Source organism: Neltuma alba, unplaced genomic scaffold (genome assembly GCF_004799145.2).
Source record: "Neltuma alba isolate B1F8T4 unplaced genomic scaffold, ASM479914v2 tig00006538_pilon, whole genome shotgun sequence".
NCBI classification, from domain to species: domain Eukaryota; kingdom Viridiplantae; phylum Streptophyta; class Magnoliopsida; order Fabales; family Fabaceae; genus Neltuma; species Neltuma alba.
The window spans coordinates 2,503-146,681 of record NW_021634492.1 but is presented as its reverse complement, the minus strand read 5'-3'; the positions used below and the strand labels follow the sequence as shown (position 1 = coordinate 146,681).

The following is a 144,179-nucleotide window of genomic DNA, read 5'->3' as shown; positions in this document are numbered from 1 at the left end:
ACATAAGCTATTTACAAGTTAGTTGTCTGGTCCGATTCACCTCCTAAACTGGGGGGGGGGGGGGACCAGTTGTAACTCGGCCTAAACCGGAGTAACATGGTGAAAACCGGGGTAACCCGCGAGTTTGGTGGGTTACACTTGCTTATATTTTTCCCCAAAAAAAAAAGGAAGAAGAAAGGAGGAAGGAGAGAGGGGGGGGAGGGGGGGGGGAAGACGGAGGAAGGAGTACAGAATTGAAAGATAGAGGAGACCAAGGTAAGGAGGAGGAAAAGTGACGGTCACTGTTGTTCGCCTGCTGTGATAGTTACTCCGTCATTGCTGTTCTCCTCTAGTAGGGGCCAATCGGATTTGAAGGGAGAAGCCATGGAAGCCATGAGAGAAATGGGTTACCTGCATAATAAAGAAGAATGAAGCCACAGACTGACGCTAGGGGGAGAGAAGTCTAGCATTATGGGTTGTAGCCTTTAGAGTGTTAAGGACGTAAGCCATAAAGTAAGAGAGAGAATAGAGAAAAAAATAAATAAAAAAAGGGGTGGTTCACGTGAAGGAGATAAGGAAAAAAATAAAAAAATTTATGTGTGTGTGGGATGTGGAGACAGTTTGGATCTCTTAAATAAGATTGCATCTTCTTTTATATTTAAATATGAATATTTTATATATTTTAATTAAATTATATTATTTTAATGATTATCGGTTTGATCCCGGTTTGACCTATTAACCCTTGTAATGTCCAGTCTTGTTTTTTGAATCTTGGTTATAACAGAAAATAAAATAAAATATTGAAGTAACCTCAGTATTCCCATATTCCATCCCTTACACTACCGATGCAAGTGGATTGGATAAAACTGAGTAGCATCAACCACCGACCTTATTTTACCTCCGTGGGATTGGATTGTTACTATTTCATCTGATCTACTTGGTTTCTATATAGGAATGTCAGGTAGAAAATATTAATGAATATGGTACTAAATTAACTGTCTTTTACATGTGTTGATTTTATGCATCAGCTTGAATTTGTGCCATAACCTTATATTTCCTGTTTTTAATGTTGCAGCTGCATTGGAAATTCTATTCTTGGTTGGCTTTAAGGAAGATGTTATGTTTGATGAGCTTGGGAAGGCAGAATCATACCTAGTATTGAAACGGAATGATCCTGGCCTATTGTGGTTGGCTAAGTCTTCGCTTGAGTCATGCACTAATTTATAAACCAAGAGTCTGTGGAAGGCAAAGCAGAATGGTAAAGGCAATGCGATTTTATGCATAATGTTTTATATATTGGGGTGATCAAAGATAGACAATTTGTATGGTTGAATGTCGAGTATATACAATTTGTATATAATAAAAGGGTCGGATAACATATGTGGAATATTGAATTTCGGGGTGGTGGGAGAATGGGATTATGTTGGTGGATGAACTCGTTGATCATGTAAGATATCCGGCACATGTTCAACTTGCCTTGTTATATTGTAAGCAAAAGCTAGATGTAAATAGATGTTGTATTGAATGTTGCGGTGTATGAAGATTTAGAAAGAGGATGCTGTGGAAGAAACGGGGAAATGGGTTTGAGTGGTGTGTAAAGTCTCCCCCCCCCCCCACCCCCCCAATTCACTTGGCCTTTCTTGGAATTTAGTAGTTTGAATACTTCTGTTATTGGAAAAGATGAATAAGTTTAGCACTGGTGAAAACTTTTTTATTTTAATCAACAAAGATCCGTAATACTTGTTATATTTTTTAGTTTTTAATAATAATTATTTTTATAATTTCAGTCCCAAATAAGAATACAAGGCACGGAAAAAGGGCATCATATTTCTGGTCATGATAAAGATCCGGCCACAGCTCACGTAGCGTTATTTTGTTAGACAAAATTTGTTGCTTTTGTTTGAGAAACAGTAGAAAGATTGGGAAAAAAACAAAAGATGTTATTAAAATTTTTTAAAAACAAACAAAAAACAAAACAAAGCAGAAAATAATTGAGGTGATTTTCGCTCGAATTGTCATTATTTTATTTTGACATGTTAATGGCAAGCTGCCGAAGGATTTTAGGTTTCGCTCGAATTGTCATTATATATATATTTATCAAATGTTTACCATTGGAACTTGATAGGCACAAAAAAAAAAAAATTGAAACATATGATTTGGCAAATATCAAGTAATAAAGAGTGAGTAGAGTATCATTTGTACAAATATTTGTAACGACTCAATTGATAATCAACTTTACATTTTCGTGCACACAAAGAATGAAAATGAAAACGATAATTAAATTTTAAACGATAGTTAGGGTTAGTGCTGATTTGATGCAAAGAACTAATATTTGAGGATTACTATTTACTAGCCGAACTAATTTTTTTAATACTTATAACTATTCAACTCTTATATTTAAAATGAGAGGAATTACTTATTTAGTACAATTTCCGAGTATGCAAACTAAGGGTGGGTGAAAGTGCAAGTTGTAAGGGTGCAAATTCCTTAGGTGAACTTTTTCAAGGTTTTAGGCACACTGATTTTTATTCAGAAATAAGATGGATCTGGGAGGAGGGGGATCCGCAACAGATGCTTTTCCTCTTAACCAATATGGTATAATGCTTTCCTCCAAAAAAAACTTCATAGCCCAAGCCCAAATTGAATTCCTTGGAGTAATATTTTATAATGATTTCTACGAGCCTGGTTCCCACATTGCATAGGAATTACTCAATTTCCTAGATGACAACTTGTCAGTAGAACGGATTCAACAGTTTTTGAGAATTGTAATTGTGTTCGTGACTTTATTTTTGATATGACCAAATATACTAGTCAGCTGTCCAAACTCTTTAAAAAGAATTCTATCCTTTGGGGAAAAGACCTAACTGCTGTAGTCAAAAAGCTTAAAGAGATAACACAACATCCTCCACCATTCAAAATTCCAGGAATTGGGCAAAAGACTCTTCAAACTAATGCAAGTGATCATTATTGGAGTGCAGTACTTTTTGAAGAAGTTAATAAAAAAAAATATTATTGTAGACATGCAAGCGAACAGTTAAAAAAACCAGAAAAACATTATCATGTCACTTACAACGAGATCTTGGCAGTAAAAAAAAAGGAATTGAAAAATTCAATTTTCATTTTAATCCTTTTGATTTTATTGTTGAGATGGATAACACTTCATTTCCCTCCATGTTTGAAACTAAAACCAAATGCACAACTACTTAGGTGGAAAAACTGGTTCTCTTACTATAAAATCATAGTAAGACATATCAAGGAGGCATCACAACACACTTGCTGGTTACCTATCCAGACTTCCTAAGGTTCAACTTCTCACTCCAAGAAAACCCCTTAGTGTCCTTACCATAAGCAAGATGACTGATCAAATGTCCTTTACACCTAGAACTAAGTTTGTCTGTCATCCTCATCATGATTTCTGTCTGCCTTGACCCACCTACCAATCATCAAGATATCCAAAACCTAGCCAGAAAAAACCTATTTTACTAGTCACACCATCTTATTATCAACAACAATCTTTGTCCCTTTCCTATCATGTTTGACATTAACAGGCCTTACCTCATAGTTCCTATGATTAGAGGTTCTATCCCTGAAGTGATGAAATATTATGTTTGGTATCTTTCAACCCTCTATGCTTGTTCCTTTGTCCTTGAACCTTGGCCTATTTACTACTACCTTTGTGATAGTGAAAATGAAGGTTCTTATCTATGTTACAATGGTTTTCTCCCCTTCATGTTTGGAGAAAAACTCTTAGTGACGTTATCCAACAATTTCAACTCCACACCATCCTAGTAGATAAACAAGTGTCCTAGTGCTCCTTTGTAGTCCACAGACCTTACAACATGGACTTTGAAGGAAAACTGTATACTACTAGTCAAGCACCTTACTGGCACATCAATCAAGATTAGCCAAGATATGAAGAATCAACTCTAGGAAACTTAAGGATTTTCTTAAGTAATTTGAATAATTGTCTTGATGCTAATCCTAAGCTCATTTGCACTTCACTTAGTCCTATTCCCAATAGACCTTTCATACCAAGAAATCCAGCTCCCTAGCATAGACAACCCAGACATGAGGAATTTACGTACTCTAGCTACTTTACAACTGTTAAATTAGTCCAAAGTAGCTTCACCTGCTGCTTCCTTTTCTCATCCAGATATTTTGAGAAACGTCTCACCCTCCTTTTTAGAGATCCAACCTTCATCATCTAGCCATGGGGGTGGACCACTTTCTCAAAACCCATAGGGATCAGAAGAGGACACCAATTTTGGCAATAATGATTCTGATGAGGACCCCAACTTATTGAAGCGATGAGTCTATCTTTAAATAAAGCAGGCTGATCTGTTAGGAATATACTTTTAGTACAAGCATGTTTACTTTTGTTGAGTGCTTTTACTTTATGTCAAACATCATGTTTTCTTGCTTTTATAAAGTAGGATGGGTTGTAATAATTTAGTTTGTCTTGTAATATGTCAAAAAGTCTATATAAACAAGCCTCTGGTTTTCTGAAAGGGCATCGAGTGTTGTATTCACTTCTTAAGAATGAAAGTATGTTTTTCATGATGTCTCACCAAACTCTCTCTTTCTGAAAGCTTGTTCTATCTGCTTATAGATTCAAGTATGTTCTACACTTGCCTCACATAAGGATCCTGTGTATTAGAAAAAATTTGACCATAATCCTGTGAGATGATCTCTTAATAACTAAAGAACTTTAGTCTAGAGTTTTATAGATTGAGGTCCTAATGTGGTTTCTGTGGGGTCAGGTGAGCCGATTGAGAGACCTTGACATGATAAGACTAAGTCTCATAGGTTTTAAAGAGGCTCACCTGCATGGTATTATGAAATTGAATCACACTTTGGACTCAATTTACCTTGCTTGGCAAATGCATAGCAGGAGGAAAAGTGAGAGTGGTTTCGAGAGGAGAAGAGCAATGTGTTTTGAGAGTTATATGTTTAAAACATAAATAAATAAATTGAATGTGAACAATCTAAAATCAACATTAATGGTTTGTTGGCAAAGAAAAAAAAAATCAACATTAATGGTTCAAATTAGGACAAGCATTTTATCCGTATCTTTTTCATGAGCATCGAATCTGCTCTCAGAAAATGCTCCCACTGTTTCCTTAAATAAATCAAAAAGAGAAAACTACCTCATATGACCCATATATTTTGTTTACTTAAGAACATGCCCCATTTGTTTAGTTAGTTGGGTTCGGGTTCCAATCCATAAAAAGTGGACTTGTTATAATCCAACAATTTTTATCGGTAGCATTTGGAGATCCTTGAATACCAACTCATTTGATTGTTTTAGCAAAATAATTAACATAAATTCATCACATAAATAAATATATGTGACTTACAACATGCCCTACACGATGAAGTTGGAAGAAATTGAAGCAAAGCTAGATATATAGGGTGACAATTAATTAATCAGAATTTATAAGCAACTAGGAGGGCTTTGTTTGCCATAAGAAGCACCATGGACATTTGAACATGAAGTGGTGAGCTCATGAAAAGAAGAAGAAAGTTGAGGCCACAGATTAATGTCTTGCAATGTGATATCATGGCATGGCTTATCTTTGCTGCAATTCAGTGTCACTCCAACTTCACTCCTGCTACTTCCTTGAATATTCTTGTACCTCACCTTACTTATCTCCACTTGTGAGCTCACCTTCAACCAAAAAAAAAATCACAACAAAAAAGTCATATAAATAAGCTATAACTCCTTGTTCTAAATATAAAATCAAATCAAATTAAGGAATTTATTATAATTTTAAATGTAAGACTTCAATTCATTTTGTCTCTTAAATATGATTTTTTTCCTCCCAAGCTGTCTTTATTGATTATTCATATTAAAGGGGATTCCCATTAGGTGGGGTGGTTTCAATGTACTACTCTAATCCTATTTGTAAAGTATATCCTCTTATTTAATATCTATTTGATACTAAATGTAAGCATTTTTCTCCGTAAAAATTAGAACATTAATTGGTTTGCCATAGTGTAAAGGACTAATTCCTTCCATTAAACACAATCCCTAAGGTTTGTAATATTTACATGTACTCAATATCATGATTTGAACAAAGGGGAAATCTAACTCTGGCAGCCTCAAAATTTTTATTTTCTCTTCCGTCCCATTGTCAAAAATTTCTAGTTTCATCTCTGCATCCACCACTATTTATCTTACAAAAATGTTTATTATGTATCCTATGAAAAAAAATTAATGTATATAATTAGAAACATCTAAATTTAATCTAAACAATTCATCATAACTATTACGGCAAACGTAGAGGATATGAAAAAATATTTTTGAGTTAATACAAAACATCAAACGCATCAAAATATCTACATTTATTATTTCGCCCAAAATAACAAAGGGTTTTGATAACAGTTTAAATTGATATAAAAATTAATCTTACTCCAAATCACCATAACAAGTCTAATTAAGTTCAAATGAAACTACTACTGTACAAGTAAAACACTTAGCTAGGAGAATTAATTAGAAGCACAAACCTGTGTTTCACAATGAGGATATGGGCAATATTGTTGATCAATAATGATGGGATCCCACACATCATTCATAACAATATCTTCATACACAAAATTAGAAGCCTTCAAGGGTTTGCTCAAACGAGAAGCCCATGTCTTAATTCTCACACCTTTACTTGTTCCATCCAATGTGCAATTCTTCACAATAATGTCTTCTACATCTTCTTCACCATCTTCCTTACCAAGGCTTCCCACACTGATTCCATGTCCGGGGCCGCACGTCACTTCCGATATCCACACAGTTCGGGTGCCGGAGATCATCGCAATGCAATCGTCACCCGTACTAATTGTACTTCTTGTTATGTTTATTCTGATGGATTTCCCAATTTTGATGCCATCAGTGTTTGGACTATCTTCAGGAGCAGATATTCTTATCTTTGTGAAGTTCATGTTTTTACAACCGAATAGCACAAAGTGACTACTTTTGCTATCGATGGAATGAATGTGATGGACTCGACCGTTGGTGATGAAGTCAAATCTCATGTTCTGATATCATTGGAAAAATTCAGGGAAAACCAATCAACAGAGGATGTTATATGTGGAACAAATTAAAAGAATAAATTTACAAATTCATTATTATGTGAAATATATTAATTTTAGATTCTTACCACCTAGATATTTACTTTACAATTCAAGTGCAAATTAGTTTTTTTTTAAAAAAAAAATTAGAAATTGGATGGATTTGGATATACAAATAAAATGCTTGAAAGATTCGATAATTGTTTGATCACCGACCATCATTTCTTGATTTTTATTTCCTTTTCTAAGATGGGAATTGGGAAATATAATAATTACATTTTAATGGTTCTAATGGATATAATTTATTTTAATGTTTTGATAGAACGAGCGGGAGAAATTTGAATTTGTTAGAATTAAGACATTTCATTTATGTAATTAACGTCTATCATAATTTTGTTTACTTCTAATTCTTTATATGACAGAAAAGAAGTGTTTTTCTCTTCAAGAAAAGAAGAGTGAATTAAAATAAACAAAAGTTTAAAATTATTTTTGACCAGCGCAAAAGTTTAAATGAACAATATCTCTTATCTCTATTTTCATTTTAGTACCTTGCATCCCACATAAATAAATTGAAGATAATGTATATTTTTTGCCTGTAAAATATATATAAATTTATAAAAAGAAAAAAGAAAGAAAAATAACATACTGAAGCTAGCTGCTGGCAATTACGGTTGTTGCCGCAGTCACTGTGGTGCCAAGCCGTCGCGCCTTGGCCGTCCAACTTGCCGCCGCCGAAGACGGAGAGGTTATCAACATGTCGGAAATTGATCCATTTGTCAGTGAATGGACCAGCCGGAGCCATTAGAACTCCTTTAATCACAAACGCCATCAAACCCTTGCATGGTCCATCAAATGTCACTGGGTGAAGCTGAAAGGTCCCTTCTGGGATCCAAACCCTAGCTTTCCCTTCCCATCCACACGCTTCTTTCCATGCTCTCAAAAATGCCTTTTGTTTCAAACAAAATACCAATAATCAATTATCTCTGTGTGAGTATACACACACCTATAGCGAACGGTAAAAATTGGGCGTGAGAGAGAGAGAGAGAGTGATATATATTGAAGTGTATGAAATATGAATAACATATACATATACATATATAGTGCTTGTTGAGTCTTATTTTTTTTTAATAACAAAAGGTATATGTGAAGTTGTGAAGACTTACTAGGGCATATTTCTAAACTCAAAGAGCTCTCACCAAGATATTTACAGATTTTCTATCCATAAGATTCTCATCTCAATGGTAGGATTTGAACTCCTAACCTTGTGAGATCTGAGTAATGACTCCTCACTAGCTGGACCAATCTTGTTAAATCTTATTAACATATAATTGCCCAAGCTTCTTATTGAATCGTAACTGAATCATCAACTTTTGAGAGTAATATATTACCTGACTGCTATCTGTCTTGCCATCTTCAGTTGCACCATAGTCTTTGACATTGAAAAACTTGACATTGGAACCACTTTCTGCAAAACAGAATAGCATAAGAAACACCAAGAAAGCATTCTGCAGAAAGGAAAATTTCACACCCATTTCTCTTTCTCTTGATCTTCTTAACTATTCTTCCCTGGAGAAGGATATGTTTTGTCACACACATATATAATCATTAATTAGAGGATATTGGAGGGAAATGAAAAGGGGAAAGTTCTAAAATTGTTGTCTTTTTATTGCATTGAATTCGATTGGCTTGAAGATAATATTTCGACTTGGAAAAAGTTGGTAAAAAAATTAAAATACGATTTATCCAAAAAAAAAAAAAAGTTAATCATTGTCATTATTGCGGACAAATTTAATGCTGTTAAAATTCGGATGTCATGTGAGAAAAATACTTTGAAAGGCTTAAAAATTACTTTAGACAAGAGGAAATAATTTTTCATTGTTAAGATATCAAGTTAATTATTTTTATTTTTGTTTATTATTGATAAAAAATATCTCTTTATATGATAATATTAAACTTTGATGTTCAAGTGATAAAAGTTCTTGCCATTTGACCGTTGAAAAATAATCTCCCCATTTATTGCCGAAAAAACAAATCTTTACTTTTAAAGTTCTCTCCGATAATTACTTTTTTATGCTCTACGCCCCCTCATTTATGACTTAAGTAATGTAATTTTCCTAGACATTATTTCCTAAGCTTTGATTTCGGGCATTCTTCATGCCATTTCCACACCAAAATCTTGCATTAATTAGTCCGATATGAGTGGATTAAGTTAGACTAAAAATTACAAAAAGATTAACTTACACATTCTTATAGTCTATGTCAATGTTTTTTGGAAAAATTCTTAGAAAAATGACTGTTGAATTTTAAAATTTCAAATTAGTAAAGGTTACTACACTTGTAAAAAAAATGACTACGTTTTTTAAGTGACAACATATTTTTGTAATAATTTCTAATTTAAAATTTTGAAATTCAAAGGTGCGAAAATATTTTGTGATACATCCAGTACTTTGAAATATTTTTTTGAATGCGTCCAGTATCATGAAGTATTTTTTAGTGCATCAAACACCTTATATTATTTTTTTTTTAAGTGTGTCCAACATCAAAAAATATTTTTTAGTGCACCTAGCACCAAAGCAAAAAACATACTTTAGGGTGCTGGATACACTGAAAAAATACTTCGAAGTGCTAGATATATCGTAAAATATTCTGGGGTGTTGAATATACCTGAGAAAATACTTAAGGATGCTGGATGCGTCATAACCCATTAAATTAATTTCAAATGTATCAAATTATAAATTGACGACATATAACCGAGACATCTTTATCCTTCCACTATTGTAGGAAAGGCTTACTTTACACTGCCTCTGGTCCATAATATATACAAGACATTAGCTAGAAGAAAATTATTGTCCAAAATATAAGAAGGTTTTAGGATAATTAACGTAAATTTTTTACTTTCACCGTTGTTAAATATAAGAGAGAGATGAGAGATAATAAAAATGTAACATTAACATAGCTTTATCATTTTTAGGGGTAAGATAGAAAAATTTTATCATTTTAGGACACATTTAATTATTAAACTTCAATTGCTTAGTATGGGAAAAAGTTAATCAACTTCTTATATTTTGTATAGGAATGAGTAGTTAACTACTGTCAAGCTTTTGCGTGTAACTGAAACTTGGCCGTTTATGCTTGATAGTTTTTAACCTTTAAATGAGGGGTCATTTATTTGACGGTTAAACGAAAAGGTCAAATATTGATACTCTAATTTTGGTAATAGATAGTACCGTTTGGACCTTTTTTTTTTTTAATAACAAAATAAAGTAATTTTGTTTAAGGGATTGTCAAGCATTATATATGTGCAGTTGTGCACCAGTAGATCTTAATTCATCATGTTGTGAAACTAACCTTTTCTACTAAACTTTTTTAACTTTATTACTTAACAGTATTTTAACCAATATAAGAGATCATTTATTTGATGATTACAGGTCAAAAAATTTATTTTATGATTCCACAACAAAAGTCATTAAAAAGTGATGTTGCATTGTATTACCAAATCACGTGTACGTACCAATTTTTTATTATAGGGATTGCTTTTCAAGCAATTTCCTTGCATTATAATTAATCAATATCAGTATGTCAACAATCAAACCAAAAACACAATTACAATATAGTCAAATCCATATACATTGAACCAAATTCAAAATCCAATTGTCACATGGCAACGTAACAAAGCATGATCTACTTTGTTGGTATACTATCGAGTGACATTATAATATTCGTCGATGAATCTTGTATGAATATTCAGCATACATCTCTTTAAAAATTGAACATTATTCTTACAAGAACAATCAATCAACTAATTTCTATATAATACAAAACCTTATCCCTTAATAAGTTTATACAAATAAGGAAGGATATCATGTCTACGACAAAAAAAGAAAAAAAGAAATTTATTCTAACATCAACTTTATTTTAACAACTAATATACGACTATCCAATAAATAGTTGTTCCATTCTAAAATACAGATAAAAGAGTATTTCATTTTTGTTATATAAAATAAAAATAAATTGGTGAGTAGATCAGGTCTTATTACATAATTTATTCCTAAACTAATTTAAGAGTATGTAAATAAATATTAAATCATTATTAGTTTCTCAAGATGAGAGAGTCATACTTCAATATTTCATATATAGGAGATGTTCGAAATAAATATGTGTAAATGCTGCTGGTAAAAAAAAAAAAATGTGTAAATGCATTTTTGTTGATGCAGATGTTACAATATAGAAGAGGTAAGCATTATTATTGATGCACGTGTAAACTTTTTGCTGAACTTATTATCATAATCATGTGTATTTAATAAAAATAAAAACCAAGGAAAATAATATTTCAACTTAAATAATAGAACGTCCCCGAAATTGGCGTGCATGCTTATGTATAAGTGTCATAAGAATGGACCTGCTTCTCTCTTGATATTTTCCATTCGCAGCCTTTCCTTTCTTCCAAACGACGCTGTTTTCAATGCTTGAAATAAAATCGCAGCCACACATATGTTTTTAATCGAAGCCGTTGATTTTGAAGGAGTTCTTGAGGGAGTTTGCTCTTCGTTTTACAGAGCCCACCGTCCCACCGATTGGATTTCATTGATCGAATGGAGTAAGTCCGAAAATCCCAACTTTTTCGGCATCGAGTTTGCTCTTCATTTTGCAGAATCCACCATTTGGACTTCATTGACCAATTGACGTAAGTCCAAAGCTCCTATTTTTTCAAGCATCTTCCTCTATCGCCGATTGAAGAGCAAGAATATACCCTCTGTCTCTCATCGATTGAAGAGGAAGAGGATATGGTCTGTGATGTAAAACAGGAAGAGAAAAGGGAAAGGGAAGATATCAGAAAGAGCAGAGAAGGAAAAATAAACAAGGAAGAAGAGGAAGCCAGCTGAGAGAAAATGATAATTGCAATCTCATTCAAGAATCAAGTTTGCCGTCTAATGAGAAACCTAACATTACTTATACTAAAATAATAATAAAACTAAAAATAATAACAACGACAACAACTAATCCTAATAATAAAATAATAAAATCTTAAGAAATCTAAATAAATCCTAAAAAACTAAATAATCTAAATATCCTAGATAATTCAAATATTCTAGAAATATAATAAAATCATAATTATTTCTTTCCATATCCCATCATTTCTCCCTTGCTTGAAGAATTCGGCTCCCGACGAGTTAAAATTGATGCACAAATCTTACAAGGAGGTAGAGGTGAAGAGCTCGGCACAGTACTTTGATTTGGGAATCTCTTCGAACGAGCGAGGTACCAAAAGAGGAACCATTGGCAATAGTGAGCAACTGGATCTTGGGTAGTATCTATAAAACCTTTCTAACATACAAGATACTGTTGGAGTGATTTGTTTAGCAATGAGACAATCTTAGAAGGTGCAGCTTTCAAACGAGATGGCACTATAGAACAATGAAATTGAATCTTGTTGGCCACAATCTGAGAAGAAACTACTTGCACTTGTGCTAACTGAACAACCTGATCAGCGTTTGAAGAAATTTTGCCATTAACAGTAATAAAATCAGGGGTCTCACTCAATTGAATCGTAGACATGTTTAGTGGTGGCTGTTGAGTACTATGGATGGCCGTTGCATGAGTTGTGGGCACCACTTCACTTGGCTTCACAATATCTTCTTTCATGTTTAATGAAGGAGCTTTGATCTCTATTGTTTTGGTTCCTTAGAGAGCATTTTCCACTTAATTCTCTGAATTACTGATAAATTTTATAAGCTTATCAATTCCTTCATTAACTCATTTTTCAAACTTATCGAGTGCATAAGCTTCCAGCAGTCAAGTTTAGCTTCAAGTTGTTTTATTCGCACCTTGTAATCAAGTTGTCATTGCATGACATTCTCATAACTCTCATAAGCATGATTAGCATACTTATATTTTTATGATTAGCATATTCATATTGACCACAATCTAAGTAATGGTATTGATACTCATTATCTCTAAAACCTTATCAGTACCGAAATAGTGCGTCATACTCATATCAGCCCTCTATATACATGCTTTCTTTACAGCTCATATTCACAAATCAACAGCATCATAAGTTCTCTTTTGTTCTACTCTTTGTTTCCTCCATTTTTTCGATTTTTTTCCTTTTCTTTTTTTTTTTTGCTAAATTATAAAATGAGTAAACAGATAAGCAAATAATATCCTTAAAATAGTAGAGATAATAGATCGAAGCAAAAATAGTAACTTGTATGTTAAAAATACTCCAATATTATTCTGATGCTTATCTTTGACTGCTAGGAGATCCAAAATTGAACAATGGTTGAATGGGGTCGTAAGTGAAATGTTCACAAGACTAGGTCCCAATACCCTGGGTCATAAAGTGTAATTTTTGTGAAAACCTAATTCTGGATGTTCCAGAACCGTGACGGTGCATAGATGTAGGTGAGAAAACCGTTGGTAGTGAAACATTGGTGGTCATCCATGTTGTTCAAGGCAAGTAAGACTGGGTTAGTTTTAAGGCATTTTAGTATTGAGAAAGTGGCTAAACAGAAGGTTGAGAGTCAGATTGTGAGAGAAGTTGAGAAAAGGCATATTTGGCTAGAAAAACATACTCTAAGCACAAAGAAGGAGATGGAAACTAGGCTCTGATGCCAAATTGATGTAAAAAAGGAAGAAAAAAAGGGAAGGGAAGAGATCAGAAAGAGCAGAAAAGGGAAAATAGACAACAGAGGAGAGGAAACCAATCGAGAGAAAATGATAATTACAATCTCATTCAATAACCAGTCTGCCATCTAATGGGAACCTTAAAGTTACTTATAATAAAATAATAATAAAACTAAAAATAACGACAACAACAACTAATCCTAATAATAAAATAATAAAATAATAAGAAATCTAAATAATCTAAATGTCATAGATAATTCAAATATTCTGAAAATATAATAAAATCATAATTATTTCTTTTCATATCCTATTAGTCTGATATTGATCTTTCTCTCTCATGAATTGAATAGGGTAAAACAGACCATGGCTTATGAGTCTCTTTTTGAGCAAGGTTGCTTGGTTCATAGCACTATTAGATATCTTGTTTGTTTTCTTCTCTTTCTGCATATTATTATGCTAGTTATATGTTCTTTTTTGTGATTTCTTCTTGCTTAGGTAGTTTCAGTTACTGAGCATTTCTTTGATTCCAAATAATTTATTATTGATCTCTTTTTTACTGCTAATGTACTTGTTTAGATAGTAGTTTGGAAGTTTTAATTATCCATGCATCCTCCTTTCTTTTTTTTCTTGGACTATCAATATGAGACATATTATTAATGATCATCCTTCTTGCTTTCTTTAATAATGCATATGAGGTTATTTATGTAGCAGTGGTAATCTGAAGCCATGGCTTGACATTGCAGTCACTCAATTCAAGGACAAATTATGTTGGCTACAACTTGGAATTCGTCCAATCTTGCAATATTTGGCATCTAAATTTGTAAAGCTTCTGCTCTCTGGTTGCTGCCACTATATCTCTTATCCATCAATTCCATTATTTTCTGTGTAGTTTTAATATCCAATACTCATAAGTTTGACAATTTGTAGCCGTCAAAGGAAAAGTATTGCTTATTTGCAATTGTATTGTATTTTAGTATCTATAATTCTTAGTTTTCTTTTTATTTATTCTTAAAGCTTATTTAATAATGTTATCTAAATAGATGTTGATATAGAAGAAACAAGAAAGTTACAAAATCAAATAATGCTTATGTAGCTATGTCGTGTTATTTATTTTGGGCAACATGCCTATATGATATCTAATTTGATAGAAATTTATCAACTACTTTTTGAACATAGTAGATATTAGTTTAATCATTGTTGGATGATAATTGACAAATCCAGTTGTTTATAGAATTCATTACTCAATCTAATATCAATCTATATGAATTTACATAATGTTCTAAAATTCTTGAATCTTTTTATGTGTAGGTGACAAATAACATAAAAATTACTAGTGGCTTTGGCTGGTGTTATTGCTTCGACTTGTTCCATTCCTACCATTTACATGTTAAATTATCTCCTATTTGTGACTCAAGTTCTACTTGGGAAATATATGTTGGCTTTCTGATTTGGTCCTTTCTCCTTTGAACTTCTTCCTTTTTAAAAAAATTTATTTGAAAAGACAAATGAGAGAAAGAAAATAAGGTTGAAATTGCTATGTGACTGCTTATTGACTTTGTTTTATAACAAATTACACAAATAATGAGTAATGTTGACTAAAAAATAGAGGCAACTGAAACTCTATTAATAGAGGAGACATGAGCTTGCTTCAAGAACAAAACAATCAGCTTGCTTAGCCAAAAGAGAGAAAAGCCTAGAAGAACAAAATGATGAGCTTGCTTGACTTAAAAAAGAGAGCAAGCTAATAGAAGTCATAAGCTGTACAAAAAAGCTAGACAAAATAAGGTGAAATGGAGAATGCAAGAGGATCCAAGTCAATCATTGAACTTATATTTGTAACACAATGTAACTTTGTAGTATTAATATATGAATATATAAAGGGAATCTTGAAATTGTCCACTATCTTGAGACGAGACAATTGTATGTAAAAAATTTCAAATTTCAATAGTAATGACTAAATTGTTTTCTTCCATTATTATTATAGCTTATGCTTACTGAAGTTATATGTTTGACAAAAATATAATGCTTCAAGCGATGTGATGTCATAGTCAAGTGGTGCCTACAGTTCAAAAATAAAACTAATGTTTTAATATATACATGTCCTGTATAAATAGAGCAACTGAGGATGCTATCCAACACATATGACATACCATTAAGAAATTTGTAAAACTCATTGTAAAAGTCATATTACTAAGTTGTCTTGAATTGATGTCTCAAGTTTTTGAAATTGTTTATAAGTTTCCTAAAATATATTTGGAAATAAATAATAAATATATTGCCCAGCATTTGTAACAAAATTAAATTGATCAAAAATATATCTGTGAAGTTTGTGTTGGCATTCACATTAAGTGTGAAGGAACATGTTCTACTTGAATTAATAAGGTAGATTTCTCAAGTTTATTGTGCTGGCCCATTACCACATTTTGCAAGAAACAATAAATATTTAATAAGCTTCTTTGAAAAGAAATAAATTGATTAAAAGTATACTCATGAAGTTTAATGAATCTTTTTAGAGGTTTTAGTTCTTGTGCTTGAACTGGCTTCAATACAACTTTTTATTCGTTTACTTATCTTTTTACCATATCTCTTTTTAAAGCCAACAACTTTATCACTACCACTCATGCCCTCATGATTTTCTATACTATTCTCATCTCTTTTACTATTAGCTCATAGATATTTTATATGAAGCTGAGTCACTTTCTTACTCAATTTCAAATTAGTTTCATGAACAAGTGAAAATGTCTCCGAACTTTCTGATGCATCACTAGCTAATTTAAGAAGCAAGGGGCATAATTGTTTGTATCGATTTGCTTTTTGTAGTTTAAGATCAACATCAATCCCTTTTCCCTTGATATCATACACTACACCATGTCATGCTTCTCTTATCCACCTCTTTACTGTATATTTCTTAGGGAGTAATTTGACATCACATTCATTTAATACCCTCAATACATGACAACATAACATGCCCACTCTTTCAAACTTTTTACAACTACAAGTAATTGTCTTTGTTAAAGTATCAAATGTCAAATTATACTCCCATTTACTACCATCCATGGTAATCACATAATGTGACACGGTGGGTGTTATCCTCATCCAGTGTGATTTTTCTTTCTATCCTCTTTTTTATACACATAGCATTGCGCAGATCACATTGGTGTTAGAACAACTCAAAAATAAGTTGAGTATAAACATTAGAGAGTTGACGAAGCATACTTGAACTCTGCAAAATCAACCTTGGTACCTTGTCAAGTACCTCAAAATCACATTTCAATTTATTATAGCACTTCTCCTCCAGAACTTGTTCAAATTGTTGGAAGAACTGATTGATATCCAATTTAGCATGGGTGCAACATTTGACAGATGCATTTATACTTTCTCTTATTTTTATGTTTGTCATGCCAAGTATTCTTGAGTTCTTCATATAACATGCTGTCCATTTCTCTTTTATTTGGTACATGGACATTAACCATGAGTTTTCTTCCATATCTTGTTTTGATAATAATGCATGCCAAGATTCTTCAAACTCAACTTCTCCTAATAATGATACATGTATTGGTTAAAATCATTAACCATGGAGTTTGGAAAGTGCTTCATTGCATTATTTGAGATGTGCCAAGTGGACAAAGCATGCTTCCCATTTGGCATCACTTCTTGTAATGCTCGTGACATAGCAATGTCTTAATCAGTAAAATCAATGAGGAGCCTTGTATTTTTATGTACACACAAAAAACTCTCAAAGAGCCATTTAAAACTTTTAACGGTCTCATCATGCAACAATACCACTTCAAATATCACCCTTCCTTTGTAATGGTTGAAACTAGAGAAAATTGTGAGAAGTTTATGGTCACGATTTGTGCAATAAGTAGCATCAAGTGAAATAATTTTTCCAAAGCAAGCATAGTCGACCAATATGAGTGCATCAACCTAAAATACATTTGTCACTTTCTCATCTGAGTCCATTTGGTGAGCATGAATGAAAGATGGATTTTCTGCTAATTGTCACTCAAATATTGAAACATACATCCATCTTCACCGTATATCATGGCTCGTTGCCTTCTTGAATTAACATAATTCTTTACATCACCTCTTGTAAATCCCAAATTGCTTTGACCTCCTACATATTTGCTTTGCAAATTGAACACTGATTTTTTTTACTAATCTCAGTTCTTTCAACATTTTCCAATTCAGCACACTGAGTTGGTGTTAATCCTTGATATGATGCAAACAGGTGAACAGTTTCAGGAGGTTGAAGAGGATGATTATGATCTAGGAAAACTTCATTTATTTTGTATTTTCCATTCACTTGTTTAATTTTTATTCTAACTTTGCAACCTGTTCTTATCTCATCTCTGGACTTCCTAGTTTTCGCATCTCAAATGTTTGGTTTTTTCACCCCTTCTTTATGACAAACATATAGATAAGAGGAATATTTTGACTTATTTTTTTTACTCTTGTTAAAACTCTGTTTTCAAACACTAAAGCCAATTCTTTTACTGTATGCCCTCCAAAACACTCATGATTCTTCTATATTGTTAAATTCAAGATCAGGTGTAGGAACCAAATTTATGTCCATGGCATAAGCCTCCTGCAAAATTGAAAATTATATACCCAATATGAATAAAAACTCATACCTCCAATAATGAAAGCACAAAAATTCTGATCTCAAAGCCGGTAGGCATATATATACAAATGGAGAATATACATTTTTCTCATGAGAAATAGAGACATATACATGAAGACAAATAAAACTATATGCTACAACACACACATACACACCAAACAGAGCAACCTAGCCTAAACTAACCTTAATTCTTTTTTCATGAATTGGAAACCAAACTACAAAAGACTAAATAGTATCAGCTTGCCGAAGAAGGGTAGTAATACTCTTGGCCCTGTTTGGATGACTTCCAAAACCATGGTTTGGGAAGCAAAACCATGGTTTGGATAAAATGCTATCTAAACAACCTCCAATATTTTGAAACCAAGGTTTCAGGTGAAACCATGGTTTTAACCTCTAAAACCATGGTTCTGTGAAAAGCAAAATTATCTTGCTTCTGGTGCTAAAGTTTTCGTTGCTGGGTTGTCAGAAATTATTTGGACAAAAAATGCCCCTTGACTGGCTTGTGTTGCTGGCGCAGAGGAATGGTCTACCTTCACTTGTTCAAATGCAGCAAGAGAGCGAGCCTGAAAGAATCATAAAGAGGAAAAGATAATTACTATAATAAGTAATAAATTGTTTTGTGCTTATTTAATTTTGTCAAAAAATATCATGGTATTTCATATTTATAATCTTTAAAATAAAATAATATTTTTCTGTTGGTAAAAAATATTTATTTTTTCCAAAAACATTTTTAATCTTATATTTTATAAATATATATACACATGTTAATTATTTATTAATTATATTTTCTTATATACTATTAATTATGTTGGTAAAAAAATATATTATTAACAATTTTGTTCCTTCAAATTAAAATATATTATAAAATCTGTATTTTATGTAATTATCATATTAACTTATGTCCTTTTTAGTAATTTGTACTTATAAAAAGTGCTTCTGATAATAACTATCCAAACATTTTCACTTCTCAGAATCACTTTTTCACAAAATCTATTCTTCACAAAATCTATTCTTCTCAGAATCTATTCTCCAGAAGTTATTCTCCAAACCATGGTTTGATTTCATCCAAACACCCTCCAATCCAATGATCTGTAGTCCTGGGGTTCCCCTAAAGCTAACCGAAACTAACATTGGATTATTAAAAGTGAAAAATTCTCCCTTACAAAGAGACCGCACACACATACTGAACAAACTAATAAAAAACACGTTATTTATACAATACAATAGGAAATTACATACAACAAAAAAACAATATCTACTATCATGAACCTTAAAGATTATCAAGTTAGATTATAACAAAGCATAAATGTAAAAACTAAGTAATTCTGGGTATTTGATAAAAGATCATTATTTTACTCATCAATCTTGGATATCCAGTGTCACAAACCCTCCCTTTCTATTCCTCTTCCCTGAAATGTTATCCCACCAGTTGCTCCGTTCTCCCCCGTTGTCGGAGGAAGCAAGGGACACTGCGCGCCAAAGAGTAGAGGTCAAAAATTTAAAAATTAATAATAAACTATACGGATGGCTGAGATTGAGTGAGAGCTTCGACAGACTAGATGGAATATTTAAAATGGCGTCGTTGAAATTAGTTGCCTTTTATCACCGTCTATGCAATTTTAAACAAATGGTCCAGATTTTGTTTCACTGATCAAACGCCGTCGTTTAAAGAAAAGGATGACAACGAATGGAGAAGACATAGAAGTCAAGTACCATGAAAATGATCTAATTAAAGTCGGAATGAGGAAATGTCAGTTATGAGCACAAAATCGATTTTAGAACATGAGAAACCAATGTTGTATGGTCAAGCACTACAAAATGTGAAGAAATTTCAAAAAGCACTTAAAAAGTATTTTTAAGCAAGTCAATACAAAACTTCTTTCACACACTTATATCAAATCCTATAAAATTATTTTTAAAAAGCTAATACAAACAGATCAAATTATAATGTTACAAAAATCGATTTTGGGAGCTAAGAGGGAGTTACTGTGGATAAACCAGTATTTACTGCTGAAATTTCCCAATAAATATATATATTTATACATATCTTATGTTGGGCTTTTTTGTATTTTATTGGGCTAATGGGCCTAATTGGGCCTAATTGTGTCCAACGATACATTTGGTATTTTATTGTATAAATGTCATGTTTTTGGTAAAGTGATAAAGTTTAACTCTAATTAATTTTGAGATAAAAGTACGCCCAGGGTGTATCCAATACTTTAAATTATTCTTAGAGTTAGTCATGAAAACAATTTTCGCAAAACATTTTTTAACAGCAATTTTCTATCATAATTTTTTTCTCCACAGAATTAGCAATGAATTAATGAGCAATGGATTAATGACATGCTCTAATGAAAGAATTCCATGACTAATTCCTTTTTTTTTTTTGGTAATGATATGATATAATTTAAAGACTTGTTAATCTAAACTGGAAAATATTAGTGAAAATCTTTTACTTACATACACTTAATAAGGTAGTAATCTATTGTTTAATGTGTTATGTATTCAAAAGTTTTCTTGATTTAGGATCCTTTTGGTACAAGGGAAACGGAGGAAAGAGGATGAGAAAAAATTTTAACAAGCTCAATTTAAAAAATTTGAGATATAGGGTTATAAAATTTTAATAAAGAAAAGATGTAAAATAAAAAAATTAATTAAAAGCTTTTAACCTTACTTTTTAAATTTTTTAAATCAACTTTATTAAAAAAATTTCTTCCATCCAATTTCTTTGTACCAAACATAGAGTTAAAATCTGAAGTCTCATTAGAGCCATGAGAAGTAGCCTTACATCCTAAAATCCACTTACAAATACACTAATGAGTTATCTTTACAACAAAATACGAAATTGGAGCCATTTGTTTACTCCCTAATGACAGAGATCAATTTTTCCAGTTGTTTGCATCTTAAATTAAGTTTTTCTTTTTTGTGACAAAACATTTATCATCAGCATTCGTTATTATTGTTTAATCGGATATTGACCCTGTGTTCTTATTATCAGTTAGTTGGAGTTCAACTTGATTTTAAATATAAAACCTAATCTATTTTGTTTCTGATATATATCCATTTTGCCTCAAAGTAGTCTTATGGTGATTGGGTTTCCATTAATAGGTGGTCTCAACGCATATGATTAATAATAATATTTTATAGAAAAAATAACAATTATTTATTACTATCTTTGGTATTGTCCTTAATATAAAATCCAATTGACTAATTTAAAAAAATTCAGAAAGTTAATAAATTATTTTAAAATATTTATATTTATCGTTTTTTTAAACTAATTTGTCTCACTTATAAATTGATGCATAATTTAATAATACATATAAATATTTTAGAGAAATCATATAACATATACTATAATTTTGTAATTTTGTAATTTTCTTAATCTTCTCAAATACGTCATCAACTGAATCTTTTATTAACTAACTTTTTTAATATTCACAAATTAATTATTTATTTCTTATATTAATGATGACTAAAGGGGGTATTAAGGATTGATCATAGATTATTTTTGTGAAGATAGATATTTATACTGTTCACGATATTATTATCTCAGAGGGATCCAATCACCCGACAATATTCAATTATATGCTCATCGTGATAATATTCCGACAAGAACTTGTGTTTCAATTTGATCGTTCCACGTTTTCTTATTCACATACTTCCATGGGGGAAAAAAACCAATATTTCAAGCTCTAATAATTGCGTTAACTGCAGAAAAAATGACTAATTGCATAATTTTTATATTTCTTTAACTTAATCTTTTTTTAAAAAAAAAAAGGAGTTCATAAACGGGGCTAAAAATTAGAGGAAGAATGGAAAGTAAATGTAAGATTAATATATTTCATTGAACAAATAATAATACTATATTATAGTAATTTTGTATTTGACATGTATTTAATTTACATTTTTTTGTCATGTTAAAAGCGTAAACTCATATGAAATGATCATGTTCCCCACTTAACTGTGTTACTTAATATCGCCAGTCTTCATCATAATGATGGAATCCCAATGACAACGAGTCGTCACCGGCTATCTTTATATTTCCTTATAAAGTTTTGTAATTGAAATTATAAAAATTAATTACATGCAGATTATTTTAAGATCAAGGGAGGATTATTTATTTATTAAAATATCAACAAAAATATTATTAAGCCACTTTTCTTACAAAACTATAATAAATATTTTCTTATGAGACAGAGTGCAAATTAATTAATGCTATCAGATATTTAAGTCCACATTCCCTGCTCCCCTGGGCACAATGTTTTGAAAGTGGATTATTACAGCGTCCCATGACCATTCCTTTGGTAGACACAGGCATGTTTTGCGGCATGAAAATATTTTAAGGATAAAATTGCACTGCAAATTATTTGAGTACTCAGTAATTAATACTAAGAAAATCCTTCTAAATAATGCAAAAACCACAAAGCATGTCTGCGTCTGCCAAAACAAGTGCTCATATAGGATGCTATGATTCACTTTCAAAATACCCTTATACATAATGATTATTACTACAGACTTATAAACACTGGACGTCAAATAATTTGGAAAAATTTCAGGGACGTCGACGATGTAAAAACAAGTATTTCCCGGACCTAATGCCTTTTTTTTTTCAATATTTTTTTTGACTAGAATAAATTTGTCATCGATAGTTGGAAATGACAGTGTTATGAATGGCTACTTGAAAGTATGACAGAGGATTTGAAGTCTGAAGTAAATATCTAAATGGAGATGGAGGCTGCTAATAGAGGTTTTCAAAAGTCCACTCATGATTAAATTGAAGTAAATGTCAAACTAAGTGTACTATGCTTGACGATTTCTTCAAACAGAGCGGTCAACTATGTTGGGAGAATTACTAAGAGATGTTAAGGAAGAAATTTAATTACCAAAAAGTCTCAATGACAAGTGATTAGTTTGAACCTAGTGTTATTTCTTACTTTGAAACTTGTCATTGCTTACTATTACTTGTCAATGGACTTTAAGATAATTAAATCCCTTACATGAAACCTGATTATAATTCTTCCAGTTACATTAACTAATCACCTAACCATTCCTTTACGACAATCTTAAAATATATCTTATTATACAATTTTTTTAAAAAAAATTAAAATGAAAAAAATTACTTGACAATTTACTCTACAACTGTCAAGTATTTACTTAACTTACTTAACAGTTCGTATATATAATAACCATCAAGTAATGGTTTATTTTGTTCTAATTATATCTCATCATATTTAACTGTTTCTTTTTAACCATCAAGTCGTATTAAGCGTTAACTACGCGCAAATCTGCAGTGCTGAAACCATAACGGAGAAATGAAGAAGATGATGGAGAACGATGAAAACGAACGTTGCTATTAATTGTTGATTTCTCTTTAAGTTTCGAATGGAAGCTAGAGAACACTTGACATATCATGATGTAATTAATAAGTGAAAAAAAAATTGAGAACACCAGACGAGATGTTCCACTGAATAAAAAAAAAATGTTAGGGATTTTCGATTTATAAAATGATAGTTCAAGTAAAAATATCTAATGATAATTTATATTTCAAATTTATGACATTGAAGTTATCAATATGAAATCTAAATTTTTTTTATTAATTCAAAACATGACAAAAGTAGTATAAATTGAACAATTATTTGATTAAATTAAAAATATAAGTATAAAAATTGGAATGATCACATTTGGGTATTTTATTTTTGTAGAGAAATATATGGTTGTTAATGATATAAAACAAGAGATCTCCATCTGAATTCTATTAAAGGGTTTCCTTGGTTGGCCAAAGAAGCAATATAATGATCGATTCTCAACAAACGCAAAATGTATTCTTAAAGTTGCACTTTTAAACATCATAGATCATTGATCTTAATTGACTTATTATTAAATTTTTATGAAAATATAAAACCCACTCTTGCCTATGGCAAGGCATTATTCATTGAAATAGTACTTGTCTAAATGAATATAGAATAAGTAATAATAATCTATAACAACAAATAAATTTATTTTTATATATTAAATTGAACTAAGTTTAGTTTAGGGAAAATTGCCCATAGATGTCTATTTAGAGAAGCAGTTACCTAATAATACCTCAATTCAGTGTTATATGTTTTCTTAATCTCATGCCTTTTCCATATTCCAGATACCAATGAACAATCAATTTTCCAAACAAATATCTATGAGCTTTTTTCTATGTATATTGTTAATAAATTTTCTAGAAATAATTATGATAATATAAAATTGTGAAACAAAGCATTAGCTTTTTTTCAATCCAATATAGTTTCATTTGTCTAAAGGAATCATCAATGTCAAGACATTATTATTAATGAAACAAAAGTAGCTTTAACTAAACTTTCCTTGGGAAAAATGGAAAAGCAAAAGAAAATGGTGCATGATAAAAGCGAGAGTGGAGAAAAAAGCGTGTGTTGAGGGGCAGAACAAGCTATTTGAAGTGACATGAGACTGACTATAAGACAAAGGGGGAAAAAAAGGCAAAGGAAATTAAAGGAAGGAAAAAAATCAAAGTGGAATTAGTCTCAACCTCATATGTTTGTAATATTGTTGTCAGATTCTTAATATATAAGCTAGTTTAATATTTAATTTGGTTCTAAATATAATGTCTCAATCCACTTTATCTCTTATATTTATTCATTTTTTTTTCAAAAGGTAGTTCTTATAGTAGTTACACATGTTAAAAGTTTTATTAAATCATAATTCTAGTTAATATGTATGATTAGCAAGAGTATTTTAGGAAAAGCAACACCTATTTATTATAAATAAATAATTTAACTAATTTTTTAATTTACTCAAATTAGTTAATTAGCTTTTATATTAAAGATTAGATGTAGTAATAATTAATGATGGCACGCATGGTCCTTTTCTACTTTTTCCCAGCGGTAAATACTATTCCTACTTACCCCACGTCACATACTCTAACATTCCACTCCTCATGATATCAGCTATATATGTGTTGACAACTTTGTGTCAATTATGAATGAAAATATCTTGATATTTTGATCAAAGTACGTACTTAGATTGGATTTATAATAATAATAACAATTAATGAAGAATAATTCGGTCTTTTATTTGTTTAATTTTGATGAATGGTTGTTACCATAGTGACAAAAAGGAGCATAGTCGTGGCCAGTGGACTGGCTTATATATAAGGATGACTTGGAACATTATCAATATCTCCAAGAGCAAATTATAAACATGTTGCTCTCTTTTCTCCTCCGCCTATTCCTCCTTCTCCTTCTCTTCTCCGTTCTCATTGAACACTCTTATTCTAAACCAGATCGAAAGGCAAGAAACCCACCATACTCTTCATTTACAAGTTCCCTCTCATACATATATAAACATCATTTAATCTCCTCTCTCTCTCTCTCTCTCTCTCTCTCTCTATATCTCTCTATTAGATCACTCTGTTTTCCACACCTTTGTTATTAATTGATGAATTTTTTTCCAACTTTATGGCTTCTATATATAACAATTGAATTTGTTATTCCTTGCATCTTATTTATTATGCAGACATATATCGTGTACTTGGGTCATCATCCAAAGGGCATCAACCCCTCGTCCTTGCCTTTGCTACACGCCACCATGGCTCAAAACGTCCTCGGCAGGTTGCAACCTGAAGCTTCTGTTCTTGTATATATGTTCTACTCCATCTCGTCCTTATGGTTAATTAATTACCAATCCTAAGTGTAGGAATCAGATAGCTAATTGACAGAGGTTAAAAAGATTAGTTAAGTTAGTTATTTATTAAAAAAATGTGTTTAATTTTCTTAAAATATCTCCTTCATTCATTTGCATCAGTTTGATGGAAAATGTTCTTTTGATATGTATGGGCAAGAGGGATAGTTTGAAAAAAAATTATAAAACAATTGAGATATTACATTTAGAATCAAAACAAACCTAGTAACTTGCTCTTTTAGGACAGCAAGGAGTATACATTTAGGAAATTATGTTAAATAATGATTCATAGTAAAGTGTTCTGTTGTAGACATGAATCAAATTAAGAGAAATTGCAATTAAGTCCCAAGAAGAGATTAAATTACCCTAAAGTCTATTGACAACTAAAGAATATGCAATGACAAGTCTTATTGTGGAAAATGACAATTGGTTTATCTCACTCACTTGTCATTGAGACTTCAGAATAATTAAATTATTTTCTTAGGACCTGATTGTAATTTCCCATTAAATTAATGTCAGTTCAAAAAGGGTAAACTTTTTCAATTTTAAGCTGGCTAGAAAGAACTAGCCTATATCATCATTATAACTATAAGACTAATCTTTTTAAAATGAATGGGAATTATCTGACTGGTCTTGCAGCGATTTTGCACCGGAATCAGTACTGCACAGCTATTGGAAGAGCTTCAATGGATTTGTCATGAAGTTAACTGATGAAGAAGCCAAAACAATGGCTGGTACAAAGACTAATAACTTGAAATGATCAATCATAAAATAAATTGAAGTTTAGAAAGCTAACTTTTGTTGTTAAACATTTACTTTATGTTTGGTCTCAGGAATGGAAAATGTAGTGTCTGTTTTCCCGAATAGAAGGAACAAAATCCATACAACAAGGTCGTGGGATTTCGTTGGTCTTTCCCAAAAAGTGAAAAGAAGTGATTTGGAGAGCGACGTAATTGTGGGCGTCCTTGATTCAGGAATTTGGCCAAAATCTGAAAGCTTCAGTGACAAAGGATATGGTCCTCCACCTGCCAAATGGAAGGGCTCATGCCACAACTTCACTTGCAATAAGTTAATATCTCTCCTCATAATCTCTTCACCATGGCATTAAAATCCAATCCAATGAACTGGTGTGAGCCAATATCTTAATTGGTTCGGTCAAGAGATTTGGACAGATCAATCGAATTGGATTTTATATTTTTTCTTGTCATCTTCTTGAGCATGAAGCGATGTTGTTTTAAGTATTTTTTTAATATTTACAAAAGTAAAAGTTTGTCATAGTTTTTATTTACTAGCTCTGTTTTGTTGAATTGTGTGTGGTTTATCCGTGAACTTTTTCATTTATTTGTGGATTAACGTCTCTTTCATTTAAATAATACTCTTGGTTCCATATAAGTATTCCTCCGGTCCTTAATACAAGATCTATTTAACTAATTTGATTAGATTAAAGAAGTTAGGTAAGTTTGTTAATTATAAGAAATATGATATGTTTTTTTCTAAAACACCATAATCATTTTTTTTAATATCCCCTCCCTCTTTTTTACTTGATTATTGAGGGAGTATTCATTGGGATAATTTAGAAAAAACTGATAAATATAAAAAATAGGTCTTATATTTATTACTAAAATCAACTCAACAATTAGATTATATATTAAGTACCGGAGGAGTATATTTTAATTATATTATATTATTTAATCATGATTGAGCTCGCCTTAGTTCAACCATAATTAAAGCCCTATTTGAACTACTGCTTCTACCAATTTATATAACCAATCCCGTTTTCAGTATCTTCCCACTAATGCACATATATTATGTATAGATAAGTAGCATAATATTGGATGAAGGCTCACACTCTTCTTATTTTATACATGCATATGTACGCAGAAAAATAATAGGAGCGAAGTATTTTAACATTGCAGAGGAGTTTGATAAAGATGACAAAAAAGTCCAATTGATATATGTGGCCACGGTACACACACTGCATCAACAGTTGCTGGAAACGCAGTTAGATCAGCCAGTCTACTAGGCTTGGGTTCCGGCACGGCGAGAGGTGGCGTTCCGTCAGCACGAATTGCGGTGTACAAGGTGTGTTGGAGCAAGAGGGGTAATAGATGCTATACCGCAGACATATTGGCAGCATTTGATGAAGCAATTTCTGATGGTGTTGACATTATTTCCCTTTCTGTGGGAGGAGGGAACCCTGCTGAGTATTTTGAAGATGAAACTGCAATTGGAGCTTTTCATGCCATGGCAAGAGGCATATTAACCTCTAATTCTGCTGGTAACGATGGTCCTGAGACTTACACAATGAGCACCTTAGCTCCTTGGTTGATTTCTGTGGCTGCTGCCACTATAGACAGAAAGTTCTATACCAAACTTCAATTAGGCAATGGCTTGGTTTTTGACGTAAGTAGTATTCAATCATAATCGTTATGATTAAAAAAGCAAACTTTTAGATGTGAACACTTTTTTTTTTTTGTTAAACCTTTTCTATGCTGATTAGCAGTGATCAGTGTAAGAATTAGCTTTTTCTACACCGGTTTCTACACCGACAGTATCTGTATTAGTTCTCGGTTGGAGAACCGGTGTAAAAAGGTCTTTTTAACTACTATGAAAATGTAGTTTTGCACTACTAGGGCAACTTCAACTCCCTAATTATATGCTCTCATCTCTTCATTTTATAATTTTAGGGAATCTCCATTAATGCGTTTGACCTCAAGGATAAACAATATCCATTGATTTATGCTTTTGACGCTCCCAATGTCCGAGATGGATTTAATTCATCTGTTTCTAGGTACATATTTGATTTTGTAATACTATCTTCGGTTTTAAATATAAGATCTAGTCTAGAAACTAGATTTTATATTTAAGATGGCACGTAGTATTTTATTTTGCTAATTAAATAGGACTATCTATTAATAATGTGATATGGTGTCGCAGGTACTGCTTCCCAGGCTCTTTGGACAGAGAATTCGTGAAAGAAAAGATTGTTATGTGTGATTATCAATTCGCAGATAATGGGGTTGCATTTAAAGCCGCTGGTGTTGTAAAAGCAAGCCCATCTCCTAAGGATGATGCTGTTTTACATGCTCTTCCTGCAATTGACATTAGTTTAGAAGATGGTAAACGTATATACTCCTACATGAAATCCACCAGGTATAAAATTCTCAACCTCAAAGGCCTTTAATTGCAAGTGTTGTGTACGTTTGTTTTCACCTCTCGCGCATATTGTACCATACAAAAACAGCAAATTAATGACGAAATTTCTTAGATAAAGCAGTTTAGCAATAAAATTTTGTCGCTAATCAATCAGTGACAATCTTTTATGTGATAGAATTTGGAAATTTCGTCACTAAATTATATTACTCATTTTTTTTTGTAATAATATATTTTGATACGCTACATGGTACATGTCATTATCAGGAATCTAACGGCAACTATATCAAGGAGTTACACTGAAAAGGACTTATCCGCTCCATATGCGGCATCCTTCTCATCCAGAGGTCCTAATCCCGTCAATCCTGACATCCTCAAGGTGTCATTATCTTGTCTTACAAAGAACCTCTGCTTTTGAAGGTTTATTAATTATAGGGTAAATTAATTCGTCAATGCTTATAGTTTTGCCTGATTTTTAATTAATTCCGTGTAGCTTTTTTTTTTTCAACTGGATCTTTATAGTTTTCCTAATTATAGATGTCAGATCCTATGCTTATAACTTGTCAATTAGGATTGGCATGAATGTTGACCAAACGACATGTAAATTGTCACAAAATAAAAAGAGGTTTTTAAAAAATGATGGAATAAAATTTTTTTATTATTAACATAAAAATAAAAATATTATTATTTTCATAATCTTCTTCTTGCATCTATATATAATATGCAATCTAGTTGATTTTGATTTTGGTTTTATTGGATCTTTATAATTAAGAAAATTATAAGGATCCAATAAAAAAAAACCATAAGAACTTCATTAATTAAAATTGGGGTGAAATTATAGGCACTTGCATGTTAATTTTTGTTTAATTATAGCAAGGATGAATTGATGGTTGAATCATTTTGTGTTATATAATTTTTCTTTAATCATTATAGCCGGACATAAGTGCTCCAGGAGTGGACATTTTAGCAGCATGGTCTTCCCTAGCTCCCATCTCAGATGTGAAAGGTGACAATAGAAACAGACATTTTAATATCATTTCTGGCACTTCCATGGCCTGCCCTCATGTTACTGCCGCCGCTGTTTATGTTAAAACATTCCATCCTAAGTGGTCACCTTCTGCAATCAAGTCTGCTCTTATGACAACTGGTAATAGTCAGGGAATATTTGATTTTAATGTTGATTTTATTGTTTTCTTAATTATTATTTGCATTTAGCTCTAGCACGTAAATTTCTCTACTCAGTTCTTTGGAGTTAGAGTTGAGGGGACATTTGGATTAGTTTTTTAGAAATAATTTTACAGTGTTTGAGATAAATATATAAAAAGATTTTTATCTCAATTTTTGTGAAATTATTTTTTTAATTGAGTATGATGTTTTCAAAACCCCCTCTAGGTTATAAATAGTGCTCAAAATATTTTAGTTTTTGTAGATGTCTATGAATGAAATAATATTTCATATTGAGTTTCCTCTAAAAGGTGTTTGGAGATAGAAATCAAATAATGGTTTTAGAAGTAATTTTACAGTATACGAAATAAATATGTAAAGAAGTTTGTCTTAATTTACTAAAAGGTGCTTTTAAAAAGTACTTCTAAAAATATCTAAACACTCCTTATATAATATTGTATACCGAGTTTCTCCCTCCGCCGACTTTTCTCTTCTCCTTTGTTGATCTAATTTTTTCAGTTGTTTCTTGCTTTTTGTCCCCACATTCTCTTTCTCTTTTGTTTTTCTCTTTTCCTCCTTTTGCCTTCTTCGTCCTGTATCAAAGTGTTTATGATGAATTTTGATAATTGCTGTGTAATTCTGTAGCTACTCCTTTGAGTGCTGCGATGAATCCGGACGCAGAATTTGCATATGGAGCTGGGCAAATCAACCCCGTGAAGGCACTGAATCCTGGCTTAGTTTATGATGCTAAGGAAATTGATTATGTGAAGTTCCTGTGTCGCCAATCTCATTATGACGATAAAAAACTTCGATCCATTACTTCGAATCACAGAAGTAGTTGTGCAGAATTTGATAAAGAAAAGCATGGTGGGGACTTGAATCTTCCATCCTTTGCCCTCCAAGTTAATATGTCATTGGCGTTCTTCCTACGTTCCTTTCATAGGACTGTGACTAATGTTGGATTCTCTAAATCCAAATACGAAGCTAAGATCATTGCCCCTGCCTTGTTAACTATTCAAGTAAAGCCTAGAGTTCTTCGCTTCACATCTTTGGGGCAGAAAAAGTCATACAAACTTACCGTGGAGGGAAAAATCAATGTGGATATACTCTCTGCCTCTTTGATTTGGGATGATGGCACTTTCCAAGTAAGGAGCCCTATTGTGGTGTATAGTGATCAAATTGCATACCATCCTCATGAGGGAGAAGAAGCAAATACTTAGCTTGATAGGACTTTTAGTTAATAAGATGGGAAATATGGAACTACTCTCATGATCCTATATATGTGTAAGAATAATTACACTAAGAATAAAACAGTTACTCCTCAAGTTCTTAATAAAAAATCTAATTAGAGTGCTGGTTTTGGTTTTAAATATATGATATATTTTCTACATTTATCATTTTTCCTAAATTACTCCTAATCATTATTCTCCTTCAACAATAATTAAGTATAATAATAATTGAATTATGCACCCATATATCCCATAAAGTGAATAATGCTAGTTACTTTAGAGAAATTCACTGATGCAGAGAAATTTTACTGTTTGTTTAATAAATAATTTTAAGTTTTATTAAAAAAATTCAAAAATGAAATTTTACACAATAAAAAATTCCTTTCAAATATATAAACTATCATCTGAGTTTGAGGGTTAAAAAACCATTTTGAATCCATAAAATTCATTTCAAAAAAAGTTCTCCTTTAGGGAAAATTAATCTACATATGTAACTATCCCATGTTGGCAAAAAAAAAAAAAATAATTATCCCATATATCACTAGAAAAAAATTAATATTCTCCTTTGGGAAAGTCTCTTAAACTTACGAATCATAAATCGTTAGGATTCAAGCTCTGATATAGTGTAAATACATTAGAAAAAAGAGATCATAGAAGTAAGAGAGAACCCTTTTCAGGATAGAATTTAAAAAATTGATTGAAAGCACAATTGTTGTCTCTATATATATTATCAATCACATCAAGTTGAGGAGTCTCAAACCTAATATATTATCCAAATGCAATTGGAGCTGCTGCATTAGTTGGTCATGAAGCTTATACAGTACCACTGACATTATTAGTGATCTTAAGGACTCAAACCATGGTAGAGGGATGGAATGGATGGAGAGAGAGGCGCTGATGCAAGGAATTGAAGATTTAATCATTAAATTGAATTAAGAATTTGAATTTAAAATTGAAAACGAGTGGTCAGAGAGAAAAGACAGGAGATTTAGTTAAGGACAATTTAATATTTTCAAATTTATATTTTAGTATTTAGTCCTTTTTAGTAATTACGCTTTTTAATATCATCTTCAATAACTATTATTCTCTCTAGGTTCTTCCCTCTAATTTCCCCTTCTTTTGAAGGGGGAAAAAAACTACTCCCCCTCTCCTACTATAATGCATTTGTTATCAATAAAATATATATTAATTCATCATTGGTGGATATGAAACCAAACATCTACCATCACACTTCATGAATTCACCACCAAGGCTCTTACTTTTCCTCTTTCTCTCCCTTTTGCTATACCGGGTGTTCTGCCATGACCATATGGGCATCATGTCTCTCTTTTCCTTTTCCATATACATAGTGTTTATACTTATGAAATTAAACAGTAGACATGTCGGAGACACCACCATAGGCGTGTATATTTTAGGTTATATTCCTTTGATCCACATGTCACTTTAATAAGAAACAACTGGTTTCCTAAGATAACTTCATTATATTGCATCTAATATGACCACAGGATGTATCTGTTAATAAGATAGTAGATGCTGATGTATGGCTATGTCATATTGTCAAAATAAAAGGATATCAATAAAATGATTGGACCTTCCTAAGACTTGCACGTACGACAATGTAGTAGAGATCCACCGGCTTCCCATTTGTGGTTTTATAGCACACACGTACTGTATGAATTACATGCCACCACTACTACAAAAAAGCCTATTTTCATTTGCTCTAGAGGCCTTTTTTGTTTGTTTAAAGGAGACGTGAACAAATGAGACGTCTATTTCTAATAGATGAATATGTAAATAGATGAATCTGTGGCACTATATTCGTTTGTTTTGGTCAGAACAAACGAATATAGTGACTTTTTTAAAAAAATGTGAAATTATTTACATTTTCAGTTTTTTACCATAACTTGTAATTCTAAAGTGTATGAAGCAAAACCAAAACAGAGCAACAATGATAGCAATTCAATATAACCAAATCATGTAACAATAACATCTAAATTAGCTTAGTTAAGGAAAAAAATTTAACACCTTAACCCAGTCATATAATGTATGAAAATTTAAAATTAGAAAATCTAATGACATCCTAACTTATTTGAATAGATATTTTAACTTTTAGAATCCTATACCTTTTTAAAATTTATTCCAACAAATTTTCTCTCCCGGACATTTTTACAACCACCTTATGTGCATTAATATTTAAACAAGTTTAATATGCTCTTAATCTTAATATATTTTCCCAATCACTATCATTGCTTTCCAAAAGCTATTATTCACCAACAATCAATTTAAATAGAAAATTTTCAACCCCAAAACACCCAAACAATCACTTTCAACACCCATATAATAGTCCCATACAATCAAAACACTCAACACCAAACCACATAATTTACTTTGCTTTTTGCAAAGCTAAAGCCGTGAAAAAAGAAGGAAAGAGTGTTGTCAAGCACACAAGAGAAAAGAGGAAGAGCTATTTGGCATTTAGAAGAGATGCTGGTCATGGAATTCATTGTGTCATCAAGCTGTTGCATCCCCGAGAAAGAGGAGGAGGAGCTATTGTCAGCCAAGAAGGAGAAAATAGAATAACACTAGTTATCGCATGAGAAGAGAGGAAGAGGGAGAAGAGAAAGCTTGCACAGAAGAAGAAAATGAGAAAAAGAGAAACTGCTGCTATGACTCACTTTGATCTGATGAAAAAATGGTGCTGCATTCTAAAAATTCAAAATTTAAAGTAAAATTTTTTTCATCTGTTTGCTTAACAAATGAGTAGATATCTACATACTTGTTTATTACAGTGTAGCATAACAGACAAATATGTATATACAAATTCATCTATTCTACCATAACATGTAAGTATAGTGGCTTTTTTTTCTCAGTTTTAAAAAACAGATGAAAATGAGAGACGAAAAATACCTCTTTTGTAGTAGTACATGATATTACTTTTATCTTGTAAAAGTGTACTCGTTATAATTTTTATTTTAATATTTTTGTTCTATTCATTTGAAAATTAGTGGCTTTTTATTTTAATATTATTTTGGTTAAATATGAATATATTTATATATTTAATCAAATTATATTATTTTGATCATTACCGGTTTTACTCTAGCTTTAACTCCAATTGAATCACGAATGCTCAAACAACTTCCTCAACTTTGTCAATGAAACATGGGCTCTGCTTTCAGTACCATGCTTGCCACAATTGATATTATTATGCTGAAAAGGGATTGCTCACATAAGATCATGGAATAGCGTATCTAGAAAGAGAAAGGCAATTATTTATATATATGTATATATCTATATAAACACAAGCTTCATTTCAATACAAAAGACGAATTAGGAGTGTTTGATTTCATTTCTGTTCTTCTGCTTCCCAATTGCCTGTTATCTTTTCTGACACCGCTTGAACCATCTCTTTTGCTTACCTGCACCAGCTTGGAAATTGTATGCATCAAGGAAGAAACTTTTGATGGTCTCCTAGAAAGAGGACTTTTTTAAAGATGTCCCTTTTTATGTGGCATGCACAAATTGATATTTAATTAATTCCCCTGAAGCAGGGGACATGTGAAGTTGGCTGAAGTGAATAATGATAGGCTACAAATTATTGAAATTGTTCAGATCAGACCACGTGGCAAAGGACGATTTTAAAATTGATAGAAATTCCTTAACAGCAGCATTAAATTAGATTTATGAAGGAATGACCGTGAGGTCCCAAATAGTTAGGTACTAGAAGGTTTTAGGATTAAGGTGCAAACTTGTCCTAAAATTTTTTATTCATGAGCAATGTTACCCTGAAAGTGCTTTTGAGTTCAAGGTTGCCTCGAGAGTGATAAAATAGAACAATGTTACCTCATTACTATTAAAAATATTAGCAATCAAACGTTAATTTTTTAGTAGTCAACATTAGGTTTTTAATGAGATGAGGCAACATTTTGAAACTTCCAAATAACATTGAACCCAAAGAAAAAAAAAACTTTTGGAGCAACATCACTTCTAAGGAAAAACTTTCAGGGTAAATTCACATCTTAATAGATGAGTTGTAAATATGATTCAGATGGTTGCAAATATGAGTCTCAGTTGCAACTCATTGGGAATGACTTTTGAGACTATTTGAGACTGTCATATTTACAATTGATTGTTCAACCAGATATTTTTCCACTGTTATTATCAATTGTTCTTTTAGGGATTAATTAAGAATGTCATTTCCTCTTAGATTCATACCTTGAAATGCTCTTCAGGGAATTGATGATAGCTTGGCACGGTTTTCCTCCTTGACACAGTCCTTCTTCTGCCTTTATGGTTGTTCTTTTCTTTTGTTGCTGGTGGAAGAATGAGTTCATGATCTTTTTTTAGTACTTCTTGTGAAGATGTGGAATTGATGGAGTAGTTATCAAATTGAAAAGGCACTTCATTGGACCCACAGCTCTCTTTTTCTTCCCTGGCCACATCTAAAAACCTCTTCCTCACTGTAAATATCTGGTGGTTACTACTAAGGCCATGGCGGCTTTCATCACCTGATGCAGTGTCTGGAAGGCGAGTCGCCATCCACCGTTCAAGCCAACTCCAACTCATGTTTGGTTCTGCGTTGCTGTTATATTTGTTTGATTTTCTCTTCGAACAGATTCGCAGCTGCAGAAAACAAGATATTTCAGTCCAACACTTTTATGTTACAAAGTTTTGAGTCTTTCGAAAAGGAGCAGAGAAAAACTGGAGAGTATGTAATGAAGTTATTGAATGAGATAATTTTAATTAACATTCTATCTAAAGATTTGGTCGCTGATATAACATAATATAATGGTACCGTGTGATTCATGTAATCAATTTCATTTAGTGAGATAAAAATTTTATTATTATTGTTCCAATCCTAAAAGTAAAAACTAGATAACAAATTATAAAAATTAATTAAATTAATTATTTGTAAAAAAATGAGTATTGATTTTCCTGAAATGCTTTGTTTAATCATTTGAGTTAGAATTTACCCATTTGATGTAAACCTCTTTAATATATGCAATCAATCACTAGAAATACTTTTATGCTACAAAGAGAAATAGTTTGGAGGGAAAACTATAAATTCACGAGACAAAATAGATTAAAATTTTATACAAAATAAAATCTCTCAACTAACTCTTATATTTGAGAATGGAAAGAATATCTTCATATATAAACTCTGATATATTAACTCACTAATATTTAAGAATTAACATTTTACCCACCAAAAAAGAATTCTAAGAATGAAGTTGAATGAGTTGAATAATATCAGGATAAAATTGTGTAAGTTGTACTTGTTGTGAGAACGCATAGGCCAGTGCTCTCTCTCTCCTGGTTGTTGCTTCCATTCTGTTCTGCATCCTCATTTTTGAAACATAGCTACTCACAGTGCTGTCATCCCAATCTTCCTGAAAGAGATATGAGCCCAACCAATTTATGGGCCGAGTCTATACAAGAAATAGGCCCAATGATTATTCACAAGGCCAGCAAGACAGAGACTTAAAGAAGCAGGCCCAAGGCTCTCCATGATGAGGGTGGAGTAAGAGGCCCAAGGCCCAATTTTGGTTCTGTAACTAGGGGATAATCCCACATTGTTGAACGTTTTGGACTTTACATACCAAGTGCAAAAACCCATTTTTATTGTGGTTAAAATAAAAATTCTAAGCTAATCCCATGACTTGTGTGGATATAGTCTGTATATAAAACTTTTTATACCGACTTTTTCTACTCTAGTTGCTGATAGACCAGGATAGCCTACTGTCGCCCAACTTATTTATGAAAATGTCATTGGTCACACTTTCTATCCTCTCCTCCTCACAACAACTAGTACAAAATATTACCTCTGATCCTTAATATAAGAATTAAATGACAAATTTGAGAAGGTTAAGAAAATTATTTGAGTTGATTATTTATAATAAATGTGTGTTGTTTTTCCTATACTATCCTCTTTTATCATGCACATTGTCATTATCTCTTAATGAGAACACCTACAATCAATTCCAATATTTCAGGAAAAAAAATTATAAAATGCTGCCTAACATTGTCATTAGGAGACAAAATTAATCTAAGTCTTATATTTAAAATCAAATTTAACTCATAACTAGTTTTTATACTAAGAAATGAAATTACTATCATAGTTTTTCCTAAGTGCTGCCTAACATGGCATATGAGTATCAGATACAATCAATACTCTGACAAAGCTTTATTTATTTATTTGGAAATAATGGGATGTAGTTACTCAAAAAAACAAAAGTTACAAAAGAGACAGCGTTGGAGATCCAAAAAAAAAAAAAACCAGATGTTGCAACACCGTACAAGTTAAAATGAGTGCTTCCATATGTTAGTATACGTGCGTGCTTAGCTGCAATAGAGTTTTATTTTTAAAAGAAATTGGGAATAATGCTTTATATTATATTATATGGTACCTTTTGCTTTAACACTTGGGATCTGGATCTGTGCTGAGATCTGTTATGGTAAACAGTTCCTTTTTCTGCTTCAAATGGATAAACTTCAATGGAATTCCCAGTTTGAACTTCAATTGATGTCCCCATTGACTTCCCATTTGGACTTCCTATCACCAAACTCATCATCTCCTCCTCTTCCTCCTCTTCACTTTTCTCTCTCATTCCTTCATTTTGGCGCCTCCTCTGAAATATGCAACAAACATACAAGTAATGTTAATCAACTGCTCTCTTCGATCCTAAAATAAGAGATGGTAGAAAAATTTGCTTTAATTATAAATATAAAATTTCAATATACTTTATTTTCTAAACCTATAATTTTTTTTTCTAAATTCTTCCTGTTGATTGCATATATTAAATGAGTTTTTCATAAATAAAAAATAATTTTCAGTACAAATGATCGAAGGAAATGCCTTAAAAAACCATTTGTTTTTTTTTTACTAATACCTAATTTAATAATTTTATTGATCTCTATAAATTAGTATCTAACTCCGATATTTGTGATCGGGGATCGGGCAATACATGAATTCTTCATGCCCAAGCAGTAAAATTCCTTTTCTATCAAGCAATTTCCACACATTTACTCTGAGCATATCTTTTGAATATGTCAAGTAATGTTATTGTTAAGTGTTGTTTGCTAACCAGAAAGGCTCTATATGCAGACTGAATCAGAATAGCTGCTTCTTCTTCATTCAACAATTTGGAGTCGGGTTTTTTCCTTTCACTCTCAGTCACATTATTCTCCACACAAGTTTCTTCACTTTTAGTCTCTTCTCTTCCTGCTGACAAATCCTTCTCATGTATAGGCTGTGAAACCGTTTCCTCCGAGCTCTTAACCGACGCCGAATCCTCCTCGGCGAGCACCGAATCGAGCTCATCACCACACAAGTACGATTTTACAGACACCCATCTCCTCTTCTCCACACCATTATTATTGCTTCTCGCCTATCAGCATTAGGAAGAACTCAGTTTTTGAGTCAGAATTGTGAGGAAATATAACTGTTTGATGCATAAAAGAGAGAGAAAGACTCACTTTGGTTTCATGATGATGAGTGGATCGGCTTCTGGAGAAAACACTCTTTACCAATTCGCCTGTGAAACCCATCACCACTTTGCAAGTCCAGGAAAGTTTTTGTTATGAATAGTGCTTAAATAGAAATTGTGGATAGCTTCATTAAAATATAGGGTACATTCTCAATTATTGTCACATTTCGAAAGGTTGATTAAAACAACCGTTAACTTTTTCATATCATATGAAAATCCACATACAAGCTTACTTTTTTTGTTTATGAAACTTTAAAGGATATAAAATTATGGGGGACACTGAGAAAGACACAGAATCCCTTCAAATTTACTCATCCTAATTCAGGATCCCGAAATGGCCTTATTACAGTAAGTCTTCAAGAACTAGCATGAGACTAAATTTTGCAGTAAAATTACCTAAATATCTTCAATTTGGAATGATAAAATAATTTAACAAGGAACCACTGATAACAACGATTAAGGCAGTGATAACTTATTTCAATGAAATTTCTTGGTGAATACTAATGACAACAAGAGTTTTATGAGTAACAATTTTAACTTAGCAACTGATGAGACAATAATTAAGGTAGCACCAATTAATTTTACTAAGGGCATTTAGGTCATTCCACAAAAAATTATTTCTAGAATAGTTCCTAAGGATTTCATAGGAATTAAGCTATTTAGAAGGACCATTTTGGGATATTAAATTATGAGGAATAACATTTGAGCACCAAAAAGGAAAATTAATCTCATTTTAGGATTAAAAAAAATTTAAATGAGGACTAAATGTCCTTTAATGGTAACTAAATACCTTTTTAGTTAAATATCTTCACTTTTTATTTTTTATTTTATAATGGGAAACATACACAAATTAATAATAGAAATTAGTACCAAATTGTTGGATGCAGCGAAAAATTTTGACAACCTAAATTTTGTTCCTTTTCATCATAAAAAATAATATCACATTTTCTCTTATACTCTCACTTTGCTATGTACTAATTCTCAACTCATACCCTTCTTTGCATAATAAAGTTATTATATTTATGGATAGTTCTCAAAATCATTATATATATATATATATCTAATGAAAAAGCTCATGCTAGCTGAATATACAAAGTTAGATCATGACCTGCGAGAGCAGGATTTGCAGAGCTGGAAGAAGGAACCTAGAGATAAGAAGGAAGATAAAAGAAGGTGAAAATTGAGAGAGAGAGAGAGAGAGATTAAAAAAAAAAAAGAGATGGGATTTGAGTGCTCTTTTGTGTTGTTGGATGTACTTTTGGCACATGGGAGGGTTTAGGAAAGATGTAGGCTTTTTATAAAAGCTTTGCTTGTTAATGGAGTTATGTCCATTCTTTTCTTGGTATTGCTGGCTGGCCTTATGCTTTCTCTGTCCTTTGAGATGCTTCTTTTTCCCTTTTTTACTTTACTCATTACCTCCCTGTTTTGGGACACCATGGGAAGAAGGCTTGAAATTTAGCACAAGCAAGAATCATTTTATTTGCCAATTGCATCTAGCAAGATGCATCTAACTTTTTTTATGATGTATTTAACACTTTGATGTCATTTTTTATAATACTTTTATCACACTAATATTATTTATAGTGCATCAAACATCCTAAATCATAAATAAAATTAGAATGTTAGATGTAACTAAATAATAAAATCAGGAGTATTAAATGCACCATGATAAAATGAAGGTGTCAAATGCCGCTGAAATATAACACTAGTGCGCTAGATAATATTTTACCATGTAATATTTGTGCCCGTGCCAGACATGACTTATTTTTCAGAATTATTATTTTCAAGTATTCGTTGAGAGTGTAATTTTAAATTGGAGATAATTTATATCTTAATTTCTTTCAGAAAAATTTTACGGTTTATTTGGGAATAATTATTGATTGAGAGGCCTATGAATTAAAAATATATATTACAAATATCTTTGTTTGAATTTGTACCCCCGCAATGGCCATCATACATTTCAAGACTACTAGACATGTTCCGCACACTTGTATGAATTTTGATAAATATATTTTAAATACAAAATAGTGTTTGTTTTCATCTTTCAAAAAAAAAAATTCTATTTTCAAATTTTCATTTCTCACTAGTATTTTAATTTAGCCGTTATAAAATAGTTAAGGCCGAAATTTTACCTGATGTGCACTTGAGAGACGTTATATAAAAGTCTGACAACAATTTGCAAATGTCTATTAACTGGGGAACGTTGCAAATTAAACAGGAAAAAAAACCAAGGATGTAAATAAAATTAAAAATGACAGCCAATTGGATGAAGCTAAAAACATATTCGATAAAAAAAAAAAAAAAAAACACGCGCGCGCGCGCGGAAAAAGTAAACCTTATTGGGCGTGACAATCTTAAAATTGACAGTGTATGAATATCACCCGTACAGTAATACCAAATCCTCCCTTCACTGTTAAATATTAAGTTAGTTAAAAAATTTATTTTGATACTACGTCTCATCCTAATTATCCGTCCTAACTATAAAATCTTGTTTGTAGACTACAAACAAAGTCTTATAATTAAGACTGGAAATAGTATTAAATATAAAATTTTAATTCATTTTATCTCTCAACTTATAATTTTTTCATGAACTCTCAGTATTAATTGAACATACTAAACGAGTACCACCAAATGCATGATTAAAAAAGATACTTTTAAGGTAACCAACACTTTTTTTTACATATAACTAAACTACTTTTTTTAATGCATGTGATTTAGTTATTTAATTGCCACATTCAAGACAGAAGGGAGTAAGTACTCAGGGCTTTGATGAGCCCTGGATGCAAAGGGCTTTTTTCACGCTTCTAAGGAATTAGAAGAGACCTGAGCTTCCGCAATTTGATCAGATCAATAAGAGGTGTTATCATAAGAACAGAAGTAAAGGAGGGAGATATTGGTGGAGGACTGAGTAGAATCCCCAGCACAGAGCTAGGAGGCATCCATGCTGGAGATGGAGCTGGCCAAGAGCTTATAGATTACCCGAAGATCTGGTTCAAGGCACACACTCAAACTCGAACTCAACCTCGACCTTAGCAATGTAAATAAACCGTTTATTATGCTTTAGATAAAGAAACTACGGCTAAATTACCCACAATTAAGCAGTAAACCATAATTAAACTCCGGCCATGGTTTTTGTATTGATCCTTCTGGCTAGTTTAGCTAGGGTTATATCCTTTTTTAAGATGAAATCAACAGCTACATGAATTCAAGTAAAAGCACAAACACATCAATCCAATTATATTCCAGATTGGTCATTTCATGTCTACTTAATGTAACACAATACTTGTTGGAAAGATCTATTTAAGTAATGAAGGATGACAACCCAACTACCATGAACCTGGAGCACCGGCCGTTGGGTTCCTGAATGCGGCGAAGTCCCAGTATGTTTTCAGTGAGAACGGTGGGAAAACAGTACAGCCTTCTTCCGTAATTTTAGATATCTGCAATATAAAAAATACTCATATGGCCATAGATAATAGACTCAAATAGATGAAGGAAACAAAATAATTTAGTAAATATCATGGTCTTGTAGTGCGCTTGTATCCAATGACAGATGCTTTTCCCCCCCCCCCCCCGGGGGGGGGGGGAATCTCCACAGGACTAGGAACATATATAAATAACTCCATTTACCGGTCATATCGACCATACAAATTCATAAGATGAAAGATGATGCATTAATTTTTAGAAAAATATTAAAAAAGACCAGTATATATCTTGTGGAATGTGGACATTCCTACCCTTTAATCTTTTCTACCAAAACACGTGTTAACCTGTATAATATTTGGCTCTAATTCCATAATAATTGCTCGGGCTGACATAATCCTATGAAGTATTAGTATAATGATCACTACATAAAAATCATTACAAATCAGTATGCTTTCAAATTATAACCTTGCCCCTTCATGCTGCATTACAAATCACTGTAGGAGAATAATGCTCTTAATTTATCACACACACGATTCTCCCTTCTTTCCTCACAATACAGGATCCTAACAGGAAGGAGAAAATCATGATTCAATGCCCCCGCCATCTTCTTATATTCTATAGATAACCAAAACTAATCAGAATTCTGGGAATTATCAGTATACTGCAAAAGAGACAACTACCTAGAAAACTATATCTGAAGTGTCACGAAAACGAAAATTCTAACAACCCACTGAGGGAGAGGAAAAATCAAAGGGAACATATTAGATAAACTGCTCAAGATATTATTAGCATGGTGCATGGCGAAAGGTCAACTGGTATTCTAGTGCTAAGTGACGAACTAACAGTGTTACTAACAGTTATAAGTTGATAAGATACCAATGATCACATATAAAAGGCACAGAACTTGTAGGAAGGTGGCAGACAGTGGGCTGTATTTTGTTTTTTGTTTTTTGATAATGTGCAGGGAAGAAAGTTTATATAATGGGAGTGAGAGCACTGGCACCAAATCACCTATAATGAAGCATAACAACCATCTCATACCACTAACACCACTTTGCATGTTTTATGGTTTGCAACAAGAAGAATTATCCAACTCAGTAGGGTTGGCTTATTTACAGTTTAGCTTATCTAAAATTAAATTTTTTAAATCCCAGCACTATAAACTTGACTGGTAGAAGGTGAATGATTTTGGCTTGTAGTTTTTCCTTGACTAGATGACAGTCAAGTTCAATGTGCTTTGTTCGCTCATAGAAGGTAGGATTAGCTGCAATTTGAAGAGCAGACTAGTTGTCATAGTATAAAAGGGCAGCAACTAAATAAGCAACATCAAAATCATTCAAAAGATAGAGTAACCACTGGATTTCACATGTGGTGGAGGCCAAAGCACGATATTTTGCTTCAGAGGAAGAATGAGACATCGTGGCCTGCTTTTTGGCTTTCCAGGAGATAAGAGATGAGCCAAGAAATATGGCAAAACCAGCTACTGATCATCTAGAGTCCATGCAACTTGCCCAATCAGAATCACTGAAGCCTTTGAGTTTTAAATCAGAGGCTGAAGAAAGGAAATCTTGCACCAGGAGAAGCCTTGATATAATAGAGGACTCTATGTGCAGCTTGAAGGTGGGTGTCTCTTTGATCAGACATGTATTGGCTGAGCTGTTAAGTGACAAAACTAAGGTATGGACGTGTTGTTGTAAGGTATTGCAAGCGCCCAATGAGTTTCTTGTATAGTTGAGGACTTTCTAATGGCATTCATTTGTCTTTGGATAACTTGAAATGAGGATCTATAGGTATGGAAGTGGGTTTGGAGGCCAGATTGGAGAAGTTCCAGGGAAAACTTTCTTTGAGAAAGAAAAATACCCTCTTTGGAACGTGCTAGCTCAAGACCAAGGAAATACTGAAGTTCTCTAAGGTATTTAATGGTGAAAGTCTGTTCCAGCTTCAACATAATAGAGTTGATTTTATTCATATCATTGCCAGCTAAGATAAGATCATCAACATATATGAGAATGACTGTAAAAGAAGAATTAGTAGCAGTTTTGTAAAACAGGGAATGATCAAAGGAAGATTGTTGATGTCCATAAGACAATAGGGTAGAAGAAAGTTTGGAGTACTACTGCCTGCTTGCTTGCTTGAGACCATATAATGATTTTTCTAGTTTGCAAACCATGTCAAGTCTAGGAGCCGAAAAGCCCTATGGAAGATCCATATACACTTCCTCATGTAGATCACCATAGAGGAAGGCATTATTAACATCGAGTTGGTAAAGAAACCATTTCTTAGCAGCAGTAATGGACAGTAGCATTCTCAAAGTAGTCATCTTTGCTATTGGGAAAAAAGTATCAAAATAATCAAGACTCTCAGTTTGTATATAGCCTTTTGCTACAAGGCGAGTCTTATATCTCTCTATATCACCATTGGCTTTATATTTTGTTTTGAAAACCCATTTACATCCAATTGATTTCTTGTCGGGTGGTAAAGATGTAAGAACCCAAGTTTGGTTCTGTTCAAGTACTTGGATTTCTGTATTCATTACATCCCGCCACTAAGAAAAGTTTTCTGCTTGGTGATAGGTTTTTGGATTAGGTATGGTGGAGACAGCTAAGACAAACTGTTTATAAACAGGAACAAGAGAGGAATAGGATAAAACAAAAGATAAAGAGTAACAAATGTGTGCAATTCCTGATGACTGATTAGTGGTAGAAATAAGGGCACAATGGTAATCATACAAATATGTAGGTGGGTGATGAGAATGAGTGGAGCAGCAACTTGGATGGGAAGTAGGAGATGAAAGATCCGGAGAGGGAGTTGGAGAAAAAGGTTGGTGAAAAGGAAGAAGGGGAAGGTGAAGTAGGCTGTGAAAGTGGTTCAGAGGAAGATATACTAGCAGTAGCTAGAGAAGGAGACATAGAATCATCATCTAGGAAAGATGAAGAAGGTTGAACATAGGGTAATATAGGTAGGGAAAGAGAAGATAGGGTGGAATCAGTTTTAAAAGGAAACACAAGCTCATGAAAAACATCTCTGGATTGGAAAATTTGATTAGTCTGTAAATCAAGTAAGATAAAATCCTTGGAAAGTGTATGGAAAACCAAGAAAGACACACTTCGTTGCTTTAGGGTCAAATTTTAAACAGTTATGAGTTAAAGTAGAAGCAAAACAGAGAGAACCAAAAACTTTGAGATGAGAGTAAGAAGGTGGTGTATGAAAAAGTTTGTCAAAAGGCATGAGATTTTGGAGGATAGGAGAAGGTAATCTATTAATGAGGTAAGTGGCATGTAAGACAGCAAAAGACCAGTAAGGCAAAGGAATACTAGATTGAAAAACTAAAGCTCTAGCAACATTTAAGATGGATTGGTGTTTTCTTTCAACAATAACATTTTGTTGGGGTGTGTTAACACAGGAGGTTTGATGAATAAAACCTTTTGATTGATAAAAGTCAATCATCCAAAATTCAGCACCATTATCAGAACGAATGATTTTAATGGAGGGGGAAAATTGATTTTGAACTAGCGCAAAGAAACTAATGAGATGATTATGAGTCTCAGATTTTGTTTTCATTAAAAATAACCATGTATACCTAGAGAAATAATCAACAATGATAAGAAAGTATTTATAACCTTTAGTCGAAGGAGCAAAAAATGGACCCCAAATATTAACATGAACTAAATCAAAAATTTTATTAGTGGAGCTCGTGCTTACAGGGAAGGATAGACGTTTTTGCGTTGCAAAATAACAAGTGTCATAGATAAGGGGATGGGAAATACAAGAAATATCATTGTACTATTTGTACAATATAGAAAGAGCATAATGAGAAAGATGTCCCAAACGTAAATGCTAAAGAGTATTAGCTGAGGTGGAAGAAGTAGTGGTCGTAGAAATCTGAGAGTGAGTACGAGAGCGAGACATGTCTGCATGGAGCAAATATAGCCCTTCAAAATGTTTAGCTGAACCAATCATCAGAAAAGGATTGAGTAAGATTATCTAACACCAAGAAGATGAAAAGAGGAAGAAACAGTTAATGACAACAGTCAATCGAGAAACAGAGAGTATGTTAAAAGGAAAAATTAGGGAGAAAAAGAACATTATGTAAAACCATAGAAGAAGATATGGGAACAGTGCTAGAAATGGCAAAAGTTGCGTAGGAACCAGTCGGTAAACTAACTTGAACAGGAGATGGAACTATAAGAAGCAGACATCTCTAATGAATAGCAAACATGATCAGTTGCACCTGAATCAATGATCCAAGTAACTATAGATGTAGATGAAAAAGAATTGCATTTACCTATGGTTGGAGGAAGAGAAGAGGCAGAAAGATGGTTGACAGAAGGAGTCTAGGGCAAAGCAAGCAGAGCAAGAAGACGTTGATATTGGTCTGAAGACAATTGCAGTAAAACAGAAGCAGTAGAAGGAGTAAGGACCAAGGGAAGCTTAGCAGTATGAATATCTTGAACACTACCAGAATCTTGAGATGAAAAATTATTTACCTTAGCAGGAGAACTAGATCAGAACTTGAAGCCTAGAGGAAAACCATGTTTCCTATAACATGTCTCTTCTATATGTCTTGGTTTCCTACAAAAGGAGCACTTTTTTGAAGATCCACTAGTAGACTTAATTGGAAGTCGGTGTGGAGCTTTGGCTAGCAAAATCTTTGAGTCAACAAGAATCAATACAGAGGGAATTTCTCGTTCTTGCTAAAGAACTAAGGAGAATACTCAATTGATGGGGGGAAGTGGATCGAGAAGCAAAATCTGTGATTTGACGCTACTGTATTGCTCATTGAGTCCTTTTAAAAATCAGATTATATAATCCTGGTCCCGGTGAGTTTTAGCATTGTTGCCTGAGCCACAAGTGTAGGACTCAATCAGCCAAATATTAGATAATTCATCCCGGAGAGTTTTTAGGCAAGTATAGTATTCACTTACGGTAAGGTTGCCTTGTTTGAGATTGAAAATTTCTTCCTAAAGCTCTGCAACTTGGAAAATGTTGGATTAAGAGTATCCAGACTTCAAATCAGTCTAGATCTCAGCAGCTGTGTCAAACCAAAGAGTGCTCCTAGCAATCGTGGGAGAAAGGGACTTTGTTAGCCACCCTTGAACAAGGTTGTTGCAGTGTTCCCATGCCGGAAAGAGTTTACCAAATGCCATGGGATGAGTAATCGATCCGTCAACAAATTTCAACTTATTCTTTGATAGTAAAGCCATTTTCATGACACGGGCCCATCTGTGATAATTCGAGCATCAAGTGGAGGAGAGACGAGAATGAGAGCTGAATTTTCATTCAGGTGAATGTAGAAGGGGCTTGACGAGTCAGAGGAAGAATCAGAGTCGGACGCCATGAACGGAGCTTGGGAAGAACGATGGCGGAAAAGTCAAGAAGCGGAGAACCCGAGAAAGAACAGAAAGAGAAAAGTGTAATCAGAAAAGACAAAAACAGGCTTGGTACTGGCTCAGGATACCATGAAATTGAACTCTGGAAAAATGACTTGCTCTTTATTATTGATAAAAGGGATATATATATATACAGATGGGTCTATGAGTATTTACATAATAGAAAATGTAACTAATTTACAATAGTATAAATTATGTAATAGAATATCTATGTTATACTTGACACTTTTAAACATTATAGATCATCGATCTTAATTGACTTATTATTAAATTTTTAGGAAACAGAAAAACCACTCTTGCCTGGCAAGGCATTATTCATTGAAACAGTACTTGTCTAAATGAATATAGAATAAGTAATAACAATCTATAACAACAAATAAATTTATTTTTATATATTAAATTGAATTAAGTTTAGTTTAGGGAAAATTGCCCATAGATGTCTATTTAGAGAATTAGTTGCCTAATAATACCTCAATTCAGTGTTATATGTTTTCGTAAAATCAGGCCTTTTCCATATTTCAGATGCCAATGAACAATTAATTTTCCAAACAAATATCTATGAGCAATTTTTTTCTATGTATATTGTTAATAATTTTTCTGCAAATAATTATGATAATACTCCTCCGATCCTTAATATAAAATCTATTTAACTAATTTAATTAGATTAAGAAAGTTAGGTAAATTAGTTAATTATAAGAAATATGACATGTTTTTCCAAAAACACCATAATTATCTTTTTTAATATCCACTCTCCCTCTTCTATTTGATTATGGTTGAGAGAGTATCCATAGGGGTAATTTAGAAAAATTGATAATATATGAAAAATAGGTATTATATTGAGGATCAAAATCAACTCAATAATTAAGTCCTATATTAACCAGCGAAAGAGTATAAAATTGTGAAACACAACATTAGCTTTTTTGAATCCAATATAGTTTCAATTGTCTAAAGGAATCATACATGTCAAGATATTATTATTGATGAAACAAAATTAGCTTTAACTAAACTTTCCTTGGGAAAAATGGAAAAGTCACCCTCCTCCTTTTTCCAAAGAGGTGGAAAGCGACGAGGGAAGCTGAGCTTTGATGTTTCTTGTAGTTCGTTGTGGTTGTAATAGTGTCTATTTTTATTAAAAAAAAAAAGCAAAAGCAAAAGCAAATGGTGCATGATAAAAAGCGACAAAATTGGCTTTAAGTAAACTTTCCTCGGGAAAAATGGAAAAGCAAAAGCAAATGGTGCATGATAAAAGCGAAGGGGGGGGGGGGGGGAGGAACGCGGGTGTGTGGAGGGGCAGAACACGCCATTTGAAGTGACGTGATACTGACTATAAGACAAAAGGGAAAAAAGCCAAAGGAAATTAAAAGGAGGAAAAATAATCAAAGTGGAATTAGTCTCAACCTCGTATGTTTGTAATACTATTATTCAATTATTAATATAAAAGTTAGTTTAATATTTAATTTAATTCTAAATATAATATATCAATCTATTTTATCTCTTACATTTATTTTTTTTCAAAAGGTAGTTCAGGTAGTAGTTATAAATGTTAAAAGTTTTATTAAATGATAATTTTAACTAATACACATAATTATCACGAGTATTTTAAGAAAATCAACACCTATTTATTATAAATAACTAATTTATCTAATTTTTTAATATATTTAAATTAATCAATTAGCTCTTATATTAAATATTAGAGATAATAATAATTAATGATGGCTTGCATGGTCCTTTTCTACATTTTCGGCAAATACTATTACTAATTACCCCACTTCACATACTCTGACATTCCACTCCTCATGATATCAGTTATATATGTGGTGACAACTTTGTGTCAATTATGAATGAAAATATCTTGATATTTTGATCAAACTACATATTTAGATGGGATTTATAACAATAATAACAATTAGTGAGGAATAAGTCGGTCTTTTATTAGTTTAATTTTGATGAATGGTTGTTACCATAGTGACAAAAAGGAGCATAGTCGTAGCCAGTGGACTTGCTTATATATAAGGATGACTTAGATGGAACATTATCAATATCTTCAAGAGCAAATTATAAACATGTTGCTCTCTTTTCTCCTCCGCCTGTTCCTACTTCTTCCGCTCTTCTCCGTTCTCATTGAACACTCTTATTCTAAACCAGATCGAAAGGCAAGAAATCCACCATACTCTTCATTTACAAGTTCCCTCTCATACACATATATATAAACATTATTTAATTTCCTCTCTCTCTCTCTCTCTCTCTCTCTCTCTATTATATCACTCTGTTTTCCACACCTTTATTATTAATTAATGAATTTTCTTCCAACTTTATGGCTTCTATATATAACAATTGAATTTGTTATTCCTTGAATCTTATTTATTATGCAGACATATATCGTGTACATGGGTCATCATCCAAAGGGTATCAACCCCTCATCCCTGCCTTTGCTGCACGCCACCATGGCTCAAAACGTCCTCGGCAGGTTGCAACGTGAAGCTTCTGCTCTTATATTGCTATGATGACTTGTATATATGTTCTCCTCCATCTAGTCCTTATGGCTAATTAATTAACGTGCCACCGATCCTATTTGTAGAATCAGATAGTTAATTGACAGAGTTTAAAAAGATTAATTAAGTTACTTATTTATAAAAAAATGTGTTTAATTTTCATAAAATATCTCCTTCAATCATTTGCATCAGCTTGATGAAAAATTTTCTTTAGAGATAGTTTGAAAAAAAATTATAAAACAACTGAGATCTTGTATTTAGAATCAAAATAAACCTAATAACTTGCTCCTTTAGGACAGCAAGGAGTATAAATTTAGGAAATTATGTTAAATAATGATTCATGGTAAAGTGTTCTATTGTAAGCATGAATTAAATTAAGGGAAATTGTGATCAAGTCCCAATAAAAGAATTTAATTACCTTAAAGTCCATTGACAACTAAAAAACATGTAATGATAACTTTCATTGTGGGAAATGACAACTGGTTTATGCTACTCACTTATCATTGGGGACTTTAGAATAATTAAATTCCTTTTTTGGGACCTGATTGCAATTCCCCTATTAAATTAATGTCAGTTCAAAAAGGGTAAACTTTTCCAATTTAAAAGTGGATAGAAAGAATTAGCGTATATCATCCTTATAACTATAAGACTAACCTTTTTAAAATGAATGGGAATTATCTGATTGGTCTTGCAGCGATTTTGCACCGGAATTAGTACTGCACAGCTATTGGAAGAGCTTCAATGGATTTGTCATGAAGTTAACTGATGAAGAAGCCAAAACAATGGCTGGTACAAAGACTAATAACTTGAAATGATCAATCATAAAATAAATTGAAGCTTAGAAAGCTAACTTTTGTTGTTAAACATTTAATTTATGTTTGATCTCAGGAATGGAGAATGTAGTGTCTGTTTTCCCGAATAGAAGGAACACAATCCATACAACAAGGTCGTGGGATTTCGTTGGTCTTTCCCAAAAAGTGAAAAGAAGTGATTTGGAGAGCGACGTAATTGTGGGTGTCCTTGATTCAGGAATTTGGCCGAAATCTGAAAGCTTCAGTGACAAAGGATTTGGTCCTCCACCTGCAAAATGGAAGGGCTCATGCCACAACTTCACTTGCAATAAGTTAATATCTCTCCTCATAATCTCTTCACCATGGCATTAAAGTCCAATCCGGTTGGGCCGGTCAAACCAATGAACTGGTTTGAGCCGATATCTTAATTGGTTCGGTCAAGAGTTTTGAACAGATCAACCTGATTGGATTTCATATTTTTTATCCTCATCTTCTTGAGCATGAAGCGATGTTGTTTTAAGTATTTTTTACCGTATTTATAAAAGTAAAAGTTTGTCATAGTTTTTATTTGTCATAGTTTTTATTTACTAGCTCTGTTTCGTTGAATTGTGTGTGGTTTATCCATGCAGTTTTTTATTTATTTGTGGATTAGTATCTCTTTTATTTAAATAATGCTCTTGGTTCCATATAAGTATATTTTAATTATATTATATTATTTAATCATGATTGAGTTCACCTTAGTTCAACCATAATTAAACCCCTAACATTTGAACTACTGCTTCTACCAATTTATACAACCAATCCAGTTTTCTGTATCTTCCTATATATAGATAAGTAGCATAATATTGGATGAAGACTCACAGTATTCTTATTTTATACACGCATATATATGCAGAAAAATAATAGGAGCGAAGTATTTTAACGTTCTAGAGAAGTTTGATAAAGATGATATAAAAAGTCCAATTGATATATGCGGACACGGTACACACACTACATCAACAGTTGCTGGAAATTCAGTTAGATCAGCCAGTCTACTAGGCTTGGGTTCCGGCACGGCGAGAGGCGGTGTTCCGTCGGCACGAATCGCTGTGTACAAGTTGTGTTGGAGCAAGAGCGGTAATAGATGCTACACTGTGGACGTGTTGGCAGCATTTGATGAAGCAATTTCTGATGGTGTTGACATTATTTCCCTTTCTGTGGGAGCTCGAGGAGGGAAACCTTTTGAGTATTTTGAAGATGCAGCTGCAATTGGAGCTTTTCATGCCATGGCAAGAGGCATAGTAACATCTCATTCTGCTGGTAACGATGGTCCTGAGACTTACACAATGAGCACCTTAGCTCCTTGGTTGATTTCTGTGGCTGCTGCCACTATTGACAGAAAGTTCTCAACCAAACTTCAATTAGGCAATGGCTTGGTTTTTGACGTAAGTAGTATTCCATCATAATCATTCTGATTAAAAAAACAGACTTATAAATGTGAACAGTTTTTTTTTTTTTTTGGTTAACCTTTTTTATCTTGGTTAGCAGCAACCAGGGTAAGAATTAGCTTTTTCTACACCGGTTTCTGCACTGACAGTATCTATGGCGGTTCTTGCGAGAACCGGTGTAAAAAGGCCTTTTTAACTACTGTGAAAAGGTAGGGCAACTTTAACTCCCTAATTATATGCTCTTATCTCTTCATTTCACAATTTTAGGGAATCTCCATAAATACGTTTGACCTCAAGGATAAACAATATTCATTGATTGATGCTTTAGACGCTCCCAATGTCAGAGGTGGATTTAATTCATCTGTTTCTAGGTACATATGTTGATTATGTATTACTATCTTCGTTTCTAAATATAAGATCTAGTTCGTAGTGTAGTTTATATTATACATTAAATCTTATATTTTAAGATCGCAGACAGTATCTTATTTCATTGATTATATAGGATTATCTATTAATAATGTGATGTGGGGTTGCAGATACTGCCTCCCAGGCTCTTTGGACAGAGAATTGGTGAAGGAAAAAATTGTTATGTGTAATAATCTATTCGCAGATAATGAGGTTGCATTTATAGCTGCTGCTGTTGTAAAAGCAAGCCCATCTCCTAAAGATGATGCTGTTTTATATGCTCTTCCTGCAATTGACATTAGTGTAGAAGATGGTAAACGTATATACTCCTACATGAAATCCACTAGGTATATAATTCTCGTCCTCAAAGGCCTTTAATCGCAAGTGTTGTGTGCGTTTCTTTTCACCTCTTACGCATATTGTTCCATACAAAAACAGCAAATTAATGGCGGAATTTTTTAGATAAATCAGTTTAGCAATGAAATTTTGTTGCTAACCAATCGATGACAGTCTTTTATGTGATAGAATTTTGAAATTTCGTCACTAAATTTTATTACTAATTTATCTTTTTTTGTGCAATAATATATTTTTATACGCTACATGGTACATGTCATTATCAGGAATCTAACGGCAACAATATCAAGGACTTGCACTGAAAAGGACTTATCCGCTCCATATGTAGCATCCTTCTCATCCAGAGGTCCTAATCCCATCAATCCTGATATACTCAAGGTGTCATTATCTTATCTTACAAAGAACCTCTGCTTTTGAAGGTTTATTAGTTATAGGGTAAATTAATTCATCAGTGCTTATAGTTTTGCCTGATTTTTAATGAAGTCCATGTAACTTTTTTTTCAATAGGACCTTTATAGTTTTCCTAATTATAGATGTTAGTTCCTATGCTCATAACTTGTTAATTAACTTGTTAATTAGGATTGGCATGCATGTTGACCAAACGACATGTAAATTGTCACAAAATAAAAATAAAAAGAGGTTTTTAAAAAAATGATGGAATAAAATTTATTTATTATCAATATAGAAGTAAAAAGTTTATTATTCACATAATCTTCTTCTTGGATCTATATATAATATGCAAGCGAGTTGATTTTGATTTTATTTAGATTCATCTGACAAAATTAATCGGAGCGTGTGCTGAGTGAGAGCCACATCCTTACCTACCTACTAGTACTGTTTCTCTTGTAAACTAACAAGTTATATGAGCATAACTACCGATACTTATAATTAAGAAAATTATAAGGATCCAATAAAAAAAACTATAAGAACTTCATTAATTAAAATTGAGGTGAAATTATAGGCATTTGCATGTTAATTTTTGTTTAATTATAACAAGGATGAATTGATGGTTGAATCATTTTGTGTTATATAATTTTTCTTCAATCATTATAGCCAGACATAAGTGCTCCAGGAGTGGGCATTTTAGCAGCATGGTCTTCCCTAGCTCCCATCTCAGATGTGGAAGGTGACAATAGAAACAGACATTTTAATATCATCTCTGGCACTTCCATGGCCTGCCCTCATGTTACTGCCGCCGCTGTTTATGTTAAAACATTCCATCCTAATTGGTCCCCTTCTGCAATCAAGTCTGCTCTTATGACAACTGGTAATAATCAGGGAATATTTGATTTTAATGTTAATTTGATTGTTTTCTTTTATCATTAATTGTTATTTGCATTTTGCTTTAATATTCTAGCACGTAAAGTTCTCTACTCAATTCTTTGGAGTTAGGGTTGAATGGATATTTGGATTAGCTTTTTAAAAATAATTTTACGGTGTTCGAGATAATATAAAAAAAATTTGTCTTGATTTTTGTCAAATATTTTTTTAATTGATTATGATGTTTTCAAAACCCCCTCTAAGTTATAAATAGTGCTCAAAACATTTTAGTTTTTATGGAAGTTTATGACTGAGTTTCTTCTAAGAGGTGTTTTGGATGGAAACTAAATAATAGTTTTAGAAATGATTTTATGGTATATGAAGTAAACAAGTGAAAAAATTTATCTCGATTTACAAAAAAATACTTTTAAAAAGTTCTTCTAAGAATATCTAAACACCTCCTAAATAATAATATTGGGTACTGAGTTTCTCCCTCCTTTGACTTTTCTCTTCTCCTTCTGTTCATCTAAATTTTTCAGTTGTTTCTTGCTTTTTGTCTCCACATTCTCTTTCTCTTTTGTTTCTCTCTTTTCTTCCTTTCCCTTCTGCCTCCTGCATCCAAGTGTTTATGATGAATTTTGATAATTGCTGTGTAATTTTGTAGCTACTCCTTTGAGTGCTGCGATGAATCCGGACGCAGAATTTGCATATGGAGCTGGGCAAATCAACCCAGTGAAGGCACTGAATCCTGGCTTAGTTTACGATGCTAAGGAAATTGATTATGTGAAGTTCCTGTGTCGCCAATCTCATTATGACAACAAAAAACTTCGATCCATCACTGGGAATCACAGAAGTAGTTGTGCAGAATTTGAAAAAGAAAAGCATGGTGGGGACTTGAATCTTCCATCCTTTGCCCTCCAGGTTAATATGTCATTGGCTTTCCTACGTTCCTTTCATAGGACTGTGACTAATGTTGGATTCTCTAAATCCAAATATGAAGCTAAGATCATTGCCCCTGCCTTGTTAACTATTCAAGTAAAGCCTAAAGTTCTTCACTTCACATCTCTGGGGCAGAAAAAGTCGTACAAACTTACCGTGGAGGGAAAAACCAATGTGGACATACTCTCTGCCTCTTTGATTTGGGATGATGGCACTTTCCAAGTAAGGAGTCCTATTGTGGTGTATAGTGATCAAATTGCCTACCATCCTCATGAGAGAGAAGAAGCAAATACTTAGCTTGGTAGGACTGTTAATTAATTAATATGGGAAATGGAACTACTCTCAGGATCCTATATATGTGTAAGAATAATTACACTAAGAATAAAACAAGTACTTCTCTTATTCTTAATGAAGGATCTAATTAGAGAGTTGGTTTTGTTTCTAAATATAAGACATATTTTCTACATTTATCATTTTTTTCCTAAATTAGTCCTAATCATCATACTCCCGCAGCAATAATTAAATACAATAATAATTGAAAATGCGCCCATATGTCATATAAAGTGAGTAATGCTTGTTACTTTAGAGAAATTCACTAATGCCGGGGGAATTTTACTGTCTGTTTAATAAATAATTTTAAGTTTTTTTAAAAAAATTCAAAATGAAATTTTACACATTAAAAAATTCCTTTTAAATATATAAACTAGCATCTGAGCTAGTCTGAGGTTTAAAAAATCATTTTGAATCCATAAAATTCATTTCAAAAAAGGTTCTCCCTTAGGGAAAATTAATGTACATATATAATTATCCCATGTTGCCAAAAAAAATATAGTTATCCCATATGTCACTAGAAAAAAATTAATATTCTCTTTTAGGAAAGTCTCTTAAATTTATGAACCATAAATCATTAGGATTCAAGCTCTGATATACTGTAAATATATCAAAAGAAGATAATAGAAGAGAGAATTCTTTTCAGGATAGAACTTAAAAAATTGATCGAATGCACAATTGTTATCTCTATATATATTATCAATCACATCAAGTTGAGGAGTCTCAAACCTAATATATTATCCAGATGTAATTGGAGCTTCTGCATTAGTTGGTGAAGTTTACACAATACCACTGAAATTATTAATGATCTTAAGGACTCAAACCATGGTAGAGGGATGGGGAGAGAACGGGAAAGAGAGAGGCGCTGATGCGAGGAATTGAAGATTTAATAATTAAATTGAATTAAGATTTTGAATTTAAAATTGAAAATGAGTGGTCAGAGAGAAAAGAAAAGAGATTTAGTGAAGCACAATTTAGTATTTAGTCTTTTTTAGTAATTATGCTTTTTAATATCATCTTTAATAAATATTATTCTCTCTTGGTTCTTCCCTCTAATGTCCCCTTCTTTTGAACGGGAAAAAAACTTCTCCCCCCTCCTACCATAATGCATTTGTTATCAATAAAATATATATTAATTCGTCATGGGTGGATATAAAACCAAACATCTACCACTCACACTTCATGAATTAACCAGGTGTTCTTCTGTCGTGACCGTATGGGCATAATGTCTCTCTTTTCCTTTCTCATATACATAGTATTTACACTTATGAAATTAAACAATAGACATGTCTGAGACACCACCATAAGTGTGTATATTTTGGTTGATATTCCTTTGGCCCACATATCACTTTAATAAGAAACAATTGGTTTCCAAAAATAACTCCTTTGTATTGCGTCTAATACGACTACAGGATATATCTATTAATATTTAATAAGATAGTAGATGCTAAAGTGTATATCTGTGATATTGTCAAAATCAAAGGATGATGTCAATAAAATAATTGTAACTTCCTAAGACTTACACGACAGTGTAGTAGAGTTCCACTGGCTTCCCATTTGAGGTTTTATAGCACATACATATGAATTGCATGTTACGATATTACTTTTATCTTGTAAAAGTGTATCTCGTTCTAATTTTTACTTTAATATTTTTGTTCTATTCATTTGAGAATTAATACCTTTTTATTTAAATATTATTTTTTAAATATAAATATATTTATATATTTTAATTAAATTATATTATTTTAATCATTACCCGTTTTACTCTAGCTTACCTTCAATTGAATCACGAATCCTCAAACAACTTCCTCAACTAGGCCAATGAAACACGGGCTCTGTTTTCAGTACCATGCTTGCTACAGTTGATATTATTATGCTGGAAAGGGATTGCTCACATAAGATCATGGAATAACGCATCTAAAAGAGAAAGGCAATTATTTATATATAAACACAAGCTTCATTTCAATACAAAAGACAAATCAAGTTAAGGTTCTGCTTGGAGAGTTTGATTTCATTTCTGTTCTTCTGCTTCCCAACTGCCCATTATCTTTTCTGACGTTCCTTGAACCATCTCTTTTGCTTACCTGCACCAGCTTGGAATTGTATGCATCAAAGAAGAAACTTTTAATGGTCTCCTAGAAAGGGACTTTTTTTTTAAGATGTCCCTTTTTATGTGGCATCCGCAAATTGATGTTTAATTAATTCCCCCGAAGCAGGGGATATGTGAAGTTGGCTAAAGTGAATAATTATGGGCTACAAATTGTTGAAATTGTTGGGATCAGACCACGTGGCAAAGGATGATTTTAAAATTGATAGAAATTCCTTAACAACAGCATTAAATTAGATTTATGATGGAGTGACAGTGAGGTCCCAAAATTTATTTTAATAATAGCTAGGTAATAGAAGGTTTTAGGATTTAAGGTGCAAATTTATCCTAAAAATTTTTATTCATGAGCAATGTTACCCCGAAAGTTCTTTTCAGTTCAAGGTTGCCTCGATAGTGTTAAAATGGAACAATGTTACCTCCTTATTATTAAAAAATATTAGCAGTCGACATTAATTTTTTAATAGTCAACATTAGTTTTTTAATGAGATGAGGCAGCATTTTGAAACTTCCAAATAACATTGAACCCAAAAAAACTTTTGGAGCAACATTGCTCCTGAAGGAAAACTTTCAGGACAAATTTACATTTTAACAGATGAGTTGTAAATATGATTCAGATGGTTGCAAATACGAGTCTCAGTTGCAACTCATTGGGAATGACTTGTGAGAGTATTTGAGACCGTCATATTTACAATTGATTGTTCAACCAGATCTTTTTCCACTGTTATTATAAATTGTTCTTTTAGGGATTAATTAAGAATGTCATTTCCTCTTAGATCCATACCTTGAAATGCTCTTCAGGGAATTGATGATAGCTTGGCACAGTTTTCCTCCTTGACACAGTCCTTCTTCTACCTTTAAGGTTGTTCTTTGCTTTTGTTGCTGGTGGAAGAATGAGTTCATGATCTTTTTTTAGTACTTCTTGTGAAGTTGTGGAATAGTTATCAAATTGAAGAGGCACTTCATTGGACCCACAGCTCTCTTTTTCTTCCCTGGCCACATCTAAAAGCCTCTTCCTCACTGCAAAGTTCTGGTGGTTACTACTAAGGCCATGGCGGCTTTCATCAACTGATGCAGTGTCTGAAAGGCGAGTCGCCATCCACCGTTCAAGCCAACTCCAATTCATGTTTGGTTCTGCGTTGCTGTTATATTTGTTTGATTTTCTCTTCGAACAGATTCGCAGCTGCAGAAAACAAGATATTTCAGCCCAACACTTTTATGTTATAAAGTTGAGTCTTTTGAAAAGGAGTAGAGAAAAACTGGAGAGAGTATGTAATGAAGTTATTGAATGAGATCATTTTGATTAACACTCTATCCAAAGATTTGGTCACTGATATAGCACAATATAATAGGACTGTGTGATTCATATAGTCGATTTCACTTAGTGAGATAAAACTTTGTTATTATTGTTGTTCCCATCCTAAAAGTAAAAACTAGATAACCAATTATAAAAAATTAATTAAATTAATTATTTATAAAAAAATGAGTATTGATTTTCCTGAAATGCCTTGTTTAATCATTTGAGTTGGAATTTACCCATTTGGTGTAAACCTTTTTAATATATGCAATCAATCAATAGGAATACTTTTATGCTACAAAGAGATTAGTTTGGAGGGAAAACTATAAATTCACAAGACAAAATGGATTAAGATCTTGTACAAAATAAAATCTCTCAATTAACTCTTATGTCTAGGAATGGAGAGAATATCTTCATGAATAAACTCTGATATACTAACTAATTTTAAGAATTAACATTTTACCCACCAAAAAAAAATCTAAGAATGAAGTTGAATGAGTTGAATAATATCAGGATAAAATTGTGAAGTTGTACCTGTTGTGAGAAAGCATAGGCCAGTGCTCTCTCTCTCCTGGTTGTTGCTTCCATTCTGTTCTGCATCCTCATTTTTGAAACATAGCTACTCACAGTGCTATCATCCCAATCTTCCTGAAAGAGACATGTTATGAGCCCAACCAATTTATGGGCCGAGTCTATACAAGAAAACAGCCCAATGATTAATCACAAGGCCAGCAAGACAGAGACTTAAGGAAGGGGCCCAAGGCTCTCCCATGATGAGGAAGGAGTAGGAGGCCCAAGGCCCAATTTTGGTTCTGTAACTAGGGGATAATCCCATGTTTCATCACCATGGCACTGTGCAACTTCACAGGATTTTGATTAATTGCTGATGAACTAAAACTAATTTTGATGCTTATCAAATTGTTACTGATTTTTTTTTTTTAGCAAAATTGTTACTGGTATTAAAAAAGCCTTTTTACAAAGGGACTTTTGTACTAGTTGCTGTGAGGAGGAGAGGATAGAAAGTGTGACCAATGGCATTTTCATAAATAAGTTGGGCGACAGTAGACTATCCTGGTCTATTAGGAACTAGAGTAGAAAAACTCGGTATAAAAAGTTCTATATGCAGACTATATCTACACAAGTCATGGGATTGGCGCAGAATTTTTATTTTAACCACAATAAAAAGGCGTTTTTGCACTTAGTATGTAAAGTCCAAAACCTTCAACAATGTGGTGTAAATAGACCCCATTGAATGGTAATATTACCTCTGGTACTCAATATAAGAATTAAATGACATATTTGAAAAGATTAAAAAAATTATCTGAGTTGATTATTTATAATAAATGTGTGTTACCTTTCTTATCCTATACTCTTTTATCATGTGTATTGTCATTATCCTTTAATGGGAACACCTTCAATCAATGGCAATATTTTAGGAAAAAAATTATAAATTTAGAGGACAAAATTTATTTAAATCTTATATTTAAAACCAAATTTAATTGACAACTAGTTTTTATATTAAGGAATAGAAATAATATCATAGTTTTTTCTAAGTGCTGCCTAACATGGTATATGAGCATTAGATACAATCAATACTTTGACAGCTTTATTTATTTATTTGGAAATAATGGGATATCATTACTAAAAAAAACAAATGTTACAAAAAAGAAAGCGTTGGAGATCCAAAAAAACAAACCAGATGCTGCAAAAGCGTGCAAGTTAAAATGACTGCTTCCATATGTTAGTACACGTGCGTGTTTAGTTGCAATAGAGTTTTATTTTTAAAGGAAAAAGGGGAGAGAGCTTTTTAATTTCTTTGAGCATTTTGAATATCCCAAGCTTTATTTAAAAGAAATCATGAGTTGGGAATAATGTTTTATATTATATTATATGGTACCTTTTGCTTTAACACTTGAGATCTGGATCTGTGCTGAGATCTGTTATGGTAAACAGTTTCTGCTTCAAATGGATAAACTTCAATGGAATTCCCAGTTTGAACTTCAATTGATGTCCCCATTGACTTTCCATTTGGACTTCCTATCACAAAACTCATCATCTCCTCCTCCTCCTCACCTTTCTTTCTCATTCCTTCATTTTGGCGCCTCCTCTGAAATATGCAACAAACATACAAGTAATGTTAATCAACTACTCTCTTCGATCCTCAAATAAGAGATGGTAGAAAAGTTTGCTTTAATTATAAATATAAAATTTCAATATATTTTATTTTCTAAACTTATAATTTTTTTTCTAAACTCTTTCTGTTGATTGCATATATTAAATGAGTTTTTCATAAATACAAAAATAAATTTCAATACAAATGATCGAAGGAAATGCCTTAAAAAACCAATTATTTTTTTTTCACTAATACCTAATTTAATAATTTTATTGATCTCTATAAATTAGTATCTAACTCCGATATTTGTGATCGGGGATCGGGCACTACACGAATTCTTCATGCCCAAGCAGTAAAATTCCTTTTCTATCAAGCAATTTCCACACATCTACTCTGAGCAAATCATGATATATATCTTTTGAATATGCCAATTAATGTTATTTTTAAGTCTTGTTTGCTAACCAGAAAGGCTCTATATGCAGACTGAATCAGAATGGCTGCTTCTTCTTCATTCAACAATTTGGAGTTGGGACTTTTCCTTTCACTCTCAGTCACGTTATTCTCCACACAAGTTTCTTCACTTTTAGTCTCTTCTCTTCCTGCTGACAAATCCTTCTCATGTATAGGCTGTGAAACCGTTTCCTCCGAGCTCTTAACCGACGCCGAATCCTCCTCGGCGAGCACCGAATCGAGCTCATCACCACACAAGTAAGATTTTACAGACACCCATCTCCTCTTCTCCACACCATTATTATTGCTGCTCACCTATCAGCATTAGAAAAACTCAGTTTTTGAGTCAGAATTGTGAGGAAATATAACTGTTTGATGCATAAAAGAGAGAGAAAGACTCACTTTGGTTTCATGATGATGAGTGGATCGACTTCTGGAGAAGACGCTCTTTACCAATTCGCCTGTGAAACCCATCACCACTTTGCAAGTCCAGGAAAGTTTTTGTTATGAATAGTGCTTAAATAGAAATTGTGGATACCCTTATTAAAATATAGGGTACATTCTCAATTATTGTCACATTTCGAAAGGTCGATTAAAACAACCGTTAACTTTTTCATATCATATGAAAATCCACATGCAAGCTTACTTTTTTTGTTTATAAAACTTTAAAGGATATAAAATTATGGGGGACACTGAGAAAGACACAGAATCCCTTCAAATTTACTCATCCTAATTCAGGATCCCGAAATGGCCTTATTACAGTAAGTCTTCAAGAACTAGCATGAGACTAAATTCTGCAGTAAAATTACCTCAATGTCTTCAATTTGGAATGATAAAATAATTTAACGAGGAACAACTGATAACAACGATTAAGGCAGTGATAACTTATTTCAATGAAATTTCTTGGTGAATACCAATGAAAACAAGAGTTTTATGAGTAACAATTTTAACTTAGCAAATGATGAGACAATAATTAAGGTAGCACCAATTAATTTTACTAAGGGCATTTAGGTCATTTCACAAAAAATTAATTCTAAAATAGTTCCTAAGGATTTCATAGGAATTAAGCTATTTAGAAGGACCATTTTGGGATATTAAATTATGAGGAATAACATTTGAGCACCAAAAAAGAAAATTAATCTCATTTTAGGATTTAAAAAAAAACAATTTAAATGAGGACTAAATGTCCTTTAATGGTAATTAAATACCTTTTTAGTAAAACATCTTCACTTTTTATTTTTTATTTTATAATGGGAAACATACGCAAATTAATAATAGAAATTAGTATCAAATTGTTGGATGCAACAAAAATTTTGACAACTTAAATTTTGTTCTTTTTCATCATAAAAAATGATATCACATTTTCTCTTATACTCTCACTTTGCCATGTACTAATTCTCAACTCATACCCTTCTTTGCATAATAGCGTTATTATATTTATGGATAGTTCTCAAAATCATTATATATATATATATATATATATCTCTAATGAAATAGCACATGCTAGCTGGATATACAAAGTTAGATCATGATCTGCGAGAGCAGGATTTGCAGAGCTGGAAGAAGGAACCTAGAGATAAGAAGGAAGATAAAAGAAGGTGAAAATTGTGTGTGTGTGTGAGAGAGAGAGAGAGAAAAAAAAAGGATGGGATTTGAGTGCTCTTTTGTGTTGTTGGATGTACTTTTGGCACATGGGAGGGTTTAGGAAAGATGTAGGCTTTTTATAAAAGCTTTGCTTGTTAATGGAGTTATGTCCATTCTTTTCTTGGTATTGCTGGCTGGCCTTATGCTTTCTCTGTCCTTTGAGATGCTTCTTTTTCCCTTTTTACTTTACTCATTGCCTCTCTGTTTTGGGACACCATGGGAAGAAGGCTTGAAATTTAGCACAAGCAAGAATCATTTGGAATGTTTTTACCGTCTTCATCTTATGCTATCGTAAATATAAAAATCAAATAACTAATTTGTAAAGACTGAAAAAGATTAGTTTAATTATTCATAAAGAAAAAATATGTGATGTTTTTTCTAAGGTATCAGATTTAATCTTTTGCATTGGGAAGTACTCTCTTTATTTTAAAAAAAAAACCCTCTTAATATATGTAGCCAATTAGGAGAGTTTTAAGGGGGGAAAAACCTATAAAAAACAACAGTGATATATTTAAAATCAAAGCAAACTCACCTACTAATAACTCTAGAACCTTAGTGTGCGCCAGCATTGTTAAACAAGTTCCATGTGTTGTAAAAAGAATGAGGAAGTCAAGACTGTATAAGGAGCCTTCTTTCCATATCTAGATAGTCATATAACATTGGATAAAGTAGCATTTTATTTGCCAATTGCATCTAGCAAGATGCATCTAACTTTTTTTTTTTTATGATGTATTTAACACTTTGATGTCATTTTTTATAATACTTTTTATCACACTAATATTATTTATAGTGCATCAAACATCCTAAATCATAAATAAAATTAGAATGTTAGATGTAACTAAATAATAAAATCAGGAGTACTAAATGCACCATGATAAAATTAAGGTATCAAATGCTGCTGAAATATAACATTAGTGCGCTAGATAATATTTTACCATGTAATATTTGTGCCCGTGCCAGACATGAGTTATTTTTCAGAATTATTATTTTCAAGTATTTGTTGAGAGTTTAATTTTAAATTGGAAATAATTTATATCTTAATTTCTTTCAGAAAAATTTTACGGTTTATTTGGGAATAATTATTGATTGAGAGGCCTATGAATTAAAAATTGAAAATATATAGTACAAATATCTTTGTTTGAACCTGTACCCCCGCAATGGCCATCATACATTTCAGGAATACTAGACACGTTCCGCACACTTGTATGAATTTTGATAAATAGATTTTAATTACAAAATAGTGTTTATTTTCATCTTTTAAAAAAAATTCTATTTTCAAATTTTCATTTCTCACTAGTATTTTAATTTAGCCGTTATAAAATAGTTAAGGCCGAAATTTTATCTGATGTGCACTCGAGAGACGTTATATAAAAATCTAACAACAATTTGAAAATGTCTATTAACTGGGGAACGTTACAGATTAAACCGGGGGGGGGGGGGGAACAAAGGATGTAAATAAAATTAAAAATGACAACCAATTGGATGAAGCTAAAAACATATTCGATAAAACACACACACACAGGGAAAAAGTAAACCTTATTGGGCGTGACAATTTTAAAATTGACAGTTTCTGAATATCACCCATACAGTAATACCAAATACTCCCTTCACTGTTAAATATACTCATCCAATCCTAAATATAAGACCGTTATCCACATTAATATAAAGGTCTTATATTTAGGACTAGAGAAGTATTAAGTTAATAGAAAAATTTATTTTGATACTACGTCTCATCCTAGTTATCCGTCCTAACCATAAGACCTTATTTATAGACTACAAACAATGTTTTATAATTAGAACTGAAAGTAGTATTAAATATAAAACTTTAATTCACTTCACCTCCCAACTTATAATTTTTTCATGAACTCTCAATATTAATTGAACACACTAAATGAGTACCATCAAATGCATGATTAAAAAAGATACTTTTAACGTAACCAACACTTTTTTTTACATATAACTAAACCAATTTTTTTTTAATGCATGTGATTTAGTTATTTAATTGCCACATTCAAGACAGAAGGGAGTAAGTACTCAGGGCTCTGATGAGCCCTGGATGCAAAGGGCTTTTTTCACGCTTCTAAGAAATTAGAACAGACCTGAGCTCCCGCAATTTGATCAGATCAATAAGAGGTGTTACCATAAGAACAGAAGTAAAGGAGGGAGATATTGGTGGAGGGCTGAGTAGAATCCCCAGCACAGAGCTATGAGGCATCCATGCTGGAGATGGAGCTGGCCAAGAGCTCATAGATTACCCGAAGATCTGGTTCAAGATACACACTCAAACTCGAACTCAACCTCGACCTTAGCAGTGTAAATAAACCGTTTATTATGCTTTAGATAAAGAAACTACGGCTAAATTAGCCACAATTAAGCAGTAAACCATAATTAAACTCCGGCCATGGTTTTTGTATTGATCCTTCTGGCTAGTTTAGCTAGGGTTCTATCCTTTTTTAAGATGAAATCAACAGCTACATGAATTCAAGTAAAAGCACAAACACATCAATCCAACTATATTCCAGATTGGTCATTTCATGTCTATTTAATGTAACACAATACTTGTTGGAAAGATCTATTTAAGTAATGAAGGATGACAACCCAACTACCATGAACCTGGAGCACCGGCCGTTGGGTTCCTGAATGCGGCGAAGTCCCAGTATGTTTTCAGTGAGAACGGTGGGAAAACAGTACAGCCTTCTTCCGTAATTTTAGATATCTGCAATATAAAAATACTCATATGGCCATAGATAATAGACTCAAACAGATGAAGGAAACAAAATAATTTAGTAAATATCATGGTCTTATACTGCGCTTGTATCCAATGACAGATGCTTTTTCCCCCCCGGGGGGGGGGAGGGAATCTCCACAGGACTAGGAACATATATAAATAACTCCATTTACCGGTCATATCGACCATACAAATTCACAAGATGAAAGATGATGCATTAATTTTTAGAAAAATATTAAAAAAGACCAGTATATATCTTGTGGAATGCGGACATTCCTACCCTTTAATCTTTTCTAGCAAAACACGTGTCAACCTGTATAATATTTGGCTCTAATTCCTAATAATTGCTCGGGCTGACATAATCCTATGAAGTATTAATATAATGATCACTACATAAAAATCATTACAAATCAGTATGCTTTCAAATTATAACCTTGCCCCTTCATCCTGCATTACAAATCACTGTACGAGAATAATGCTCTTAATTTATCACACACACGATTCTCCCTTCTTTCCTCACAATACAGGATCCTAACAGGAGGGAGAAAATCATGATTCAATGCCCCCGCCATCTTCTCATATTCTATAGATAACCAAAACTAATCAGAATTCTGGGAATTATCAGTATACTGCAAAACTAGAAAACTATATCTGAAGTGTCAAGAAAACGAAAATTCTAACAACCCACTGAGGGAGAGGAAAAATCAAAGGGAACATATTAGACAAACTGCTCAAGATATTATTAGCATGGTCCCTGGCGAAAGGTCAACTGGTATTCTAGTGCCAAGTGATGAACTAACAGTGTTACTAACAGTTATAAGTTGATAAGATACCAATGATCACATATAAAAGGCACAGAACTTGTAGGAAGGTGGCAGACAGTGGGCTGTATTTTTTTTTTTTTTTTTTGATAATGTGCAGGGAAGAAAGTTTATATAATGGGAGTGAGAGCACTGGCCCCAAATCACCTATAATGAAGCATAACAACCATCTCATACCACTAACACCACTTTGCATGTTTTATGATTTGCAACAAGAAGAATTATCCAACTAAGTAGGGTTGGCTTATTTACAGTTTAGCTTATCTAAAATTAAATTTTTTAAATCCTAGCACTATAAATAGCTATCCACACGTCCTTTATTGGTAGTTGAAGTTATTTTCGTTCCTTGTAGTAGGGCGATTTGCCCACTAAGTTTTCAGGTTTAGCTTATTTAAAATTAAAATTTTTCCATCCTAGCACTGTAAAAAGCTATCTTTAGGTGCTTTATGGGTAGCTTGAAGTTATTTTCATTCCTCAGAGTAGGGAAATTTCCTTGACTATTGAGCTTGTGAGCGAGATCCTTGCTCTTATTTCTGTAATAGATTTTTCTTTCAATAAATTATTTAGTTTCATATCCTACATTAACATCCATCACAAATTCAGATAAAATTTTTGAGATTTTAATTATATGGTGCTATGGAGCAGGGAATGGAAGAGAATGACGTGTAAAGGATAAAGGACCTGAATCTTGTTGACAGCAGACCTATCCCGATACAAAAGCACACGCATGCATTTTTCCAGTAATTTAACACCTTCTTCAAAGGTCAAATTTTCATTCCATTCGTCACGAAGAATTGGCCTAGCCAAATGATTTCCAAGCCCCGTTGCGACATGGTCATCTTCAAAATTAATGCCAATCATGCTAACCTGGAAAAGATTCATAGTTACAAAATCTAAGTACCAAATGAACCTCGTAGATAAACTTACAGTAGAGTCAAATAAACAGATAGAAAACAAGATACCATGCCAAGATATTTCTGCCCGTTTTTAACACCACCAAGTATAAGCGAGTTCCACAGTGGATTGAATTGGTTACGCCTATTATACATCACACGAGTCAAGTAATTGTGCACCTCCTTAGGACCCAAAGAATTGCCATCATCCCACATATTGTCATATAGGCTGCAACAATCAACACCCAAAACCAAAAATTACATGGAGATGTTAATGATCATAGAAGAAGGTAAGGGTTTCAGGCGAAAAGGGGGAAAAGAAGTGGAATAAAATAAATTAACCAACACAACCAATGAGGAGAAGAAAAGCACGTGCAAACTGTTTCATTTAGCATCTCCTTTTATCATTCTCCCATGAAATATTTAGGGCTTACATAAGTTCATCAAGGTAGCGAAGAATCTCCTGAAAATCGCTGATTTCACCACTGGCACCAAGAAGAGTATGCTTTCCAACAGGCTTCAACCGTTCAATGCTCTTGTATCGCAGGGTAGACCCATAGGAACCTACCATAATGAAACCATCATTACCTCATAGCATGAGACAAAGACAACAGAATAAAGCCTTTATTCTAGAAGTTCAACTCCAAAGAGCAGGCAGTTATGATAAGAACTTCTAAAAAGTTCATGCCTTACAGAAATCCTCAAAAACATTTTAATCAAGTTTAGATGCCATTTAACATTTTGTATGAACGTATTCAATGACACCCATAGTACAGGAATTTAAAAGTATCAATCTCCACTTTTAATAGCGGTATCTCTGGAAGTCTCCACAAATAATCATATCAATCATAAGAATCACAGCACAACAGTCAACCAGAAGAAGGTGTATCTTTTATTTTAAAATAAAAATCACATGAAACAAATAAAAAAGAGCCACAAATTCAATCAAATAAGCTGAAGCTGACTCCAACTAGCCTCATATGCTTCTATTTGATGATGACAAAGAAAATCATTAATGCCCAATTTTTTTGCCAGCAAAGCATTAATTCAAATGATCAAGCATACAATGAAGCTGCAATATCACATGAATGAACATACAATAAACTTGTAAGTTGCAACTAACCTCCCATATCAGCAGCCATAAGAATCCCATCTTTGTATTTGATGGCTACAACTGATGATCCCGTTACGTAAGGGTACCTAACAATGAGGGAGGGGGGAATAGGATAAAAACAATATCTTTATGACTGCATAGTTCAATGCTTAAATAAAAATTAAGTTCTCCAGTTCAGAACCACTCAAACCCTAAAATCTGCATATCTCTGTTACGAGGAGGGGGGAGAGAGAGAGAGAGAGGACATACAGAGTTCTCTCTGATTCAGCCACAGAGCCCATGATGCCTGGAGTTATTTGGACTGTAAGAGAAAAGAGAAGATCGCAAGTTTCTCCTTTCTGACGATGTCCTGAACTAATATATATTAAACAATAAAACAAACCGAAGATAACAAATTTTCCAGGAAAATACCCAAAAAAACTATTAAGATACACAATTAAGAAGCATCACTTTTTACATGCCAGCTTAGATTAAGAAGTATTAAAAAAAAAACTACATAAATTCATTAATTTTACATTTTAAACTAAAATTTAACAACATTTGAGTAATCAACAAAATAGTATAACCAAAATAAAATTAATTTTGGAACACACTGATTCATGGCCACCTGAAAGCCAATCTGACTCATAGCCTCAGTGCAAAGTATTAAACAACAATTAAATTGCCAAAAAATACTCATTTCAGCATTAGCACTCCTACAAAATTTGATCATGATCTATCAGTTTGCTACAATTTTAGCAAACATGGAGCTTTGGACATAAGACAAATTCTGAAATTCTGCCTAATGGAGTGTATCGATTAAGGTGTTGTTCAAGCTCAAGACGGTTTTCCTGCCATTAACAGGAAGGAAAAGACTCATCCTATCCTTACATTTTCACTCAGTGAATTTGAGAAATACTGATACATGTGAAAGGCTTATTTTAATAGAAGGGTCGTTAATTTTGGCAAATAATAGGGCAGGTTTACTGTTACCTTCTAGAGCACTAGGTAGCTTTCACCCTTGTAAGAAAGATAACAAAATTCAAGGAGTGGGGCATAGGAAACTGCTGCTCCAGAGAGCCTCTAGAAATAAAAGATATGACCCAGGAAGCAAAGCAGGAGAATCGGAAAACTGAGCTGAAATAGAAGGCAGACGAGATAGGTGAGCAACACAACAAGGAAGTTGAAGCACTGTTGCAGGAATTTTCTGAGGTTTGCCAAACACCCACTTCATTACCCCGCTGTATTGGTAACGCCCAGTCTAAAAACAGTTGTTGAAGAACATTTCTGGCAGATGTTGAGTAATGAAATCATAAAATCAATCTGCGGTTCATTTGCCTCTCTGGGGATCTTATTAAAAAAATAAAAAGAAGGATGTGTCACCACACTTTTGGGTAGAACATCGAAAGCTTAATGACCAAAGCATAGAAGAACTAGCTTTCGACACTCGATACTTAATGATTTGCATGGAGCGACTTATTTCACTCAATTGGATACTAGGGCGAAATATCACCAAATCAGAATGAGCCAAGGAGATATTCATCAAAAATGTGTTTAGGACACAAGAGGGCTTTCATGAAATTTTGGTGTTGCCATTCAAGTTGATCAATTCTCCTACAACGTTCAAGAGTTAATGAATAGCTTATCAAAGCAGTATCTTAGGAATTGTTTCATGATATTTTAGTCTACATTAAGACGTGGGGAGAATGAATTGGCAATAAGTAAGCTAGCTAATCGAAATTGTTCCCAACATCAGTATCGAAATCCGATCCATCACATAATGCAAATGCAGGTTTGAAACTGTATAAAGAAAAAAAAAAAAAAGAATTGCGACGATTAGTTCGACAAACAGAAGCTTTCCTTAAATTAGGGATCTATAAAAAATAAATTCAACAGACATTAGAGCCAAAGATGGGAACCACATGACTTACAGTTGAGTGATCGAGAGGAAGAAAACTGGGAAAACGAGAATTATTTCGGAGAGTAGAAGATAAACGAGGAGAGCGAGTCAGTCCGAAGCGCAAGGGACAGTAGAAACGGGGAACCCCAATGTTAAAAGAGTTCAGGGTCGATCCAAAGGGTTGGTATTCTTTTTTTTTTTTTTTTCCCGCTGTTCAAGAAAGCAACACAGAAAATATAAAAGTATTAAAGAAAATCCATTCATGAAATTTTTTTTTAAAAAAAAGACAAGTTAAAAATTGCAATATTTAGAAAAAGAAGCGGTGCATGTTCTAATATTTTATAAATGTAATCAAATAACTAAAATATTCTTGTACCAGCTTTTTTTTAAACGAAAAAAAGCTATCAACTTATCATTATAAGTATATTTCTTGTCATTAGTTGTTTAATATTTGTTATTGTCAATTTACTACTCATCTGGTCCTTAATATAAGATCTAATTCTTGAGTTGGTTTTGGTCCTAAATATAAGAGCCATTTCTCATATTTATTAATTTTCTCTAAATTATCCCTATGAATACTTCCTCAACCATAATCAAGCAGAAGAGGAAGAAGGAGTATTAAAAAAGATGATTATGGTGTTTCATGAAAAATGTATCACTTTTCTTATAATTAGCTAACTTACCTAACTTCCTTAATCTAATCAAATTAGTTAAATGAGTCTTATATTAAAAACCGGAGGAGTACTTATTAATAATATCTTGTTATTGTTGACATTTTTTGTCATTTGCTATTTAATACTTACCATTGCTAGTTCACAACTTGTTAGTAAACTTTCATACAGGGGTATTTTTGTCATTTAATTATATTTGCATGATTTGGTATTTTGTAAATGTAATCAAATGACTTAAATGTCCTTGTATCAGCTTCCAAAAAAAAAACTATTAAACTTATCATTACCAATATATTTCTTGTTATTGATTGTTTAATACTTGTCATTGTCAGTTTATAACTTATTAATAAATATCTTGTTATTATTAACATTTTTCTCATTTGCTTATTTAATACTTATCATTATTAGTTCACAAATTGTTAATAAACTTTTTCATACAAGGGCATTTTCGTCTTTTAACTATATTTGCATGATCTAGTATTTGTAAATGTAATCTAGTGACTAAAATGTCCTTATATCAGTTTTTTCGCAAAAAAAAAAAAAAAAGCTATCAAACTTGTCATTACTAGTACAATTTTGTCATTGATTATTTGATACTTGTCATTATCAGTTTACAAATTATTAATAAATATCTTGTTATTGTTAATATTTCTTGTCATTTGCTATCACAACTTGTTAATAAACGTTTTTGTACAAGAGCATTTTTATCATTTAATTCTATTTGTAAAATATCAGATCAAGCATAACTTCCTCTGAAATTTTGATCTCTTATGTGCCTGAATCAGAATATTGTAATTTTTAATTTTTTTAAAGTCATTTTCCCAATTTTTGTGGCATATTTTTTATTTCAAACTTTATAAAATCGTTAGGACTATTCTAAACACCCACCAAGATACAAAGCATTTTCTGGGCAAAACTTTTTTTTGGGCGCAAAGAAGTTCCGGACAAATATTAAAATCTCGAGCTTAAACCACAGCGAAACAAGTCATCCTTTTTTTTTTTTTCCTTTCACCTTTCCTTTGGGCCTAAAAAATATTGGATTAAGATGTAAATTTGTCTCAGGAATTACTCAAGAGAGCTGACACTCAGAAATTCTTTTTGTTACCCATATACCCCCGAAAATTTAAAATCGTAACAATATCGCCTCTTACGATTAAAAATGTTAACAGTTAAAATTACTATTTTGTTAGTTAACGTTAGTCTTTTTAACAATATGAGACAATATTACTATGATTTTTGAAGCAAATTTATACCCTAAAAAAACTTTCAAGTGCTCAGCTCTTCTAAATAAAAATTTTCAGAATAATTTGTGCTTTAAACTCAAAAATATATTAAGAAGGAAAATGACATTTATGTCCAAAAAAAATGTTTTAGGATGAGACTGGACGTTGAATGGGCTAAAGCACTGGTTCAAGGTGTAACGATCAGTCTCTAGTGAGACCAATTTTAATTAAATTAATATATTTTTTAAAAAAACATGTATGACAAATGAAAATATCTTATAAACTAGGGAAAATTTCATTCAAAGACCGCTGAAGGTAATTAATTTCCAAGAGCCCCAAAACAATTTGAAAAGCCACTACAGGACTATGAGGGCAAATTGAAATTAACTTCAAAACCAAAAAGAGAGTGTTGCCCCTCAAACTATTATTTTGAAATTTGAAGTCTTTTCTCTCTCTCTCTCTCTCTCAACTCCCGATACTTGAAGCCCCTCTCACTCACTCTCTAAAAAATCCAGTCCACCCATTGAAGGAGATCGTTCGCCTCGCCGTCACTACTATTGTGGTAAGGAGAGACTTTGCCATCGTCATTGCTTTGCTAAGGAGAGCCTTCGTCATCGCCCTGCTCTAGCAACCAGAGCCTCCATCGCTGCCCCTTCAAGTGTTGGACGAGAGCCTTTTGTATAGATATGAAGCTGGTTAAACTAGAAAAAGTTGCAGGAACTCGAACTCTACATGGCTTTATTGCTGAATATAGTTTGCTTTTGTTTTAATATACAGTTATTTTTGTGTATATATGAACCTTAATATGTATTTTTGGAATGGTTCATGAAGTGACTATGACAACACGTGAGTTGAAATCTATTTTGTATAGTGCTATGAATAGATAGAGAATTTCATGGTGGTACTTGGAGGTGAACTACCCTAGGTACTAAACTAAAACTAGCTAGCAACTATATAAATGTATGAACAAATTAATCGACTTGCAAATGGACGTATTTTTATTATTAATGTATGTATCCTTGTTGTAAAGTTCCTAATTCTACTTGTGAACAGTCACTCCCAGACTTGTGAATTGATGTGTTCAACTTTTTGAATGAAATAAATCTACTTGAAAAAGGACGTATTTCTATTGTTAACGAGTGTATCCGTGTTGCAAATTTCCTGATTTCACTTGTGAACCCTCACTTCCAGACTTGTGATAAACTTTTTCAATTAAACTAGCTCACTTGCAAATGGATATGTTATTCTTATTAATATACATATCCTATTTGCAAATTTTCTAATTTCAGTTGCAAATGATCCCTCCCAGACTTGTGAATAATCATGTTCAACTTCTTGAATTCAACTAGATCACTTATAAATGGACAAATTCTTGCTGTTAATATACTTGTCCTTCTTGCAAATTGCCTGGGGAGCACTAATCACAATATCTCTAGTGTGATAGTCATTTTCTATTGCTCATGAGTTCATTCATTATTTTGAGTTTTCATTGATGCACTTGTGTCAATCTATTGACGGTACTTATTGTTGTGCCATAGGAATAATACACTTCCCTAAAGTCTGAGTTGTGGTGGCTAGTTACTCACAAAAGAAATATGCAATCAGCCGCTATTGCGAAACTACTTCAACGGATAAAGACAACAAAAAACAAAGCAATGACATAGTAATTATTATATTTTTATTTCAAATGTAATTTAAGCTATTTTAGAATGTGTTAAAATTTATGTATAGAGAATTTGCACAATTTCCATTTTAGGGAATATACAATGGGTAGATTACATGTCAATTAATTACAATTTGTTGTCTTTCCCCACTAACTTGCAAGTATTTGATGTACTATTGATTGCAATAAGGATACGTGATTAACACTTTGATGTCATAGGTTTTTGCTATCATATTGGCAATTTAAATTAGAAAATTTGCAATAAAGATATATGGATTCACAAGAGAAACTCATCTATTTATAAATGGACTAATATAACTAAAAAAGTCATACATGATTATTCACAAGTCTGAGGAGCACTAATCACAAGTGGAATTAGGCAATTTGCAATACGAATATGCATATTAACGACAATAACCCGTCTATTTGCAAGTGATCTAGTTGAATTCTAGAAGTTGGACATGATAATTCATGTCTGGGAGGGACTATTTGCAACTGGAGTCAGGCAATTTGCAAGAAGAATAAGTATATTAACAGCAAGCATTTGTCCATTTATAAGTGAGCTAGTTGAATTCAAGAAGTTGAACATGATTATTCACAAGTCTGGGAGGGATCATTTGCAACTGAAATTAGGAAATTTGCAAATAGGATATGTATATTAATAAGAATAACACATCCATTTACAAGTGAGCTAGTTTAATTGAAAAAGTTTATCACAAGTCTGGCAGTAAGGGTTCACAAGTGAAATCAAGAAATTTGCAACACGGATACATTCGTTAACAATACAAATATGTCTTTTTGCAAGTATATTTATTTCATTCAAAAAGTTGAACACATCAATTCACAAGTCTAGGAGTGACTATTCAAAAGTAGAATTAGGAACTTTGCAACGAGGATACATATATTAACAATAAAAATACGTCCATTTGCAAGTCGATTAATTTGTTCATACATTTATATAGTTGCTAGCTAGTTTCAGTTTAGTACTTAGGGCAGTTTACCTCCAAGTACCATCATGAAATTCTCCATATATTCATAGCACTATACAAAATAGATTTCAACTTACGCATTGTCATAGCCACTTCACGAACCATTCCGAAAATACATATTGAGGTTCATAATACATAAAAATAACTGTATATTAAACAAAAACAAACTATATTCCACAATAAAGTCATGTAGAGTTCAAGTTCCTACAACTTTTTTTAGTTTAACTAACTTTCATATCTATATAAAAGGCTCTCGTCCAATACTTGCAAGGATGGCGATGGAGGCTCTGGTTGCTAGAGCAGGGCGACGACGAAGGCTCTCCTCAGTAGAGCAATGACGATAGCAAAGTCTCTCCTTACTACAACAATAGTGACGGTGAGGCGAACGATCTCCTTCAATGGATGAACTGGATTTTTTAGAGAGTGAGCGAGAGGGGCTTCAAATATCGGGAGTTGAGAGAGAGAGAAAAGACTTCAAATTTCAGAATAATAGTTTGAGAGGCAATGCTGTCTTTTTGGTTTTGAAGTTAATTTCAATTTGCCCCCATGGTCCTGCAGTGGCTTTTTAGATTGTTTTGGGGGCTCTTGGAAATTAATTGCCTTTAGCGGTCCTTGAATGAAATTTTCCCTATAAACTATTTATCCACATCAAATTATACACATACAAATCACCAAAATCATCAAATATACTGGATTCATTGTTCAATCAAGCCAGCACACGCTTTCATAATTAACAAGATCCACCATTGAATCATCAAGTATATAACACTAAAGAAAAACAAACCCAAAATACAAAATATATCGCTTTGGTTATTAAGAATTAAGAAATTTTCTTAAGAAAATAAGAAAAACCATTCAAATTGATTTAGATTGTTTTCCACTGGTTCTTATCGGTTTTTCACTAATTGTCTTTTTAGGCATTGGTTCTTCTAAGGGTGTTCAATACTTCACATATGCTTGGCTTCCAATAGAACAAACAATCCGATCTGATTCTAACAACACTTCATGTAAGGAAGTTAATGTTAGTGCAGAACTCACCAAAAAAGAGGTGAATTGGGTAATTATAAAAAAAATTAAACAAATTAAAACTTATAAAGAAGTAGTAAATACATCATTGGTGTTAAATAGAGATAAAAACAGTTTAAAAATAAAAAAAAGACTGGCACTCAACATATTTATACTAGTATGGTCCAAACTAGTTAACCTACATTCAATTATCAAAACATCTTTTGAGAATTTTCATCATGGTTCCAAACTTAATATGAGCCCTAACTATAAGAAAAAATGTCTTTTACACCAGTTAAAATGGCCCTTTGACACTGATAATACGTTCAATGGAGAAACAACCGATGTTAAAAGTCTCCATTTTTTACATCAATGGGGTAGCCGGTGTAAGAAACAATGCTTTTAACACTGGTTATAATACCAACCGATGTAACTATTAAAAATTTAAATGAAAAAGAGATTAAGGTGTAAAAATACCTATAAACTTATACTAAGGGTGTTTGGCTATTGCCAAAAGTACTTTTAGAAAATATTTTTTTGTAAATCGAGATAAACTCCTTCACATATTTACGTTGTATACCGTAAAATTATTTTTAAAACTATGGTTTGGTTTCTCTCCAAACACTCCCTAAATATACATCTGGCACTATAAACAAACCTTGGGTGTAAACATACATATGAAGATTTCAAAAAGTTACAAAAATGCTATGACCATTAACTATTATAACATTGACCGTTTGTTTAATCAAAGATGTTGATGTGAACGTTGATGTGACTTAGAGGGTCTAATGAAAAAGAATGACGGTGCAAATATACCTATAAACTTTTTTCAAATGTGCGTCTAATACCATAACAAACCTTGGGTGTAAAAATATCATGATCATTCCAAAAGAACCCAAAAATACTATAGTCATTTAATTTGTCAAAAAGGTTCAAATTTTTTCAACTTGAGGCAAAAAAAAATGATTCCAAAATTATTCCAAATGAGATAGAATGAGGTACAAAAATAAGGCATGACACAATAGAAATTAGTGATCAAAAAATTCGATCACTAATTTCTATCACAAAATGTTTTGTGATGGGAGTTAGTGACGGAATATTTCCATCGCTAATCATTTAAAGCAGAATTAGCAACGGACTTGTGACAAAATTTAGTGATGGAATAATTTGTTGTTGATTTAATGACGGAATGAAATCCTATCACAATTAGCGACAAAAATTCTACGTCACTAAATTCTGTAATTTTAGTGACAGAATTTGTGAGGGATTAGTGACAGAATAAAATTTTGTCGCTATTCCATCACTGATCCCCTGTTTTTTTGTAGTGTTTATTCAAATTATATAGATGTTCTTGAACTTTTCGGGATCCGTTCTTGATAACATTCCACATGATATTTTGAGTTTCCTTGTGATCTTATGAGGCCAACACAAGGTTATAAACTAACCACATAATAGAATTGCGGTAGACAATTTTTGGATTTTCACTAGTTGCCACACCGTCCTCTATGTTGACAATCAATAACTTTGCATTTTTTGACCATCTCTTCAAGAAGTCTTTGTTTGATACTCTTATCACACAATTAATGTTATAAACTCTCAATGCATGTGAACAAAGAATACCCATAGATTCAAATTTTGTATAATTACAAGTAACATCCTCATTAGATGAATCAAATTAGATAAGCCACCTTTTTTACTCTTTTCCTTCCTTCTACAACTCATAATAAAAAAATGTTCCCATTCCTTTTAATTTCTTTAAACAAAATCCCTACTCCATCCAAATATTCTTTCTCAAACAATTTGAAAAAAATTTTTAGTATAAATTTTCAATGCATAGGATAAAGTCTTGTTACCATTGATAGTACATAAAGGAATGCCTTTATTGTTGTGAAAATCTTCTTCACCCTCAGTGCTTCTCCATTTTCCTACCATCTTCTTAAAAGCTAAAAAGAATTCTGTAAGAGAAGTTTTTTTTGTAGATATATCACCCAAAACACTATTAGTGCTCTCACTTCTTTGAGAAGATTTTATATTTGTAGAAAACATATATTTGCCAAATGCAGTTGACCATTTATGCTTAATTGTGTACATTCTATTCAACCAATTATGGTCACTATGGCTAAATCTCTTAATCATTTCATCCCATGTGAGTTCAAATTCCTCTTCTAAGTCACACTGTTTCATGCGCTTTTGAAATAATGATTGAACTCCTTGTTAGAATTCGAACGACCTATATGACATGGGGTATTTTTAGATAAATGGTCAATTGCTTTGGCCATAGCAGCATCTCGATCAATAACAATAGTTTGTGGTGGTCAATTTCCCATAGACATTAAAAATTGCTTAAACAACCATTCAAAAAATTCTATTGATTCGTTCATCAAAAAAGCTCAACCAAACATTACATTTTGCCAATGATGATTTATCCTAACAAATGACCCACAAATTAAATCATATTTATTTGTACGATAAGTTGTGTCAAAAACCACGACATCTCCAAAACAATCATAATCAATTGCTGATCTCCCATCCCTCTAAAAAACACTTGTTAAATGTAATTCATGATCAAATTGAACACTATAATAAAACATTAGATCTTTAGCTTGATAACTTTGTAAGAGGTCAACTAAACTTTTTTCATACCCAGCTTCTATCACTTTCAACTTTTGTTTATTGACAAAATTATGGCAATCTTTTTTTAAAAATCTAATATTATCAAAACCATGTGTTTTTTTCACCCAAATACCTCCATATATCCTTAACTCTAATTCCAGTAGTTATCATAGAACTAATAAGTTCACCTTTAGCTGTAGGAATATTCCTAGCAGAACGCATCAAATACCTATGCTCTTGTTTTACAAATTCATGATTATGCTCAATAATTAATTTAGTGATCTTCCATAGACCATCCAATTGAACAGTAAACTGAACCATTGCTTGACAATTTGTCCTGACATTCATTCTAGTAAATAAACTACTACCATATTCTTCTAAGTATTTAGATTCTTGTTTTGAACACACATAATCCTTTGTATGAGTCTTGTTAGTTCTTGCAGCAAAGGTTTGTTTTGATTTTCTCAAAGAAAAAACCCAACTGATATCACTACTACAGAATTACAAATACTTGATGTTTACAACAAAAACTGTCAAATAAGGTGAGGCAGAATTTGCCAAAAGAAAAATTGACGATTATAAAGGGATCTGTCAATTTTTCTTTGAGAATACTTTATGATTCTAAAAGGAAATGTCAAGTATTCTTGACAAATATTGGACGGTTCCTTTGAAAACCGTGAAGTTTAGTAATACTTAACAATTTTTCATTATAACTGTCAATTATTTGTCAAGCATACCTGACAGTTATACTAGAAAACTGTCCAGTATTGTGTTTTAAAACCCCTAAATCTGTTCATTTTGCTCAACCTTGTTTAAAAATTTTAGGCATCCTTCTAGTTCACAAGCTCTGCCCAAACCTCCTAGCCCTCTAATCCGCCATCCCCACATCATGTTTGGTCTTTCCCTTTTTGTTTTTGTGGTTCTTCCTCCATCATCATTTTCGTGTCATCATGCTGTGTGGTTGTCCTCCATCATCGTCATCATCGCAGCGTGTTCTTCAGATTTTATAGCTTCAGGTTGGTCGTGTTCTACTTTAAAATCCCTAATCTGATTTTGTGGTTCCTTCTAAATGATTTTAGTTGAAACTAGATGATAGGATCAGCAATTATTTTTGCTCTATTATCATTTCTCTGTTCAGCAGAGGAGAATTGTTTTTTTTTACATACTTTGATCAGTTTTAGTTCCATGCTCTTTTCAATTTCTATTTTTGTCATAAATTCTTTGCTTTTGTAATTGAAATTGAATTGAGGGCCCTATGTTTTAGGTTTTTCTAAATTATTGAATGTTAATTAATTCAAATGTTGTTCTTGAAATTGCCTTACTGTTGGTTTGTTGCTTAATACTTTATTTGAAGTCAAATGGAGGGCATAAAGCCTAGGAAATACTGCTGGTTTATTGCTTAATACTTTATAAGCCGTAATGCTGCCAAATTTTTTTTCAAATAGAATAGTACATTACTAGTAGTAGAATATTTTTCAAATTGAAGTCAAAGTAAATTTTTGTTGAATTATTAGTTGTTAACAACTAGAATTACTAGTTGTCAACAAGTAGAATTAAAGAAGGATAAATGTGATCAATAGTGCCTCATATATTAACTTTCTATTTTTGTTTAATTCTCACGATATCTTTGAGTCGCTAATCACATTTTCCTCTAAATAATTCATCTTAGTTGGAGACCATAGACAAGGAATGGATGTTCGCCAATCGTCTATCAAAGGAATATTGGGATGGGTTAGAAGATTCTATTAAGTTTGGGGTTGAGCACGCTAATGATCGTAGTAGGACTATTTGCCCTTGTCTTAAGTGTTGCCTTCTAAAGTGGGTTTCGCCATCCATTTGTGAGAGCCACTTAGTGATCAATGAAATCGATCAAAATTATAAGTCTGGACAAAGCTCAAAAACATAAGAGATATGAGTAATAGTAGTTGAGGGCATAGTGAAAGCTGTGGATCATCTAATTTTGATACAAGTACATATGAAGCTGACCGTCTTGAGGATATGGCCAATGCGATTAAACGAGAACTTTAGGATTGTCCAAAAATGTTTGATGGATTAAAGTGTGATGCTGAGACAGTTCTATAAGAAGGTTGTACTGACTTCACAAAATTGTCTGCAATTTTAAAGCTGTATAATTTGAAGATAAGAAATGGGTGGGGCAACACAAGCTTCACAGAACTAGTTTTGCTTGTTAAACAAATGCTACCGAAAGAAAACAAGCTTTTAAGCAAAACATATGACACAAAATGTAACATACTTAAAAAAATTTTTGAAAAAAATATTATTAAATTAAATAATATTTTATTATTTAAAACAAAACACCCAGCTTTCCACCGAATTTGGTGGAAAGACTGGGCATCTAATGAAGAACAAAGAAAAAAATAGGGGAAGTTGAAAAAATGGAGAGATAATTAATGAAAAAGAAGGGAAAAAAAAAAGAAGGAAGGAAGAAATAAGAGAGAAGCATTTATTTGAGGAAGGAAAAATGGGAGAAGGGTTAGTTGGAAGATGAAAGAGGGAGTTTAAAAGTGAGAGGGGGAGGCAGAAATTAGAACGAGAGGCGTAGGAAGAGAGAGCGAGAGAGAGGTAGAGAGAAATCAAAAGAGTGAGTAAAAGTACGTACTGTTGGAAGGACAGGATAGGATTTGAGGATCATTTAGGTACACAAAACTACTTTTTTTTGTCAAATTTTCTTTATAAATATTTTCTATATATTTATAGCTTTATATTATTAGTATCATTATGATGTTAGAGAAAATTTTAACCGTTTAGGTATGAAGTGAATATAGAATTTTGACAATTTATGATTGTAGAAATTTAAAGATACATTATTAAAGAATTTTAATAAGTTTATATTTGTTCAATACTTGTTTTGAGAATTTTAAATTAAGATTTTAGTTGAAAAATTTGTTATTTAAAGACATATAATATGTTTTTACCAAATAAATTTAAGTTAAATAGTTTATTTGAGTTATTTAATGTATTATTGAGATTTTAATTGATTTGAATGTTAAATAGGTTAAAGATATATTTTTGAAATAATTTTTGAAAGTTTGAATAATTGTAAACTGAGAATTTTATAAAAAGAAAAATTTATTTATACTTCAAGAGAGTTGTTTGGTTGAGGAAAAAAATTTAAATGAGACTATAATAAATAATTGAGATTTTAATATGAAATATTTAGATTTTGGGTAATAAAAATATATTTATTTAAGAGATTAAATTTAAATATTTTTATATAAAAATTTTCTTGTCAAAATACTGGTGTATCTATTATAAATAGCAAAATTTAGGAGAATTAATATATTTTTGTAATTTTAATTTGGAATGTAGCCTGAGAATTTTAGAGTAATTTTAAGAATAATTTTGAGATTTATATTAATAAATAATTATGTGTAATTTTACAGACTCTTGAGAATTTTGGAGTAATCTTTGTGTGAATATTTATAAGCTAAAGAGTACCAGATAACTTTAAAAATTCTTTCATGTACATGTGAATTGTGTATAATTATATTATGAATTTACTAATTTTTAAATCATGCTGAAATATAATATTATGATTTTTCAAATAAATGTTTTGATATGTTACTTAATTTTGTTAAGATTTCTTACTATTAATTATGATCAATATTTAAATATATTTATAGCTATGGAATTATCATGAGTTGCTGTTAAATGGTACAAAAATTTTATTGCTATGTTATTTTTAATAATATATTTGAAACGTACTTTTGATGTAACATTATTTGCATATGACATATGTATTGATGGATTAAAGATAGAAGGAGATTTGTATGGATATAAAATTACCACGTGGTATGCCATCACTCAGTGCACAGTGGATGGCACTTGTCAGGGCCCTTTCTTTCATGTTTTCCTTTGGCGGCGAATTTATTAGAGCTGTGGGACATGTGATGTAACATCCAAAAAATATCTATTAAATAATTATTAAATTAAATAAAATAATGATTTATTATTAAGTTATATAAAAAACAAGAGAACTTTCCATCGAGCAATTGACTAAGAGAAGAATTTTTGGGGGGTGTATTAAATGAAAAAAGAATGTTGGGGAGGAGTAGTAAATAGAGTTGAAAAAAATTGGAATGTAATAAATGAGAGGAGAATTTGGGGGAGGAGTAGTAGTAAACGATGAAGGAAAAAGAAAAGGGGAAGATACGAATGGAAGTGGAAAATGGGAGAGAGGCTGTGGAAAATTAAATGTGTGGGTATTATATATATCATCATTCCATTATTTCTTTCAAGCCAAAACAAGAGAGCGTGGGAGAGAAAAAGAGAGCGAGAGGAAGAAAGGAAAATCAAGAGATAGTGGAAGTACATGATGTCTGAAGGCTAAAAGAAGATTTGAGATTATTTAGATACACAAATATACTTCTTTTTATCAAATTTTTTCTATGAGTATTTCTTATATATTTAGAGTTTTATATTATTAGTATCATCATAATGTTTAGAGGAAATTTCACCATTTTAGTATAGAATAAATATAAAGTTTTGACAATATATGATCGTAGAAATTTAAAGATACATTGTTAAGGAATTTTAATCAGTTTATATTTACTCAATGACTATTTTGAGAATTTTAAATTGAGATTTTAGTTGAAAAATTTGTTATTTAGACATATAGTATGTTTTTTTACTAATTAAATTTAAGTTAAATAATTTTTTTGAGTTATTTAACATATTATTGAGGTTTTAATGGGTTTAAATATTAAATAAGTTAAAGATATATTTTTAAAATAATTTTTGTAGGCTTGAAAAATTGTAAATTGAGAATTTTGTGAAATTAGAAAAAGTTACATTTTGTTTATAATTTAAAGAAGTTGTTTGGTTTGAGAAAAAATTTTAAATGAGATTATAATAAATAATTGAGAATTTTTATATAAAATATTTAGATTTTTGGGTAATAAAAATATATTTACTTAATTTATTAATTTTAAATAGTTTTATATGAAAATTTTATTGTCAAGATAATATTATATCTATTATAAATAGCAAATTTTAGGAGGGCTAATATATTTATGTAATTTTAGTTTAGATGGTAGTCTTAAAATTTTAGAGTAGTTTTGGAGTAGTTCCAGGTTTATATTAATAAATATTTATATGCAATTTTGTAGACTCTTGAGAATTTTGGAGTAATCACTGTGTGAATATTTGTGAGCTAAAGAGTACCAGATAACTCTGAAAATTCTTTCTTGTACATGAGAATTGTGTATCATTATATTGTGGATTTATTAATTTTTATATCATATTAAAATATAATATAATATTATATTTTTTTAATAAATGTTTTGGTATGTTACCTGATTTTATTAAGATTTATTGCTAGTAATTATGATCAATATTTAAATATATTAATAGCTATGAAATTATCATAAGTTACTGTTAAATGGTACATGAATTTTATTGCTATCTTATTTTTAATAATATATTTGAGAACGTATTTATGATGTACCATTATTTGAATATGACATGCATTATTGGGCTAAAGATAGAAGGAGATTTGCATGGATCTAAATTATCGCATGGTATGCCATCACTCGGTACACAGTAGATGGCACTTGTCAAGGCCCCTTCTTCCATGTTTTCCTTTGGCCAGGAATTCATTGGAACTGTGGGACATGTGACACCTCCTTATGTTTATTTCCAAAGGAGGGGAGCTCTAGTCCGAGCTTGAGCTCTATATCTTTGGCCAGATATATCTCTAGTAACGGTGAACTTGGAATAATTTAATAAAATGGATTAGTTCCTATCAGACTATGTGTTAACCTATGGCTCCAGTCAGCAGTATAAGGATGGATGATGATATAACGAAGGCAGCATATTGCATTATTTTTGGATATATTAGAAAAATGATATTGGTATATTGTTGAATCAAAAATGAAATTAAGTTGAATGTATCAAATCCGTGATTTTCCTACACACACACACACACACATATATAAATGGAATTTTATTTATCATATATGGTTTGCTTGTATAGGTTAGAATTTCAGTAGTTACTGAGGCGTTTGATCTCATCCCCTGTATTAACAATTTTCAAGTGAAGGATCTAGTAGGAATCAAGGGAAGCCACTAATGGAGTGAGCCGTGAAGGCTTCTGTGCTCTTCAAGCATATGCTATGTTATATTTTTATTTGTCATGACTATAAGATTTCAATAGTTTATTTTGTTAAGTTATGTCAGAAATAGTTTGAAATCATGACTTGTTTGGAGTGTTAGTAATGTATAGACTTTTAAATAAAGTATTTTATTGGGTATATGGATATAATTACGTGAGGTGTTACATGTGACACCTCCTTATTTTATTGCAAAGAAGAGGAGCCATAGTCCGAACTTAAGCTCTATATCTTTGACAAGATATATCTCCAGTATCGGTAAGCTTGAAATAATTTAGTAAAATGGATTAATTCCTATCGGACTATATGTTAGCCTATGGCTCTAGTCAGTAGTATAAGGATGGATGGTGATATAAGGGAGGCTGCATATTGTATTATTTTTGGATATATTGGAAAAATGATGTTGGTATACTGTTGGGTCAAAAATGAAATTAAATTGAATGTATAAATATGTGATTTTCATATATAAATATATACACACACATATAAACAGATTTTTGTTTATCATACATGGTTTGTTTGTATAGGTTAGAATTTCAGTAGTTATTGAAACATTTGATCTCACCCCTTAAATTAGCATTTTTCAGGTAAAGGATCTAGTAGGAATCAAGGAGAGGCACCGATGGAGTGAGCCGTGAAGGCTTCTGAGCTTCTAAAGCACATGTTATATTATATTTTTATTTGCTACAACTATAAGATTTCAATAGTTTATTTTGTTAAGTCAAGTCAGAAATATTTTAAAATTATGACTTGTTTGGAAGTGTTAGAAATACGTGTGGACTTTTAAAAAGTATTTTATCGTGTATGTGGTTATAATTACGTGAGGTGTTACACAAAGCAAATGTTGCGCCCTGTCGGCCTCAGCTATGAGAAGATGCACGCTTGCCCCATCGATTGCATTTTGTTTAGGAAGGAATATAGGTCACTAACCGAGTGTCCTAAGTGTAATATGTTGCATTACCAAGAGAATGGGAAGAGCTCAAAGAAGGCATTATGGTATTTTCCCATTGTACCAAGATTGAGACGCTTATATAGTAATATAGAAGATACGAGAAATTTAAAGTGGCATGCGAATGAAAGGATTAAAGATGGCATGCTTTGACGTCCTGCTGATTCCTAGAATGGAAGAAGTTTGATATTGAGTATTCTGAATTCAGGAAAGCAGATAGAAATCTACGCCTTTTGTTAGCCATTGACAGGATGAACCCATATGAGAAGCAAAGCTGCACCCACAACACATAGCCAGTGATTTTTATTTTATATATAACCTTCCTCTATGGCTATGCATGAAGCACAAGTATTCTATGATGTCTCTGATAATCTTTGGGTCAAAGCAACTAGGAAATGATATAGATATATACCTAACTCCATTAATTGAAGACTTGAAACTATTGTGGGAGAGTGTGGTTAATGTATACGATGCGTATAAAGAAGAAACATTCAAGTTGAGAGCCATGTTGTTTGGCACAATTAACGACTTCCTCGCGTAAGGTAATCTCTTAGGGTATAGCATTAAAGGGCAACACGGTTGTCCCATTTGTGAAGAGGGCACAGATTACATAAGGTTGAAACACGGTATGAAAAATTCATATATGGGGCATTGTAGATGGTTGCATCATGATCATCTTTACCGGTAATCTAAAAAATATTTCAATAGGAATTCAAAAGAAAGTAAGGCACCTATACCATTGACTAGGGAGGACATATTTGAAAAGGTGAAAAATATAGATTATGAATTAGGCAAACCTTTTGCGAGGCATATTGGGACAAGTATGTGGAAGAAGAGGTCTATTTTATTTATGTTGCTCTATTGGATGAACCTGAATGTGAGGCATTTTCTTGATGTTATGCATACTGAGAAAAACATATGTGAAACTCTATTTGCCACATTACTCCATATTCCAGGGAAGATTAAAGATGGTATAAATATGAGGTTAGACATGGTTGAGATAGGGATAAAGGAGGAATTGGCACTAGAGAATAAGAAAACTCGTACATTTATTCATTTGGCAGCTCACACGCTATCTAAAAAAGAGAAAATTGGCTTTTGTGAGTTTCTTGCTTTAGTAAAAGTGCTAGAAGGCTACTCTTCTAACATTAGTAACCTTGTTTCAATGAAGGATTTGAAGCTAAAAGGTTTAAAATCTCATGATTGCCATGTTTTGATGGAAAACTTTATTTCTAGTGGCAATACGAGCTATTTTACCTCATAAGGTGTAAGTTACAATCATGAAGTTATGTTTCTTCTTTAAGTCTCTTTGTAGCAAAGTGATTAACCCCAATAAATTGCCAAGATTACAAACCTAAATCATAGTTACGTTATACGAACTTGAAATATATTTTGCTCTAGCCTTTTTTCACATCATGGTCCACCTAACTGTCTACTTACTTAAAGAGGTCCAACTATGTGGCTCAGCATATTTAAGATGGATGTACCCAGTTGAGCGTTATATGAAAATATTGAAAGGATATGTGAAAAATCAGAGTCGGCCAGAGGGTTGTATTGTAGAATAATATATTTGTGAAGAGGCTACTAAATCTTATACCCAATACTTAAAAAATGCATGCGATATTAGGGTTCTAGTGTCTCGTCATGAGGGAAGGATAGATAGAGAAGGGATTATGGGAAGGAAAGTTGTAACTATTTCAAACCAACAATGGGAGCAAGCGCACCTATATGTATTGCACAACTCCAAAGAGATTGTGGACAAGTATATTGATGAGTTTAAGAGTGATAATCCCAATAGACTTGAAAGTTGGTACGCCAAAGCACACAAACAATTTACAGCATGGTAGAAAGAGCACGTGCATGGCAATTACAATGTTGATCCTAATTCAATTTCTAAGAAATTAAAGTTGTTGGCAGATGGATCGAGCAAACATATGATTTCTTTCACAAGCTATCTCATCAATGGGTTCACTTTCTATACTAAAGAGTAGAATGATCAGAGTAAACAGCAAAATAGTAGCGTAACTCTTGTAGCTAATACCACGCATATAGCGAGTGCCAAAGATAAAATTCCTATTTATGCAAGTATGTCATACTTTGAGGTGATTGAGGATATGTGAGAGTTGGATTATATTGGATTCCGAGTCCAATATTCAGTTGCAAGTAGGTGGACAATAATAATGCATTGAGGATTGATGACTTAGGATTCATACAATTGAATTTGAATAAGGAAGGATGCAAAGAAGAGTCTTTCATTTTGGCTTTTAAGGCTAGACAACTAAAGGATATTCTATTGTTTTGTTGACCAATAAAATGAATAAGGAGATGGGGTATGAAGATAATGCAGTTGAAGATGATCCATTTCAAGGGACATCACTTGAATCTCTTTTAAATGAAGATGAATCCATGTACGTTATACACCATCACAATGACAGAATATGTATTTCAAAGAGGAGGAAAGTGCTTCATAAGAAGATCAAAACAATTCAAACCAAGAAGAATATACAAAAAGCTAAGAGTAGAAAAAGGAACAGATCTAGTTAAACATGTAAATTCTCTTTATTATTGTTTGAGTTAATTTTTATTTGTTTTAATTTTGTTTAAGTTAGTTTTGTCATTAATGAATTTATTTTCATTTAATGGGTTTTGATTCATTTTGTCTGATTTAATTTTATTACAGATGGCAGACGATAGTGGATCTAGTACTGACAATCCATTTCAGCCTATGGATGCCTCCAATTAGGAGAGACAGCTACAAGAAGAGGAAGCATGCATATAGAAGGGGCTTTGTATCACGCAAGAGGTGGTGAAAGCAAGGATGGAAGGAAAGAAATTTTATGTACAGTGGAATTAGAAAGGACAAGATGTACGGTCAAATAAGTTTATCAGCTATATTAGGACAGTGGCTCGAAGCACCGTGCCCATCACTGTGCAGCTCTGAAGGAAGGTTGATCGTTCAGTGTGGGATGCTATTTGGACAAATGTATCAGTAAGATAATATAATAATTCAAATTTCATTTTCTTACAAGCTGCCTCACACTACTATGTTATTTTATGTGTTTTGTAGTATGGATTTCATATAGATGAGAGAAAGAAGAAGTTTGTTTTGGGGAAGGCTAGGATGACATTACGCTCTTTTCTGATATTTTGTGATAAACAAGTACTTGAAAGATCCATCCATAGCCGATAATACCAAGGTTCCGAGCTTGATATGGGAATTGGTCAAACCAGAGGATTGGGTTGCTTTTGTGACATCACGTCACGATAGTAAATTTCAAGTAATATTTATGCATAATTCTAAATTTAACAGTCCTTTTTGTTTAATCGATGTACTATTTAACCAGAATCTACTTTGTTTTTATAGGAATTAAGCGCCCAAAATAAGGAAAAGATAAAGAATAATAAATATTCCTATCAAAAAGGGCACTTGGGTTATGCAGGTCTCGAGCAAGAGGTGACTAAGAAGGAGGGATCAGATGTCACTGTATCCCATAAGATGTTATGGGCATTGGTCAGGCAAAATAAAGATGGCCAAATTGATAATCCTCGCGTCAAGAAGATTATGGACAGGATGGTGAGTTTTATTCTAAATTAAATAAGGGCTAAGGTACAAAAATACCCATAAACTTATGCCAATTGTGCGTCTGGAACCATAAACAAGCCTTGGGTACAAAAATACACATGATGATTTTAAAAAGTTGCAAAAATGCCATGAACATTAATTATTGCAACGTTGACTGTTTGTGTCACATCCCAAATTTTGGGTCTAGAAGTGTTAAAATTATCCTGAAATAGGCAGATTACTAGACTTCTTTTGGCAAAGGTCCCAGAGGTTCTCTGGAGGGATAGAGGGATTTCTAGGGACTAAATAGCAAAATAAAAGTTTTATGGGATTGAAGGAAGAGAAAGTTAAAGACTCGGATGAAGTCTCAAAACCCAAGAATAAGAAGTTAAGATGAGTGTAGGTCAAAGATTATGCTGGAGGCCTCTATGAGGTGAGTTATAGGGTTAAGCCAAACCAAGGGCAAAATTATAATTTTGTAAAGTTTCGGGCTGGTAAGGGCAAAAATGAAAATTATGCTAGAAAATTCCAGAAAAATGGCATGTTAAGGCCTGTATATGAAGAAAAATGATAAAAATTCCCTTGGATTGACTTTAAATGAATTTTTAAGATTATGGCTCATTTTGAGATATAAAGCTAGATTTAATTATTTGAGCCATGAGGAGGGCTCAGAAATGTAAGTAAAAATGGGGATTTATGAGTTAAAAGACTATAGAAAATTATAAAATTAGTCTTATCCCTTGAAGGCTAGCAAAATGACTTTAAGAATATTTAAAAACCAGTTATGCCGAAAAAGGACATTTTAAAGAATGATTTTTAAAAGGGGCTGCAGGTTGAGTTATGGCTTGAGAAAATTCACATATTTTTTTTTAGAATTTGAGGAATTTTATGATATTTTTAGATGAATTTTTGGAGCTTTGGATTGAATGAAACATTCCAGTCAAATATTAAATAATTTTTGTCCCTTAAATAAGAGAGAAAACCAGAGAAAATATCTAAAAGCCATAATGAGGGTGCTGGGTCAGCGTGCTGAGTTGCCAAGTGCAATTATGACAACTCTGAGTCAGCATACTGAGTCATTAGGAGATATTTATAGATAGTCATTAGAATGCAGTACGGGTACATTTTAAACAGTCCTTTGTTTACTCGTTATAGTGAAATCACTATTGCGCGACTTAGTAAGGTTAAGTAGCCTGTCAGTAAAGTTAATTATTTTCTTCTATGCTCCTTTAAGATGGCGCCATGTGTGTACTTAATTAAGATGAGAAAATGGTGTTAGAACATGTCCCAGCAGTGCAGGGTAAGTTAGGATCTCAAAAAGTACCTAATATTGTGCAGCATGGCAAGATATGTGAAGGAATGCCTAGGGGCTGTATTTTGCACGAATTTCATATTAATTTCCTCCCTATTTTAATGCCAAAAATGATGAGGGGACATGGAAGAGACAAGTGTATGATTAGATGAAAGACAAATGTATGGTTAGATGGAAGAGATGCGTGTACGGTTGGATGTAAGACATATGTACGATTAGATACAAGACACATGTACATTTGGATTAAAGACATGTGACTTGATGATGTAAGCATGATATCATCAAGATGATGTAAGTATGATGTCATAGGACACATGTCATCACAAAATAAAAAGAGAAAATGGATAGTTCAGATCAAGCCACATATTTTTAAGATCAACGGCCGAGATTCGGTCTTATTTTCTATAAATACCCCCTTCCCTCCCCTATTTCGTGCAAGCCATGAAAATTATGGGGAAACTCTTGTAAAATAGATTCTAGAGAGAGAAAAAAGAAGGAGAGAGAAAGGCTAAGTGATCCTATGCAAGATCAAGCTCTAAAACAAGGTATTTTTTATGGTTTTTGATGTAGTTTTTGCTATCCTTGTTATTGTTGAGCTTGGTTATGGATTTTAATGGTTTTTGGGAGCTTGAAACTCTATGGGGACATGCTGCGTGAAATTCTTAAGAATAGGGGAAGACGAAATTGATGTTAGAATAATGTTTAAAGTCTTGAAAGGAACAAGAATCAAGTGGTTTTACGTTGAAATTGGTTGAATTTATTGATTATGTAACTTGAGTAATACTTCAACTAGAGCTGGTTCTTGGGGATAGGATGGATTTTGATGATTCCAATATGTTTAAAATGAAAAATTGTGTGGAGTAAACGTGAGAAAATAAGTTTGGAAGTATTAGAATTAAAAATAGAATTTTGACCCCTAAGACCCTATGTTCAGCCAGATCAAGTTGAATAGGAAGGACTTTGATTTTGATTATTTTGAGCTAGGAAATGAATTATACATGCAAAATTGTGTGGGAATAGCAAGTGGAATTAATTTTTGAAAGGTAGGAAATCAAGCTCAAAAGTTAGAAGCTAATATAGCTCAAAGAAAACAAAGTGTTGATATTGTTGATTACCATAGCTCTAATGAATGAATGCAAATAATGTATTGATGCATTTATGGCCATGAGACATCAAGAAAAAGGAATGGCAAAGGTTGAGCAAGCAATATTAATGGTTGGAAGCAAAGGAGAACAAGAAGAAAGCTTAAGGATACAAGGTAGTGAGCTTACCTTTCTTGTGTGCTTGATGTGCATTATGTTGTTTGATGATGATATGAGATACTAATGTTATTATGATGCTCTTTTTTATTGATGTTTTCTATGGCCATGCATGTTTATGCGAAACATTGAGCATGAAGAAATGTTGCAAGCAAGCATGAACTAGATTAAGTAAGCATGTATATACTTGCATCCATCTTGCATGCATAAATAGTAATGTTTGCTACTGAGATTCTTGCGCATCTCACTCTCCCTTAACCAACCATAATAGGTGATAATGGTCAAGCAAAGGATGCATGCAATGGAAGCGAGGAAAGAGGAAACAATTATAGAAACTTATTGTATTACATTGTATTCTTTGTATGCCAATGTATGTTATGAACATGCCACTACTATTATGTGATGTTAAATAATGATGATGGTATGTATGGCTGACTATAATAATGTGTGGGAATAACTAATGCATGAATGGAATGGAAAGGTATTATGCAAGGAAATAATTAATTATAAATTATTAATGTAAGTTATGGGGATAAAGCATCCTTAAAGGAACCACACATCAGTGATAAAGTAGAGGTAAGACAAACAAATGATTCTACCCATAAAATTTGATATGGTTAAAGTACACATCTTGAGCTTTAAAACAAGAAGTAGATCACTTAAAACAGATGTGTGTGCTAAGAGTTATGTTGGATCAAAGTTGGGACAGAGAAACTGAAAAGTACAGTTTTGACCAAATAAATAGTAAACTTCAACGAATAAACTATATGAATTGGCAAAGGTTAAGTCCAGTTTTATATTTTTTTTTCCTTGTAGAGAAGTGAAAGAGGTTCAAATAGAATTTTGAACCACCTCAATACGAGTTTTATATAATTAGTTATATTTTTTAAAGTTGGACTAAAAATCTGAAAATTAATCAGTGAACAGTAACCCGAGAACCTAATGCAAAATTTCAATCTATGGGCTTGTTTTATAAATCGCTTGAACCCTAACGCTTCCAAACACATACTCTGAGGGGTTAAAGATAGGATGTTTTAGTTTGTTTGACCGAAGGTGCTGACATGGATGCTAACATGGCTTAGAGAGTTTGATAAAAAAGAGTGAAGGTACAAATATGCCTATGAACTTTTGTCATATGTTCGCCGAACACCATACACAAACCTAGGGTGTATAAATACCTACTATCATTCCAAAGAATCCTAAGATGCTATAGTTGTTTAATTCATTAAAGATGACTGTCTAACTCAAACTTTTGAACAAACAAGGTGACATAGACGTTAAGTTAATGTTTCAGTCTTCCTCCTTCAAGTGTAAGCCCATCCTCTTTGCAAACTAGAGGAGACGTGACAAGAGCAGTTGAAAAAGAGTAGCGTTGCTCTTTTTAGAAAAAGAGAGACTTTAATAGATGAAATGAAGGAGTAAGTTTTATAGAAAGTTTCAGCTTGTTCCTCTTCAATGAAAGTACAATGGCAAGGAGAAAATGTCATTGGGATCGAAGGGAGATTGAAATGCGATCGTTTGAAGGGAGGAGCGAGTTGCACTTAAAGGAGGGAGACTGAAACACTAGCTTAGGCTCCATGTCACCTTTTGTAGTTAAAAGTTTGAATTAGGAAGTCATCTTTGATGAATTCAACAATTGTAGTATTTTAGGGTTGTTTTGAAATGATTATAGGTATTTTTAAACCCAAGATTTGTTTATGGTGTCAGGCACACATTTAGGACAAGTTCATAGGTATATTTGCACCTTTACTCTTTTTTATCAAACCCTCTAAGCCACATCAGCATCCATGTCAGCGTCTGCATCAACACCTTTGGTCAAACAAACGGTCAACATTATAATAACTAACGGTCATGGTATTTTCGTAATTTTTTGAAATCTTCATGTGTATTTTTACACCCAAAAAGTTTATTTATGGTGCTAGATGCACATTTGATATAAGTTCATGGGCATTTTTGCACCTTAGCACATTAAATAATCCTCACATTCTTAATAAATATCTTAAAGTATCAATATTAAGAATGTTTATTGCATATAGAGTCTGTCCCAAGAAGTTTCGCAAGGGCATATTTTGCAGATGAACAAGATATATTGAGGAAGGCGTTGGGGACTCCTAACCATTTTGGTCTTCTTAAAGGCGTTAGTTATGGAGTCACCAAGAAGGATTACTACAAGTTTAGATAAAAGCCCTCTTCATCATACACTCCTTTTCCTGTAGAGTTTATAGAGTTAAAAGAATTAGTGCGCTAGTTAAAGGAGCAAGTTAAAGCACAAGTACCCCTAATTAATCAATTGATCAAGAATCAAGCACCACAGACAGCTCTGAATCTTAGCCCAAATAGGAATGACAGCCACACATTTCCCTCCTGAGATATAATACTTCTTGTGTTTATACGATTACATTAAATTATTTTCATATCATACTAACTTGATTATATGTTTGTTCAGGGTGAAGCTAACGTTCAATATGTGGCGAACAACCCTAAACATCACACGGTTGCAATGAGCCACATGTTCAATTTACTGAGGGAGAGCATGATTCATAATGTGCTTCTTCATGCTGATCATGTTAGGGCATAGTTGAACACTGCCATTAATCCTAATTATGCCCTTTATATGCCTACCCTAGATGCAGAGATAGTGGCTCAAGCTATGGGTAGCTTTGTTGCTTGGCCTGGCCGTTTTCTTACATTAGGACAGCCTACAAAAGTATATATGTATAGGTTAAAACCTTTAGTTGATTTAAAATAAAATCTATTTTAATTACAAACTGTGTGTTTGTTAGACTAAATGGAAGAAGAGCTTATTGGGTGATCACTCATTATCATCGCCACAAAAGTAGCCCTCTGAGCCCGTTCAAGCAGTATCATTAAGATTCTGAATATGTCTTGAGGAATATGCAGTTGGGGCCAGATTAAAATATGGAAGTTCCTTAACGATTCCCCTGGATTTTGAGCCAAAGATGTATGGTAAACCCTTGTTTGACTACGTCACAAATAACTTTTATATCAGGTATTTCTTAAAACTTTAATTAAATACTTAACTACTTAAACATTTATTCTATTGATTTTTTTATTTGTTGATTTAGTTATCTCTACAAGAATTTTATAATCCCTAGTGGCCTCAATGAAAAATTCAAGATTATCAGTCCCCACACTTTTGCTGGCCACGGCCCTGATATGAAGAAGAAAGACTTATCCAAAGATGGCGGATATCTTCATTTGTAGGGTAGCAAAGACAAGGCAGACTTTGTTTTTGGCACCTTACTATCAAGGGTAGTATACTGAGCTTCCTTAAATTCTTTTATTTTCAAATATTTTGTAATTTTTCTAATTATCTTTCTTATACTTAAGGGACACTAGATACTGATTGTGGTTAATCTCACAAAGCTAAGGATTTGGTATCTCGATTCTCTTCATAAGGATTTGACTAATTGACTATTTATGGTTTCATTGTTTAATAAGTAGCATTTATATTTATTATTCATATTTAATTTAATTTCTTGCTTCAATATAATTTTTAACGATCATTAATATTCAATTTTATTGTCTTTTCAGGGCTTTATAGCTATACCGCACAGATCAAGCCTTACCCTACCCCTTGATAAAAAATGACCAATTTGACAAAGCGTTCTCATGAAAGAAAGTGAAGATATTCATTACCATTATTTACTATTCTACTAAATATGGTTTATTTATATGATTGACTAATATAATTTCCTTTTCTATTCTTTATAGTGCCCATGTAAGCTAAACAAAAGCTCCGATTATGGGCATTGCGTGATAAAATTCATTAAGGAGATAATTATGCACAATTCTGACACAATCCCTGTGAAGGTAATATCCATTTGTTAAAGTTCAATTTATATATTTTAGAATTATACTTAGTGTGCTTTACATTTATATCTAACTTCAATTTGCTTTTGCATACTGTACCTTACCGACACATATTGCACAGTGTATTCATCCGCTCAGATAGAAGAAATCATTGAAGAGCTGGCAATGGCTTTGTACCGTCAGTAGGCACAAAATAGATAGGGAGGTAGAAGAGTGATTTGGTTTCAATATTATGCTGTTGGTTTTTGGCAATTGGCCAATTTTGGTTTTAGTTGGTTTTTTGCTTTTGCCTTTTGTACTTGCCCAAAATTTTGATTTGGCTTAAGACAACATATTGTATGACATTTGGTTTGTTATTAAGATGTATATAATGTAATTTTCTATCTGGTACGTGGTTAATTAGATTCATATGACTAAATTATTGATTGCTATATAATGGTTTGAATGTTGGCCTGATTCTGTTTATCGAATAATGCTGTTTTGTATGAAATTTCATAATGTAGGGGGTTGCTAGAAAAGCAATACCTATATTAAAAAAAATTCTGAAATACTTGACGGTTATTAGTCTAATACCGTCAAGCATTCTTTTTGAGTAACCATCAAGTATTTTCAGAATAATTGATGGTCATATGAGTAACTGTCAAGTAATTGAAGCCAGTAACCGTAAAATTAGTAACCAATACTTGACGGTTTTAACTTCAGAATGGTCAAATATTATCTAAAATATTTGACGGTTAATAACTATCAAATGTTATCCAAAGTCCTGGCACGTCCAGGATTGGTCTCGGCATGTACCCAATCTTGACATTGGGAGGTGGTGACAATAAATAATAATACCGAGCTCATCGAGTCTAGTAATTAGAATGAGTACAATCTAAACCCCTTATATACAAGCACCTTGCCCACACATGCTAACACTTGCCCGGACCTTGTCCAAGCTTGCCAAACCATACAAGGGTCCCTTGGAGTGCATGGACAAAGACTTCGGGAGCCATGGCACCTTCAGCCTTCTGCCCCCGCTAGAGACTTGTGTCAACCGGTTCACGAGTCGCGCTTTATCCATCCAAATATATGACACAAGCATACTTGACGGTTTTTACCTATCAAATATGAGCAAAAATAACCATCAATTATTATGTTTTTTATAGTAGTGTATGCACATCTTGTATACAAAGTGTAAGCTTCATCTTCATTATTTACAACTTGACCCAGGTAAATATTTTCAACATCAGAGTTATATGTATCTTCAAAGCTAGAACTAGTCATAGATTTTTCTTTTCCCCTCATATCTAACTCTGATTCATTTGCTATTTTCATTCATTACAAAATCAAAAATACTTCAAAATCTCCAATAATAAAAGTTAATTCAATCACAGGCACTTTTTATTGGGAAAAATAAGGAAAACTTTTTCTCCACAACATACACGCATATATAAAAGCAAATGAGACCCCAGAGCATGAGTACACAATTATAAAATAAAGTTCTCATCATAACCCTAATTTCAAACATATATAGGAGACAATAAAGCTTCCAATTTGAATATTGTAAAAATATTCAAGGCTAATTTAACAATAGAATCATCACGTAAAGATTATTTGCTTTGTTGGATGTATTCCTGCATATTTATTTATGGGAAAATTACACACAGGTCTCACAGAAGACAATTTATTAAGAAAAAGTCTATTGAAATCCAGAAATTCTTTCTAAGTCCCCAAGGACCTACGGGTAATAAATTCTAAATGTGATATTACCTACATACCCCCATTAATTTGAGTCTGTATTTTCCCCGCCTTAAACCCTCAGCCATTCTCTTTGCCTATCGAGTCCATCTTCATCTTCGCAACTACCCCAAATCACTCTCAGTGTCGTCAGTGCCAAATCTGAACCCAATTGTCATGGCTTTTATCTTATGTGTGGATATGGTCTCTTGGGTGAAGTAAGGAACAATAGCATAAAGAGAATAGCAGCGTTTCAAGAAAGGCTCTCTCAGACTACTCCTTTTTCGGTGACTAATGCTCTGTTTTTCGGTGATTGATGCTGTGCTTTTGATAAAAATGAATAAAAATGACACTATAATGCGATGGTTAAATGTCTTGTTAATGGGTACATCGACGGTTGTTAATGTAACTGTATGACTTGTTATTAACAAGGGATCGTGATAGGTTGATATGAAGGATGACAACTTCAAGTGGGAAGCATTTGTTTTGTTACCTCCATATAGGGGGACAATTTATTAATGATGTAGAAGGTGGAATGCAATATGTTGGAGGTAGTGTGAGAACAAAAATGATAAAGGAAGGTACATCATATGAAGAATTTAGAACAATGGTGGGAAAAGAAAGTAATTGAATGGTTATAAAATTCACATTAACTTTTGATAAGTGTACATTTGTGGACCTTGTAGATAAAGTGTAAATTTGGTACAGTTACATTGTACATATATATATAAAGTGGTAAATGACATTTGGTTGTAATCTGATATAATATTATATCTCTGTTTTGCTGTACTTGTAAATAGGTTGTCATGGACTTGTTATCAGATGCCGTGGAAGTTGTCATTAGCAATCTGAATTAAGTTACTAATATAAAGTGACATTTTTCCTACTTGCAGTGTTTAGTGATTTCTTAACGCATGATTTTAGTGTTCAAGTTGTAATATGATATGATAGAGAGGCTGAAAAGAATTAGTTTTGATAAATTGTTAATTAATGCTTACTGATTACTTATCATTCACTACTGTTAAGGTTGTTAATGCTTGCTGATTACTTGTCATTCACTACTGTCAAGGTTGTCAATGCCTGCTGATTACTTACCATTCACTACTGTCAAGATTGTTAATGCCTACTGATTACTTGCCATTCACTACTGTCAAGGTTATCAATGCCTGCTGACTACTTATCATTTACTACTATCAAGGTTGATGATGCCTGCTAATTACTTATTATTCGTTACTGTCAAGGTTGATGCCCACTGATTACTTGTCATTCATTACTATCAAGGTTGTTAATACCTACTGATTACTTGTCATTTGCTATTGTCAATGTTGTTAATACCTGCTGATTACTTGTCATTCACTACTGTCAAACTTGTTTCTTTTTTACAGAGAGATTGTTTTTATCAAATTCTTCATAGAGTAAAGCCAGCACTATTTGATGAAAAGGACAAAATTGATAAGGAAGTCACATGGACAAAAGTACATGTGCAATCTGACACGTGAATTGTTGTTTTGCACAAAAACTAATTGTGTTTGAGTTTTTAGGAGATAATGTTTATTGACTAAAGTACTAGTATTTTTTTTCAAGGACTCTTATGGAGTTTATGTTTTGAGTTGGTTACAAACGTGGGACGGCAAGGAGTATGGTGATGACGGCTACACAATGCCTAAGTACTCTGCTCAAGAAATCCATAACGTAAAGGTTAGATGCTTGTAGTGGCTTGTAACTCATCAGAACAACTTGCATGGTGATCAAGTGCTATCTTTGCTATGAGTAAACCCCTAAAGCAAAAGGAAGAAATAAATAACCAGTATATATTGTATTTAGTATTTTTTTATTTGACAACATAATGACAACTGAATGTAAAGTTCATATTTTTTTTTTTACTTCACAATATAATGATAATTGACTGTGAAGTTATGTTAATGTGTATTGACATTGTTTACTAGTTATGAAGTTTTTTTTAATGGCATTCATGTGTTTTGATAACCACAAAATTCTTTATTCCAAACCCAGATCATGTCTAGAAATAAAGACTTAATAAAACTGGATAAACAAATATTAACCATGATGACATGATAGGTATATATCACAGTCCTCTCTGCCAGATCCATTTACAATCTCAACAGAAGCTTTTGATAACCTGAGGAGAAGTGATTAACAGCTTCGGTAGTGCCCCTGACAACTTACTCTGTAAGATACCACAGCTTCTAAAAAAATTGCACTATCATCTCATATAATGACCTTAAGAATATAATGGGAAGCATTTTTAAGTCATTAATAGCTTTAAGTGAACCCAATAGGATTACAACAGATTTTTATTGTAAATATTCATTTACAACCTTAACGACGGCTGTTGACAACCCGAGGAGATGTGGTTAACAACCTCGACAATGCCCCTAATAACTCACTCTGTGAGATATCACAACTTCTACAAAAATTAAATTATAACCAAATCATATCATATTACAACTTGAATACTAAAATCATGTCTTAAGAAATCACTAAACACTGCAAGTACGAGAAAACAGAGATATGATATTGTATCAAATTACAACCAGATGTCATTTACCACTTTATATAGATATGTACAATGTAACTATACCAAATTTACACTTTATCTACAAGGTTCATAAATGTATACTCATCAAAAGTTATTGTGAATTTTATAACCATTCAATTACTTTCTTTTCCCACCATTGTTCTAAATTCTTCATATGATGTTTCTTCCTTTATCATTCTTGTTCTCACACCACCTCCAACATATTACATTTCACATTCTACACTATTAATAAATTGTCCTCTTATATGGAGGTAAGAGAACAAATACTTTCTACTTGAAGTTGTTATCCTTCATATCAACCTGTCACAATCACTTGTTAGTAACAAGTCATACAGTTACATTAACAACCGTCGATATACCCATTAACAAGACATTTAACCATCGCATTATAGTGTCATTTTTATCAGAAGCACAGCATCAATCACCGAAAAACAGAGCATCAGTCACCGAAAAAGGAGTAGTCTGAGAGAGCCTTTCTTGAAACGCTGCTATTCTCTTTATGCTATTGTTCCTTGCTTCACCCAAGAGACCATATCCACGCATAAGATAAAAGCCATGAGGATTGGGTTTAGATTTGGCACTAACGACACTAAGAGTGATTTGGGGCAGTTGCGAAGACGAAGATGGTCCTGATAGGCAAAGATAACGGCCAAGGGTTTGAGGCAGGGAAAATACAGACTCAGATTAATGGGGGTACGTAGGTAATATCACATTTAAAATTTATTACCCGCAGGTCCCTGGGGACTTAGGAAGAATTTTCGGATTTCAAGGGATTTTTTTTGAATAAATTATCTTCTGTGAGACCTGTGTGTAATTTTCCCTTTATTTATAGCAATTCCTTAAGGTCCTAATTTATAGATTTACTTGTCATGATCAGGTGAAGCTTTTCGATTTCCATGTTGCATACGTTGATGGTTGAAAAAGTTTATTTAACTTCTTTGCTTGCTACAGGATCAGTAGAGCGTCTTTTTACTTGTGAAATTAGAGGGGAAGGGTGAGAGACAGTAGTGCGGGGAAATGAAAAGCAAATGAAGTGCTTTTTCTCTTTTTTTTGCAAATTTTTTCCTTCTAATTTTTGTGTTTGCAGGCTAATATTTAAAAAGTACCATATCAGATTAAAATAATGTGAAATGTTCTTTTCTTATTGGTTAGACCACAAATTACGTGGCACTCTAGGTTCACCCAAGCATCTCTCCAGATTTCTGTTGCATTTAGTAAGTTATATACCATTAAGTGCGCAAGCACATATGATTTCTGTAAATTATGATAGAGCAGCTTATAAAAATTAATTGATACTGCAAGATCATATGTCTTATAAGCCATTTCTTGCCAATTGTAATGCCATTTAGGTATGATGGAATTGGGAGGCATGGAAATGGAAATGTATTTCATTTCCATGAGGAAGTTTGATTGGCACGATGGAATTGAAAAATTTTCCATTTCCGGTTCCACCAAATACGCGGAAATGGCTTCCATGAAGACCCAAGATTTGTAATTGCATGATCCATAATTCATTTTTGCCCCACCACCGTTACCTTCTCACTCCTCCCGCCTGTCAGCTCTCACCTACCATCGGTGAGCTTTAAACTCCTCTGTAGATCCGGATATTTTCCGGGAACTTATTTTTCGGGAACTTGTGTTCCTAAATCTCCCTTCACAAATCTCTACCTCTAGCGATGATCGATGATGCCTCATTCTCTCAGATATATTCTAGATATTCGACGCCTCCAACTTCGTTGGCGGTGGTTGTTATCTGAGGCTTGTGTTCCCAAATCATCTCCATATCTTCAATTTCTCTAGCTTCGTCTTCTTCTTCCTAACTTTGCCAGAGCCGCTCTGAAATGTTCTCTTAATTTTCCTTGCTTCGCCGCTTTTGGTGTAGGATCCCATATTTTTATGGCATTTGAATGGCCATCAAGTTTCACCAAAAAAAAGAGAAAGTATCAAAAGATTGGTTGGATTTGTGTTAAATCCTGGCATTGAGATAGCTGAGCAAAATCCTTATGGAGATCGATTTGTAAATATCTTTATAAATATTTTCTGAACTTATAGACATGTCTTAGATTTGATGAGTTCCAAAACCTAATTCACTAAACATTTTTGTCCCAAAAAAAAAAGTTGAGCTGGATGTAAACAAGAAGACTAACGGTATTAGGTCAAACGGAAGGGCTTAATCCCTCACACCATGGCTAACCAAGGTAGGAATCTCCGTTAGGAGAAGTGTCCATATTTAGTGTCGATAGTGTCTCAAATATAATTATCTCTAATGAGAGAATACCTATGTTTTAAGAGGGAAAAAAAAGGATGTAGCCAAGAAAAATGGGCCGATGAACTTGTGCGTCGGGCTTGACGTGGCCAACGAATTGATCTGGGCAAATTTCCTTTTCGGTGATACTTGTCTGGGCAATTTGCAGAAGGAAGAGAAGGCTTGATAAATTGTTGCCGTGATTTGATATTTTTGGGAAGAGAATCAGTTTTTTCAGAGAGGGCTTTTTAGTATTTTTGTACAAAAATTAGGTTTCATTTCCAGAACACCCCATTTCCATGTCCATTTTTATATAAATCACTTTTAAATCCTATTTTCATTTCTATTTTCATACCCATTTCTATTTCCATCACAATCAATTCCACTATACCAAATGTGCCGTAAAGAAGAACAAAAATATAGTGTCTAAATCTTCTTTCAAGAAGACAACATAATTAAAATTTTCAATTTGCTAAAGACATTTAATTCTTTTCAATTATCAGGTTTTAAAATTAGTAAATATTTGCAAATCAAATTGTTATCCTGAATCCTAATAGAAAACTATCCATTATTGTAAAATATCTTCATATTTTTCCATCATGTTAGATGATGTAATCTGCGAAGAATTAAAACAATTTCAAGAAAATATTAGCTAAACAAAAATGAACAAATATAATTATTAAATTAATTAAAACATCTCAAATAATGAAAAAATAACATGCGGGGCCTAAACAGGCCAGTTCTTGATGGACTTAAATTTAAATGGGCCAGCCTGATGAATTCAACCTATTTTTCTGACTCTATAAATAATCGTCTGGAAATTCACCTATATTAAAACTACCAATGAATTCTTTGTCCATTTTGTACTTTTGTGTTGTTTCTATTTAAATAAAGTATTCACGGGCTTTTGATTCTTGCCTAATTTGTTACTCTAGGGTCACAACTACGGTGTGAACTGTGAAGCGTGTTTCCTACCGACGTCTATTGATTCATAAGATACTTCCCAAAAAACATGAAAACAAAAAAAATCAGATCGTATTGACTGGTTCGACCAAAAAATAGAAAACTAATGGTAGTCTAGTTTGGTTCAAGTGCTAAACTAGCTAAAAATCGAACTAAAAGGAAGCTGATCAAGCCAGTATAAATTGGTTTGAATGATTATATTATTATTGATCTTTTTTTTTATTTAGCTCCCAATATCTCTGTTATTATAGATTTGAATAAATTTTAATGATAATTTTGGTACTAATAATTATTAACTTTAGTTATTGAGAAATCGTAAAGCTCAAAATTTTCAATTTTATTGTGCTTTGTTATTGTTATAATCAAACTATCATTGTATTTTTTTGTATTTTGTTACTATTGATTATTAATGTTGTGGTATTTTATTATTTTCAATTCAATATTATTTTAATATAACCGGTTTGACCCCAGATTAATCTACTAATAGTTGAATCACTATTTCAGCCGATTTAGTATTTAATCCAATTTTTTGTCCCCTGCTAAAAAAAATAATATCACCATCTTTGTAATTATTTCAACTCCACTTTGCACCAAAAAAACAAATATTTGGCAGCTTTTGACTTTATTTAATTTTGAACATGTTTTTTGTAGAAAAGTAAATTTGCATTAATAAACAAAGGTACATAAATTATATTATATTTACTTTTCAAAAAAATATTGAACAGTTTATAATTAGAGTAACTTTTTAATAATGCCCAAATAAATTTTTGTCAAACTAATTTTTTTTAAAAAAGTTTACCCAAATATAAAATTATATTGTATTTTTATGCTGGCATTAATCTGTAAAAATTTATTAGCATAAAAATCACTTTTAATAACGTAATACGAGTCAAACTACATTTAGAAAATTTTCTAGAAACATCACATTGAGCAATCCAAATCATCATTGAGACATCGATGGAGCTCTTGATCCTTGACTTTTTTTTTTTTTATTTTTTATTTTTGGTGAAGATCCTTGAGGTTGACCAGTCGTGCGGCCTAAACAAGTTGTTCACATTGAATGCATTCGCCCACATGTTCACAATTTATTAGTGATAATTAAATGCTCATTTATTTTGATTCTGCCCCTTTGACCAATAATATGTACATACTCAGAAAAATTATTAATGAGGCACATGATATTCGTACATGATTTATTGTCAAGATAGGCTTCAATTTAGCCATCGACTAAAATATTTTGGAATATACATTGTTTTAGATTTATTTTAAAAATAACAGCAGGAAGATTTTTCTTTTGCTTAAAAGCCGAATTTTTTTGTCGGCGAAACAAAAAGCTCAATATTTTTTGTGAAGATTGTTAAAATATTTTTATAATGAAACATATTACATTATTATATAAATACAGGTTAAATAAAAATGAGTCAGTTTATTTTTTAAAATTACCTTATGATTAATTTCAATTCAACTCCCAAACCATTTTCAAATCTTTCTGAAACTTTAAATATCACTTTTGAGCATGAAAGTAAGCTTGGGAGGATTACAAAACATTTAAAAAATCTTTTGGAAACTTTATCTAAGTTTGGTTTAAGCTTAAAAATGTTAGATCTTATCATCTAGGCATTTTTACAAAAATTCTATGAGCTCAGGGCTAAAACACTACTTCTCCTGTTCTCTTCGTAGGCTACAATTTTTAGAGGGTGACTTTAGATTGGCAGTAAAAAAACCAGTGATTTTTTTTAATCAATTTGACTTTTAGAAATATAAGATTGGATAAAAATTAATTTATATAACATGATTTGTGTTTGGATTGATTTTTATAAATAATTAGTTTGTAAAAGTAGAAATGTGGCTGTGTTTAAATTAACGGTGAGGAAAGTAGTTTTTATTTCATCTTACTTAAATTTTAAGAAAAGAATGAAAAAGCGTATCTCATTGAAAATTTAATTGGTAAAAATGATTTAAATCAAAGTATTAGTGTTTCATATGTAATAAATTTCCAGAGTATACCAATATTTAAATTCAAACACAGCCAATTAAATGTAGTGTTTCAAAATACTAGTATGTATACAAATTTATCAAGCTTTTCTCACCAATTAAATTTCTAATGAAACTTTTTCCCAATTTTTCCCCAGTTTTATTATTTATTTTTCATTCTTTCAATATTTTTATAAATATCAAATTACTAGATCTCTTGGAGTAATTCTATCTTTACATTGAAGTAACGTAGGATCCATTTCAAGACCCTTCTCTCTTCTTCTCTCTCTCTCTGTTTTTTTTTCATACAATGGTCATTTTTTCCTCTCACCATAGTTAAGAAGTTGAAAGCAGCTCCATCCTGGCGGCGTATGCTTTTTAACCATTTTTACAGCCAAAAGCCAAATTGATGAAAAGTTCATCCATATATACGTAAATGTACTAAGTGCACCTTTTGGGATGAAAACGTAGATCCAATCATGAACTGAATGGATTTGGTTACATGTAGGATATGCATAGATATTTAATGTTTTTTTTTTTTTCATGTTTATCCCAATTAAATTTACATATCCCTCTCTTCCTCACCCATTCTTTCTCTCACGCATCTTCTCTATAAATAAGAGTGTTTTGAAAAATAAGTTTTCTTTTTGGTAAAATCTATTGCATCTAGCTCATTTAACTATTTCTTTATCAACATAATTTGGTTGTTTGTATTTTATAAAACTTTAAGTTAGCTCCCTTCTTATAATAGAAGACTTTCTTCCTTAAGCAAGGTGCCGAGTTTCCAAATCTGTCTCCAAAATTCTCTCTTATTTTGTTTTTTGCCCCCCATAAAATTCACCTAGTTAATTCATAATCCATAAGATTAGAGGGTTCAAGTGGCTAACAACCTTGTTGAAGGCTGATATATAAGTGCTTGGATGAGTCCAATGAGATGCTCCTTCGATCCTAAATATAAGATCTTTATATACACTACTATAGAGGTCTTACATTTAGAAATAGAGGAGTATATCCTAACCTTAAGTTCCAACTCACCGTAACTTTTACTTACCAAAAAAATCTATTTTATTTACCTACACATCACAATAAAGATATTTTTCTTTCAATGCAAGGTTAAGTAGTTTTAGCTGATCAGCTGAAGTTTAATTTTCATGATGTTGGTTATATATATATGTAAGACCCATGTCACATGTCTATTAATATTCTCTCAACAATGATCAAGTAGGAAAGGAAGAGAGATAATTAAAAAAAATGATTCGGGTGTTTTACCAAAAAAAAATCATATTAACTAATTTAGTTAACATTCTTAATCTACTTAAAATGATTAATTAGGTTTTATATTAGAGACATGAGAATATATTAAATCCCTTTCCCTCAAATTAAATCATAGTGATGAGTCAACCAACCCATTCGATGCAAACATTAATTCTGTTTGAATCTTATGGCCTCTAATCGTTTCGTTGTCGACCAAAGTAGAAAAATAAAAACATCTGATGAAGACAATGCCATTTAGATAAGGATAACAATTAATGAAAAGGCCACTTGTTAACTGCCAACTACTCGTAGGGCCCTTCCTCTCTTCTGGGGTCTCTAGGGACAGCGTGTATATATATTGGGTACATGCACAGGGCTATTCACAAATACTATCAACAATGGCTTCCAAGTTGGCCTTTCTTCTTCTTTCTATCTTTGCTATCTCACTTCTGATCTCCTCGGAGGTCACAGCTAGAGACTTGTCTGAGTCTTCCTCAAATAATGGTGAGATGAATCCCTTTGTTGTGAACCTCTCTCCAGTAGTGATGCTTTTCTTTTAAAAATAAAATAAAATATAATCCTCCACTGTGTAATTTCTATATTTTATTCATTTGTTTTTATCTTGCCTCGTCACTTTAATGCTTTAGTTAAATATTTGGTTTTTTGCACCAAAGCTTATGGGATCTCAAAACCTGCTATAATAACAAAAATATCCCTCATATAAGAAGGAATATTATTATGTTGTGCAAGTTTCCTTCCCCTTTTTTTGGCCCTGAATTAGTAGTAGGCTGTCTAGAGTTATTTTGGGTTAATATTTTAACCAGAAGTTTTATACAGCAGGGATCGATGTATCCAATATGTCATAGTATATTATTATTCTGTGATATTTATATTATGATGGAGCTATGTTTTGGTTCGAAATCCTTACATTTTGCCGATACTTAGCCATAAAGCTATTATATAAAAAGCAGAAAACTTTTTTTGTCTATATTCAAGAGAAAATCTACTATGTATTTCTCTTTTCTAACCGTTCTAGTTTGCAGCTGAGGTAGACACAATGAAACATGGAGAGGTAGAAGATGCCAAGTATGGTGGTGGCGGTTACCCAGGCCGTGGAGGCTATGGGGGTGGCGGTTATCCAGGCCGTGGTGGCTATGGCGGCGGAGGCTATCCTGGCCGTGGTGGCTATGGTGGTGGAGGATATCCCGGCCATGGTGGACACGGTGGTGGTTACCCAGGCCATGGTGGCGGTGGACACGGTGGCGGCGGACACGGGGGAGGGTATTGCCGCTATGGATGCTGCGGTGGAGGGTACGGAGGAGGCTGCAGAAGATGCTGCTCTTACGCCGGTGAAGCTGTAGATGCACAGCCAAACACTGAATCTCATAACTAAAAGTATTATGCATCAAGTAATGAATAAAGCTTGGGCTTACAGGTGTATACCAGGGCTTCACTTTCTTATAGGAGTGAGGTTTCAAGCCTCAAGTGGTCAAAGTAGGATTTGTGTGTAATTTCCATATTTGCACTATAAAGCATGAATATGATATATGCACAGTACTGTGAGATTGCTTTTGGCAATCAAGATATGAAGATGCAATTAATAAAAGAGAAGTTTGGCTATTATTGATATCCTAGTACGTTACAAGTCCTCATTAACGAATTAGCAATATGTGGTTTACAAAGTTCAAAATTTTTGCAGTTGTTAAACTCGAGATGGAAGGTTAATGAATTAAGCTATTAGTACTTTACAATTCCAGATTAAATATCATTTTGGAGAGCTTAGGCTCGAATAAAAAACTAACATTAAGGGTTCATTTGGTACGGGGTAAATGGAGCAAATATTTTAATGAATTCTATAAATTGAAGATGTGGGGTTAACAGCTTTTTACTAATTTGTTTCCTCTTTTATCTTACATATTCTCTTTATTAATGTTTTATAACCCCATTTTTCTAATTTTTTAAATTGATCTCATTAGAATTTCTCCTCTCTTTCTTTCCTTTGCAATTTTCTCATACCAAGCATGACGTAACAGTGAACTTCAGAATGTATGAAATGTATTGGTCCGAAACTGAATTTGCAATGAAATTTTTTCCTTTGCAAAAAAAAAAAAGTCACTAAATTGATTAACCATGAAATTTCACTAATTACCGATGGTGCTAATTTTGAAGCCAGCCTATTCCAACTTAGCAATGAATCGTAGCACCTTAAATCTTTGCATGAAAAATTAAATATGTGTGTGTGTGTGTGTTTATGTATACATAATTATTGAAAAATACAAACATGTTATATGATAATTTCAATTACTTGTATGATAAAACTCTAATGTTATTTACCTATTCCAATTCCCATCCCGTTCTCATTTCTTGCAAATTCGTTCTAAATACTAAATATCGCCTTGATATATATATATATATATATATATATATTTGTGCCCCCCTTCTTTCATTCTACCTAGTCCCTCCCTCCCAATTATTTTTTAAATATTATAGCTAAATTCGATATAAAGGAGAATCAAAATGTAACTTTTTTTAAATTTCTTTTTTACTTATGCTTCTTCTTTTAACATTGACTTTTCAGACAAGATATTTTTCAGGAATAAAAAGAATATCCATAGCATTATATATTTTTGTAAAAATCTTTTAATTTTTATTATTTTTTCGCTATAACTTTAAACATCAAAGTTCTAGTTGCAGAAATACGAAAAATACAATCATCCAAATATTCGATCATAATAAAAATCTAATTAATTTATTTTTTCCATTTTTTTGTGTGTGTTTTTTTTATTAAATACCTTGATAAAATAAAGTATTCACACGCATTTGACTCTTGCGTGAGTCCACTAGCTAGGACTCTAGATCGCTGGAGGACAGTTTGGAGCTTATTGCCACATGGATTCTAAGTTGGATTTTAAAAAAAAAAATACATTTAGTATCATTTTGAGGTTTTTTTTTTCAAAAATTACTTTAAAGTTGAACCATTTTTTTAACTGCTGCCTTTTTGGTTTTTTTATTTTTAATTTCTTTAGATGTGAATTCTCTGAAACCAATTTTTCAATAAATTATTCAAACAATTTTTTGCATGTCGAATTTTTTATATTTATTATTTCAAGTTTTTTAATCATATATAACCATCGTCATTTTTTATTTCATATGAGTTTATAATTACAGCTATTAAATACTAATATTTTAAAATTAAGACACATGGCTATTTGACATAACGGATATAAATAACTTGATATGAGTATTCTCTTTTTTTGTCAAAGGTTTTTTTTATATAAACCTGTACAAAATTAAATCACTTTAGATTAATTGAGTCTTATCCTAACATCAGTTTGCAAAATGAAGTTATTAGAATAAAAATGATTTTTATGGAGAGTAGTCTAAACAAGTCCTAAATTAAACTTTGAATCCCGAGGGAGTCACATTGCATTGAGAATATATACCAAATCAAACTATATTTAGAAAATTGTCTAGAAATATCACATTGAGCAATCCAAATCATGATTGAGACAACGATTGCGCTCTAGATCTTTGAATTTGATAATTCCTGTGGACAAAACAAGTCGTTCACATTAAATTCATTGACCCATATCTTCAATATTTATGAGTGATTTTTTGCCAACAATATTTATGAATGATTAAATGCTCATTTATTTTGGTTCTGCCACTTCAACTAATAATGTACATAATTCAGAAAATTATTAATGAAGCAAATGATATTTCGTACATTTTTTTGCCTGAAAATGATATTTCGTACATGGTTGATTGAAACTCAGGATAGACTCTAATTTAGGCATCGACTAGAATATTTTGGAATTTTCATGTTGAGAACTATTTATCTATTACTATTATAAGGAAGGGGTATCTGCAGGACCATCTAGAAGCGCGACAAGTGACACAACGAGAAAGGAGATAAATGCATCAATTTTTTAATCATTTTGAAATAAAGAGTAATCTCTTTTACTAATTAATAAATCATTTAATAATTGTTTTATTATTGCATATATTGGTTGCCCCACGTTTAAGATCATGCAATATGGAACGTGGGTAGATTATTTCATTATAAGTAATTTTTGTATATATTGGTTGGCCCATGTTCTCTTTTACTAATTAATAAATTGTTTAATAATTGTTTTATCATTGCATATATTGGTTGCCCCACGTTTAAGAGCATGCAATATGGAACCTGGGTAGATTATTTCATTATAAGTAATTTTTGTATATATTGGTTGGCCCACGTTTAGGATCATGCAATTATGGAACATGGGTAGGTTATTTCATTATAAGTAATATGTTTTGTTTTGTAAATATATGATGATAGTTGTTAAATTAAAAAATTATCCACATTGTCCCGTATTTCGAGGCTATGTTATGGGTAGTTTTCTGATTTCAAATTAATATTTTATGTTTTAAATTAATTTAATTAATATTTTAAATTGTGAATTAAAACTGATATTTCATTAAAAAGCCACAATTGGTTACTATTTGGGTTCAAATTAATATTATTTTAAATTACAGTTAATAATCTTTCAAATGTTAAATTAATATTTCTTATTTCATAAAACTTAAATTAAAATTTATAGATTAAAAAGCTATGAACTTACAAATATGTTTATAAAATTAAAGAACCAAATAATTGAATAATCTTATGTGCTTGCATTGTTATGTTTTTGGGTGGAATTTTTTAAGGATGGTTAGTCTTTCATAAATCAAATTAATATTTTATATTTTAATTTATTTACTAAATTAAAATTAATATTAATATTTCATTAAAACCGGCAAAAGTTAAGGTGTTAATATTATGGGTAAGGTCACTATGCGCACAAAATCTGCTGCCCACTATGTGCACAAAATCACTTGTATCATCCTAATATATAGGCCACTATGCGCACAAAATCCGCTACCCACTATGCCCACAACTATATGGTATTTTGTGCTGTATAACTGCTATGTATTATGGGTGGAACTGTTGCTACATCACACATGTGCATTGCTAATAACGTTCTTTTTTTTTTTATTGTAACTGTAGATGAATTTTTCGCTCTATAAAGAGCAGGAGCCTATGGATTTATTTCAGTTAGCAAATTTCTCCTGTTGTTATCGCACCATCAGTGTTCTCCAAGTGTTCACATGGCTCCTGCATTTGATTCAGTTCGTGCTATTAACCTATGCAGACAAAATTAGAAAATCAAAGTTCGTGTGGTTCGATTATGGACTATGCCAGGATGCTACTCTTATGAAGAGATATCATCCATGGAAATGATTCTCAGGGATGAGGATGTAAGTGTTTTACTGATTAATTTAGGCATCTTCTTGTGTTCTAAGAGTTATTTTCTTACAGGGTGACAACATCCATGCTATAGTTAAGACTGTCTTCCTTCCATGACATCATAAGAATTTTGAAGAGGGAAAAACATATGTGGTGTCGTATTTTTATATTTCTCCTAATACAGGCTCATACCGAACCATTGATCATCCCTACCAAGCAAACTTTATTTTTTCCACTTATGTTCGACCATATGCGGATGATGGCAAAATAAACAACTTTGGTTTTACATTCCGTTCATTCTTTGAAATATTATCCGATCAATTTGATGATCGATATCTAAGGTAGGCTATTATATAAGTGTTGGATATGTGATTATTATGTTAAAATTATTTATGGTGAGCTAACTCTATATTTTCTCTTATAGATGTCATCGGGTTACTAACTGGAGTGGGAGAAAAAGAAGAATGCAATGTCAACGGACGCACATAGTTTAGGCTTGATGTAGAGTTATTGGGTGAAGGGTACACTCTTATTCTGAGTCTGTTTCTCCCAATTTAACCAAGTCAATGATTAAAAACTTAGGTTTAGAGTGGAATTTTTTCTTTTTTTTTCCTTTCATTTTGACAAGAAGGAAAAACTAGAATGTACATTGTGGGGAGATTTTACTAATGAAGTTCTGTAGCATGTGTCTCGTGTCCACGCTGGTTCTACTATCATCATCATTCAACTGTGCAAAGTTAGGGAATTTAAAGGTATGATACTGTTTATTTGACACCATAGTTACATTGGGTTCCTTTGAACAATAATAAATCTAATTTTTTTTCCATGTAATAACATGGCAGGAAGGAAAAAAGTTTTTAATTCCATGTACTCTTCCCATCTCCTGATTCATCCCACAATACAAGAAGTTCAAGAGTTTGTGCAGAAGTATGCAATTATATTGGTTTGAGTATAATAGAGTCTACATTTATTCCAAGTTTTATTGTATATGATAGCATTTATCTTTTTTTCTTAAATATTTTTCATAGATTGAAAAGTGTTGGGATTTAGTTGGGCCAAATACCTGCTCGAATTGCTCCACAAATTGTAGTATTTGTGGCCGACGATCTATTGGCTGTAGATGACCGAAGAAAAATAGTGGATTTACGATCTGGACCAACAGTGCATATATAGTGCAATGCATTGTTTTCTACTTCATTGGTTTGTATTTTTGTCATTCTTACTATTCTTATCTTAATACTGAATATATACCTTGTGTTATTTATTACAGGAATCTATAGTGGTTACTATGGCAGATGTTGTAGATGTGAGATCTAATTGTGGATGGATGTACACATCATGCAAACAGTGTAGGAAGAAAGTGGTTCTAGGTGGAGAAGGTTTCTTTTGCGAAAAGTGCCAAGCTATAGTAAAAGCTATTATTCCTAGGTAATGTTAATGTGATATATCTCTTTCGGTGGTCACAATTTTCATACAAAAATACGTATTATTTTATACAATATTGATATTTTATTAGCAGGTTCATGGTGGACTGTGAGATATTGGATGACACTGTATCATGTCATGTTGTAATTTTTGACCGAGAATTATCTAAACTGCTTGGATGTTCAGCAGCAGAATTGAAGGCACATCAGACTAATCAGGTTGTTAAACAGCAAGCATACAAATTGTTTTGTGTCATGCATATTTTTAATCCTGTGCCGTTTATATTTTCTAACCACTCATCAATTATTTATTAAGGACAACTCCGATGAAGGTATATTGTCATATATTCTTGAGCAGATATCTTGGAAGAGGTATTTGTTCAAGATACGTATTCTAGGAGATTATGTCAATAGGAATTCCAATGTGTATGTAGCTACTCGGTTGACAAATGATAAAGCCATAATGCAGTCTTTCTTGAACACATCTTATGAAGACACTGCATCAGAGGGTTGTACTTCTGTTGGTCTCACAGAAGAAAAGGTATAGCTATTTCATTTTCTATTATATCATTTTATTTATGTTTTGGATGCATTACACAAATATCTACATATGTTTCTATACATCTAAAGCTTTACATTTATGCAGAACACTGAGCAGTGCCTGATAGAATCATCTGATGGTGCAAGTTCTTCTGCTAATCAAACTGTGCATGCAAATTTCTTTGAATTATCAAAATTTGACTCAACCTCTACACACCAAGTGGCAACTGCAATAGGTCCAGGTTTCGAAGCAATGAGGTTCATAGTAGAATCTAAAGTTGCAATTGTAAACACTGCCAATGTTGAGAAGGCAAACCCATTTGGTAATTTCCCATTAGCTAATTGTCAACTTGAGTTAGAGAGTAGCAAGCACAATGCTAGTTTTGTGGAAATCCCTTCTACCACATCTGGACATAATGGTGCGAAGAACGGTACTGAAAATATGTTAAATCATCCACTTGGTGGAAATCTTGAAGTTGATGAAAATAATACATCATTTGCAAGACACTGCAGAGCAAAACGCAAACAAATCCAAGAAGAATAGGCTTGAGTTGATGATTTCAAACTTTCTGTCATGTTGTTAATATCATTTCTAGCTCTTATTCCTAATTTGGTATTTTTAATCTGTTTTTAGGTTATGTATTTATTTCCAGTTATTATGTGCGTTGGTCATGTTCTTAGAAACAATTATGCTTCTTATAATGGTCAAACAATTTTGTTGGTTTCATTTCATACTTATATGTTTATTTTATGTAATTTATATTTTGTCCTAGAACCATTAAGAAAAATATGATCGATATTTCGTCTATTTTATTATTCATGCAATATTTTACATATTTTTTTTACCTACTTGTCATTATAAATAACATATCAAATAATGATGTGACTTCTGCTTTTTTCCCCTTTAGTCTATTGAGATGCTTATACAGACTTTAAAAAATAAAAATTTAAACTGCTAATAAAAATTTAATGCTTATAGCTAGGATGCATGGCATATGTATTTATTTGTATTATCCACTTGTAGGACTTTCTTTTTTTGGTTTTTGTTTGGAGCAATGATCCACTTGTGTTGCAGTGGATTTAAAAATAGCTAAATCTATCCATATCTTACACACCATGTTTTTTCTAGGCCCACTAACAATTTAATAAATTTCGATTTAAGGTAGGGTGTTTGCGACAATAGTGTCAAAAAAAGCAAAAAAAAAAAAAAAACAAAGAAAAGAAAAGAAATTGCTTCTAATATGATAAGTACTATAGATTTCAATTAGCCTATTATTAGCAATTTAAAAACTAAGCAAATTGATGATTTCCTCTATTGCCAACTTTGTTTACAATATTCCGAGCCACCACTAATTTTTTTGCCTTTTATACAATAATTAATTATTCCCTATCTGGTATTCATTTTATTTTTGAGGAATTAGCTAATGAGTTTGTTTAAGTCGTTTGCCTGGGATTTGCACTATTGATTATAGGTGATTCAAATTTATATTTTATGTGGGATTGTGTAATTTCAATTTTTGACTGCATTATTTTGTATATTTCAATTTTTTTGGGTTGGTGCTCTCAAAGAATTTTCATTGTTGACGTTAACATTAAATTTTTTTTCTTGTGTTTGAAATGTTCTCTTTTCTGTTACATGTATACTTTTTCCAAGAAAAAAGGTAACTATTTTTCTATATCATATTTACTTTTTCTGAATTAAAAAAAAAAAAACTAACACACTACCCATGTATTGATGAAATGTTCTGATTAACCTACTTTTGGATATATTTTCCGTGTTATGTTTTTCTGTAATTGCTTATTAGGGTATGTTTAGGTTATTAAGATATTAATTTATTCCTTTATAATTATAATATATGGCAATAAAAACTCATTATAGGTGATAGCCTTTTTTATTTAAAAATTTTATTTTTTTTATCTATGTTTTACTTAGTTAATAGCTGATTTTGTGTTTTTTTATGTTTTATTTTTTTAGTTATTTGATAATAACTTCTTCCTATTTACATGGGCAGTGGGTTGTTGTGGCCATGGATAGTCTTTTCATAATGGGCAACAGCCACTTCTCAGGTCAATTGCTGATTAATGGGTTAGGAGTTCATATTATTTTTAAATGGAAAATAAAACAGGTTAATTTTTTTAGCAAAAAATAAAACAGGTTATTAAGATATTAATTTGTTCCCTTATATATATAATATATGACAATACAAAAATCATTATAGGTAATAACGTTTTATATTTAAAATTCAGATTTGTTATGTCAGTTCATACAAAACAGTAATTGCTATGTGAATTATTAAAAAAAGAAAGTGTATCTTATCTTATTAAAGATTAAAGATTAATAGATAAATCCCCGTCAATCAATATAATAGTTTATTATACTTAATTTTTAATAGCCTTTTTAATAGAGCCAGATTCAGTTAAAATCTCCACGTCCCCAACTTAATTTGAAACAGTCAAATCTTTTAAATATTGTTGTTTCATATTATTATGAAAATAATTATTTTTATTATTATAATCAAAGTACATAGTATAATATCTTAAGTATAACAGAACATAATATAATAACGTAATATATCATCACATGCCTTATATGTAGTATACTATTATAGCTATAATAAATATAATATTATATAAAATATGATGTAATATAACTTTGTGATTATAATATATATGACGTAATGTATATTTAGATTATTTGCTCTAACCCTGTCTGCTACCATTTATGTAAATAAAAATATTAATTTTAGACCAAAATGGAAATACAACGAAACAGAACTTGTAAGATTATGTAAAAAGAAGTCTTTTGCAATCTGACTATTTGATTAATTAAAAAACTCTTTGCTTCTATATTTTTTCATTCAGATTACACATGGTCTATCTTTAACGCTTTTTGTGCATGCAATTTTTTTTTCGGTCATAAACAAAATTGGTTAACATGGCTGGTTTTAGCAATAAATAAACAACTATAAAGATTTTTTTATTTATATCTAATTTATTATCATATTTATATAACTCGTGTCCTATATTTATGCTTGGTGGTTACGGTCGTGATTTAACTAATATCTCTCTACCCGTGGCATTCTAGGAGATATTTTCTTTATTTTGCTTTCTACAAACTTCCACTTCTCATTATCATGATCTCAGTTGCTTCAAAACTGATGGCCACATGAAGGAGGGAGCACATTCCATGCTTATCACAATGATGAGCATGGAGTGCTCATCACAATTTGAACCATCCAGATTGATTTTTAGATAATTCAGATTGAATTTAAATTTTTTATTTTAATCAATTTTTTGTTTTAATAGATGCATAATTTAAAATAAATATAATGTCATAACTAACATATCCTTAAAAAATAAATGTATCATTAAAAAGTTGTATATTAAAAATTTTAAATCTAAACCATTCATAATAGATTTTGGATGGTTTAGATTGCATTACAGTAATGATTACATAGTGCTTATCGTTGTGATGAGGTCTCCCATTTTGAATAAAATTAAAATTAAGCGGGAAGTTAAGGTAACTTCTATCACTTTTTACCCACTTTCTCCACTTCCTTATGTTTTTCTCAATTTTTATTTTTCATTTTTTTTGTTAAAGCCATGATTTATATTAAAAATTTACGATTTTTCCAAAACTTTTTAAATTTGAGTTTTGAAATCATATCATATCATATCACATCATATATCATATATGAGAAGTTAAGAAGGGGAGAATTTGTTGGATGATTCAAATAGCCTTATATTAAGCTGTTTCTTCTCAATAATTTTTATGAGATGCTCAACCTTTAGAGTCTTGTGAACCTAAGCCTACAGGTTTCATTATGGTTCTGTCTGCTCTGCTCTCTGTCTCATCATCTCATTGTTTTTGTTGTTCTCATTTGGATACGTTTCTTTTCTGTAGTGTTGATGAGTGGATCATCATCTCCATGATTTCTTGAATTTGGATAGCATAGAAAGGAGAGTTTAATTTCCATGATTTCTTTTTCTTTTTCTTCCTTCATCTTCTTGTAGGATTCATTTGTTGGTAACAGCAGAGGTTAGCCATCTGTTCAAAGTGATATTGAAATGGAAGCGAACACAAGGTCTAAGGAACAATGTTAATTGCGATATGGGAATGGATGCACGTAGGTGCAAAATTTTTCGTGTTATTCAAGCTTTTGCTGACTTAAAATGTTAATAGAGCATATAAGAATATTGCACGGGCACCTACAATATGATAAAAGAGGCCTTTTACGGCAATTAACATGAGCTTTTCACGGCGGTTTTGAGTAGAACGTCTATGTCATTGACAGTAAAAGGTAGAAGACTTTATTTTATTGCATCTTATTGATACGTAATCATATTTTTATTTTAAAAAAATTGAAGTATATAATACTGAGTTCAAGCAAGATTGTGCCCTTAAGACATTATAGCATTATTTTCATTTTAATAGAATTTAAAAAGACTTGTATACAGTGCTGTTTCTTCAAATTTTTAACACTTAAGGTTTATTATTATATTGACAACTAAAATATTTAATATTTATTTTACATTTTAGATTCAGAATAAAAATCTTGAATAAATATTTTAAATTTTAAATTAATAAAAACCTAAAAATCAAATAACTCTATTTTATGATATTATTTTTATTTTAAACATATGTGTGGGATCTTATATCTAGAACATGAAGCAATAACTAAGAAAGATACACACGTCCGGTCCAATAATGATTTATAGTTTACATTGTTGATGGTTGTTATCAAATTAAATTATACGGGTGTATTTTAAATCTCAAATTGGAAAAAATAAAAAATTTAAATAACTATTTACACACACACACAAGTGGATACTTGGTCTTCCACCAAAATTAAGTGCTTCAATCACATTTATACATAACAATGTTATAAGTGAAGTCAATTTGTCTTTGTAATCACATATGGTTAATTGTGATTATATTAACAAAACATGTTAGAAAAGTATATAAAATATAAGAGCAAGACGCTCTAAATATCTTGAAAATAATGATCTTAAATGATAGAAACATCACAAAAAAGAACTTTCAATATTACTTACAAAGCAACTTTTTATGATATTTTATCTTGAGCATATATATGATTTTTTTTTTTGTGACAGAAGTATATATATGAATTTAACTAATTTAACTGGTCACTATATAGTTATTGAACTTTTTATAATATATGAAGAAATACTAATTTGTACCATACTAGTTTTAAAAATAGCTGCAGAAAGACTTTTCTTTGGCTTAACAGCTGAACCATGTTGTTTTTGTATTGTTAAATATTTTTATAATAAAACATATTACATTATTTTATAAATACAAGTTAATTAAAAATGATTTAGTTTATTTGTAAAATTGCCTTCTGATTAATTTCGATTCAACTCCTTAATCATTTTCAAATCTTTCCAAAACTTTAAATATCACTTTTGAGCGCGAAAATAAGCTTGGGACGATTAAAAAAAGGAAAATGACAACAAAATACCATGTGAATTTCAAAAAGACAAATAAGGCACCTGAATAAGTAAAATGACAAATAGGGCATTGGGTACCAATCTAGAATTAAGATTTTTGGCCAAAAGACCAAATTGCACTAATGAGTAAGGTACAAAGAAGTGAAACTGATGAGAACATAAACATAGCAACCGGTTGAGCAGCACGTGAAGAAGGAAAGAGGAATGCTGGAGCAACACATTAAAGCTGAAAAGAGGTAAGTTTAAGTTGGTAGTCTTTAGAAATGGTATAATCTTACTCCTCCACATCACCATTTTGTTGGGATTGCTGATTTAATAGATTTTGGTTGTGGGCAAGAGGGTTTGTAGCAAGAGAGAAAGTGAACATGTTGCATTACGTGATGGTGGGGTTCGGGTAGTTCTTTTTTGTGGCTGCTTTATGGCGCAATGGTAGGGACGGGTGTGTTGGAGATGAGGTTTTATACTTTATATTGAGTATTTGGAATGATGTAACAGAAATAAAAAAAGGTGGCAAACAATTACATAGGCGTGAAGTTTGTGTTCAGGTAGTGAATGTTGTTAAAATCAATAATGGAGTTGTTAAACCCTATAATAAAGTTGCGAATAAAAGAAAAGTTTCTCTCTATGTGTGTGTTTTGATGTCACGTACGTTGATGGAAACTAATTCGCGGAGAAGTTAATTTTTTTTATTTAATGTTGTTTGTTGCAGGTTAGCAAGTGGTGATGTTTTGTAACATTGTATCAACATCTTCAAAAAGACTTGCTTGTTATTTTCACATAGATGGGAAGTTTGTAGAAAATGGCGGGTTAAATACTGTGGTGGGACTGTCAGAGTAAGAGTAATAAATGAGAGTACAAAACTTGAAGATTTCAAGGCAATGATAGGAGAATGGTTCAGCATAGATTGTCATTGCTATGATATTAAATACACTTTTAGTTTTTATGAGAGGGTATTGGTAGATCTTATAGATGATGGTGAAGTTGATAATCTATTTGAATATAATGACCATAATGCACATATTTATATAGTACATAAAGGTAATGACAATGTGGAGGAAGGAATGGGTTATCCAGAAACGTAAGTGAGAAATTCTTTTTGTGGTTATGAAAGTTGATAATTGTTGTAATATTGTAGTAAATCTCTTAACAATAGTGGTAATTATAAATGCAGGATCTTAAGAATAGTGGGACTGTTAGAATAGAGTGATGAGCCTACGTTAGAGGGAAATGCTTTGGAAAGTACAAGTTATGGAGGCAGTGAAAGACCTAATGTAAGCCTGCCATACGGAGTAGTGAGTGCACCTACACCTTTGCTAGAGATGAATTCTTTGAAATGGAAGGAATTATTGTTAGGACGGAACCAGAATTTTACAAATGCAAAAGATTTCAAGAAGAAAGTACATAAATTCAGTATTGCAAACAAGTTTGAGTACAAATATGTGAAAAATTGTAGGGAAAAAATGTATGTGAAATGTAGTGTTGAAGGTTGTCTATGGAGGATAAGTGCAAGAGTGAGTAGAAAGAGTACTCCCTTTTTACGTGTGGCAACATTCATAAATGAGCATGTTCATAATGCTTAAGACAATCTTCGTGTGGAACATTGTGGTTCAGCTAGCTTGACATCATCAATCATCATTGATGAGGTAAATGATCACATAGACAGGCGTCCAAATGATATAAGGAAGAGTTTGGAAACAGATTATGGTGTGAAGTTGACATATAAATAAGCATACAGGGCGAAGCAAAAAGCTTTAGAGGACATATATGGCAGGCCTGACCAGTCTTATATGCTTATTCCATGGATATGTGAACTGTTGAAGGAAATAGATAACAAAACTATGGCCAAATGGGTGGGTAATACTAATAACACATTTGAGCGTGCATTCATAGCATATGGGTGTTATATAGAAGGCTTTATAGCTGGTGCTAGACATGTACTGTACATTGATGAATGTCATTTAAGTGGACTGTATAAGTGGACGTTACTGTCAGCCTTTGCTTATAATGCTAACAATGAATTGTTACCTTTTGCGATTGCTATTATAAAGAGAGAGACACTTGAGGATTGTACATGGTTCTTATACATGATTAAGGAGATAGTTGGGTCGATAGAATTGACAATTGTGTGAGATCGACACAATGCGATAATAGGTGCTGTGCAAGCAATATTTGGTGGTGAGAGGCATGCATATTGTTACAGACATGTTAAGGAAAACTTCAGTGCACAAATGATAGAGGAAAGAGGAAGACTAGTGGGAAAGTAAGGGAGGAGGGACTGTAATACCTAGATGCCATTGCATATGTAAGGCTTGACACCGAGTTTGATGGTGCAATGGATAACATGACAAAGTTCAATCCATAATTATTTGAGTGGCTTCTTAATCATGGTGATGTTGAAAGGTGGGCCTTAAGTAAATTCCTATTTAAACGGTAGGATAACATCACAACAAACCTTGTTGAGTCATTCAATGCTTGGATATTGAAAGAGAGACGATATAATGTTGACCAACTTATACATGAGCATCGTGATAAAGTAGCAAAGAAGATGTATGCAGCAAGCATAGCAATGAGTAATTGGAAAAATAGTGTAGGCCCAAACATAAATGAAAAATTGGTAGACAATATTGCTAGATCAGCACGCATGTTGAGTGTACCTTATGGAGGAGGTAGGGTGTGTGTCCATATAGCAAAAGGAGTTGTATATGTTGATCTTGGTTTAGGCAAATGCACTTGTGCAGCTTGGCAAATATCAGGCATTCCATGTCCCCATGCCTGTACAGCTATTAAGGCTATGAATTGCAATGTGTATGATTTGTTGACGAATGCTACAAGATTACATCACAGCAAAAGATTTATGGTAGGACTATGATTCTAGTGGTGACAGTAGACATGCCAAATCCTAACAATTACTGGGTGAAAAATATAGCAAGTCAAGTGTTCTTGGCACTGCCTTTGACTAATTGACCACTAGGAAGGTCTAAAATAAAAAGACGAGTCACAGTTCCAAAATAGGAAGATCTACTATTGTAGCACATGCCAACAAGTTGGGCACACAAAAAGAACATGTAAGAATCCAAATCCAAGTTGAAGTTATAATACAATAGATATGGTGATCTTTTGGAGTAAATGGAATGACTTTTGAACCCTTCTTAACTTTTTTGGTGCATGGGTTAGTAGACAGGGTATCCCATTTACTAATGATTTTAATGAACGAGATATGTTTTGTGGGTTGATTGACAAGAAAACATTAAGTGCTAGTTTAATCTTAATGTTAACTTGTCATTTGAATATATGTAATGTATCTGCTGTAATATGGCTGCTGGTTCTTGGTAAATACTGTTGCGTAAATGGTACATTCTATTGCACGTATAGTTAGTATGAAAGTTAATGGTTCAATGTTTACCGTGATGTACTTGAGGTGCAGTCATTTGAATATATGTAATGTATCTGCTATCATATGGCTGCTGGTTTTTGGTAAATACTGTTGTGTGAATGGCACATTTCATTGCACATGTAGTTAGTATAAAAGTTAATGGTTCAATGTTTACTGTGATGTACTTGAGGTGCAGTCATTTGAATATATATATAATGTATCTACTGTCATATGGCTGCTGGTTTTGGGTAAATACTGTTGTGTGAATGGTACATTCTATTGCACACGTAGTTAGTATGATAATGGTTCAATGTTTACTGTGATGTACTTGAGGTGTAGTCATTTGAATATATGTAATGTATCTACTGTCATATGGCTGTTGGTTTTTGGTAAATACTGTTGCGTGAATGGGACATTCTATTACACATGTAGTTAGTATGAAAGTTAATGGTTCAATGTTTACCGTGATGTACTTAAGGTGTAGTCATTTAAATATATGTAATGTATTTGCTGTTATATGACTGCTGGTTTTTGGTAAATACTGTTGCGTGAATAGTACATTCCATTACACATATAGTTAGTATGAAAGTTAATGGTTCAATATTTATTGTGATGTACTTGAGGTGCAGTCATTTGAATATATGCAATGTATCTGCTGTCATGTGGTTGCTAGTTTTTAGTAAATACTGTTGCGTGAATGGTATATTCCATTATACATGTAGTTAGTATGAAAGTTAATGGTTCAATGTTTTACCATGATGTACTTGAGGTGCAGTCGTTTAAATATATGTAATATATCTGCTGTCATATGGCTACTGGGTTTTGGTAAATACTGTTGCGTGAATGGTATATTCCATTGCACATATAGTTAGTATGAAAGTTAATGGTTCAATGTTTACCGTGATGTACTTGAGGTGCAGTCATTTGAATATATGTAATGTATCTGCTTTCATATTACTGCTGGTTTTTAGTAAAATTCAGCATCGAATTGTATTGTTCATAGCAGAAAATCTACCCAGCTCGCCAAAAAGTTACAAAACCCAGTATAAAAGTAGTAAATCACATTGAGAAAGTTGTAAATCCCACTATGTGTTTTGCAAAATTCATTGCCAAGTTGTATCGTTTTAAAACCAAAGTTGCCCAACCCAATAAATATAACACTGCAAAACCCAATATACAAGTAGTAAATCGCGTTGTTAAAATTGTAAATCCCACTATATGTTGTGTAAAATTTAGCACGGAGTTCTATTGTTTTAAAACCAAAGTTGCCTAGCTCAACAAACATAAGACTGCAAAACCCACTATACAAGTAGTAAATCGCACTGTAAAAGTGGTAAATCCCACTATGCGTTTTGTGAAATTCAGCGTGGAATTGTATGGTTTCTGAAAGAAAGGTTGCCCAGAGAAAAACAGAAGGTTGCAAAACCCATTACAGAAGTTGTAAAACTTACTGTGAAAATTGTAAATCCCACTATGTGTTTTACAAAATTCAACGTCGAGTTCTATTGTTTTAGAACCAAAGGTGCCCAGCCCAATAAACATAAGGATGCAAAACCCACTATACAAGTAGTAAATTGCACTATGAAAGTTGTAAATCCTACTATGTGTTTTGTGAAATTCAGCGTGGAATTATATGGTTTCTGAAAGAAAGGTTGCTTAGAGAAAAATAGAAGGTTGCAAAACCCATTATAGAAGTTGTAAAACTCACTGTGAAAGTTGTAAATCCCATGTGTTTTGTAAAATTTAGCGCTGAGTTCTATTATTTTAGAGCCAAAGTTGCCTAGCCCAATAAACATAAGGCTGCAAAACCCACTATACAAATAGTAAATCGCACTGTGAAAGTTGTAAATCCCATTATGTGTTTTTTGAAATTCAATATGGAATTGTATAGTTTCTAAAAGGAAGGTTGCCCAGAGAAAAACAGTAGGTTGCAAAACCCATTATAGAAGTTGTAACACTCACTGTGAAAGTTGTAAATCTCACTATATGTTTTGCAAAATTCAGCGCTGAGTTGTATCATTTTAAAACCAAAGTTGCCTAGCCCAATAAACATAAGGTTGAAAAACCCACTGAACAAGTAGTAACACTCATTGTAAAAGTTGTTATTCCCACTATGTGTTTTGTCAAACTCAACGTGATATTTGTATTTTTGTTGAGAAAAGTTATCCTGCCTCTCAAAACAGGTTGTCAAACCCCTTGAAGAAGCGGTCAAATTCACTTCGAGGGTTGTAAATCTCATTACATGTGTAGTAACATTATGGGAAAATGGTTTAACATTACTTGAAAATGAGGCACCTTTACATTCCCTAAAAACAGTTTGTGAAACCCCTTACATACATAACTTTAACTAAAACATCATTAAACTTAGACAGCGCAATTTAGTGCCGTGATGCATGTTGCTTTTTTCTCGGTGTGGGTTCTGTGGATGACAACAATTTCAATGCTTCTTCACGCCTTGAATTGAGCTCATGATTAACAAGCCACTACATTAGGTTTTGTCAGAAATCAGCAACATGTTCTTCACTGTAGTCAAGCGTCACACCGGGCTCCCATTTGCTCAACCATATTAAAACATGAATGCCACAATCTCGCCTGCACATGGCAACAATGTCCATGAGTGAAACACGAAGTAGCATTCATACATTATTACATCAACAAGTAATACCACTCACATATTGTTTTGTTGAGGAATAGAGGCCCAAATAATGTCACTTATCTGCTTCTTTCCACTGGTATTGGGCTTTACTATCTCAATCATGTCATAAAATCAATCCCTCTACACAACACATACTTGCATTTGTAAATAAATTGGTAAACAAACAACATCTTACATAAGAATAGTAACAATATTCTTACACATCTGGTGACCACAGTCATCATATCATCATTAGCTGTACCTTTCTTCTTACTCTTCTTAGCAACAAAACTTGGCTTCACTGAGTCTAGCACATAGAAATTTATTGTCTTAGGCTCAAGCACAAGACAAAACCAGTTAGCACCAATAAGTATAGGTCCAAATATCAAGTCACAATCTCCTATGTTGTAACTGACATATTCAGGCAAAAACTGCTTTTCTTGTTTTCTAGCATCCCACCAAGATGGGTTCGCAGCTAGTATTGCTTGCAGCATTGAATGATTAGTCATGTAGCAGTAATTGTTTTGTAAACATCTTAGCAACCTTACCATAAAGTTAGCATCTAATATGTGTCGTTTCACTTCTCCTTCGCTCTTCATATCAGCTAGTAAAGTCTTGCACACAACTGACATGAGCTGTTTGCAAGTAAATTTTAGTTTTTTCTCCAGGTATACATGAGCATCAAATATAAAAGTTATAGTACTTAGCCCAAGATCACAATACTAACTTACCCGGTTACCTATTCTCTCAATTCCTCTAAGTGTCTTTAGCTGATCTCGAGTGATATCCTCATCAAATATTTAACTAAAGGCCTAAAAATGTGTTCCTAGTATCATTATGTGTGTAGTTAATCAGTAAATAACCCATAAGTAATATCATTCGTCATGTGAATAGTAACTTACATGTCACCCTCCTGACTTGAACACATGCGGGATATCATGTTAAAAAACTTGTCCTTTTCCTCCATATTCCTCTTTTCCCTTTTAACAGGCCTTGTCAAAATCTATGGAGAATTTATGGTTGACTTCACCTCCCTCTGTGATCTCTTGGGCTGTGCATTCTTGTCCACGGGGGAAACATTAGGGGAATCCATATTTCCTACTTGTATTACTTCTTCCTCAACATCAATCATGTCGGCCTCGTCCGAGTCATCTCCATGATGATATATGTGACCTGAGTCCTGTCCATCATCATCACCTCCCTCATTTTCATCATCACCTCCCTCGTTAGCATCATCACCATCATCAGCTTCATCTTCTCCCTTATATTCATCTCCAACTTCACTAGGGCCCTCATCTCCCACAGTACGATTTTCCTCCATCGTTATGTGCACCTTATGTAGCTCGTCCTCTACTGCACTAACATGTCTCTTGTAGCTTAAATCAATTACAGCCATCAACTTTTAATGCAAGCTCTGCAACTCCTGCATCACATTATTAAAAAAGATCAAACACTTTATCTTGTTAATGCACATTGAAATTACCAAGCAAAGCACACACAGGATGTAAGTCAGCGACACTTCTACTTGTTCTCTCCTCATTCTCAACCCTAACTTTAGAGCCCTTCTCCTTATACAATAAGCCTCTGTTGCTCTGCCTTTCTTTCTTTGTCATCTCCTTTATCCTCTCATCAGTCCAGAATTGAATAGCATTTATTGACCCATCTCTAACAGATTTAGATAGTGGGAAGCGCTTAGCAAGATATAACTGCAACATCAAATTATTAACTTTATCATCACTCGATTCAAACATACAAGAAAAAAATAATGGTAATAAATACATACCAATAAGAGGTAGATGCATCCTCCGATGTTGCAACTCCCTTCATCATTGTCTTCCCTTACATTTCTATACACGTCGACATAATCTTCCATCTCTTTTCACAAGTTGTTCACAATGTATGTGACCCAATCAAATCAGTGAAATCCATTCATAGTACAACACATCACCCTTACTAGCTTGTCACTCACTATTGTTTGTGAGGCAGGAGCTAAAAAACTCCCAAGTGTGTACAACATGAATAAGAACTCAAAGTTCTCTTCATTCTCCCCAGATTTAATGTCTTTAAGTATCTTGGTAAAAAAGACTTTACCATATTCATTCTTCAACCTCTTATATGTTTCATCATCATCATCCAGATCTGTTCTTACCTTTTTCCCTGTGTGGGGTACATTCAACAACTCTGCAACATATTTTGCATCAATTTCTTTGGTCTTCCCCCTTATTGTAAATTGATGGATAGGCGGATCATATGCTCGAAACATGCGTACTATGAGGTCACGAGGGAGTCTCTCACATCCCATATCAAGCAAACTTGTGAATCCCAAACTTTGTACCTTGGCTTTCAATCTGTCATTGCTATTTATAAATTCCACAAATGACTTGTATTGCCGAACTGAGCAAGAGTGCTAAAAGCAACTTTTTTCATCTGCTTCTTCTTCGTCCCTTGCTTCTTTGGTTTGTTCACTTTATCATTATACTTCTTCCTCTCCTCCGGTGGTAGCTCCCTCCATGCCTGCCTCGCTAACTTCTTTTCTCCTATTCCTAAACTCTTTGCCCGCCTTAAATTCGTAGAGAAACAACATGTACCCATTCTTCACTTGTCCACTTGCCTCTCCTTCTCCTTCTACTTGTACTTGTAATACCATTTTCCTTGCTACAATGACACCACTTGTTAGTCATTCATGATAATATATTTCTTTTACAATAATGTCGTCAATTCCATTAACAAATAAAGTCAATTACACTAACAAACATAGTAAATTTTATTAACATATCACCAAAATACCATTGTCCAATCAATTAACAAATGTAGTCAAGTCCACTAATAAATGTAGTAAATTTCATTAACATCACCTACAAAACCATTGTCCAGTCAAATGAATTTGCATCATGACAATGTTGTTATTCCCATAACAAATCTAGTCACTTTCATTGACTAATGTAGTAAATTTCACTAATTAATGTAGTAAATCTCATTAACATATCACCTCATAACTATTGTCCAGTCAATTACCAAATATAGTAAATTCTACTAACAAATGTAGTAAATGTCATTAATATATCACCTTAATATCATTATCAACTCAATTGAATTTGCATCACAACATGTTGTCATTCCCATACCAAATCTATTCTTTTGCACTGGCGAATGTAGTCAAATACTCTAATTAATATTGTAAATTTCATTAACATATCAATTAACAAATATAGTCACTGCCAACACAAATTTAGTCGTTCTCAGACCAATAGTTGTTATTTCAATACAAAACCAACTATTACTATTTATTACTTACCTCATCAAATTTACTACTCAGCTAATAGAATTATTACTTTCTAAATTACTACAAGAGGATAACCTTTGCAAATTTTACCCACGTAAGGACAAACTTTTCAGCCTAAACCATTGAATGAAAATGAAAGTAACTTTATCATTGCCGCGCATGCAGACAAAATTTTACTAAATTCAACTTCTTTAAAATCTCACCTTCTTCACATAGAAAGCTATACTCTTTTTAGCAAAGTCAAATAACACCGACAAAACTATCCTTTCCATTTTGTTCTTTTCCTTCAAATCAAAATAAAACAATCACCACAACAAAAGCAATCCTTTGTTCTAATTAAAGGCCACCCAAAATGGATTAAACACTATCAGTCACAATCATTTCCAAATGTATACACAACCAAATACATGAGTAATAAGATAGAAACAACTTTTTTCGTCCTACAACAACTTCTATGGGAACAACAAAGATGGAACCACAAAGAGCATCACTGCATAATTACATTTTAAGCTTCGAGGATCCATCGAAAATGCTCTATGAACAACAATATTCAAGTTTTCTACATGTTTAGTTTCAAAAGCGACGGCGGTAATGTGATTTCGGAGAACCCTTTTTGGTTACTAGAGGAGCTTGGATTTGGTTTTGTTGAGTGGGGGCACTTTCTGTTTCAGCGGGTTGCTTTTACTGACTGGAGGAGGTAGTTCCAGTTCCTGTTTCACTGAGTGGGAGGGTTGCTTTTGCCGAGTAGGGGGTTGCTTTCGCTGAGTGGAAGCAGTTCTTATTTCGTCGACTGGGGGTCTTGTTTTCGCTGAGTAGAGCCAGTTTCTGCCTTTTCTCCATCTTCTCAGGTTTCAAACATAATAAGGGTATTTCAGTCTTTTGGCCAAAAATCTAAATTCCAAATTGGTACCCAGTGCCCTATTTGTCATTTTGCTTATTCAGGTGCCTTATTTGTTTTTTTGAAATTCACATGGTATTTTGCTGTCATTTTCCCATTAAGAAATGTCTTAATTTTTTATTTTGAAAACTTTGAATGAAGTTTAGTTTAAGCTTAAAAACCTTAAATCTTAACTTTTTTTTATTTTTTTGAAGAAGGAATGACAGTAGCAAGGGAATAAGCATCGTCTAAATCTATGCCAGCAGTCACAATAAGACAAAGGATGCAAATGTTATCCAGAATGATTAGGCGTAAAGCATTTGTAGGTGGCATTTTAAGTTTGCCATCAAATCTCAAGGCTCAACCTTGGACATGTGGTGGAAACAAACATCCTGGAGTACAATAGGGGCAGAGGGAATTTCCAGTCAAGCAATAAAATGTGTAGAGATTGGAAAAAACACCAATAGCAAAAACACTCTACTAGGCTGACAGTAACATTGACACTAAGAGCAAAAGCCAAGGGAGCGAATGAGATTAGATACCTTAGTAATCTTAGCTGTAATATAGCATTTAATAGTTTTTTTTATTTTTACTTCTATTATTTCAATGTCACTCTCCTCTCTTTTTCTCATTAATTCTCTTTGCTACTCACTTTCTCCTCAAATAAATGTGTTTTGAAAAATAAGCTAGATTTTTTTTTTTTTTACATATGAAACTTTAAGCTACCTCCCCTCTTAGACTAGAAGACTCTCCTCCTTAAGTAAGGTATTGAGTTTTTGAAATAATGCCCTTAATTTGTCGTCTTGGCGTTACCTCAAAAATTAACCGAATTAATACAATATAGTGTACGATTCGGGTCATATTCACTTTGAGGAGTTGAAAACAAAATTAAATCCTAATAAATAAATGCAAACAACCTAAACTATAAAAATGATTTTGATTTGATGAATTGCTAACTAAATGTCATGAATTAAATTAAAATTAAAATAATTTTTTTAATGTTTTTAAATGAAAATGACTAAAATGAATGATAGCAAAAGAAATGAAAATGAAATATACGAGTAAACAATAATAATAATCAATCCTCCAACTCAACAACGCAAGCAATCCTCACTTTAATAGATACGGAAGTTAAAACAATGAATTAAGAATTATAATTAAGTTTTTAATCCAACAATCGAGTCACCTCGAATTGCCACAAAATATTTTTCAAAATCTCAACTTACTGACTCCAACTAGAATAAAAAAATAGAATTAAGGATACCAAAAACCAATGCTTAATTGTAACTCTTAAATACAAAACAACAGAATTAAAGCTAGCAAGAGACAATATGATCTAAGATTCCAAGCTACCTTAAAAAATCACAATATATTAACTCCAAAGTCAATGCAAATGTTATAACCACAACATTATAATTGAAAGTAAAGCTATAAACAGCCCAATATCAAATGCTAAAAAGTAATCTAGCCACTAATCTACAAATATTATCAGATTAAATAATACAAATTTTTCAATAATGAGAAAAACTATCCTGAGACTTAGAAATTGTTAAGCAACTAGTGGACAGGAAATTAAAGTAACTAAAACTCCCTATGACGATCCAAGCTCCTGTTATTGTTATTGAATTGGAGAATCACATGGTTTTAGCCACAGATTGCCATGAGAATTGCTATAATCAATACTTTGCTACAAGCTTCCATGGAGGAGATGGTGATGGTGGTTTGGGCTGGTGGGAAGGAAGGGATAGACCGAGAAGAAGAAGACGGTGATAATGGTGATTCTGCCTCACGCCGTCGAACACCTCTGATTCCTTCGTTGCGTAGCAGCTCTTCGGTCACTGGTTCTCTGGTTTCGAACTGAGGCGAAGAAGACAATGAAGTCGACGGTGATTTTTGGACTGTCGTCTCTTCTAGTCTGCGCTCTTACTCTTGCACCTCTGTTTGGTCTCTCCCTCTACTGTCGAGCTCCTCCCCTAGTCCTTCCACGAAGATGACGATGATGTGAATTGGCTTTAGGTCAAGGAGCAAAACGTCCCCCTTTTTTTAAATTATTTTTTCTTTTTTCTTCTCTTTTCTCTTTCTTCCTTTTTTAATTTTTAAATCTTCAAAACCTGCAATCAAAAATTGAAAATAAGGTAGCATTAATTGTCCTTAAAAATCAATCAATCACAATTATGACAAATTTGTCCATATTATGCACTAATTCAAGTTAAAACACTTTAATATGAATTATACTCAAATAATGGAATTTAGGACCAATAATAATGACAAAAAACCCACTAAAAAGATATAAAAATACATGTAAAAACATAAGTTTGTTAGTTTCCAAATGTTTTTCCACAAAATTCCCTCTCTTTTTTTTTGGTTTAGTAAAGTTAGTCTAAATGATGAAAATTTGATCCATAATCCATAAGGTTAGGGGGTTTAAATGCCCACTGCTAATATCTAAATATGTTATTAGAGAGTGTATATAAGTACTTTTGTAAGTATTTTCTAAGTTTGATGAAACAAGCCATAACCTCAGGACTCACTCACCAAAACTTTTTCTTTCCAATTTCTTTTAAAAGTCCTCTCTTATGGTTAGTTTAAGTTTAGTATTCATGATATAAATAGAGATATGTTAACCAAACTTCATTTATATCATGAACACTAAACTTAAACTAATTTAATTAGTTCAAGTCTAGTATTCATTATAAATGACTATAATTGATCAACTTTAGTTAACATATCACGCGAACTCTTTTACATTATTTGTTATCTCAAAAACATACAATACTTCTTTGTGAAGCCCACCCGATTTCACACACACACACACTGTAACACCCCGAATTTTCTGACTCAGGATGAGCAGAAAAGAGAAAGTTCATTAAAATTATTTAATAGCTCAATCAATTAGGAAAAATTATGGAATATTGATTTTTCAAGGTTTAGAAATATTTTGGAAAAGTTCATTCCCCGAAAAGTGGCTTAAATGATTTTAAAGCTATTTTCATAGCAAAATGGGTTATTTTCTTAGAAATTTTAGGGAAATTATTTTATGGTTCAAAGAAGCTAATGGATAAGAAAAATCCATTTACGATATTTTGGTTTAATTTCTGGATATATCTTATATTTCAGAAAATAGGAGAAGGATAAGATTGGAGAAATAATTATTTTGGAGGGCAAAATGGTCCAGCAACTAAGTAATACACGTGCTTCCTTCTCCATTAGCCACCTGATTCACTTGTTCATTACATAACTGATCACCGTGGCATTCTTTCATTTCCTTCCATCCGCGACAGTGAGAGAACTCGAGAGAGGGAAAGACCGAGAGGAAGAAGTTGGTGACGGAGGTGGTGATCGGAGGAGCTACACTTGCATGCAAACTTGGATTCTGAATCAGGTGAGCTTCACGTGTCCACTGCTGTCTTTCTTTCTGGTTTCGGTCATATCTCCGGTGTTGTTGAGGAGAGAGAGAGAGATACGTTTAGTGAGAGAAACTCCCAATGAAGGCTGGAACTTGATGATGATGAAAGAGTAATGCTTGTTGATGATAATGGAGTATGATTTTTTAGCTTGCATGTCCATTATATGTCGATTATTGTTGCTGTAAGTGAAGGGTGGTTCTGTTTTGTGATAGCCGAAACAGAGATTTATATATTCATGGCTGTGGCTTCGTTATTCCTGGGTAACCAGATAATAAACCTCAGTTCTTGGGTTATAGAAACGTTAATACGATGCTGTTAGGAGTGGAGTTGCTGGGTTGACCGACGAAACTGGGTTTAATAGTTTAGGTGTTGGCGTCGGGTTCTGTGGAATTGAAGTGATGAATATATATGTATATATTTTCTGGTTGCATGTCGGTTTGTGGCCTTCGAAACAGGGGTTGAATGATTTCTAATAATGGCGTCTTATTTTGGGTGTGGAACGATGAAAGAAGGTGATTATATATATGTTTGCTTGCACGAGTGTGACGGTGGGGGTGAAATTTTAGAATCTAAGATAGTGTAAACGTATATATTTACACGCTGATGCCATAGAAGTGTGGGTTAATAGGCTCTGTTTCTATAAAAGGCAAAGAAGTGAAGGCAAATCAATATATACAGGTATATATATTATTAGTGATGTCCGAAGGGTGTTAGGAAGTAGGAATAGGCGATATGTTGGGTGTTTGGCATGGAAAGTGCTATAAAGTATATATTTGTGTATGTGTACACACTTTCGATTAGTAAGCTTGTAAGGCAAGGGGATAAGAGTAATTAAAGGCTAATAGAGATTGAAAAAGGATTGGGATTTAAAGAGAGATTTCTAATTTATGAATTTTAGTTGGATCAAGCATTAACCTACCCTTACTAAAATGATAGGTTTTTATATCTGCTCAAGCCCACCAAGAAGCAGAAAGAAAGGAGAATGGTAAGGTTTGATTTGGAGGGATGCGGACCAGGTAGTAGTTCTTTCCTCCCTTACACTTGTGTATGATTGCTGCATGTCTGTTTGTGCCATATTGCTATTCAAAAAGCATGAGAACATGTAATCCTTAATTCCTGGATTTTTAGCCGTGACCACGTGCAGCTGATAAACAGGGGGCAGTGATTGCCAATTAAATGCGCGGCAGTGATTGCCAATGATATGCGCGGCAGTGATTGCCAATTATATGCGCGGCAGTGATTGCCAATTAAATGCGCGGCAGTGATTGCCAATGATATGCGCGGCAGTGATTGCCAATTAAATGCGCGGCAGTGATTGCCAATGATATGCGCGGCAGTGATTACCAATTATATGCGCGGCAGTGATTGCCAATTATTAGCGCATTATTTATTCAGCTTGTCTAATAGACATGGGGCAGTGATTGCCAGGTATGTGAGCATTATTTATTCAGCTTTTCTATCTGTCATTGTGCATAAATGCTTAATTTCATTAGCTTGCAAGGTTATGTTTCACTTTGGCTTGTTTTACATGCTTTATGTGATCTGCACATTTGTTTGATGGAAATTACTACTACGGGGATTCTTCGGAATCTCACCCTCCAATTTATGATGAACAGTGAAAGCTAGTAGCCCGAAGGACAAGGAGGTTGTTTAAGAAGAAGATGGGCTGATTGAAGAGCAGAGATACCTGTTATAATTCTGTAAATTGTATAGTAAAATATTTGGGCAAGTAACTTTACTTGCTTTATGGAAATATTATTTTGTATCCTCTAGAAGAAGGAGGTGAGCATTGCCAGGTGCACGTATATGCTGTCAACCAAGAGCGTTGCTTTATTTTTAATATAATATTATAAGATTGTATAGTATGAAATTATTTTAGGTGATAATAGATTGAGTTGAAAGCAGGGTTGATATTGGATCACTAATCAGTTATCTGAAGGTTTGAAATATTTGATCAACGGATTCCAATGTTAAAAAAAAAAAAAATTCCCTGTCTTTTCCCAGGACGGAAACCTGGCGTTAGTGATTCACAGACATTAAAATGATCCTATTAGTATATAAAAGTGAGGTGTTGCATTTATGGTATCAGAGCATGAGGTTCTGGCTTTAGGCAGAACGCTCTGCTTATGTTCTTGTTATATGTTAGACTTGTTATAATTCTTAGAGAAGAACTAAGGCATACTAAGATATGAAGTTCAAGTCTCCAATGAATCAAGGGTTTTGAGTAAACTTATAAAGCGTAGTTCGGGCTAAGCGTAGATTTAATGATATAGGAATGATATAAATGTGATCTGAATAAAATCTGAGGTGTGTTTGAGGTTTGTACTTTAGATGATGTTGATCTTCTTAAGTTTGATGATGTTCATTGATGTTTCTTATTTTAAGTTCAATTGATGATGAACTAGATGTTTGGGCATTATGATTTGAGAAGTGTCATGAGACAAGAGAATATACAATAGCTATAAGCTAGCTTAGATTCCTAAATAGACAAGAGAAAGTACTATGAGACAATAATTGAAAGGGATGAAGACTTGAGAAACTCATTATGAATAGAGAACCTCTTGGATATGTTGTCATAAACAAATATTTGAGCCCAAGAGATAGTCTAGACTTGTGAATTTAGTACACATGATTATGAGAATTGGGTACGAAGTTAGAGGATTTTTAATAAATTAGAATGAGAGAGCTAATGATAAGCTTGATGCCTAATTGTAAGGGCTATTCAGTGAAAATGTTTAAATGGTTATAGTCAAGGAAATTATATAACAGTGTTATTTTGATGATTGATGCTTGTTAATAGCAAGTTAGTGAAAGAGTAGTTGAAATTGATTGAAACTTGTTGTTTGAGGTTTGTTGAGGTTCTAAAAGGTGGATAAGGAAAATTTTAGTAGCCATTGAATGATCAATGATGCAAAGGAGTTGGAAATTGAGAGGCTTGAATATAATAGAATGTGATTAAAATTATTAGCTGCTTGTCTTTTGAATGTCAGCACGTTAAATTTCTATTCTTAGGAACTATTCTTTTGAATAGTGGAAGGATGTTCCATACCAGCTAGAAGTAGACAAATAGGGGTACATGAGAAGGAAGAAAGATTCCCTGTGAACCTTATGCAATAGGTTCTAAACTGTCTTAATAATGAATGGCGAATGATAGAAGAGATTAACAGAATCATAAGAAAGACAAAAAGAGAATGAAAAATATATATATATATATATATAGACGAAAGGAAAGCAGCATCAACAACAATAGCTTATGTTTTCAACCATAACCGGTTCAACATCCAATCTCTTTTGTCAATACAAGTGGAGTTAGTAAGGAAACAAGATAAAATAAAGCAGCAAATTTGGAAGGTATGTAAGAGTTAAAGTTTTGAGGAAGTAAAATTCAGATTATTTGCATTCCTTGAAAAGCTCAAATTATGGTGCAAATTAGTGCAGGAACAGGAAGATATATCTTTTGATTCCAATACTATTATTATAAATGCTACTAAGGGACGAGATGAGTAAAGGCAAAGGTATAGCCAGATACCTAACTATAGTGTCTACTCAACAGGAATATGTTTGAATGATATTTAAATACTCAAAAAAAAAAAAAATTAGAGCTAGACAGTATGCCTATGATATTTGTAAGGTACATGAATAGAGTACTCAGTTCATTAATGAAATTAAAGATATAATTTTACCGTCAAGATCTAGTATTGGCAGTTTAGTAAAAGAGTTATAGTACACAGTAAGAGTTTTTAGAGGAACCTAAAAATAGTTGATTGCTAAATTTAGTATGAGAAAGGTCTTGGCCACTAAATGTTTTCCATGATAGTGAAATCTGGTCCTCCAAGAGAAAGAGAAAAGCAGCCGAGGCAAGGCAATATGGAGTTGACCTTATGCTAATGAAAGCATAAAATACATTAAGGGCCAAGAGTAATGATGGGATCAGATATCCCTTGCGTCTAGCAGAACACTAAGAAAGATTTCTTATGCTACCAAATAGCTAATTGCCAAACAAATTGATATTACAATTACATGAATTTCATGCCAAACAGTTTAATGAGTATTATTGCCTTAATTGCAAGATGGATGCCACTTCTACAGTACTTAGATGAGTCAGGTTGAGAGGTAATGATATGATTTCATAAGAAAGTATAGGTAGCCACTAACGCAGAATAGAGAGACTTTCCCTGGGGTTTGAGTCAAAGTTAAGAGACTCCCCTACCAGAGAGTAATGGCAAGAGTTGAGAAAGCCAAATAGGGATATAAGTCTAAACTTTATCATAAAGGCAAAGTGGCGACCTAAGCTTTTGAACAGTTAAGGCGGCCTTAAGAGAGATAAGGCAGTATCATGAGTTCTCTCCTTGTACCATCTAAAGTTATTAGAAGTGGTAAGACCCTATACTAAGGCAGGGCAAGTATAGCATGTGGCCTAAGCATAATGTTGATTCTAATGGCCACAAGGATGAATAAATAGCTCAAAGAGCTAGCCTGACATGGTGGACGAATTGATATAAAGCTTGAGGAAGTTGAGAATAAGATAATGAAGCTAAATGAGAAGTGTAAGGAGACAATGTTGGAGTTGCCAAAAGGAATGAGTAAGGTCTGAGAAAGCAATGTGGGCATCTAAGATCAGTTTTGGAGAATTATCAGTATGGTTGCCAGATTTCATAGAGATAAAGTTATTCTATAACTTCATTCTTTGGTCTTGAAAATTCCTAGAAAGGGATCACAGTTAGATCCAAGAAGTGGGCTTAGAGAGATCACAGTTAGATCTCAAGATCGCAGTTAGATCTTATGGTCATAGAAGACCCAAAGAAGAGTTATTAATGCCCAAAGTAAAGCAGTTTTCTCTGGGAAGACAATGATCTTAGATGAGTTTAGAATAAAGAATTTCTTGAGACTGGTTAATCGTTACAGAGAGAGTATCCTTGATTTTCTTCAGATAGCCAAGTTGTTAAATAGACCGAGCTCAATTCTAATTGGTCAACAAAGAAAAGTAAGAGTTAACAAAGTGTAGTGCTGCAAGTCCCAAGTAGAATGCATTTAAGCAAGCTAAGTTTGGGGTAAGAAAGTAAGAGGAACAGAAAAAGTCCCCAAATATTATATCAATAGATTGAGTACTAAGAGATAATGCCAAAGGTAAGGTAGAAAATAACAAAGTAAGATTTTTAGAATGGTTGATACCATTAACATGTTTTGATTGATGCCGAATACTTAGAATCATTGATGCAATTGATATACCTTGGTTGATATTTAGGTACTCAGAATGATGGATGCCATTAACAAGTCTTAGTTGATGTCAGGTATCCAGCATTGTGGATGTGATCTATCACAACATATGAGTTAATAGCACTGAGAAAATTACATAGTTAGCAAAGAAGGTAGTTAACGTGAAGGTGGGAGACCATGTTTCCTCAATGTATCCCCAACTACATATATAAATCGATCTATAAAGATCAGAAGAGTTATACTGATAAAAGAAGAAGACCGTTGGAATTTGAGATGGAAGATTATGTTTCCTTGAAAGTAGTACCGACTATGGGCATAGGAAAATCAGAGAAAATGAGGAAATTAAATTCAAGTTACATAGGACTATTTGAAATTCTTGCAAAAGTAGGCCCAATGGTGTATCAGATAGCTATACTTACACATATATATATATATGTTTGTTAGGGACTTCCGGTGCAGGGGTTTATTACTTCTGGATGTATGATTTCGGGTTCCTTAAATATTCAGATTAATGAGGATCATAGAGGTTAAAGGTGTGAACCGTGAGAATTATGGAAATTGTGAACGGTTGAGGTTTATTTCCAAATCTGAAAATTCTTTTTGAGATTTAAGGTACAAGGCTAGCTACCCGAGACATTTATGGGTAATTAAAGATGTATTGGAAATAGAATATTTGTGTGCTAGGACTTAGAAGATTATGGAGATCATGGCTGGAAATAATTCCCATTGATATTTTCTGGGAAAAATATTGTCTTAATTATTCTATCACGCTTGGGGGTTAAGGAATAATTAGTGAATCAATTTTATTAAAGTCTGGAAATTTGCTGGAGAAGGAGTAAAGCCATGCAGTTTAATGGAAAGAATGATTAAGAACATAAAGAATAATTATACATGTGTGTGGCTGTTCGATTGTGATATGAAGAATGACTTTGGAAGCTTAGTGTTGATGTGGAAATGTCATTTAAATAATTAAATTAGAGTGTAGCTTTAGAACTTTGATAGTCAAAATTTATTGCGAGGAGAACCATGTGTGGTTTATTCTTAAAATTTTCAATAATAAATGATGATTATCTAATGAATTTGTTATGTGATAGAACGATGAATAGAAATGCTGGAAGGTTGGGGACTTTAGAATTTTGAAGGAGAAAATTGATTAGAACTCTAAAATGTGAAGCTTTGAACTAAGGGATACTTTGATATGAGGAAGTATTAAATCATTGGAGTTTATTGATAAAAGAACCTATAAAAGGTTGAATTGAGTGATTTAGCTATTGCCCTTCAATCTGAAATTTTCTTTTAGATTTAAACTAAAGGATTGTATGGATTTGGAAAGTATCAACCAGACAAAAAGCATGTCATTGAATACGAAGAAATTGATGTACAAGATGATCTGACTCATGGCATGCAATCCAAATGAATCATTGATAGACATGAAAGAAGATTGCAAAATAAAAGTATTCCGTTTGTGGAAGTGGTCTGGAAAGGATTGTAACCACGAGAAGCTATATGGGAAGTAGAAGAAGAAATGCAAACGCAATATCCAGACTTTATGCCTCAAAGTAATTATCCAAATTTCGAGGACGAAATTTTATTTACGGGGGGAGAATTGTAACACCCCGAATTTTCTGACTCAGGATGAGCAGAAAAGAGAAAGTTCATTAAAATTATTTAATAGCTCAATCAATTAGGAAAAATTATGGAATATTGATTTTTCAAGGTTTAGAAATATTTTGGAAAAGTTCATTCCCCGAAAAGTGGCTTAAATGATTTTAAAGCTATTTTCATAGCAAAATGGGTTATTTTCTTAGAAAATTTTAGGGAAATTATTTTATGGTTCAAAGAAGCTAATGGATAAGAAAAATCCATGTACGATATTTTGGTTTAATTTCTGGATATATCTTATATTTCAGAAAATAGGAGAAGGATAAGATTGGAGAAATAATTATTTTGGAGGGCAAAATGGTCCAGCAACTAAGTAATACACGTGCTTCCTTCTCCATTAGCCACCTGATTCACTTGTTCATTACATAACTGATCACCGTGGCATTCTTTCATTTCCTTCCATCCGCGACAGTGAGAGAACTCGAGAGAGGGAAAGACCGAGAGGAAGAAGTTGGTGACGGAGGTGGTGATCGGAGGAGCTACACTTGCATGCAAACTTGGATTCTGAATCAGGTGAGCTTCACGTGTCCACTGCTGTCTTTCTTTCTGGTTTCGGTCATATCTCCGGTGTTGTTGAGGAGAGAGAGAGAGATACGTTTAGTGAGAGAAACTCCCAATGAAGGCTGGAACTTGATGATGATGAAAGAGTAATGCTTGTTGATGATAATGGAGTATGATTTTTTAGCTTGCATGTCCATTATATGTCGATTATTGTTGCTGTAAGTGAAGGGTGGTTCTGTTTTGTGATAGCCGAAACAGAGATTTATATATTCATGGCTGTGGCTTCGTTATTCCTGGGTAACCAGATAATAAACCTCAGTTCTTGGGTTATAGAAACGTTAATACGATGCTGTTAGGAGTGGAGTTGCTGGGTTGACCGACGAAACTGGGTTTAATAGTTTAGGTGTTGGCGTCGGGTTCTGTGGAATTGAAGTGATGAATATATATGTATATATTTTCTGGTTGCATGTCGGTTTGTGGCCTTCGAAACAGGGGTTGAATGATTTCTAATAATGGCGTCTTATTTTGGGTGTGGAACGATGAAAGAAGGTGATTATATATATGTTTGCTTGCACGAGTGTGACGGTGGGGGTGAAATTTTAGAATCTAAGATAGTGTAAACGTATATATTTACACGCTGATGCCATAGAAGTGTGGGTTAATAGGCTCTGTTTCTATAAAAGGCAAAGAAGTGAAGGCAAATCAATATATACAGGTATATATATTATTAGTGATGTCCGAAGGGTGTTAGGAAGTAGGAATAGGCGATATGTTGGGTGTTTGGCATGGAAAGTGCTATAAAGTATATATTTGTGTATGTGCACACACTTTCGATTAGTAAGCTTGTAAGGCAAGGGGATAAGAGTAATTAAAGGCTAATAGAGATTGAAAAAGGATTGGGATTTAAAGAGAGATTTCTAATTTATGAATTTTAGTTGGATCAAGCATTAACCTACCCTTACTAAAATGATAGGTTTTTATATCTGCTCAAGCCCACCAAGAAGCAGAAAGAAAGGAGAATGGTAAGGTTTGATTTGGAGGGATGCGGACCAGGTAGTAGTTCTTTCCTCCCTTACACTTGTGTATGATTGCTGCATGTCTGTTTGTGCCATATTGCTATTCAAAAAGCATGAGAACATGTAATCCTTAATTCCTGGATTTTTAGCCGTGACCACGTGCAGCTGATAAACAGGGGGCAGTGATTGCCAATTAAATGCGCGGCAGTGATTGCCAATGATATGCGCGGCAGTGATTGCCAATTAAATGCGTGGCAGTGATTGCCCAATGCCGCGGCAGTGATTGCCAATTATATGCGCGGCAGTGATTGCCAATTAAATGCGCGGCAGTGATTGCCAATTATATGCGCGGCAGTGATTGCCAATTATTAGCGCATTATTTATTCAGCTTGTCTAATAGACATGGGGCAGTGATTGCCAGGTATGTGAGCATTATTTATTCAGCTTTTCTATCTGTCATTGTGCATAAATGCTTAATTTCATTAGCTTGCAAGGTTATGTTTCACTTTGGCTTGTTTTACATGCTTTATGTGATCTGCACATTTGTTTGATGGAAATTACTACTACGGGGATTCTTCGGAATCTCACCCTCCAATTTATGATGAACAGTGAAAGCTAGTAGCCCGAAGGACAAGGAGGTTGTTTAAGAAGAAGATGGGCTGATTGAAGAGCAGAGATACCTGTTATAATTCTGTAAATTGTATAGTAAAATATTTGGGCAAGTAACTTTACTTGCTTTATGGAAATATTATTTTGTATCCTCTAGAAGAAGGAGGTGAGCATTGCCAGGTGCACGTATATGCTGTCAACCAAGAGCGTTGCTTTATTTTTAATATAATATTATAAGATTGTATAGTATGAAATTATTTTAGGTGATAATAGATTGAGTTGAAAGCAGGGTTGATATTGGATCACTAATCAGTTATCTGAAGGTTTGAAATATTTGATCAACGGATTCCAATGTTAAAAAAAAAAAAAATTCCCTGTCTTTTCCCAGGACGGAAACCTGGCGTTAGTGATTCACAGACATTAAAATGATCCTATTAGTATATAAAAGTGAGGTGTTGCACACACAAACTAAGTTTTCGTTTGACGAAACAAACACTAATTCTAGCTAGCAAAAACCATATAGTATTTGGTACTATATCAAATATTAATCTGAATTTGCATTGTGCCAAGCAGCTAATAGAGTTCTTCAAACATGATTTTTTTTTAAAAAAAAATTTACATAACATGAACATGACATCTTCATTAAAAACATAGGGTCTCTTTATATTATAAAAATATGATAAAATTTCTCAATCTTGCATTTTACAGATTTTGAAAACTCATATATTGTTGTCAATAATGCCATTGTTTACATAAGCTACATAGTACATACTGGTTCAAATTTAAGCATCCAAATAATGTTGCACTTTTAGCATTGTTTTTTTCTGTCCACAAATTCAAATGCTCAACCTCATTCAATAGTATATATTAAAAGGTGAAGAATTATCCAACATTGTGATCTTATTTTTGAGGTGAATCCAAATAAGATCAGGGTGTTGGATGCACTTTTATCTTATATTAAATCCCTTCCCCTCAAATTAAATCATCGCGACAAGTCAACTAATCCATTTGATACAAACATTAATTCTGTTTGAATTTCATGGCCTATAATCCTTTCGTTGGCATACAAAAGATCGCGCAAGTTGGAATTGTATAAGACAATGCAACTTAGATAAGGCTAACAAATGATGAAAAAGCTATTTCTTAATTAGCTGCCAACTACTTGGAGGCCCTTCCTCTTTTAGGCTCTATATATCTGTTGGGTACATGTATAGTTCTATTAACAAAAACCATCTTGTTCTTGCATCCCTTTGTTGCAAGCAACTGAACAAGGGCTTTCAAGTTGGCCTTTCTTCTTCTTTCTCTCTTTGCTCTTTCACTCATTATCTCCTCGGAGGTCACTGCCACAGACTTGCCCGAGCCTTCTTCTAATCATGGTTATTTGAATCCCTTTAATTTATTGTGAATCTCTACAGTACTAATGCTGTACTTTTTTAAAAACAAATCAACTGTGCAAATTTTACGTTTCATTTATTTAATCTTGCATCGTCACTTTAATGTTCATTTAAAAAAATTATTTTTTTTTCCACCAAAGCTTTGAGGGATGTCATACCCTTCTCTCCTGAGTTGTGCAACGCATGTAAAGTATTCTTTCTTCCCATGTTTGGGCCCTAATTTGGTGCAAGGTTCTCTAGTACGCGAAATAAAAGTTATTTTGGGATAATATCTTTAACTAGAAGTTTTAAGCAGCAGGGATCGATGTACCCAAAATGTCATAGTATAATATTATTTTATGTGATATTTATATTATGTTACTTAGCCATAAAGCTGTTACAGATAAAGTAGAAATGTATAGATAACTTCTTTTGCAATTTTTACATGTTTAACTACATTTAATGTCGTAATACCCCTTCAATTATTTATGTGCAGCTGAAGTAGGGACAATGAAACATGGAGAAGTGAATGATGCCAAATATGACCATGAAGGTTACTGAAGCCATGGTGGTTATTGCGGAGGCCATCACAGTGGGCATGGCGGTGGTTACTGAGGCCATGGTGGCTATAGCGGCGGCGGCCATGGCAAAAGATGCTGCTCCTAAGCTGGTTAAGCTGTTGATGCACAACTAAAGATTGAACATCATAACTACGTAATGAATAAAGCTTGGA

At 32.7% G+C, this 144,179-nt stretch overlaps 7 protein-coding genes and 1 pseudogene across 9 annotated transcripts in view; 4 read left to right on the top strand and 4 right to left on the bottom strand.

Moving 5' to 3' along the window:
* The window catches only part of LOC114750588 (uncharacterized), an 8,296-nt gene extending 6,747 nt beyond the window's left edge, over positions 1-1,549 (top strand). Inside the window, exon 11 of the mRNA XM_028939185.1 lies at positions 1,055-1,549. Coding sequence (XP_028795018.1) covers positions 1,055-1,206 — 152 coding nt within the window. The 3' untranslated portion in view covers positions 1,207-1,549. The remainder of the gene's footprint in view (positions 1-1,054) is intronic.
* A 3,864-nt stretch (positions 1,550-5,413) lies between these two features.
* On the bottom strand, positions 5,414-9,739 carry LOC114750592 (exopolygalacturonase-like). Its single transcript, XM_028939189.1, has 5 exons — positions 9,706-9,739; positions 8,430-8,506; positions 7,688-7,987; positions 6,481-7,008; positions 5,414-5,647 (listed from the first exon to the last, which is right to left on the bottom strand). The coding sequence occupies exons 1-5, from the start codon at positions 9,737-9,739 to the stop codon at positions 5,414-5,416; spliced, it is 1,173 nt and encodes a 390-aa protein (XP_028795022.1).
* Positions 9,740-25,814: 16,075 nt separating this feature from the next.
* LOC114750594 (cucumisin-like) lies at positions 25,815-31,682 on the top strand (annotated as a pseudogene).
* A 3,099-nt stretch (positions 31,683-34,781) lies between these two features.
* LOC114750591 (uncharacterized) lies at positions 34,782-43,035 on the bottom strand. Its single transcript, XM_028939188.1, has 8 exons — positions 42,961-43,035; positions 42,343-42,445; positions 38,995-39,053; positions 38,604-38,906; positions 37,926-38,147; positions 36,795-36,908; positions 35,734-36,141; positions 34,782-34,937 (listed from the first exon to the last, which is right to left on the bottom strand). The coding sequence occupies exons 1-8, from the start codon at positions 43,033-43,035 to the stop codon at positions 34,827-34,829; spliced, it is 1,395 nt and encodes a 464-aa protein (XP_028795021.1). The 3' UTR covers positions 34,782-34,826.
* Positions 43,036-50,208: 7,173 nt separating this feature from the next.
* Positions 50,209-55,786, top strand: LOC114750590 (cucumisin). Its single transcript, XM_028939187.1, has 9 exons — positions 50,209-50,288; positions 51,008-51,102; positions 51,202-51,436; positions 52,000-52,528; positions 52,799-52,902; positions 53,068-53,283; positions 53,557-53,668; positions 54,344-54,557; positions 55,215-55,786. The coding sequence occupies exons 1-9, from the start codon at positions 50,209-50,211 to the stop codon at positions 55,784-55,786; spliced, it is 2,157 nt and encodes a 718-aa protein (XP_028795020.1).
* A 2,012-nt stretch (positions 55,787-57,798) lies between these two features.
* On the bottom strand, positions 57,799-62,257 carry LOC114750589 (protein IQ-DOMAIN 1-like). Its single transcript, XM_028939186.1, has 6 exons — positions 62,186-62,257; positions 61,796-62,098; positions 61,118-61,327; positions 59,755-59,868; positions 58,708-59,106; positions 57,799-57,903 (listed from the first exon to the last, which is right to left on the bottom strand). Exons 1-6 carry the CDS (start codon positions 62,255-62,257, stop codon positions 57,799-57,801), a joined length of 1,203 nt encoding a protein of 400 aa, XP_028795019.1.
* Positions 62,258-65,732: 3,475 nt separating this feature from the next.
* LOC114750587 (proteasome subunit beta type-4) lies at positions 65,733-71,026 on the bottom strand. 3 transcript variants are annotated; one of them, XM_028939182.1, is made up of 7 exons: positions 70,894-71,026; positions 69,233-69,337; positions 68,993-69,069; positions 68,304-68,433; positions 67,939-68,098; positions 67,658-67,843; positions 65,733-66,143 (listed from the first exon to the last, which is right to left on the bottom strand). In XM_028939182.1, the coding sequence occupies exons 2-7, from the start codon at positions 69,262-69,264 to the stop codon at positions 66,030-66,032; spliced, it is 699 nt and encodes a 232-aa protein (XP_028795015.1). In that variant the 5' UTR covers positions 69,265-69,337; positions 70,894-71,026; the 3' UTR covers positions 65,733-66,029. The 3 variants fall into 3 exon arrangements, with proteins under 3 accessions (XP_028795015.1, XP_028795016.1, XP_028795017.1); XM_028939183.1 differs by having other exon boundaries at positions 69,233-69,332; XM_028939184.1 differs by lacking the exon at positions 70,894-71,026 and adding an exon at positions 69,956-70,037 and having other exon boundaries at positions 69,233-69,332.
* Positions 71,027-107,180: 36,154 nt separating this feature from the next.
* Positions 107,181-108,417, top strand: LOC114750595 (cold and drought-regulated protein CORA). The gene is made up of 2 exons (XM_028939190.1): positions 107,181-107,292; positions 107,832-108,417. Exons 1-2 carry the CDS (start codon positions 107,187-107,189, stop codon positions 108,179-108,181), a joined length of 456 nt encoding a protein of 151 aa, XP_028795023.1. The 5' UTR covers positions 107,181-107,186; the 3' UTR covers positions 108,182-108,417.
* Positions 108,418-144,179: the final 35,762 nt, after the last annotated feature.

Coding starts and splice junctions, on each gene's coding strand:
- LOC114750589 (XM_028939186.1), bottom strand. CDS start 62,257: ATGGGTTTCACAGGCGAATTGGTAAAGAGCGTCTTCTCCAGAAGTCGA. Junction 61,328..61,795: donor CTGCATATAGAGCCTTTCTG/GTTAGCAAACAA, acceptor TGCATATTTCAG/AGGAGGCGCCAAAATGAAGG. Junction 59,869..61,117: donor CTCAAGTGTTAAAGCAAAAG/GTACCATATAAT, acceptor TGTCTCTTTCAG/GAAGATTGGGATGATAGCAC.
- LOC114750590 (XM_028939187.1), top strand. CDS start 50,209: ATGGGTCATCATCCAAAGGGTATCAACCCCTCATCCCTGCCTTTGCTG. Junction 51,437..51,999: donor CACAACTTCACTTGCAATAA/GTTAATATCTCT, acceptor ATATATATGCAG/AAAAATAATAGGAGCGAAGT. Junction 53,284..53,556: donor TCCTACATGAAATCCACTAG/GTATATAATTCT, acceptor TGTCATTATCAG/GAATCTAACGGCAACAATAT.
- LOC114750592 (XM_028939189.1), bottom strand. CDS start 9,739: ATGACGCATCCAGCATCCTTAAGTATTTTCTCAG. Junction 8,507..9,705: donor ATCCTTAAGTATTTTCTCAG/GTATATTCAACA, acceptor TCTGTTTTGCAG/AAAGTGGTTCCAATGTCAAG. Junction 7,988..8,429: donor GCAAGACAGATAGCAGTCAG/GTAATATATTAC, acceptor TTGAAACAAAAG/GCATTTTTGAGAGCATGGAA.
- LOC114750595 (XM_028939190.1), top strand. CDS start 107,187: ATGGCTTCCAAGTTGGCCTTTCTTCTTCTTTCTATCTTTGCTATCTCA. Junction 107,293..107,831: donor TGAGTCTTCCTCAAATAATG/GTGAGATGAATC, acceptor TCTAGTTTGCAG/CTGAGGTAGACACAATGAAA.
- LOC114750587 (XM_028939182.1), bottom strand. CDS start 69,264: ATGGGCTCTGTGGCTGAATCAGAGAGAACTCT. Junction 68,099..68,303: donor CGCTACCTTGATGAACTTAT/GTAAGCCCTAAA, acceptor TGATTGTTGCAG/CCTATATGACAATATGTGGG. Junction 67,844..67,938: donor GGCAGAAATATCTTGGCATG/GTATCTTGTTTT, acceptor AATCTTTTCCAG/GTTAGCATGATTGGCATTAA.
- LOC114750591 (XM_028939188.1), bottom strand. CDS start 43,035: ATGGCGGGGGCATTGAATCATGATTTTCTCCTTCCTGTTAGGATCCTG. Junction 38,907..38,994: donor CTCATCATCATGAAACCAAA/GTGAGTCTTTCT, acceptor TAATGCTGATAG/GCGAGAAGCAATAATAATGG. Junction 34,938..35,733: donor TCCCTGAAGAGCATTTCAAG/GTATGAATCTAA, acceptor AAGCTGGTGCAG/GTAAGCAAAAGAGATGGTTC.